The sequence below is a fragment of the Oryzias latipes genome, chromosome 1, assembly GCF_002234675.1.
Source record: "Oryzias latipes chromosome 1, ASM223467v1".
NCBI classification, from domain to species: domain Eukaryota; kingdom Metazoa; phylum Chordata; class Actinopteri; order Beloniformes; family Adrianichthyidae; genus Oryzias; species Oryzias latipes.
This window is the reverse complement of record NC_019859.2, coordinates 25,092,588-25,212,770: the sequence shown is the minus strand read 5'-3', so window position 1 is coordinate 25,212,770 and position 120,183 is coordinate 25,092,588. Positions and strand designations below refer to the sequence as shown.

Sequence of the window (120,183 nt, the reverse complement as noted above, 5' to 3'; positions counted from 1 at the left end):
TCTGATTTAAAAAAGGATCCAGTTTAACCCATCTATCAAAAAATCTTCAAGAAAAACTGGTTGGTGAATTTTGAGATTTTGTCCATGCCCTTTGATGACATTTATGATGATGAAGAGCCACCTTGTGGTTCCAAATGAATACCACAGCTGCTATTTTTAATGTGCAACATTGTGTGCAGGCATTGTCTGAGTCACGATTTCTGCTGCAACATTCAGATGGTAGGGTCAGAATTTGGCATCAACAACATCAAATCATTAATCCATCCTGCCTTGTATCAATGGTTCAGGCTTGTCCTAGTGGTGTGCTGGTGTGGGGGATATTTTCTTGGCACACTATGGCACACTATCTAGTACCGCTTTATCATTTTAATGCCACAGCCTACCTGGGTCTTGTTGCTGACCATGTTCACCCCTTTATGACTACAGTGTATCCATCTTTTGATGGCTACTTCCAGCAGGATAGGGCAGCATGTCCATAAAGCTGAAATCATCTCAGATTGGTTTCTTGAACATGACACTAGCTATGGTTACATGTGCAAAATGTCTTTGATTTACGGTGGCCGAGAGGTGCAAGACACGCTTGCATGTAAGATACAGCAACAGCAAATCCCAGTACAAATGAACAAATCACGAAACACAACAGCAAATACTGAAACACAACAACAAATCATGAAACACAACAGCGAATCACGAAACACAACTGCAAATCACAAAACACAACAGCAAATACTGAAACACAACATCAAATCATGAAACACATCAGCAAATACGGAAACACAACATCATATAATGAAACACATCAGCAAATACGGAAACACAACAGCAAATCATGAAACACAACAGCAAATCACGAAACAAAACAGCAAATACTGAAACACAACAGCAAATCACGAAACACAACAACAAATCATGAAACAAAACAGCAAATCACGAAACACAACAGCAAATCACGAAACACAACTGCAAATCACGAAACACAACTGCAAATCACGAAACACAACATCAAATACTGAAACACAACAGCAAATACAGAAACACAACAGCAAATCATGAAACACAACAGCAAATACTGAAACACAACAGCAGATCATGAAACACAACAGCAAATCATGAAACACAACAGCAAATCATGAAACACAACAGCAAATACGGAAACACAACAGGAAATCATGAAACACAACAGCAAATCACGAAACACAACAGCAAATCACGAAACACAACAGCAAATACTGAAACACAACATCAAATCATAAAACACAACAGCAAATCATGAAACACAACAGCAAATCATGAAAATTACAGTCCTGAAACAAATACCGAATTACAAAAAAATAACCCTGTTATAAATGACCAAAACCAGAAACACAACAATGAAAGCAGTGACATGGCTTCTAACAGAAATGGACGTTATATAAAACAATTATATAATAATTGTGTATGATTTTTTAAATGTTATTAATTACTGTTTTCTTAATGTGGACATTTTAAATACATGAAACAGTCCTGAAACATTCTTGCTAGAGTGGTCTTAACGGAGAGGGAATACCCTTAATACCGGAAAAGCAAAAACTTTACCTTGTTAAACGTTGTTGTAATTTTTATTGTAGTAATACAATTGAAGAAATGCTTTTGGACTGTCTCATGTATTGAAAATGTCCACATAAAAAAGACAGTAATAATGAAATGTAAAAAATAATACACAATTAGTTTTATATTACGTCATTTCCGGGATTCAGGACGTTCCGTTTCAGTTAGACGCCGTTTCTCCGCTTTCCTTGTTGTGTTTCTGGATTTGTTCATTTGTATCGAGATTGTTTTTGTAATTCAGTTTTTGTTAGTTTTCACCCAAAATTGCTTCTGTGTTTCAGGACTCTGTCATTTGTTCCGTGGTTTGCTGTTGTGTTTCAGTATTTGTTCATTTGTTCCGAGATTGTTATCAGTGCTTTGTGATTTATTAGTTTGGGATTTATTGTTGGTTGTGTCCTAAATATAAATGTGTCTTGCACCTCCCGGCCACCGTAGGTTTCATGATTTGCTGTTGTGTTTCAGCATTTGCTGTTGTGTTTCATGATTTGCAGTTGTGTTTCGTGATTTGCTGTTGTGTTTCAGTATTTGCTGTTGTGTTGCGTGATTTGCTGTTGTGTTTCGTGGTTTGCGGTTGTGTTTCAGTATTTGCTGTTGTGTTTCATTATTTGCAGTTGTGTTTCGTGATTTTCTGTTGTGTTTCAGTATTTGCTGTTCAATTCAATTCAATTCAATTTTATTTGTATAGCCCAAAATCACAACAACAGTCGTCTCGATGGGCTTCGAAGTAAAACATGAAATCAAAAGGATCACGAATACAAAGAGTTCAATAGAAAAATACTAAAATGAACTAACAAACTGACTAAGCTATACTGGCATCCCTGCCCTTAGACCCCCCTTCGCGGTAAGGAAAAACTCCCAAAAAAACCGGATTCCGGAAAAAACGAAGAAACCTCAGGGGTGCCCACATGAAGGAGGGATCCTCCCCCAGGACGGACAGGCGATTTACCAGAAATCTTAGAGAAGAATTAACTTATCTAAATCTACAACTACATATATAAAAGTCCAGCAGACGAGCTTCATCCAGCCGTGGTTGTGGGGACAGTCAAAGGCGCGAGTCGAGCCGGAGACAGGAACCACAGCCAGGTGTAGGAGCAGGAGCAGAGACGAGGTACTCGGTCAGGTACAGAGCAGAGACGAGCCAGAGATGAGCCAGAGGCAGGATCCACAGCCAGGTGTAGGAGCAGGAGCAAAGGCGAGGTAAACGGTCTGTTGTATTTCGTGATTTGCTGTTGTGTTTCGTGATTTGCAGTTGTGTTTCAGTATTTGCTGTTGTGTTTCGTGATTTGCTGTTGTGTTTCGTGATTTGTTCATTTGTACTGGGATTTGCTGTTGCTGTATCTTAAATGTAAGCGTGTCTTGCACCTCTCGGCCACCGTATTGATTGGATCAAAGATCAGATTACATGGGCCCAGAAAAATTTTCTCCGATTATATCACACATTTACGCACACCACACTCTCGTTCGGAATAAATCCTTTTGGCCTGCGCAGAACTATCTAAAATACCGGAAACGGCTGTAGAAGAAGAAATAGCGAGTTCCATTGTAAACAAACAAAGTTGCAGCATAGAGCGAGTTGATCTTCTAAACAGGCTTTTAATATTGTTATGATTATAATTGCCTGTTAGAAGTGCCTGTTATAAGTGCCTGTTCACTCATAATTTTCTAAATCTGTGCAGTCAGTGCTTTATTCTTGGATGAACGGGTTAGGATTAGACTAATAGGTGCCAACAACATTTAGCTTTGGATGTACTTAAAATCCATGTGTCAATGCCGCACTGTGCATCTTGGCTGCAGGTAGATTTGTGGGAATAACATCAGCCTTTATTTTTTCTGGACACAGTTGGTCACACAAATTCACATGATTGTTTACACGGTTTCTCAGGACAGTGTGGAGCGGCATTTCTGCATTCAAAAGCTGCCTCCGCCAGCTCAAACACCGTCCCAAAGCCGCTCCTCTGCTTGGAGACACAGTTCTCCCAGGAGACATGGTTCTCCTGAATCCAGCTCACGCAGAGCAACCAGACGGACTGCGGTCCAGCCTCCTCCGGAGTGCACACCGTGACAAAGCACCCTTCCCCTGCTCGCAAACAGGAAGCTCCGAGTCTAGCTGCTCTGCTCAGAGACGTGATTTGCTCGTGCGGAGCAGCCGGCAGGTCCTGTTCGCGCTCCAAAGCCTCCTCTGGAGCGCCACACCATTTACCCATGATAAGCCAGAGTAGTTGTGACCCACAATCGAATAAATTGTTTACATGCACCACGATCAGATCAACAGTCTGCATAACGCACCTATCTCAATCAGATGGAAATTTGATCTGAATCTGAATACGAATGGGGGCAGAGTATTCTGAACGGTGTGTTTACATGACGTATTTGTATTCTAATCAGGCGTTTATTCCGATTACTTTTGTCCTTGTAACCGCAACTAATGAGTTCACTTTACTGTTCTCAAATTGCCTCCACTGTCACCAGATCTCAACCCAAAAGAGCACCTTTGGGATGTGGCGGAATGGGATGGATGTACAGCTGACAAAACTGCAGCAACTACGTGATGCTCTCATGTCAATAAGGGCCAAACTTTCTGAGGAATGTTTCCAGTGCCTTGTTGAATCTATGCCACAAAGGATTAAGGCAGTTCTGAAGGCAAAAGTGTGTCCCTAATAAAATGGCTGGTGAGTGTATATCTCATAGAAATTATATTGGAACATTTTCTTGTGGAATTAATCAAATGTTTTGAAAAGATCTTAATAAAAAAAAAAAAAAGTAAAAAAAAAAAAAAGAAAGACAACACATTTCTGCCAATTATTTGATTTAGTGGACTTTACAGGGTTAAACTATGTTGATCAAAGGGGATTTCTGTAGTTAAGTGTTCCTATATGAATCAAGAAAAGTTATCAGACAAGTTTTTTTTTTCATCAGAATTATTCCTATACTTTCTTTCTCTTATTTTTGTTAATCTTACACTTAGTTACTGGTGTGGAAGAGGTTTTTTGCTAAATATTTAAATCAACATGTTTAGCCTTTGTACATGTTTTCAGTTTTTATTTCTGCTCCTGAAAGACAAATAATATAATATTATTTGTTAGTCTTAATATATTAAGAAAGACAAATATTAAAAAACAAAACATCCAGGAAGGGATGTGTGCAAAAGTAAAGAAGGGGAGATGGAGGCAGAGAAAGAGGTGGCAATTGAAGGGGAAGGAGGGAGGTGTGCAACCGCTTCCTGTAGTTGCATGCTCATCTGAGCTTTTAACCTTCCTCTTCGTGTCTGTTTCTATCATAGTACAGAGCACAGGCGAAGCGTAACAAGATGCAAGCTATCAAATGCGTGGTCGTTGGAGATGGGTATGTCGTTTTTTTTTGGCAACTTTTCATGTCACAACATCAGCTTGCATACAGAGTTTACCCATTTTAGGTTGGTTTAGCTAAAATCGATTGTAAACTCAGAGTTTATAACTGAAGCCTGTCAGGCACGGAGAGGGGTTAGATCAACTTCCGCTAAGATGAGGCAGTGTGATTTGGTGTTTCGTCAAAAATGTTTCTGTCACGGTATTTTTACCATTAAAGGCTCACTGAGTATCCAGTGTAACATGTAGATTTTTACTGGGGTTTTTGACAGCACTGATATGCAGAGAGTCCTGGATGAGCTGTGCAGGTCACAACATGCAGCAAAATCCTGTCATGGCAAACCATAGCACCCTTTTCTGAGAAGTGCTCAAAACTCAAAAATAGAAAATTAAAAGCTTGAATTACCTACATTACACTCTTAGTAATTACAATATGAAGTGAATTTATACAAAGGTTAAGATATTCTTTTATGTTTAAACATAAAACTTCACTGGTTTGGAATTAGACACTATTTTATCCCCTAAAGGCACAGTAATACGCATTACAACAGCAAATTGGTAAAATGTTAAACTATCTGAGGCGGCAGCACATTGATGCTGTAACGGCATTTCGCTCCGTGTTTAACTTCCTGTTGCATGTCTGATTTTAAAATGAGGCAGAAGGGGGAACAGTTTGTGGGCACACACAAAATTCGATGTTTGGAATAAAAAAATAGGCATAGCAGTTTTGTTTAAGCCATTTCATTCCACATAAGTGGTAGTAAACTATTTAGAAACAGCTTAAAATGTGTAGAAATGTGCCATTTGTGTGGTGTGGGTTAAAGTATAGAAGGAGGAAGTTGTTCATAAGGAAGTTTTCTACCCAGCTCTCTATTGTTCTGTATTGTCTTTCTGAATGTATTTTTAACAGGCTAAAGTAGACATTTCAAGCCAAGGAAACCCTAACCACAGAAGAATCAGATATAATACATGCACAAATTGATAATATATAGTTTACTGCTTTCAATCTGAAGTATGTGTTTAAAAAAAAATCATACGTCACGTGGTGAAAAGTATGGTAGCCCTGAAGTGTAAATTACACCAACAAATCACTCTATGCAAAAACATTTCAAAGATCACAAAAACAATTAAAAAAGCAAAACAAAAATAAAAAAAACAACATTACATTTTAGAAAACAAAATAAAATTCCAGAAACCAAAATGTAAAAAAATATTTTCAGAAAACAAAATTAATTTCCAGAAAACAAAATGAAGTGTTAAAAAATGAAACAATGAGAAATCAGAAATGGTAGATTATGGGACATCACTGAGTAGATAATGATATGCAGTTTTTCTTTCTGAGAAATAACATAAAAAATGTAAAAATCAAAAACAATAAATTAATAAACAACATCACAGATTTTTTTATATTACGCCTTTATACTTTCAAGTAAAAAAATGTGGGATCAAAAAACAATGAATTTCTATGCTATGATATTAGCAGATGTATATTGACAATTTTCTTTCACTAGTTCACTAGCTAGAAAATTTGTATGTATAACTATGACTAAAGGGAGTAAACAGTGGGGCAAAAGAAAAAAAAAAAAAACAAAGATATTTAATCAGCCTCCAAACATCACTTTTTCAGAGTTTATTTATTTATATGTATTTATTTTAACAAGAAAACTATTTCCTAGTAAAAAGTAGTCTATTTGAGTGCATTGCAAGTATACTTAGTCTCTACTAAGACTTTTTATTGGAAGTGACAGCTTGAACACGCAATGCTGAGGGCGGTGTGAACGTAGAATTATACTCAAGTTTATTTAATAAAATATAATTTAGCTGTACTTTTTGGCTTAGGGATGGTGTACATTTAAAACAGTCATTATGAAAAACTATGTGTAACTCTGTTGAAGTTATGGATAACGTATAGGAGCTCAATACCACAATTCTACTGCAACTATTCAGATGAGGCTTTTTATAGATTTAGCCTGAATGGGGAAGGAATTTTAGAATGTATCAAACAAGCAAAAAAGAAACTTTGTAAAATATCAAAAAGCAGAGATGCTCTTAGAGGGTAGGACCAGGGAAACGTTTGAGCACAAAAAGTGGCAAAGCTAAACAAAGCAAATTTAGAATCTTCTAGCATGTTTGCCATACTAAAACCAGGTAATGTAGGAATGTGACATACAGCAGCAGCTGATGGAACAAAAGACTCAAAACAAAGGAACATTTTTGTCAGTAAAGTCTTTCTTTACGCTTAGTTTAGCTGATTCCTCTTTTAACTGAGCCTTCTGAAAAATGTCAGTTCCTTTATGACTCAAGGTACCACAAAACAAACGTGCACCTGCACTTCTATATTTCAAAGAGCATTTGCAGACATTATAAGATGTTTTATTTAAAGTCTCAGCCTCAGTTTGTGCTTTGCATCTTGATACATTTATTCGCACCATGAATATAAAATCAAGCCTTAAATTACCTTGTGATCAGAAGCAATCTGGCCTTCACAAAGATAAAATACATTTTACTCGCACATACTGACAGTTCCTGGTTGGTATGAGTCACTGACAACACTACTAAGCCTTCTAACTGTACTGTTAAAATGATGACTTACTCAAAGACTTCTTTAAGTTCTATGTCATAATTACTCAACAAACTTGTCTTTTTAATATATTGCTTCTTTTTTCTCACAAGTTTATGTTTGTGAGTTAAATAAAAATACACTACATAAAATAATATTATCATAATTATGTTCACAATTTTTAATGCTTTATGATTCATTTTAATTTGTTTATGTGTTTACTAATCATGAGCTGGTGTTATGAACATTAGTTCGAATAAAAAAAGAATTTTCCTGAATGCTTTCTACAAATAATGCTATGCTTTGTTCGCTTTGCTAGTTTTTTTATATGCAAAAATATCAACTTGGACTCCACCATTGCAATATTCTTTATTTTAAAAGGGTTTTCTAAACTGCTTGAGTCTTGTGAATTTTAATCAGGGACACATTTACTCTGATTAGTTTACTCTGACATCTATGGAGTCCTATACTGTTCATAATTAAATAAATAAATATTTAATTAAATAAATAAATATGGCCTCATGCAAATACACAATCAACCAATAAATCTCTCATAAATATATAAAAAGATCATGAAATTGTGAAAAACCTGCACACTAATTTTAAATTAGCCATTATATTATGCAATATATTTCATTTTGCTTTAAAAACCTGTTCATTATTTTAAAACAGCATTTTAAAATATTCATTTTTAATCATGTGGAATATTATTATAATTCTGTCTTTTTTCAGAAGCTCATATTTCAAAATCAATATTTTCCAAAATAGCTTTGTTTTTATTTCATGTTGGTGTTTTTCAGAATGGCTTATTTATTTCATGAAGAGCTTTTTCAGGAGAATGAGTCTATCTGTCAATCAGTGAAAGTGGGCGGGGTCTAAACGATTATTGGCTCATCCATGGAAATCGACTCTTATTCCTCGATACCCGCTTAGCGGTGTACCAGTCAGAGAGATGACATATTTCAGCGATATCCGCGCGGCTTTGCTGACATTATAGATCAAATAGAGACAAACAATCTGTCTGCTGCACCAAACATAGACAACTCTGTTTTTGTAGTTTGAGGGTTTGTGTGGACCAAACCACATAGGAGCTCCGGTCGTCCACGTCTATAAGTCCCCCGTTGAAACACTCCTCATTCTTACGCCATTCACTCATAGCTCACATCGTGCCTCTGCCTCACACTGTGTGTTGGCTCGCGGGAGGCGAGCTGCGCAAAGCGGGACAAGCCTGCTCAGGCCTCCTGAACCTTATATTTTTCTATTTTCACTGAGACAATGATTATAATCAGGTCCTCTGATTTTATTTTTCGCTCCCGGGAATATGTTGAACCTTTCCTGGGATGACGTTTCTGACCGTGGTCGGAAAACGCAGCGGAGATCCAGGATTGATTGAGCAATTCTACAGCCAGGGCTTACTCCATAATCAGGCTCTGTACTTTGGAGGATACCTTTTTTTACTATTACTTTTCCGGGGGACTGGGCAACAGACCCTTAACTTGCGCTTACACATACACTCTCGCGCTGCCTGGGCGCTCTGATTTACACGTAATTTAAAGACGTAGTTGGAGTGACTGCAGGAGCTGAAGCATAGACTCTCTCTGGGATGATCTCATGAACTCAAACATGGAAACATTGTAATCCTGTGAAACTATTCAAAATAAATAAACCTAATCTTTTAACACTCCATGTACATTGTGCATCCATGCATTGTTACTGAGATAAGCACAGGCAACCGCTCCATGTGGCTATAAGGCTAAAAACATTAGCTGGTAGCCCATCCCACACGCTGCATGTTGCGTTCATGGAACTCCAGTTCATAGAAGTTTTGTGGAACTCCAACAACCACCCAGCCTAACTTAGACTACTACTAGATGTTCATGAGAAGATGAAAATTGCAGAACCGACCACAAAATCACCCGAATTATGCACACTCGCCCAAAGCCACTTTTGTCCTCAAATGTAGAACCAAAACTGCCCAATTTCGTGTAACACTGTGGATGTGTTGAGGTGCATACTCCCCCTAGTGTTGAGGAGAGTGCATTGCGCCGTCAAGTTTGGTGACGCATCTTCGATCGATGTAGTCAGGGTGCTGCTGCTCATGTCTGAGTTAAGGAGTAGCCAATCACAAAAGTGTCTCCGCCTTGTCTAGTTTGATTGACAGACAGACACATTCTCCTGAAAAAGCTCATCATGAAATAAATACGCCATTGTGAAAAACAGCAACATGAAATAAAAACAAAGCTACTTTGCAAAATATTGATTTTGAAATCCAAGGTTCTGAAAAAAGGCGTAGAATTATAATAATATTCCACATGATTAAAATGAATATTTTAAAATGCTGTTTTAAAATAATGGTTTTTAAAGCAAAATGAAATATATTGAATGATATAATGGCTAATTTAAAATCTGTTTGCAGGTTTTTCACAATTTCAGGATCTTTTTATATATTTATGAGAGATTTATTGGTTGATTGTGTATTTGCATGAGGTTATATTTATTTATTTAATTAAATATTTATTTATTTAATTATGAACAGTATAGGACTCCATAGACATCAACCACAGGATTCTGACCTTTCATAACAAAACCTGAAGTAAAGCATGTATTCTTTGTTTTTAATACAGTCCTTTTTGAGTTGCCAGGTTTGTCACAAAAACTCTGATTGGAAAAAAATTGTAACGACAGATAATTTAAAAAGTCAACCAACAGAGCAGTGCAGGTTTTTTTAATGACAAAAACGCACAGTCAGAATTTCTGTATAAATCTTTAAATAGCAAAAAAAAAAAAAAGTTTAATAATTGAACAATTAAAATAAGTGAAAAACTGTGGACATACGCAGTAAAATCAAATAAAGCATTAATTTGCTATCAACAATATTAACCAACCTGTCTGTGGGACTATAAATTGCTCCTGAGTAAAAGTCACAGCAGCAAAAAAATGAATTATTAAAAAGAAAAAATCGTATATAAGTTACTCTTGAGTATCAGTTGCACTTTCACATGTTTTATAACAAAATAAAAACAAGAACGCCCATTTCATCTTGAAAGGTAAATCACAATAATGGAATATATAATAATAGGCTGAATACATGCACGCTTTACTACAATAACACAATGATGCTTATTTAGCTTCATGAATCATCAACAAAATGTATATTAGCACAACATATAAACAATTATTACAATAACCATGCTGTAAATAACATGCTAACAAGTCAACTACACTCTTTATATCACTTTAAATAACTAAATCCATTGAATCCCTCATCCTCTGTGTCGCTTTGAAACAATTCGGCCAAGCCTGGCGTAAGGTTGAGCAGTGCTTCTTTTTCTTTTTCTGTATTGCTGTCAGTAGCAAACACTCATACACAAATACGGTAACATCTAGCGGTTGTTGCTGTTTACTAGTTGAAAAATCACAAATACATTCGACCTGCATATGAATCTGACCCCCGGCAAACTATGGAAAGAATAAAAAACATGACTTATATGGTAATAAGGGATGGTCCTGCGTCTTGCTGTAGAGAGGATCTTAAGCAATAAAGTCAACAAGTTTAGGAGAACTTGACCTTTTTAATCAAACTGGTTAACAAGTGACAAATTTCACCATAATATAGAAAAAAGTGTAATCTCACATGAAATTAATTAATTAATTGAGAACCTTCCATTAGGATGTAAGGAGTTTTGTGGTTAAAATGCGAATAATTTCCAGTCTTTCAGAAAGAAACTGCAGTGCTGATTTACCACACACTTTGATGAAAGTTTGCTGATGAGAAATGGCAGTAAATTTGTAGAACACTCTTAACCTCATCATAATAAATTCATATCATCTTTGATAAAAGCATTTCTGAGACCCCCTATCTCATTAGCATGACCCAAACTTACATGTTTTCTACCATGTAGTGCATAATCATTCCACTAGGGGCAGTAGAAGGGATTTCTTTCACTGCTCATTTCAGAATGGCTGCCTCCATGAAATCTCAGAAACACTTTTGGCAGGAAAAGGTTTATGGTGAGAGTAACTCATCTATTGTTATTCATTTTTTAAATGTTTACATGCTCCCTTGTCGATAATTGATTCTTAATATTTCAGTTCCACCAGGTTAAAAATATGTGGATCCAAAATGAGACAGTGGCGTTAATAAGGATCTTTTTTCAGGAACACTCATGTCAAGATTTTTACATCTTAAACCAACATTGTTGTGAGCAAAAACTTACAAGATCCCTCAACATGTCATGACTGAACTGTCAGTCTGCCCCAGGGCAGCTGTGGCCACATCAGTGAGGAACGACTGAGGAGTGAATGAAAAATGCACACACTTTATTTTGTGGATTTAAACAGAGTTATTATGCCGAAGAATATACATTTTCTGTAAAATCTTTTATGCAGTGAGTTTTACATGCTTGCTAACTGTTTGGAAACAGGTTTCCCCACATAAATGCAGCGTCATTGTGTATGTTGAAACTAACAGCTCATTTTGCAGTTACAGTGAGTCGGTTTTTCAGCCTGCTCTCCAAGCAGACTTAAAGACTCAGCTCAATTTTTAACATGTTATTAAAAAATTAGGGGCTGCACGGTGACGCAGTGGTTAGCGCTCTTGCCTCACAGCAAGAAAGTGTGAATGTGAGTATGCATAGGTGTGTGATTTGTGGCACTGCGACAGACTGGCGACCTGTCCAGGATGTCCCCGGCCTTCACCCATGGGTGGCTGGGATAGGCTCCAGCAGCCCCGTGACCCCGAAAGGGACAAAACGGTTAAGAAGATGAATGAATTATAGCAATTAAAACTTGTTTTTATGTCAGAGTCAGTGTTCTTGCAATAAAATGGTTTACGAGTGTGCAGTAAGGTAACCTAAAATGTCGTGCAATTGTAGATGCAGCGTGGATGACCGTTCAGCGGCAGCACAAAACATTAGCAGGTTACAGTTTGACTGTGGCTCATTTAGGTCAGAGAACATGTTGAATCATTTCCTGTGAGGACTAAATTGGAAATTGTGAATGTCTTTTACAGAAGTCAGTGTGCTTCTTCATAGATTGACAAAACTTGATAAAATTGAACAACTGTGGTGTAAACTGCAGACAACAATGATGTGCTGATGCTGTTTTGTTCCTCTCTGATGTGTCTCTATGTGTGTTTTGGTCTGTGCATTTCAGAGCTGTGGGTAAAACATGTCTTCTCATCAGCTACACTACCAATGCTTTCCCTGGGGAGTACATTCCTACTGTGTGAGTATAAGACACAAGTACACATCCACGTACATGTGCAAAGAAGAAAAATGAAAGTTTAGTTAAAGCACAAGTGACTCCAGACATTATTATTTTCAACATAGATGGATATACATGTAGGCTACATATTTTAACACCATTATAGTCCTTGGTACACTGAGAAAAAAAGAAAAAAACTTAAGCACATGCCACATTAGATGTCTGATAGTGTTGTTAGGGCCAAGTTTAGACTTGCTGCCACATGCAGGGGAAGGAAAACACAAAACGTCTTGAAGTCACGCCTGTTCAGAATTTAAATGATGGAAAACAAAAGGCAGGATTCTTACTGAATTACAACCTATTTAACCTTTGTTTTGATCCAACTGCAAACGTACTCTTCAAGCGTTGTTATAGATTAAATATAGTTTGGCATTTCAATACTTTGACTAAACTTTATTTGATACTTGAATCTCTATAAACATGGTTTTGAATCTTTGCAAGATATTTCATTACTTTTAAGTTATTTTAACTTATCTTTGCTCTTCACCTTTCCAAACTTTTTTCAAAATCATCACAGTCACGAATTTTTGTCTCATCAAGAGCTAGGATCTAGATTTATGGAAAATCTAAGGAAAATGAGTCAAAATCAGTTTGCTTTATACTTGGGACAACTGAAAAACTTGATTTAACACTCAAAAATACGGAGTCCATGTCCTGACATTAAAAAATTAAAATATGTCTCGTTCCCACAGATTAATTTCTTGTTCCCACAAATTAATATCTTGCGAAGCTGACTATTTCCGCGCGGTACCACGTAATAATTAGTTTGCTTTTTGTGAGAAAAGCGATCCAAATTGGAAAAAAATAACAAGAATTAAGGACTAAAAACTGGTTACTATTTATTTGTTTTGTAAGTGACCTTGGTATAAGCGGGTTAATGGCCTTTGGAGAATGCATTATAACTTTTTGAACCGTCCTCTGCCATCAGGCTTCCACGCCGTGCGTTAAAAAGTGATTATGCATACTTCGTCTGCCATTAACCCTTACGTAGCCTCCTAACCTTAAAGCGACTGCTAAAGAGTATGTTAATAAAAGACAAGTCCTGAATATTATTATTCGTATTCGATCCTAAACTACAATATCAGCTGGCTATCTGTCTACCGGCCAGCCACCTGCCCAAATGCCGCCATGACAAGCAAAAGAGCTCCACGGCAGAGCTAGTAGGAGCTATGTCCGGTGAATCGTATGGCAAAGCCGCAAGCCTAGGTATCATAAATCTTATGATATTTTTCTTATATTCATTGAGACAGTAATAAATTGATAATTCTTGTTTTTCTTTTACCTTTCTTGAATGAATGTGGGTCACAGAGACACGGAAGTTACTGCTGAAAGCGGCTTTTGCTCATTTCGTTCACACAAATTAATCATTTAGAGGGAACGAAATAGCATTTCGAGGGAACGTAATGTTATCTTGTGTGAACGGAATATTATTTTGTACGAACAAGATATTAATTTGTGGGAACAAGACATTAATCTCTGGGAACGAGACATATTTTATTTTTTAATGTCAGGCAGGGGCTCCGTACAAAAACACTCAAATTAAATTAAGGAGGTAATAAAGGAGGTTATATTTTTTCAGTAAAGGTTGACAGGTTAGACACTAGCATTCATTGTCATTAATTTGGAAGCAGAAATTTTGATTTATGTTTTAAGAATAAGTGCTAGTTGTAGATTTTATGAAAATGTATTAGGATGGGCCAACTTGTACAAAGATTGTATTCTCATTTTGTTCACAATAGATCACAATAGTATTGAGTAATTTCTGCTTATTACACTAGTTATTGTTTTTTTTTTGTCACTGTTTTCAGTTAGATAGAATTTCAAAAAATACAAATACAAAACATTTATTTCGAACTAGCAAAATATGTTAGGCTGCATAGCATTATATTAAAAGTAATTACATGTCACTGTTTGCTTTTTTCTACTTAAAACTTCCTTTTTTAATGCCTGTGTAAAACTCCTTTTTTTCGATTTTGATATCTTAAGATTTCTTAAGGAAAAATGATTTGCTGCATGGAAAGATAATTTTTCTAATTTCTAGTGATTTTAGTAGGATTTGTGTTCTTTTTGCATAACCCTTTTTGCAGTGGCACAATTGAAAGAATCAAATATCAGATTTTAACCTTAAGAAAAGCACAAAACCACAATAAAAATATTTTATCTGCATGACTGGAATTGTTTTGACTACAGTTCTGTTTTTTGTTGTTATTTTCAGCAAATATAAATATTTTTAAGAATATATAATGTTTCTCTTAGGTTAAAATAGACTGCTTAAAGACGTTTTTAAATACAGCATGGTTATGAAAACAGCTGTGAGAACAAATGCTAAACTTGAGTTTAGCACTGAATCTCCACAAGACATTTTAAATATTCAATCTATTTAAAAATTCAAAGCAATTAAAAAGTAATTAAATAAATGGATGTAAAGGACTCAACAAGATTATTTGATTTATATTTCTTATTTCAAGAAAAAAACTTAATAAGACTTATTTTGAACAAAATTGCTTGTTTTCAGTGTTTGTGTATATTTCTTGCATTCCTGAACAATTACATTGAAAACGTTTAAGTTTGGACCTAAGTGAAAAAAAGACTCAATAAGTTGCCAAACTTAGTCCAAAGCCCTTTTCAGACTTTGCATGTAGTTATTTATCATTATACTTCCGTTTTAGTTAAAAAAAAAAAAAATATATATATATATATATATATATATATATATATATATATATATATATATATATATATATATATATATATATATATATAATTTTTTTAAACTTTAAAAAGCAGTTGTAAAAGTGTTTAGGTGACACTGAAGTAAGTCTGAAATCTTAATAAGTCTACACAAATCTGAGTGTATATTTTCTAAATAGATGCTGTGATGCCTTCTTAAGACACCAAACAGTATATTGTTCTCAACTAAAATAATATTTTGGGCCTCAGTTTGATTGATCAGTTTGATGATTAATCAAACTGATAAATCAAAATCACTGAATTTTCCCTAACAGCATCAAAGGTTATTTCTTAATTCTATGTACTTTAGGGGCTCGGAGGTAAAGAAAGAAACACAAATTTTAGTTTTCGCATTCATTTTATACATGAGCTTCAAAACTTTGGTTATTTATTTTGACCACAAGAGGGCAGTGTTAGTTAATTGTAGATTGTGAAGATGTTCCCGTTTTCAGTGAAAACATGCAGGAAAAAGCTGATAACTTGTGAAACCTAACATTGTTCCATAAATTGTCGATTTTAACATGATTGAGTGTTTAAATGTTTTTTAAGTTTTGTGATAAATGAGTAATAAAATAATTGACTTTCTTATGCCCTACAATGCATACTTATGCATACAATTTTAATTATCTTGTTTTCTGCAACATGAGGTGTCTTTTATCAAATCCCAAAGGACCAATGACTCATAGTGGGGCTTTTTGTTGCAATGACAATCTGTTATCACTAATGAATAAACCATTTAATTATTCAAACAACCACCTGACTTATTGCTGATCTTCTGTGCTTCTGACAGCTTTGACAACTACTCAGCTAATGTGATGGTGGACAGCAAGCCTGTAAACCTGGGCCTGTGGGATACAGCAGGACAGGAAGATTATGACAGGCTCCGCCCATTGTCCTACCCACAGACGGTACACTTTCATTCCACACATGCACATATGCACATTTTTCATAAGGAAGCACTGTTCTTTTTGTCCCTGGCTGTTGAATCTGAACCAATCTGTGAAAGAGACATTTTGTTCCTAGTCTCCAGAGGACAGTTAAAAAAAAAAGTTCACAATTGTTTAAAAAAGAAAACTTTTTAAATATAGTTATTAACAAGAAAATAACTTTTTAGGTTTACTGCTTTTACTTTTATCCAAGTATTTTAGTTTAACCTAAAAATTAAAGAAGTGAATTTAAAGGTTTTTTTTATTTTTGTTTTCTGCCTATCACAACAAATTTGGCTCAAAAATATTTGCAGCAGCTACTCAGATCTCTCTGTCTCTCCATGCAGGATGTTTTCCTGATCTGTTTCTCTCTGGTGAGCCCTGCCTCTTATGAAAATGTCAGAGCTAAGGTGAGTCTCAAGTAGCCCCCCCTTTTTTTTTGTAAAACCTTGACTTCATCCACCTGATCATGGATGAAACAAAAATAATTAAGGACAAAAGTGTTTCAACCAGGAGGGTGTGTCCAAAATAAAAATAAAAAATTGTGTTGAAATAGAATAATACACAGAAATAACTAAGGATCTCTTAAAACACTTTTATTTTCTATCTAATTTATAGACCAATTGACTGAATGTTCACTATGTTAAAACAAAGTGTCTGTCATTATTCTACAATAGAACATTTTGCATATTTTAATTTAAAAAGTGTTACATTCAGGATGTTTCAACTAAAGATTAGTCAATCTATCACATTAAAACGTTATTAAGTTATTGTGTCTTATATGAAGTGAAAAAATGTATTACTTAACTACAAATTAGGCCAATTCAGGGCATACTTGAAGTAGATCCATATTTAGTCTTTACTAAAATTGAGGCAGTATACTTGAAGTTTATTTTTTTTACACCATCTAAGCTTAAACTGTTCCAGTTTAGTCTGAAGAAGTACAGTCAGGACTGTAAATATTTGGACAGAGACACATTCTTTCTCATTTTGTCTCTGTATATTACCACAGTGAATTTTAAATAAAACAACTCAGATGCCATTGAAGTGTAGACTTTAAGCTTTCATTCCATTGGTTGAACATAAAGATTGCATAAAAGTGTGAAAAACTAAAGCATTTTTTAAACACAATCCCTTCATTTCATGGGCTCGTAAGTAATTGGACAAATAAAATAACTGAAAACAAAATGGTCATTACTAATATTTGGTTGAAAACCCTTTGTTGGCAATGACAGCCTGAAGTATTGAACTCATGGACATCACCAGATGCTGGGTTTTCTGCAGCGGCTTTCAGTTGCTGTTTGTTTGTGGGCCTTTCTGTCTGAAGTTTAGTCTCCAACAAGTGAAATGCATGCTCAATTGGGTTAAGATCAGGTGACTGACTTGGCCATTCAAGAATATTCCACTTCTTTGCTTTAATAAACTCCTGAGTTGCTTTGGCTGTTTGTTTTGGGTCCTTGTCCATCTGTATTATAAAAACGCCGCCCAATCAGTTTGGCTGCATTCACCTGGATCTGCGCAGACAGTATGTCTCTGAACACCTCAGAGTTAATTCGGCTGCTGTGATCCATAGAAAAGACAATGATCCTACATTTGTGTACTCATACAGACCTATAAGCCCTTTAAATGTTGATACTAAAATTCTGGCAAAAATTTTAAGTAAGAGATTAGAGTCAGTGCTACCTACACTTATCCATGCCGATCAAAATGGTTTAGTTAAAAATAGACAGCTATCTAAAAACCTTTGTTGTCTCTTTAATATCATCTTTACAAGAGGTGAAAAGCCCACACCTGAATTACTCATCTCATTGGATGCGGAGAAGGCCTTTGATAGGGTGGAGTGGTCTTACCTCTTCTTTGCCCTTTCAAAATGTGGTTTTGGAGACAGTTTCATCTCCTGGTTTAAATTATTATATGCTTTTCTGGTCGCCTCTATTCAAATGAATGGCTACAGATCAGAGTACTTTCCACTTGCCAGGTCCACAAGACAGGGCTGCCCATTATCCCCTTTACCTTTTCCTATTGCAATTGAGCCACTTGCAATCTCTTTACGCACTTTAGAGGACTATACAGGCATTGTAAGAGCTAAATGAGAACATAAAGTTTCACTTTATGCTGACGATCTGCTGTTATACATCTCAAATCCTAGCATTTCTTTTCCAAGCATAATGAGAAAACTAGCATTCTTTGGCTATAAGATAAATATAAATAAAAGTATAATTTTTCCAATTAATGACACCCGGGTCAATAGATCTGGAATTCCCTTCATGATTTCATACCAATTTGCATATTTGGGAGTTACAGTTACCTCATCGGTAAAAAAACTTTACAACCAAAATTTCGCCAAACTAGCAGAACAAACCACAAGTGACCTTGAGAGATGGTCTTTTCTTCCACTCTCTCTTGCCGATCGTGTGGGGGTGATTAAAATGACAGTGCTGCCCACATGTTTTTTATGTTTCAATCTATTCCTCTCCACCTAAGCAATTGTTTCTTCAAAAAACTAGACAAGAGAATACTGGAATTCATTTGGAATAAGAAAGTCTCTTGGATTAAACGGTAGTTTCTACAAAGACCAAAATCCTCAGGAGGAATGGGCTTACCAAATTTTCAGCTTTATTATTGGGCTTGTAAACTTAAAAATATCTCATTTTGGATCACAGAGAAATTTCCAAACTGGATGGAGATAGTACAGAACCATTGCAACCCTTCTTCCCCTAAGGCATTTTTTTTTTGCAGACATAACTACAATATCACTAAAAAAGATTAAGGATTTGGTTGTATCTCATACAGTCAAAATATGGAAACAGATTGTGCATCATTTTGGTCTCCAGGCAAATCCATTGTCAGGCCCTATTGTTAAAAAACATTTGTTTTCTCCTTCAATGAAAAATGTTAATTTTGCTGACTGGTATGATCGTGGACTGCGTGTTTTCAAAGATCTTTATATTGATGGTTTGTTTTCATCATTTGATCTAGTAGTTGAAAGACAAATATAACTTGCCTAATACTCACTAAAGTTTTTGTTAGGCACAACTCTCCAAATTACCCACAACTCCCAGAGGAATCTGTTACCGATTCATTATTCTTGAAAGACCCTGCGACTAGAGGAGGAATCTCACATTTGCATAATAAACTGAGCCACCTCAATGGCCACAGCACTTTGCAGCACTTGAGGGAGCTCAGAAGAAATATTTCAGAAGAGCAATGGGATCTAGCTTTAGGCTCCACACACACAACCTCAATCTGTGCCAGGCATGGTTTGATTCAGTCTAAGATAATACACAGGCTCCACGGTACAAGGCTCAGACTGAGTAAGATATTCCCTGTCGTATACTGTGAGCCTGTCCACAGTATACGCTGTGGACAGGCTCCAGCATCTTTGTCGCACATGTTTTGGGGTTGCTCTAAGCTGTCAAACTTTTGGTCTGATGTTTCTCTGACACTAGCTGCGTTTACATGGACAAAAGTAATCAGAAAGAATGCCTGATTGGAAGAAAAATGCGTCATGTAAACACGCCGTTCGGAATACTCTACCCCAATCAGACTTGTTGGGATCACAATTTCTTTCCGATCAAGATAGGTGGGTTATGCCGATTGTTTATCTGATCGAGTTGCATGTAAACAGTTCATTCCGATCGTGTGTCACTACTGCTCTGGTTTTACGTCACGCATAGAAGGTGCGGTGCTTAAGAGAAAGCTTTGGAGCGCGAGTGAACCGTGCCTGTGAGCAGAGCATCCAGAGTTATAGCTTTGTGTTTGCAGGCAGGGCGGTGGTGCTTTGGTGCATGTGCACTCCAAGGGGGAGGCTTCCGACCCGCCGCTCTGGGTTAGCGGCTGCCGGACTCAGGAGAACCTTGTGTCCGAGCAGAGCTTGGGCAGCCAGCTCACACAGCGGCTTTCGGGTGGTGTGTGAGCTTTTCAAACAAAGCAAAAAGGCTGCTCAGTCCTTAGAAAGCGTTCAAACAATCACGTGGATTTGTGTTTCCAGTCGTGTCCCGACAAAATAAAGGCTGATGTTTATTCCCACATATTTATGTCCAGCCAAGATGCAGATTGCGGCATTTCCCACATGGACTTTATGTTCGTCAAAAGCTAAATGTTGTTAGCCCGTGTTAGCCTTCTCCTAACCCTTCTTCCTGCTCCTTTCTTCCACAAAAAAAAAAGCACTGACCACACGGATTAAAATTGAAGTGATGAGGGAACAGGCGCTTCATGACATTAATAAAAGCACATTAAGAAGATCATCTCGTATATTACCGAGCAGCTGCATAAATGTATATGGCAGCTCACTTTGTTTACAGTGGGACTCATTTCTTCTTCAGGTATTTTCAACACTATTGCGCATGCCCAAATGATTTATTCCGACCGATAGTGTGACTATGTGAACATTCGTTCTAATTGGAAAAAGTTTTTCTAGGCCCATGTACACGGTTGAATTTTAATCCGACCACTGATCCGATCAAGATATTTTGCACATGTAACCTGTAATGTAACATGTAACATGTAATTATTTTTTTTGTCTTTTTTATTTCATATCTACATTATTCATTTTTTTCTTTCTTGTAATTTGTTAGTGTTGTCTGTTTTGAAAATATGTTAAAAACCCAATAAAAGGAAAAACATTTTTTTTTTAAACCCTTATAAATAAATTAAAATAAGAGGGAAATGTAAAACTACTTTACTCAAAAAACTGCAGTCACTTGCCTCATTTTACATAATGAGGCAAGAGAGCTTATTTTCCATTAATATTGTATTTTTATTTTTGTTGTAGTGCTTGTCAGATTTGAATGTCTGCCGTTTGATTTGCATCCCTTTCCTCATTCGGGAGTGCACTACTGTTCTGCGCCAATCTTTCGCTGTCAAGCTAACTTATGCTGTGAGTGCACATCCTGCTCTTGACTACAGAAATGATTATTTATCGTCATCTTTTTAATGGACAATAAATCCAACGCCGTCAACCACATTCCTAGGGATGAGAATGTCCGCAGCCCCATCAGTAAATGGGAAGTGACGAGGCGGACGGAGTGGTGAGAGTGTGGAAAGTCCAAAGGCCCAAAAAGCTTTTCTGGTTCTTCTAATGAGATTCCTCTTTAAAATGAATCGTAGTGGAGTGTCAAGGCCATTAAAGCACTCTCTCTGTTGAGGAAATATTCAGATACATGTAAAACCAAATTTATTAGTGAACTCTCATCTTAATATTTGATTGAAACAAATGTATCTGTTCAGCCAAATGAAATAACCAAAAACCAATGACTATTATTTTGTATTAATGTATGAAATCATTACAAAAAATGTAATACAGTCTTGTCATTTTGATGATTAAAGCCTATAGATGAGAAGGAAGGGGGGAAAAAAGGGAAAGGGAAAAAAAAAGACTTCATTGGGCTGCTTCTGTCCTGTGTCACGTCGTCAATAAACACTAGTGTCCCAGTGCCACTAGCAGCCATGCACGTCCAGGCCAACACACTGCCTCCACAGTGTTTTACTGATGATGTAGTGTGCTTTGGATCATGAGCTTCTCCACGCCTTCTCCATACTTTTCTCTTGCCATCATTCTGGTAGAGGTTGATTCTGGTTTATTCTATCCAAAGAATGTTTTTCCAGAACTGTGCTGGCTTTTTTAGATGCTTTTTAGCAAAGTCCAATCCAGCCTTCCTATTCTTGAGGCTTATGAGTGGTTTGCATCTTGCAGTGTACCCTCTAAATCTTCTTTCATGCAGTCTTCTTTTTATGCTAGACTTAGATATTGATACGTCTATCTCCTGGAGAGTGTTGTTCACTTGGTTGGCTGTTGTGAACGGGTTCCTCTTCACAGTGGAAATGATTCTGCCATCATCCACCACTATTGTTTTCTGTGGATGTCCAGGTCTTTTTGCGTTTCTGAGTTCACCAGTGCTTTCTTTCTTTCTCAGGATGTACCACACTGTTGATTTTGCCACTCCTAATACTGTAGCAATTTCTGTTTTCTCAGCTTAATGATGGCTCCTTTCACCTGCATGGAGAGCTCCTTTGACCGCATGTTGTCAGCAAAATCTTCAAAATGCAAGCACGAGTCCTCTAATCAACTTCAGGCCTTTTATCTGCTTCACTCATAATGACATAACAAGGGAATTGGCCACACCTGCCCATGCAATAGCATGGAAGTCATCTGTCCAATTACTTACAATCCCATGAAATGAAAGGATTTTTATGCAATCTTTTTGTTCAACCCATGGAATAAAAGCTGAAAGTCTGCACTGCAATGGCATCTGAGTTGTTTTATGTAAAATTCACTGTGGTAATGTACAGAAACAAAATGAGAAAGAACGTGTCTCTGTCCAAATATTTATGGTCCTGACTATATTTAGATAGTATACTTCCCACTCGTAGATGGTCTTTTGCATATTTGCTATTCTCATTTTTTAGTGTACTGAATAAAATGAAGTGCAAGTGTGTTACTTTTTGCTAGGAGTTGCATTCGCCCCACCCTATGATGGGTTGCAATAATCCCCATAATCCAGCACAGAACTAATCTGGAACAGAAATTGGATTAATTTAAAATTAAGCAAATATACTTGTATAGGTTTAGAGTTTTTTTTTATCTCTAATCAGATTGAATCTCGGTAAATTACTTTACACATTTCCTGAAATTGAGACACAAAGAGGTTGTGCACTGTTTAAAGTAGCCACACAACATGAATTATTGACCTTTGACCATTGTTTAAACTCTCAATTTAAATTAAATTTGTGTCTCCCTTTTGATTCTTTTTTCATGATGGTCAAGACAACTTTTTTTTGCTTTTTTCCGTTTGGTACAGGATCATTATCTACATTTCATTGGAAAAGTAAAATCCACATATTTCCGGAAAGAATTAAACAAAAAGAGCAGGAGTAGAAGTTCATGTGTAAGAAAAAAAAGCTAGTGGTTAAAGAATAAAGCTTATCTCAGATTTTTTTCAGTAGCTAAATCTATAGTTATTTAACCTTTGTTTTTCTCCCTTGGCTTCTGATAAACTAAATAACATCCTACCATCTTTTCAAATATGACTTCTGGTATTTTAAATATACTGTAAAATACATTGAAAGTTATTTATTTAGCTAAGAGAATTAAATGCAGAAAATCTACAAACTGTTAGCCAGGAAAAATCTGGAAAAGGAGAGGAAGTCCAAATAGTTAAAAAAATTCAAACACATTTACTTTCAGTCTTTAACGTTTAAGCACGCCATTACCAGACTTACATTTAGTTGTAAATAAAAAATAAAGAAAAATTAGGAAAATGTTCCATGTTTGTTTTTTCATGTCCTTAATTTGCAGTGGTACCCAGAGGTTCGCCACCACTGCCCTTCCACACCAATCATCCTGGTGGGCACCAAGCTGGATCTGAGGGATGAGAAAGATACGATTGAGAAGCTAAAGGAAAAAAAACTGGCACCAATCACCTATCCACAAGGCTTAGCTCTGGCTAAGGAGATTGGTCAGTTATACTCAATATTGTTTCAGCTCTGTTTTTTTTTTTAAATAAATATTTGTGATCTGATCTGTGATTTAATATGTTTACATGTATAACACTCAACCCTGTAACTAAAAATGTGCTTTTTGAAGAAAAATATAAAGCTTTTAATATATACGTATTTGATGTTTTATGGGACAAATTCATGTTGATTTAGATTTTACTTTGGAGCTTAAAAAAATGAATTAAAGCCTGAGTGGTGTTGTATGCAAGCAATAGCCACCCCCTCCTGATCTGCCCTCATTGGCTTTAGTGGCTGCTACACACCCCTCACTCTACCCTTCTGCCACTGCTACTTTAAACCCCACTTTTTTCAAAATGGCAGCCAGGTAGTGACGAACAGGTCTAAAAATAATTTTGAAGAATTGCCAAAAATAAATGTTTGGATTTCCTTGGCAACAGAGGGTTTTGTTAATCACGCCCACATTCCATTGTATGTCATATAATTTCGTTCCGCTTGAGCCAAGGATTCATGTATTATTTTTTGTGATAATGTTCCAGTAAAAACTGTGTGAGCAACAGGCGAACACCACTTTTGTGAGTTTGCCACACTTACACTGTCCAAAATCTACAACTTCTAAATCCAACCTTTTTTTTACCCAAGTAGCTTCCCAGTAATGCTCAAAAAGTTAAAAGGCGATAGATTAAATTCTATTGGAGGAGTTTAAAATTGTAGGTTTGTTTAAAAATTCAAGATTGTAGCTGCTTCTCATGGTCAAAGAAACTTTGGTGGTGGTCGTTGGTGTGTGACATTTTGTAAAGATCACCCAAACAAAGCTTGTCCTTTCCCATACATGTGCAAAAATATGAAAATCACCAAAGTTCAAACTTCGGCATGTAGTAGCCATCAAGCCGTAGAACCTGTGTCCATACTATGATAAAAACTTTGTTTGGATATGGCTGACATGTTGGTTTTGTTTCATTACTGAATGTTCAATTTCTTTTTTTTTTGGCCCCTTATTAGATTTTGGCCCAATTCTTTATTTGTTTATTTTTTACAATTTCACCTGCTGTGATTTCATCATTTTTGAGGGAGGGGTCATTCACTGTGTCAAAAATGCATTTTACCAGGTACTAAATATGTGCAAATTGTAGTGAGTTTTTTAGTATGTGTGTGTGTGGGAGGGGGGGGGGGGGTGACATTTTTTGCTTAAAGGCGCAGTAACAAAAAAGAATTGCTAAAACAATCAAATGTACTTATTTTGGTTTTTCTATGTTTTACCTGTTTTTGTCTTGTTTATTCTAAGAGAATTTGTTACAATTTTCTGAGGTTTACTGTGTGTTTGCATATGGACACAGATGCAGTGAAGTACCTGGAGTGCTCAGCACTGACCCAGCGTGGCCTGAAGACTGTGTTTGATGAAGCCATCAGGGCTGTGCTTTGCCCTCAGCCGGCCAAAGTAAAGAAGGCAAATTGCTTAATGCTGTAAATGGTAAGTGCAACATTATCCCTGAGAGGCAGGAGGAGAAATAAAAGGTGGAGAAATAAAACACATGCATTGACTGTGAGAGATGACTAGTGATATTTTAATGATTCAGGTTGAGAGGTTACAGGCTAGAAATAGTTGGGGTCACCTCCGTGTCTGGGCTCTGAAACTCAGTACCTTGAGAGGGGTTGGAGTTAACCCTGGTGGATGAGAGAGTCATGTCCCTTTGTCTTCAGGTGGGGGAAGGGTCTCTGACTGTGGAGCTGTTCCCAGTACATGATGGACTCCGGCAGTTCTGTTCATAGTTTTTATGGACAGAATTTATAGGCGCAGCCATGGGCCGGAGGGGGTCTGGTTTGGGAACCACAGGATTTCCTCTCTGCTCTTTGCTCTGCTCTTTGATGTTGTCCTGCTGGCTTCACAGAGCCGGGACCTCCAGCATGCATTGGGGTGGTTTGCGGCTGGGATGAGTCATGATTGCTAAATCTTTGATTTCTATCTTCATTCCAGTACTCACATATGGTCATGAGCTATGGGTAATGACTGAAAGAGCAAGGTTCCGAATACAAGCAGCTGAGATGAGCTTCCTCCGTAGGTTGGCTGGGCGCTCTCTTAAAGATAGGGTGAGAAGGTTTTTCACCCGCAAAGAGTAAAGCTGCTTCTCCTCCACATTGAGAGGAGCCAGTTCAGGTCGCTCGGGCATCTAGTCCGAAAGCCTCTTGGATGCCTCCCCGGGGAGGTGCTCCGGGAATTTCCCACTGGGTGTGGGCCCCGGGGGAGACCCAGGACATCCTGGACTGGAGAGACTGTGTGTCTTGGCTGGCCTGGGAATGCCTCTGGGTCCCCCCAAGAGGAACTGGTAGAAGGGGCCGGGGTGAGGGTAGTCTGGGAATCTTTGTTTAGACTGCGATGTCCTGGATGAGCGGAAGAAGATGGATGGATGGATGTTAAACATACATTCTTGAACGCATGTTTATCCCATGGCATTCACACTGGACAAGCAGGGAGGAATTTCTTCTTTTGCTATTGTTTTCTATCGCATGTCGGCCACCTACAGTTGGAAAAGGCTTAGTGTGAAATGTCAAAACGGTGCAAATCTTGTGAATCTTTCTTCAGGCTTTCTTTCACAGCTCTATTCCTGTATGTGAAAGACTTGTGCCCGGACAATTGAGCAATTAATAATTTCTCCTCCATGATAAGTTTTCAAACAGTTGGCACTTATGTGAATCACTGCCAAATCCGAGTCCCTGATTGGTCAAAGTTGGACCTGGGTTAACTTTTAATGCATGTTCAATAGCCGTACATTTGTTTGAAGAGCCAGTGGGGGAGTAAGAACATTTCATATGGACGGTTGGGAGAAGAACAGAAGACTTTAAATTAAGTTTTTTTTTTTTTTCATTTGTGATGTGCTGTTCACATTTGCCACTCTTCGAAACAGTTTTACAATTGTTATCGTTATTAAGTTAATAGAGCAGTTGTAATTATATTTTTTATTTTTTTGGCTGATGTTTATAAGTGCTTAAAAAGCTTGAATTTGTGATTTTTTTAAATCTTATCAAAATGATACTAATATTGACTCAGAAATTGGAGAGTTATTGGGGGAGTCCATTTTTTCTTTTTTTTTGCCTCTCCTTGCCTCCTTGTAGCTCCGCCCCTGCATAGAGCCCAAAAATGGTCAGAGAAAATTGCATAACCACGCATGAACATAAAGGTTTTAAACGCCGGAGCCTTAAACACATATTTTATGGGTTTACATAGAGTTTTTATTGGAAGTGGTGGCTTGAATGTGCATTGCCGAGGGCAGTGTGAACATAGCTTAACATAAACACCTTGACGTCTATTGATGCAAAAATGCAGCAAACCACTTTAGCTGCAAAATAACTTTCACTTAGCATCTATTTGAAAGCAAAAAATATAAGTGAAATTTATTTTAATATAAATTTATAATAAATTTATTTTCTCCTAGCTGAAAATAAATGCAGGCTTTAAGGAGTTAGTGGGCCTTATGGATCTCTGTTCTAACCTGCTTTTATGGTCTTCTTTTTAGATTCATTCGGTACCAAAGAGGAGTGAGAAGAGGACTGTGGATGTTGAGTTTAAATGACATGTAACTCTTTTATAACATCTCTACTAGAAGGTTTCAATAGGAGTCCACTTGTTAAAATATTATGCCTTTGCTTTCTTATTTACTTTAAAACTTTATTAATTTGCTTTGAATGGTCTGCTATGAGTGAGCATTGAAAAATGATGTCAAAAATTAGAAAGTTTCTGTTATATCTGTTGGTTTGCAAAAGAACGGGAGCAAAAGTAACAGACCAGAAAAAAATTGATTTATAAAGAAAAGCATTGTGAAATACAATTTCTGGCACATTAAATCAGTGTTTTAATTAATTTATGTTATGCTGAATTATGCTGAACAAGGAAAAGAAAATCAAATTATTTGCTACATGAGAGAATGCAACAAAATCCTGCTTAAAATGCAAAAAATATTATTATTTGTGGGAATGTTGAAATAAAATACTGTATACTATAACATAAAAATATCCATGATCACTTGGTGCTCTTTCTTAAAGCAACCCTACCTTTTTCCTTTTGTTTTATGACTCCATCAGGAAAGAGTGAGCTCAGTCCTTCTGAGGTAATGCTAAAGTAACATATTGCTGTTTTAACCCCTTCTACTAGCATGATCAATCTTACTTGGCTTTTCCCAAAGGCCAAACCATTATGGCAATGATATCAGTCAGACTAATATGCACAGATTATTGGTGGCCATCTGATTAATGGTGGAACTGGAGGCATTGCTACGTTTCTGTTGGGAGTTTTAGTGTCCAGTTTTTTTTTTTTTTTTTGTATTGCCAGTATAAATCAGTATTAGTGGTTTTAAAAACTCACAGTAATGTCAATTCTAGTGAAAATTATCATTAAAGCATGTACTCCTGTAGATGCACCCCTCAAGGATTAGAAAAAATGAAATACTTTAAGTAATTTTCAGGATTGCCTCATTAGAAGGCATCACTGGAATTTAATAGGGAATAAGACTGCAGCAGGTTGTGTGTTTCATGGACATATTGCCACAGAGCAGCAGCCACCTTTTCACATCTGTACACACTGCTGGAGTATGAAATATTCATCTTTTTGTTATAGCATAGGGAGAAATAGAATAAGCTTATGGGAGTAAATTTACATAGAAACATGCAACCTGGAAATAATTAGTAAAAACCTTGAAACTGAACATTCCCCAACTGACAATCCTTTGCACTTTTAAAAAAAGGGAATACAGTGAAGAGCAATGTTGATGCAATCCACTGAAAGAAATTGTCATTCAGTGCAAATCAATTTCAAATTCTTTCCACCTGAAAACCTCTTTACAGGTTCAGCGATTTGTCAAATAGAGTAGACTGTTGTTGAGATTATGTTTGGCTTGACAATTGCAGAAGGTTAGAGCCAACAGCTCAGATAAGATCCAGATAATGTTCACTATGATTGGTGGAAAAGTGTTCCATCATGGACGACTTTAAACCAAAGGTGCAATTTAAAAGTAAATGGACCCAGAGTCAACCAGGATGAAGCTCAGAGCATGAATTCCTTTACAAACTGCTTCAAAAATCTGATTGCAGGGGGGAGAATTTTCCATTTTCAATGATTTCTTTAAAACCATCGTTTTTTTTAAACTTATTCCTACGAAAAAAAAAAAAAAACCTGGAGTCACACGTTTTGACTCTGCTTTAAACCCACTATACAAGCAGTATGGTAGCTAACAGAGCTCAGTATTTTTGAAGGAGACATGTTAGTGTATCGAGTTAGGTTTTCTTATAGATATATTAATCATAGCTGAGTTACAACAGAGTTTTAGGTCCACTTTACAAACAAAAACATTTTTTTAATTATGACTTTAAAGTCCTACATTTATGAGAAAAGAGTTATTCCTATTAAATATGAGAATAAAGTTGTAAATTTACGCCTATAAAACACGTAAATCTACAAGAAAAAAAGTAATAAATTAACGAGAAAAAACACCAAAGTTGTCTGTTAATAGGAGCCATGCTTGAAGATGAAAGATGTGGAGCGTTTTGTAAAGCTTTATTTAAGCTTCACAAAGAAATTCTGAGTAATGCAGAGTTTCATAGGTAAAATAAAGAACTCAGAGACACGTTTGGGTGTAGAGGTCCGCTATTCTGCCCTTATCATCCACATACCCAAAAATCCATTTGTCACCTTGAGTCATGTAACTGTCATGCGCAAAAGAAACACCAAAGGGGAATGAAAATAGTGTGACATACGTGCCCTCCTCCAAATGAAATGTCTCATTTCAAGACAAAACAACAGAGAAGGAATAGAAATAGTCTGTTACATTAGCATAAAAAAATTTAAAATGCCAAAAACTGGGGGTTTTTTTAGACGAAAGCCTCACACAGATTTGGAGGAGATCTTATCTTTCATGGAGGAAGTGGACAGCTGCAGGGATACTGATGGCTTCCTCAACAGGCTGCAGAGATCCTGCCATCATAAAAGAAAATATTAATAAACTGTAAATAAGACAAATGAGCTTCCAAACATTTGTAATGTTATCAATAAACCTTCAACTTACCTGTTCAATTGAGTTTAGGCGGTTACATCTAGAGATGTTTAGTTCTCAGAGACATGGCCAAAGTAAGAAAAGCTGAAACCCAACCACCTCAACAAAATGCACAAGTTCAAACGTCACGAATGGGCCAAGAAAAACTGTACCTCAAGACAGACTTTTCAAAGGTTTTGTGGACTGATGAGATGAGAGTGACTCTTGATGGACCAAATGGATGGGCGCGTGGTTTGATGAATAGTGGACACAGAGCTGCACTTCGACTTAGACGCCAGCGAAGAGGTGGGGTGTTGATTTGGGCAGGTATTAATAAAAATAAGGTGGACCTTTTTGAGTTGAAAATGGACTCATGATCATCTATCAGACCTACTGCCAATTTTTAGAAGACACTTTCTTTAAGCAATGGTAAAGAAAAGAGACTGCATCTTTCAGGAAGACACTCATTTTTGTGCAAGACAAAGCTCGATCACATGCATCAAAGTACTCCACTGGCTAACACAGGCCGTAACCCTTGTGCTATCCTAGGCACTTTAACATTGGGAGTTGGGTCATCTAGACCCCACTAGACAGTGCGCTGAACTTTTTTTTTTCAATGATTTGTGATCTTCACTGGTGTCCATGGATTACATGAAATCCTCTTCACTTTAATCCACCTTTGTCATGGTAGGGAGAACAGGTCAATGTAAGGGTGGGGTCATAGGATAGCACAAGGGTTAAGGATGAAAAGCTCATGACATGGCTGCCTTCTTCACCTGACTTAAATGTTATTGAGAGCTTTTAGGCCCTTCTTTTTTATTTATTTTTTTAACTTGTCCTGTCCACCAGCTGAGCATGCAGATCAGAGCTGAAGGCCTCTTGTGTTTGACAGATTATACTTTTACAACAGGGGTTTATAGATCTTCAGACAAACAGAGTGTATATTTGCATATACACCCCACACCCCAGAGCTAGGGGTTTGCAGCGAAGCAACCAGGGTGGTCCAGGCAACCAAGAGCCCTACTGTCAGACAAGACCCGCGAGGAACCACCCTCTCATGCACTGGACCTCCACCACGGAGACTGAGGCCAAGACTCAGCATCCCACTGGCCGAGGAGTAGGAACAGGCCGACCCCAGCCACTCCCTGGGGCGGGGGACCCCCCCATTGAGCAGGGTATACATACAGGGTATATATACAAACATACATACATACATACATACATACATGTACATCTCCACCTGAGATGGTGAGGTCCGTAGTCCGTAGTTTAGCCACAGAGAAAGGGTGGTTTGAGCAAGGTGTAAAAGATGCAATTGAAAAAGCCTCTAAAATAGGGATGGGAAACTACAGGCGTTGAGGGTGACATTTCTGCATGACTTCCAACATACCCTGTTCTGGCATGTTCTAATTGGCAGGACACACCTTAACCATGCAATCAGTCATGAGTAGGGCTTGGATTTCTGGAAACCATGCAGACAAACCAGCCTTCGAGGCCGGGAGTTGTCCATCCCTGCTCTAGAAGCAGAGTTAAAATGTCTTCATTTATAAAATCAGGTTCAGTTCATTGCTTTTTTACATAATATTTTGATGGAATCAAGCTGAATGGATGCAAATCTACACAGACATGATGAATATAGGATTGTGCAGCATGAAACTAATGCCTTAGTCACAACTGCCTTTACCTTTGCCTTTACTTTAAACAGCACCTACACAACAGGCATAGATGAAGGGAAAAAACTTTTCAGAAGTGACAAAACACACTCTGGCTCAGTTCAGGTTGTTAAAAAAAAGAAGTTAGCAGTTCCTTTTTTTTTTACTGAAAATAGCAGTAGGCGGGAATTGTCAAGAACTGCTCCGGGGCATGCCTCCATGTAACAACACCAATGTCACTAAAAAGCAGATTCTTACAAAGTTCAGTGAAGCTTGGATGTTTTCAATTGGTTCTGACTCTTCCCCTCAGAGCTACAATCTGCAAGTCTGGATAAAGAGACGAAGCTCAATTAAGCGTAACAAGCTGTCTTCTCAGACAACTGCAAGAGTAGGAATACTGAAGCAGGCAAAAAGTTGAAGAGGTGAAAACATTTGTGTGAATGCAGAAAAAATGTTGTCAAAATTTCCCCACGAGTTGTTTTCAACCTTCTTAATGCATTTGTAAAAACATTATTCTATTTAACTTTACAACTTTAAAACTAAAAAAGTGCTAGCAGAACGGCTTTATTTTATTAGATACTTTTCTAGTTTAGTGTTAGGTTTGCCAAATCAATTTTCAGTTGATCTTTTTTCTCTGTTCTCATCTAGTTTTCCTCTGTGAAAGCTGAAAATAAAAATGTGTACATGTGTGTTACTTTGTCAGAAGCATCAATATTTCTTACTGAAAGCAAAGATTTCAGCAGATTATTGCAAAAACTGCTATCTAGATACAAACAAACCATGACAAAGCATCTTTGATGTGGAACATGAAAAAAATACTGTTTTGTTTTTAAAAAATACATACACAACAATATTCAATTCAATTTTATTTATATTGCTCAATATTATAACAATAGTTGTCTCAATGGGCTTCATACCGGTAATTGTATAAGAACATGAAACTCATAAAATACAATAGGAAATTGCTAAACTAAACCAAGCAGATAAGCTAAACTGGGCAAAGAGCATCTGCCCTTAAACCCTCTAAAGTAAAAATTCCTAAAAAAAAAACAGATTCCGGGAAAGAAAAACGAAACCTCATGGATGTCCACATGAAGGAGGGATCCTCTCCCAGGATGGACAGGCGATGTACCAGAATTCTTGGAGAAGAATTAACTTATCAAGTCAAAGTAACTTTATTGTCAAAATCTACACTGTAGACACATACATAGAAATTGAAATTTCGTTTTCTCTTCATCTTCAGTTAAACGGGGAGACACCTTCAAATTGCACAATAAAACAAACTATAAATAGAGGCATAAATAGTATAAAAAATAACAATGTAAAAATGAGGAGAGAATAAAGTGACTAGAGAATAAAGTGACTGAAGTATAGTTTCTTGTTTAACTCAATTTTTTTTACGGCACTGGAGGACTGGTGGAAGGTGCAGTTAGTGCTGATGAGGTAGGTGACTTGTGTATGTCAGGGATCAGCAGAGCAGGAGGGCAACGGGGCAACAAGAGGGGAGGGGGGCAGGGCTGGGAGAGAGTTCAGCTTCCTGACAGCCTGGAGGAGAAAACTGTCTCTGAGTCTGCTGGTCCTGGCCTGAAGACTGCGTAGTCTTAAGCGTAAGCAGATTCAGAACACTTGGGTAAAAGGCTGCAGGATTTACGTTAAACCATTCAGTCCACCGGACTGGTCCGAGGTTCTGGTTAACAACAACATGAAGGGCTTTCAGAAGAAAAAAGGCGCCTGGGATCAGCGCTATCTCAAAAAGATTTTCAGCAGTTCTGACCTGCAAACACCTTGACTTCAACTTTCAGCGCCGCTAATAACAGCTGCAGAAGGACACGTACCTTAACAATGTCTGCAGACATTACAGCGAAAAGAACTCAAAAACTCTGTTAAAACCAGGACAGCTGTCAATAAGGCAGCAAAAGATGGAATTACCTACCTTGGACAATCGACAGAATGTGCACCCTTTTTTACATTTTATTTCATAGCATTTCCCTATAATTATAATAATAAAATTGCTTAATTAATTATTGAAGATGGTTAAACTGATTGATCTCTATATCACTTCACTTGCCCCAAAAAGTCTTGATATTATTTTTCCTGATATTATTTTAATCATAATCATGATTTTTCTAATGAAAATAATCAGAATATATTTTAGACAACTGTTCTGTGGTATGTTAATACACAAAATTACATGATTATTACGGTAAGTAATTCATCGTTGCCGTGTGATTTATTGACACTCAAGTTTGATGACCTGAAATTGTGTTGGTAAGGCACAGACGTCTGATAAAAGTTATGAACCGGATAATGATAAATCATGTAAAAAAAAGGTTACAGTAGAACAGGGGTGGGATTATAAAAGTTCGCTTGCTTCCACTCCCTTTCAAGCAATCTTTGATTTAATGTCTAATCATCCTAAATTGGCACATCTTTGTATGAACGTATGACTGCTGATTGTATTGTTTTGTGCATTATTTTTGCTTTGATTGCTTGAAATAAACCATTTCAAATCAAATCAAATCAAAAACAATGGCTGAAATTAACCGAGGCACTCCAATTTTTCTCTCTTCCACACATTCACCCACACACTCAATTGAAAGCTAGCAGATGAAATGATCCACTTTTCAATGGCACCTTTTTACCCTTCTCTACACAAAGCTTTACCACATTTTTCTCATTCATAAACAATTACTCAAATTATTTTTTAATCAGCTACTCCTGTAAAATCAGATCCAACCCACTGCCACAGTTGAAGGAACTCCACTCCAGGAGTATAAAAATGAATACGCCTTTTATTGTAATAAAACTGTAAAATTAATTTTACATAATGGCGCACTGCAACTGTATCTGATTTACAAGTTGCTTTTACCCAAGTAAATTCATAGAGCTTTTCTTTTGGTAAATTAAGAAATATTTGTTCTTCAAGGGAACAGTCAACACTGTCTTATTTCCACAAAAAATATTTTTGTTGTATAAGAAAAAATACATAGAATGGATGTCCCTTAACCAATAAGGTTCTAAAAGTATGATTGAGGAAATAGAGTGATGTTTATTTCCAACATTGCTAAATGTAGCTTCTCCAGTACTTTGAAACGGTTCAGCCTGCTCAGTGCTTGAACGGGTTCTTAAAAAATAAATAAAGAAAGTAATAACACAGATTTTTTCCAGAAACATTCAAGTGTGATGAAGCAGCATGATGGAGTAAAGGAGAGTACTTCAATGAGGTTAATTTGCCTATTTACATGACAGTCTGCACTGCAGCTCCTTTTTCTCACACGCGTAAGTAAACACATATTGCACGGTTGGCCTTTTTTCAGTGTTGCACACATCACTCTGATCCATCAGGTCTCTAAACTAGAGTCTATTGCTGAGAGTTTCTGCAAAACTTTGGCCCACCTTTCTGACAGTATTTTGGCTGTTAGCGAAATGCTGACAGCCACGCATGGGTGTTGCACAGCTGCACTGCTTCACTCGTTCTTATCTGAGCCCACTACAAAGCACCACAATCCACGTTTTTATATGGTACTGGCAGCAACGTGGCACAGAGTTTCTTAGTAAAAACTAAGTAGTACATGTTTCATAACAACAAACACCGTGATGTTGACTGAACATTAAGCATTTAATTGCTGTCAGGGGTTTAGAAGGAAAACAAGAGTCAGACACTGAAGGACGTTCATGAATAATTAAATAAATATCATCTTGACAGCATTTTAAATCGATACAAGTATCTCCAAATGAAAAATGTGATATCGCTGAATCGATTTTTCCCTACACCCCTATTATTTAGCTTACATATGATAGAAATATATCACTTCTGACATGTCTTTATCATCACGGCTAGTGAAGATATAGACATTCAATAAAAGGTGTCTTGTGAGCAATACTTTGGTTTGTAGCATTCAAATTCATTCAAATTTCTGCCACGGCATTAGCACTCTACATCATCTATCAAAGAAGGTGTTGGCGTCTTATCCCGGCGTGGCAACCTCCTTACACGTGGGAGCGGCTATGGATGAAGCGATTTTGGGAAATTGCGGTTGGTGATTTTACAGAGGAGCTGTAAACAATTTCGCTAAACACGCTCAACTTTAAATGAGCTGTGAGTAGCTGTGAGACCTCTTGTGGCGCTCGTTGTGTAGCTACTTCTACCAAAAAGCCCATTGCCATGCGGTTGTTGGTCACGTGACTCATTTGATTTGCAAAAAGTGTTTGCAGTTCTTTAAAAAATTAGCACAAAAAAATGGAAAAATGTATAGAAAAAATATCAGGTTTTTTTAAACATAATATGCTTCCATTACCTTACTAAACTTAGCCCTCAGAAACACAAGAGAAAAGTTTATCTTGATGCACCGAGTTAGGATTCCACTGCTTTTTGAAGAAATGATTCGCTTCTGATTCACTGTATTCAATTAAATTTGGCTTTATTCATTGAAACAACCAGAGTGCTCACACCACCAATATTTGCAAAATAATCAACTTTTACTTGATGTTGAGCAATTTTGTATAATAAAGATTATTATTTTTAAAAAGGAAAACGACATTGTTCCACTTAAATAAATGGTTTGAAAATCACACAGAGAAGAAAACTATAAAGAAATACAAATTAGTTTTGATGAATTTTCATTATGTAATTCTCTAAAGAGAAACAAACTCTTTGAAGAATTTCTATTGCAGCAGAGATAAGGAAGCTTCTAAAAGATCTGCTAGAGCTGCAGAATCATCATAGCAATGAGTGAAACATATATGTTTTTTTTTGTTCAGTTTCTTTAATTTTACTGCTGCTGAAGCTGCTTTCTTACAAATAAGTGTAAATATTTGTATGAACTACATACTAAACTTATGCAAGAACTCCTAAAAACCAAAAGCCCAAACCTCTTCAAAAGATGTGGTCAACTTTGTTCCTTCAAAAAAAAAATACAGTTGTAGCGCTCATATAAACAAGAATATGCTCTGTTTGGGAGCCGTGACATCTTAGCTGGCAACAAGCTAAAAAGGAATTCTCTGTTTATCTCTGAGGCAGAATAAATATCCAAGAGATGTGAACAAAAGAGAGACTGAAACTTAAGATCCATGCCTTTCAATTAGAAAAAAAACAGATCATGGATTTTTGACTGTCTCAGACATATACAGAGTGACCCCTCCCCGCTCACGTTCCAAAAAGGAAGTACCCACTGGCTCCAAGAAGCCAAATCCAATAGACTTCTATTGAAAAATACACGTTATTTAGTCATTAAATTTCTCTGAATTTAGAGATTATTTAACTTAATGTTAATTTGTTTAAATTAAACTTAATAACTATTTCTTTTAAAAGGCTGCTAGAAGTTGAAGCTGGGGTAACTATGGTGCACTGGGGTTCTGTCCTCTTTTCTTTTCTACTTCTACGCTTCCTCTCCTCTATTCTTGATCATAATTCATAATTTAGTTCTCCATGCTTCTGTTTGGTACAGTGCGATTCATGTATTGTCCCTCTTTTCCTCTCCCCTCCTGGGGAGTGGGAGTGCTTCCAGACTCCAGTTGGCTCATCCGTGCTCCAGTTCCTGACCGTTTACCTCGCCTTTGCTCCCGCTCCTACACCTGGCTGTGGATCCTGCCTCTGGCTCATCTCTGGCTCGTCTCTGCTCTGTACCTGACCGAGTACCTCGTCTCTGCTCCTGCTCCTACATCTGGCTGTGGTTCCTGTCTCCGGCTTGACTCGCGCCTTTGACTGTCCCCACAACCACGGCTGGATGAAGCTCGTCTGCTGGACTTTTATATATGTAGTTGTAGATTTAGATAAGTTAATTCTTCTCTAAGAGTTCTGGTAAATCGCCTGTCCGTCCTGGGGGAGGATCCCTCCTTCATGTGGGCACCCCTGAGGTTTCTTCGTTTTTTCCGGAATCCGTTTTTTTTGGGAGTTTTTCCTTACCGCGAAGGGGGGTCTAAGGGCAGGGATGCCAGTATAGCATAGTCAGTTTGTTAGTTCATTTTAGTATTTTCCTATTGAACTCTTTGTATTCGTGATCCTTTTAAGTTCATGTTTTACTTCGAAGCCCATCGAGACGACTGTTGTTGTGATTTTGGGCTATACAAATAAAATTGAATTGAATTGAATTGAATGACCATTCTTGCTCTGTCACACTCATTTGGTCTAGTTCTCTTAATAAACAGTCTGTGAGTTTTGCTCAAGTCTACACCCAAATTTTAAAATGTGTTTATCAAGTACTTCTTAGTTCTGTGTTCACCTCTGCTACACCCAAAAACAACACAGTTGTTTGAAAAGACACAAGACACAACAACATGACCCAGCCACGGTTTGCAACTTCCAGAGGAGACTGTTGTCAGTGGCAAGTTAGAAAAGCAATTGTAAGCTGCAGTTGTTACATAAAGAAATTACTTCAGACTTTTTTTTTTCAAAATGCAGCACCTGAATACATCAATAAACATTTGTTTAAGTTTCAGAGAAATTATTTGTATTTGATTTTAGTTTGAGTTTCATTTTAATTCAATTTTTTTAACAAAATATTTCAACTTGCTTAAGGAAAAAGAAATTAAAAGAAAAGGGAAATAAATCGATCCTATCTTATTCTGTCCCTGTTTTTTCTTTTTCTTTTTTTTTAGCAAAAACACTTTTTTTAACACCTAAGCAAGTGCTTTTGGTGGGGACAGATGACGCTCCACTGGCTCTCTTTGATGCAGTCACCCAAAACATCTCATTAGACAGACATAGCTGTTTGTGGTAGATGTAGCATTTTTTATACTTGTCTAATAGGATGTTTCATCGTCTCTGTCATGAACACATGTCAGAGTCAGTCAGGGGACAGATGCTCCACCAATTATTTTTTTGCTCTATTCATGCTTCTACAGGACAAAGCCTGAGTGTGTTCTTTCACTGTCTACTGATCGTATCTGACTGGGAGTTAGACAAAGCATCATGTCCGAAGAGTTCTCAAAGTGTGAGTGTAATGTGTAGAATAAGATGGTCATTACAAATACTGTAGCTTCTACAAAATAACACCTGTTAAATCCTGCCTTCAACTAAATTACACAACATGACATCAAGTGCCTTGAAAGAATATTTTACACGAAATGGAATATGATATATATACCTGAGCTTTGAAAAATTACATAACAGACCACCCAAAGAATGCTAAGGCAGGAGATATCATACATGATGAATTTACCATTTCCAGATTTAGTAACTATTTGTTTACGTGTTATGTGACTTGCTTTCTGTCTTTTTCCAGTTTTTTCGTTCTTTTTTTTTTTTCTTTTTTGCTTAGCCTTAGTTTTCTAACAGAGTGATATATTTGGGTTTTTGATTTCCACAACTGCTTCTCATGTTTCTTCTGTGTACAGCAGGTTTCAGTTGTTCTTTGTCAGTTTCTTGTCATTGTGTTTATTTTTCCTTTGTATTTGTTGTTCATAACATGTGATATAGGGTCTGATAGCCTTCTTTATGTTATCGGTACCTGCACAAACATGCACTTAATACTTTACTAGTCATAATTTTTAATAACATTAATATAACATTATTAATAATATTTATTACAATAAATTTGAGTTTAACCTTATGAATTCTAAATAGATTCCTACTTCATTTGGGCCAAATACGAATTCTTCTCCTAACCCTGCGGCTTCTCCCTACCTCTACATTTACCCCTCCCAGCAGAAAGTTATGGGAAAATAGTGTCTTCAAATTCGGATGACACTACCCCTCCGTGACGTCATGAATAGTCGCTGGTAAGCTACATTAGCTGCCAGCACTCGGAAAATACAACGCTTTTATAATTTTAAAAAGTTGTGCAAAAACAAAATGTCAATACTTACATTTAAATGTAAACTGTGGTTTAGAGCATGTGTGTACATGTGAAGTAATGTGTGGAACGACGTGGAACATCCTCCCAGTGGGGGGAGTTCCAGGTACATTAAGTCTTTTATTTATTTATTTATCAGCCTTATTAGTAACTGGTACAATTAGGTATGTCAGGGCACTCTCCGTAAAGTTTTCTGGTGCCGCACTATGAGGCTTTGCCCCGCCCACCGCAGCAACCATAGACCAGTCAAAACAATTGTTACATGTCAAGTAATGTTGTGGTACCAGTTTGATTTCATTTGCATTCATTGACTGATCCTCTAACCTTATAAAGCTTATAAACCTTACCTGATGGTCCAATTTAGCTTATATCACTCTATATGAACTATTCCATCAAATTAATCATTTGTGGCCTGAATTTAATATTTTGTGCACACAAATTAGTATTTTGTGGCCATAAAGTAGCAATTTATTAGAATTTTCTGGCCACAAATTTGTAGTTCAGTGGCCTATAAATTCTACTGCTAATTTGTGCCCACATAATACAAATTTGTGATAAAAAAATACTAATTCCTGCAAGCAGAATGCTAAATTGTGAATACAAAATACTCATTTGTGCCCCAAAAATACAAATTTTTGACCAAACAAATAAATACCTGCAAATAAAATACAAATTCCTGCAAACAAAATACTAAATTGTGCCAGAAAAATAAAAATTTGTGCCAGAAAAATACAAATTTTTGACCAAATAATATTAATTCCTGCAAACAAAATACTAATTCCTGCAAACAAAATACTAAATAGTGACTACAAAATGCTAATGTTGCCCCAAAAATACTAATTTTTGACCAAATAGTAATTCCTACAAACAAAATAATAAATACTAATAAAAATACTAATTTGTGCCTAAAAATTAAAATTTTGACCACAAAATACTTAAGTGGGACTACAATTTGCAAATGTTGACCACAAATACTAAATTAGGACTACAATATGTAAATATGTGACCACATAATACTAATTCCGAATTCATTCCCTACCCCTCTGTCTCCTCCCTATCGCTACATTTGCAGGGACATTTAGAGCTGTAGTGGTGTACAAACTTGTTATTTTGAGGGGAAGTAGAAGTAACTTAGAGCTTTCTATCCCTCTGCCTGGAGGATGATCTGCGCTGTGCCAAGACAAAGAGAAACACATTACTTCACCTGGGTGTGCTCTGTAGCATAGAAGTTTGCATTTAAATGTCAGTACATTTAAAGTAAATGACTTCAATAATAGTATTAAATAATAGTAAATGACTTTTTAAAGTTATAAAACATTGTTGCTATGTGTTTTCCGAGTGCTGGCAGCTGCGTGCCAATGTAGCTGTGGGCTACATTGGCACGCAATGATGACGTCATCGAGGGGTAACGTCCAAATTTGTAGACACTGCTTCAGTCCGAATTTCTTCCTTATATATAGTGCACTATATAGTGCATTCACCATTTTGTAGAACTGTCCAAATCTATAATTCCAATTTCGAGTGCCCTGGAAATTTCCCAGAATTCTGACCTCAACCAACTCAAACATACACTCACTTGTTGCTCCATGTCATTGAAATGACTAAAACTTTTAACTACAACACTCTGACTGAACACACATACTAATGCAAAACATCGTACATATTTCAATAGAGGCCTATATGCATGTTTTTTCTTCACGACATTTTTAAAAGAAAAAAATAATAGAGTAATTATTTATTGTTTACCACAATTTTAAATTCTTACTCTTCTGCTGTTCATTAAAAAAACAACAACAAACAAAACAATTATGATTTGAACAGAGTTGATTTCTTAAAAAATGTTCTAGTTGTAAATAAATGACCATGACTAGAAATAAACATCACGGCTTTGATGAAAAGTCAATGCTTTAAAGAAAGCGTGTGTTCATAAAAAGGTTCAGACATTAGAAGTATTTTTGTTAAAATAACTTTGCATTTCTATAATGTTATAAAACCTAACTAAAACAACACTTATGATAATTACTAGTGTTTTGTTTTCGCAATAAAATAATCAGCTGAAACTTTTTTTTTTAAAGAAATAACTGATTTGCTTTCAAATACATACATCTCTTTTTTTTCCCAGAGAAATGTTTGGCTAGTAGAAATCTAATTTGGCTGGTAGACTTTGGATGTTACCATCTCCTCTTGCTAAGCATCAAATAAGTTAATTTAGAGAGTAACTTATAGCCACAATATACCATTTTAAATTTTTGAATGTCATGTCCAGGGCTCCGTAGAATTAGAAGTAAAGTACAATGTGTCACCTGCTGTTCGTAAAACAAACACTTTTTTCCCCCAAGTTCACATTGTAAAATGGAAGGATGTGAAAATGTCTGTTTTATCTATTTAGTATTTTCTTTAATGGTTTATGAGTGTGGTGGGGTTTTTGCAGTGCATATTGGCATTTTTTTTATTCCCTGTTCAACACTAGGAGTATTGATTGTAAATATTCGGTTAAAAATCAGATGCGATGTTTCCGTAAGGTTTATATGCGTGGGAACCGCTGTTTCCAGTCAGTCGTGGCTTCGCTGTGGAAGTGGGTTGAGGGCGTGTCGCGGGTCGGGGGAGGGGGCTCGTCTTGTGGCGTCTGTCAGCTCAGAGACGAACCTCACGAGCTGTGTGCACTTCACCCGCTCCGCCTGATTCCTTCCTCACCTCGAGTACAACTTTTAACTTCCCCCTGATGAAATCCCCCAAAGAGGAGAATGGTATGTATGTTTCACACATTTGTCTGTCTGTGTTTTTTTCTTTTGATATTCATGCACAAACGCTGGATCCCGGGGGTTCTGTGTTGCGATCGCTCTCTGGGCATGTTAAACTAACATTTCAGGTAATACACAATGCAAAAAGGCTTACATTGAAAAATACATTTTGCCCATTCACTTTTTTTGTGGTGAGTTATCAGGACAGAAACCGGAAAGGAAAGTGAATGGACACCCTGTTTTTTTTTTTTTTTTAATCCTCCATCTTCCCCAGGGATTTTTTCCTAATAACAGCAAATGTCATTAAGTCATAAACGTTCCCACAGCTAGCCTACAAGCAGCTGTATCTTTAAATCTTTAGTAGCAATTTTCCTATATTAATTGTACCAGCATCAATGTTTTTTATTTTTGGATCCAGATATTACTTTAATATATTTTTGGGGTCTTCATTGAATGAAATCAAGACTGTAAGAACCATTATGTTCAATACAAATATTAAACCAGAATCTCTGGGGGGAAAAAACAAAACATTTTTAATTATATTTGACTTGGAAAAATTGGACCAGCAAAAAAAACACCAATGATAAAATGTTAAAGCAGTGGACACCGATCAACTGAAATGAATAAGTAGATAGAAAATATGGGAAGATGATAGAGGAGATGAGTAACAATTGCAATGGAAAATGGACTGAAGGTGAGGAGAGAGGTGGAAAAGATAAAAAAAATGGAGGTTGTTGGAGGTGAAATAGAGGTAAGGAACACTGTGAGTACATCAAATGTGCAAGAAAAAAGCAATTCTACTATTTCATGTAGTGATTCAGCAACCTTTCACGCATTCCTGTTGCTGAAGTTTTATTAGAAAAAATTAAACGAATCCCTCTTTCCTTTCCATCTTTCCCTCTGTTGCTTTGAAGGGAGGGTGGCTTTTAATTTAATTGCTTTACATCCACTTTGTAGCTTTTAAAGCATTTTAGTCCCATTTTCATTCTCTGATCCACTTGGCATGAACTGCGTGGTTTTGGATGGTTGTGTGGGTTGAGAAGCAGCTGGTAAAGCTGTATTATGGAAGTAAAATTCAGCAGGTGTACTTGCTCTAAAAGGCTCTACTGCACTCATTTCTAAATATATGCTACCTGTGAAGCTAGGACAAACCGTGCATGTGACACATGTTCAATAATGTGCTAAACAAGTTTTCTACTGTTTACTATCTACCACCTACACTTGGAAAACATTTGGTGTGAAATGTGAAATCGGTGCAAATCTTGCAAATCTTGCTTCAGACTTTTTGTACTACAAATCTACATTTATTTAATTCTGCCCCCCCCCCCAACACTCCATGATGTGGTTAAATTAGTACCAATGAGTGTTTTGGAAATATAGGCAGAGTTGAATACATTTTTCTTCTTCTGGATTTGCCTTCCCACACTTGGGCACGGACGAAAAGCTACTGCAGACATTGATCAGGCTCTGGCCAATTTGTCAGCTTCTGTCAGTCTTTGCAGTGAAAAATGTGGGGCCAGCTATGCCGCTGTGATGAAGACAGGACCAGTAGAACAGAACTCTGGAAATCCATTAATTGAACAGGAGCAGAGGAAGTGGACTGCCTTGGGGAAATAAAGCAGGTGACAGCCAATTTGTAGATCATGTATCTATCTTACCCTTTTACTCTGTTGTTGTTCCTGAGAGTGGCTTTAAAAAATACCAAACCTGCCACCGATCAGACACATTATAACAATACGGTTCTCCCCCAAGGAAGATCAATATGACAAATGAACACACACACACTTAGAAGCAACTACATTAAATTGACTGACAACTAAAATGAATAACTTTGATCATCTCTTCTAAATGCAGTGTTCTGCTGCTTTCTATTGGGTTGGCAGGAGGATACAGTTTCTGCAGCTATAACACGTCCCTGTGAAAGTCTGTAGGGACAATTTGACCTACAGCTCTTCTTTTGACTTGCTTTGTAAATTTCTCAAGAAGACTTATGGTCCCAGTTTTTGCTACATACTTATTTGGTAAATAGGGACCCAAATATGAAAAAAACCTACAGTAAATGTCCAGAGGATTCTGTGTGGTGGATGACATAATACTTAACCAAAGGCATGGACTTTTCTACAGCTCCCAAAAGTCTCGTTTTTTGACTATTAAAACAAATGAGTTTTAAAAACCCTTAAAAGTGATAATAATAATAGCAGAAAACATGAAATCATTCAACATGACCTAACACTGTGACAAGGGATGGTTGCATTTGAAGCTATGAACACATCAGGCATGTGACACATTCAGGGATGCGCTAAACGTGCTTTATTAAATGCGTATTTAAATGCATGTAAAATATCAAAGAGGTGCAAATCTTGTAACTTTTCCTCCAGGCTTTTTATTCACAGTTTTATTTGAATATTATCATATAAATCCGGCCGGACACAAACTGCAATTATTAAAGGGCATGTTTCAGGAGTTTTTAGTTTAAAGAGGTGCAGTCAGAAAAAATTCTTGAAGTTAAGGTCCAGAAATAAAATTATGTCTAAATTTTCAGGTTCATATATTCTTAAGTAGCCAAGGATTGGTGGCATATTTGCATGTAATTAATATCTAACTCATACTTCAAATCAATTCAGTACAATTGAAAACTTTTGACAGTATTTCATGTCACTTAACATAAAACACATGAAACTGTTCGCCACACCCACACAATAAGAAAACTACCAGGACAACTGCCGACATCACCAAGAAAACTAGATGAAAGGAACACCTCCCCATTGAACAAATGTTTGACATTTTTCAGTCTATGAGGGTTGCATTTCCAAGCTGAAAATTCCTGTTTAATTCAGCCTTTCTGTAGGAATAAAAATTCCTAAATGACCCTTTTACAAGTTTCCTCCTTTCAGGAACTTCTTCAGCATGTTGGCAACTTTATTGATTGAATCTTCATTCTCTGTAATTCAATTCACTTCAATTTTATTTGTATAGCCCAACAGTTGTCTCGATGGGCTTTGTGCATATAAATGTAGGGTAAAACAGAAAATCAAAAGGATCATGAATACACACAATTCAATAGAAAGATTCTAAACTGAACTAACTAATCTAAAACGTTAATTTGTCTAATACGCGTTAAGGAAAAACTCCTAAAAAAAAACGGATTCCGGAAAAAATGAAGAAACCTCAGGGGTGTCCATATGAAGGAGGGATTCTCCCCCAGGATGGACAGGCGATGCCAGAACTCATGTAGAAGATTTAACTTATCTAACCCTACAACTACACATATAAAGTCCAACAGATGAGCTTCATCCAGATGGAGTCAGGGGGACGACTGACGCAGGATCAACAGCCAAGTGCAGGAGCAGTAGTAGAGACAAGGTACACGGCCAGGCACAGAAGCACGACGAGCCAGAGGCAGGATCCACAGGCAAGTGTAGGAGAAGTAATAAAGGCGAACAAGTTTTGAGGCTGGTTTAAACATTTTCCCTTAATGTGAGTGTGGAGGCTAATAACCGGACGCTAACTTTAGCCGTGTCCAACTTTTAAGGTGTGACAGATAGATAACCCAAAATAAACAACACAACCGTTGTTAAAGTAGTACCTTCTAAATATATTAGAAGAATGAATCCATCATGTCTACATCTTTATTATTGTAAGGTTATGTGAAACATTTGAGTCAGTCGCCACTTGGTACATGGAAACAACTGTCTCCATAAATCCATACTCCTGGTTTTGTCTGTAAATAGCAGCTTTATGTTTCTTTGAAGTTGAAGGCTCTTCATCAGTTTCCTCACTGGCTCTTTTCTCCCAAAAGAAAGTTTCCAAACACGTCTTTTTGTTTGGCTTTTGTTAACTTTTAGCTTTGGGCTTATAACTTAGCTAGTGCTCCAAGCAAGCTGCTCCTTCATTCATGCGACGCAGCAAGACAGGCGGATGTGGTGAACAGAATCCGGTAGTTTTCCAAAACAAAACTTCCTTCTGAATCAGAAAATAAAAAAGCGGGAAAAAATCAAAGTTGGCATATGCGTTTGGGTTTCGGAACACTGCAGTAGATGGATGGAAGAATAAACCTGAGACTACCAGTCTTATTAAGAGAAGGTTTGTCCTTCTTGACAAAGATGGCTTCTTTCACTCCTCGCTCTAGTTGTTCAGTGTTCAGTGTTCTGAAAACCCAAAGTTTGTTGATTAAAATATAATTTTAACATTTTTCTTCTCATATTTAAACTGTAGTATAAGAAAAATAAGCACCAAAATTGTTAATATTGACTTACATTTACTTTTAAATGAAGTCCACTCCTTTTTAAGTGACGTCTTTGGCGGTGCCTTTTTATGACAGAGTTTTAGGGCCAGTTTGCAAACAATTTGTTTGTTTTTTTATTTCAACTTTTAAATCATACATTTACGAGAAAATCACTGTTAAACTACGAGATCTTAAGTCGTAAATTTATGAGAAAAAATCTCGTACATTTACGAAAAAAAGTCATAGATTAACGAGGAAAAACACCAAAGTTGTCTGTTTATCGGAGCCTAGCGTGAAGATGAAAGATGTGGAGAATTTTGTGAAGCTTCATTTCCAAATAGATTTCAGAAACAAAGAAATTCTGAACCTTTTCGCGACCTAAAATCAAATTATTGTCAGTGTAGCTGGCTTTCCGGGTTTGGTGTCGGTAAAGCAGAGTTTCAAATGTAAAATAAGATCAACATATACCACGATGAATATTTTCAGTTATTCTCTGAAAAACAGGATTTTATTACTTGTGTTTCTCTTACTTTTTTTATTGACCTTTAACTGAATAGTTACAAACAAGAAAAATACATTTTAGTGCAGCAAAATAAAACAAAAAATGAGAACAGCTGTGGCTGACTTCTACGCCTTCAAATATTTTTTCAAAAATCAAATTTTTTAAACTGAATTTGCCAAAGAAACTTGTTTTATAAAACATTTTTTAAAGTGAACAATAGTTTCAAGTTTCTGAGTAGAAAAACAGATTCAACGTTTGCAAATCAATATAAAGTGTCTAAACTAAACATCTGGGTTGGACAAAACTTTTTAAGGCATGAGCCATGAATAAAGTAAACATAAAAGGGCACATCGTAGAGGTAAATCTTCTTCTCTTTCTGCTTTTCCCATCAGGGGTCGCCACAGCGAATCATCCTTTTCCAGCATATAAGCATACAGCATATAAGATACACACAAGAACATATTTTTCCTACAGAGAACATTTATTTTATAGACATGGATAGAACACTCTTCTTGTGTATAAATTATTCATATACTGTAAACAAATTAAAGTAGATGTGTTCAGCACACATTTTGACCCTCAGTAACTATTTCTGGTATTTTTCTGACTTCAAATTCTGGTGCTTTAACCAGTGTTATTATTATTTTCACAGACAACATTTGATAACATTAATGCATTTTATTTAAAGTGCCTTTCTTGCCACTCAAGGACACTGTACACTACAGAAATTACAATGAATAAATAAAATCAACACAATAAAAGCACAATAAAATCAGCCAAGGGATGGATAGGCAATCATAGAAGAAAGACAGATTTAAATAGGTGAGTTTTGAGTCTGGATTTAAAGATAGGTAGTGAGTCAATGATACGGAGGTCCAGAGGGGGAGAGTTCCATAGTTGAGGGGCCGAGTGACTGAAGGCTTTGCTCCCCATGGTGACCAGTCGGATGGGGGGTACAGAGAGCTGCAGGGATGAGGAAGACCGGAGAGAGCGGAAGGGAGTGTAGATATAGAGAAGATCGGATAAACAAGGTGGAGCCAGAATATGGAGAGCTATTAGGTTAAAGGAAGAAGTTTAAATTGTATTCTGAATTTGATTGGGAGACAGTGGAGTTGCTGAAGGACGGGGGTGATGTGATGAAACGGTGGAGTTCTGGAAACAATGCAAGGACCTGAATTTTGGACCAGTTGGAGTTTATTGAGAGCTTTTTGGGGTAAACCAAAGAGAAGAGAATTACAGTAATCAAGGCGTGAAATAACTTATTTATGAACTGAAATGGAAGTGAAGTGGATAGTGAGGGAGGGGCGAAGACGATTTATATTGCGCAGCTGAAAATAGGCAGATCGAGTAATTTTGTTAATGTGGGGTTCAAAGGAGAGAGAACTATCAAGAATGACACCCAGGCTCTTTACCTGAGGGGAGGGGGAAACTGAAGCAGAGTCAATGGAGAGCGTGAAGTTTGGAACTTTTGAAAAGGTGGATTTAGAGGCAACAAGTAATAGTTCTGTTTTATCACTATTAAGTTTAAGGAAGGTTTGAGTGAACCAGTTTTTAATTTGATCAAACAGGAGGTGAGGGAGGAGGGTGGGAGAGAGGAATTGGGTTAGAGCTGGGTGTCATCAGCACAACAATGAAAGTTGATATTGAATTTACGGAAGATGTTACCAAATGGAAGGAGGTAAGTGATAAATAAGAGATGACTGTGATGAGGCTGGGTGTTTCACAGATCCAGGCAGTCGTGTGCCACTTGCAACTGGTTTATTTTTCTCCACAATTCCCCAAATGCAATAATCCTCAGTGAAATTATTTTACATATGTTCAACAGCATTACACAGGAGAGGAGCACATTCCTGTCTTCCTTCATTGCCCTCCTGCGACAACTAACCTCTCCCTCTTATATACTGTAAGCCCCTCCCATTAGGCTGACTTCTCAATATTCCTCTGATTAGGTTTTTTCTTGTAATTCTGGCCATTTCTGCCAACCATGTACAAAGAAAATAAAATAAAAAACACAGAATAATTCCAAACCATTTAGGAATAAATCCCTCCATCCCAAATACTACAAACAATAATAAATAATATTTACATGAATAATTTTTTTCCCCCCACATTTGTGTGATCACGTCATTTCCGTCCACTGCTCCCGGTCGCGTCTTACCAGCTGAATAGGCGACGCCTTCGTTTGAAATTCGCGGTTCTTAACGGCTCCCGGTAAAGCGCATTGAGTGTGCACCCTCAACACAACCCACCCAAGGAGCGCCCGCCTCGTGACACAGAGTCTGAAAATGCGGTGAGAGGTTAAAATGCGTGGAATGAACTGCGTGGGTATGCTTGTGTGTGTGTGTGTGTGTGTGTGTGCGCAGGTGGCTGCATCTATAGGTGCTCCATCACATCACCCTCCTCCTCTTCCAGGTTGACACTGTATGGCAACCGTGAGAGATAGTCAGCCACCACGTTGGTCCTTCTGGGCCAATGTCTGATGGTAAATTTGTATGGTTGAAGTGCGAGATACCAACGGGTCAGTCGATTGTTGTGGTCCTTCATTGAATGTATCCAGGTGAGGGCAAGATGATCAGTCTCCAAATCCAAATCTCTTCCAAGGAGTAAGTAATCTTTAGTAAGTAATCTTTATTTATATAAAATGCATGGAATGAACTGCGTGGGTATGCTTGTGTGTGTTTGTGTGTGCGCAGGTGGCTGCATCTATTGGCGCTCCGTCACAAGGACCAAGAACAGAGTCTTGGGGAACACTGGAAGAAAGATATGATGAATGAAAATTGAAGGATTTTAGCTGAATGAACTGTGTACGGCCTGAGAAATAAGAATGGAGAAAAGTCGTTAGTTATTTTCAGAAGAGCATTTTCAGTGTTGCGGGTGGGACGGAAACCAGATTGAAAGATTTCAAAAAGACTATTGTGTTCCAGAGGCTGGTGGAGATGAGAGGCTACTATTTTATCGAGTATTTTTGAAATAAAGGGCAAATTGAAGATAGTTCGAAAGTTGCTAAGGATGGTGGGATCTGAACCAGGTTTTTTTTAGAATTGGTTTCACAGCTGCATTTTTGATAAGTGAAGGGACAATACCAGACGTTAGTGAAGAATAAATAATGGCTGAAATAAGGGGAAAATTCATAAAAATAATTCTTTTAGGCCTAAAATTAGTTTTCAAATACTTACATTTATTTTCACTTACTCCCATGTTATTTTCAAAAACAAAAAATAAAAACCATGTTTGGCCTTACTTTTTAAGTCCATGCGATCCTTCTCCACAAAAAGCTCTATGATCTGTTGTAAAAGTCTTCCTAATTTTCCTTTAGCTTAATGAGTATTTTCCTGTCAATGGAGGTAATGGCCAATGAACAAATATGTCCTTGCTCCAGCACAGGCTCTCTGTTCCTCCTCTGCCGGTTTCTCGTGTATTTGAACAGGAAATTCATAAATTCGCTACTTTTTTTTTTTTTAACCAAAGAAACACTGAAATGCCAAACAGAAAAAAGTAATCATAGAAAAGACATGTCTAAAAATTCATTTGATTTTTATTTTACATTTTAAATAATTATATGAATTTTGTTTCATTCATGTATTTTTACGCTATACTTTGCAGCCTCCCCTGCCTCCCAGTCAGATAGGGGAGGCAGTCAGGCACGTCACTGGTGCACACATGCATTTCGAGTTGGAGTTTTAATGTGAAGAACTGTCCTGATGTTCCCTCACTTCTTAATTTTCCTTACAACGGTGTAAACCAGGGCCACTACTTTCCAAATTGAAAAGCCAGATTTTCAGATGCCAAATATAATTGGGTACAATTACATGAAAGGGTGGTAAAACAGGGTAAACCATAAATCTGAACCTTTTTTATTAAGTTAAAGGGCCTGTACCAAGCTATTCTTTTGCCTTTTATAGTAAATGATGTCTATGTATATGACAATATATTACCCTTTGCATAAAAAAGAACAATTTTTTTTTTAAATATTTAAATAGTGCCCGCAGAATAATGCTCCTGCCCTGAAATTTTTCCATGGAAGTGCTGTTTTGATTATATACTGCCAACAGCAACATTAAGAAACTCAAAAATGCAGCTTTGAATGACTCAAACTACACTGAAGTAGGAGTCAAAATTGATCTGTTTTTTGTCCCCATTACACGCTGCAGAGTTTTACAGTGACCCACTTGTAGTGAACATGTAGTGCATTTTTTGTAATTTATATATTAAGCAGATGTGTTTTTCCAAAGTGACCAACAAAGGTACTATAGTCAAAGAAATGTTTGGTTAAATGTGTTGCCTGAGGACAATGGCTGTCAAGCCTAGAATTTGACCCCCAAGCAAATGTGTAGATGTTTAATATCAAGTTTTCCTTGTGTTGTTGTTTTTTTTGTTTTTATGCAAAGTTGAAGCTCATAGAGATTATTCAGTTTGAGGTTTTGCAAACAACAATCCTTAGTTTCTTTTCTGGGTGCTGTTTCAAAAAAAAACCTGCAACTCTTCATTTGGTAATCATTTTTGGTGGTTCCATATTATCAAAATTTGATTTTCCTGTATTTGCATCTTTCCCTTCACAAAAATTGCTCTTGGGACTTTGGGCTATTGCAAGGCTAGATGTTCCTGCCACAAAAAAAAAAAAAAAATATATATAACCCACATTATTTCCATTTTATTTATAATCTGTTTTTGAAGGAAGTTTTATTTTGGAAACCTATTCTCCCCACCACATCCAACTCTTTTTTGACGCATGTCAAGTCGCACGGTCGCTTGTCAAAAATCCATCTGCTACTTTCTCAAAGCGCCTTCCCCCACCACTAAATTCAGACCCACAAAGTTAACAAAAAGCAAGAGTACTTGAAAAGTTTCTTAGCTGAAGAGAGCCTGTGAAGAAACAGGAAGAGCCTTTGACTTCAAAGAAAAAAGAAATCTGTATTTATGAGACAAAAAACAGGAGTCTTTACTCAAAATATGGATTTATTACAACAGTTGTTCCTACACAGTACAATAATAATGCATACAATTCAGCAACTGGCTTTTTAATGTTAAGAGCCGCTGCTAATAAAGTTGTTCAAATGGTGGATTCAGATGTATTGTTATATTTAGAAAATACCAGTTTTAGGGACTTTTTATTAGTATGACGCAACAAAAAATAAAATTCCAACCAGCTGCAAATATTTAACAGAAGAGGATAAACTTTACACTCAAAAGTTAAGAGAAACTGGATGCCAAAAAAAAATAACCTCGTACAGGCTTGACATGAAACCGGTCCGTGGTTGTGCACCACTGCCCTTTTACACTAAATTTTTAGCACCAGTGTTTATGTAATCAACGTGAATCACCAGATTCTTTCACAGAGAGAGCGCCATTAAGCAACAATTTACGTTGGTGGTAATGTGTTGCATATCGGTGCATACACACATATATAGTCAGAATCATCTGATTCATGTTGAGAAACAGTAAAAGAGTAATGTTATGTAAAAGAGCATGTGTTATTTAGGAGTTGCCTGAAGTTATAAATGTAAAATGAATTAAACATATCAGTAAGTTTGTAATAGATCCTAGATTTATTTCTTTTTTCACCTGCACAGCTCATTGACTGTATAAGACAGGGGTGCTCAATTCGTCCATCGCGATCTACCAGTCGATCTCCAAGGTACTATTGGTAGATCGCATGACAATAAGATTCGATCCTGGTTGGGCTGGAGCTGCACTCTCTGTCCCCCAATGCCTCCCTGCTCTCTCGCTCTGGGGGCCCCGCGGCGGTCCTGCTAGCCCTGGCCAAGGTGGCAGATGTGATCGCCTGGGGAGCGCTTGTTCTCCACCTGCTGCCATGTGGCGTTGGGGGGTTCTGGCTGCCGGAGCTGCTGCGGCGGAGGAGGTCTTGGTGTGGGGATGACTGGGCACTCTCCTTCCTTCTTTTTACATTTCATCATCCATTTTAGAAGAACATAAACACTCACTTGAGCACAGGTGTTAGCTCACCTTTGCACAAATATTTTGTGTGATTGAAGGAAATGTTTCACACTAGTTGGTTTGAATGCATAAGCATGCATGTGGGAACAGTATTTGTTTTGTGTACATGTTAGCATGTGGACATTTTTGGAGCCAACAGGTATGTTTATAACATTTGAGTGTGTGTGTGGAAAGGCCCCGCCCCTTCTAGATTTGTATTACATCTGAAGCTGACTGTAATGATAAACATCCAGAAACTTGTTGCTTTATGCTGCTTCATGGTTTTACCCCCCCCTTCTATAATCACCCTCCCATACCCCCCTCTCTAACATCCCTCTCTCTTCTTCCCACCTTTCCTTTTCCGTCTGGTTCAACACAAAAGATTTTGATTAAAATGAATAAAGTTTGGCCTAGATTACAAAAGGGGTTTATTCAGACATACCTCTGGTTTGTCAGAAGATTCATAACCCCTGTTGTTAAAGTAAAATATGTCCAACACAAGAGGCCTTCAGCTCTCATCTGTCTGCCCAGCTGTTGGACAGGACAAGTTTAAGAAAAAAAACAAAACAACAACAACTAAATAAAGATTCGATCCAGTCTGTTTCTTTAGCTAGGCTGTTATGTATTTGGCTTGTCTGCTAGGCGCCTTCGGGTGAAATTGTCATGAATTGACGCTATACAAATAAAGTTGATTTGTTTTGAATAAAAAAAAATGATATATAATTATAAATAAAAACATGTAATTAAAAACATCAGCCTATTATCCATCCCGTCACTTGATTGATATACAGGACAACCAGTCAGATGACAGCTGATATTTTTTTAACATAAAATTAGGTAACTCAAACAACGCCCCTAAGCGCTGCAAAGCTAACAAGCTAGTCGTTAGGTACCTCCAAATTTTTTGCTTTCGGTTTTTTCCTCTTAAACTTACAGTAAGACAAGGTATAAAAATGAGTTAGGAAGCTAGTTCAAGTAAGAAAAAAAAGATTGTGTTTTCATTCATATGGTGTTTAGTGATATGACTGCAAAAGAGGAACTGTTAACAGTACTGCCCCAGAAGACGTGAGGAGAGGACATATTTCAAAAGTTCAAAAGAAGTTCAAAATTCAAAAACTTCATTGAAAAAACCCAGCTCCCAGTGTACAAATTTGTGTCTGTCACCACAGATGGCGCACCTGCAATGATTGGCCACTTAAATGGATTCATTGCCAGTAGGCAGGACGATGCTTTCCCAGACTTTCCGAATTACCATTGCATTATCCACCAACAAGTGGTATGTGCTAAAATGCTCAACATGAAAGAGAGCATGGATGTTGCAACGAAGATCTCCTGTGCTATTTAAGCTCGATCTCTTCAAAGACTTTTATTCTGTGCACATCTGGACCAGGCTGTCTGCGACCTCTCTGACTTGTTGCTACACACTGATGTGAGGCGGCTTAGCCAAGGAAAATTCTTGCAAATATTTCGAGAGCTCTGCCCGGAGATTAAGGAGTTTTTCCGTGCAACTGGGCATGCAGAATACAAGCAACTGAATGACTGTGAGTAGCTGTTAGACATGCAATTTTTAACAGATTTGACAAACAGATTGAACGACCTCAATCTAGATCTGCAAGGAAAAGACAAAACAGTGATCAATATGATCAGCTCAGTCAATTCTTTCAAACACAAACTACAACATCTGTCTTCAAAGCTGCAGCGCCATGATTTGGCAAACTTCCAGAACCTGGCGTCAGAGCTAGAGATGCAAGGGAAGGTCTGTGTGCAGCTTGACAGTGCAGGCTACACAGAGCAGATTGACAACTGTCTGTCAGAGTTTGACAAACACTTTCAAGACTTTTCTTTGCTTGAGGCAGTTGCTACATTCATGTGTTTTCCTTTTCGGGAAGATGTGGAGGTTGATTCACTCATCACAAATTGCAACTCTAGTTCACCTGAACTCTTCTGGAGTGGAAGATGAAATATTCATACTACAAGCCGACATTTAGCTGAAGTCCAGAGCTCATGGGCAATACTGGAACTTGCTAGCAGGGGAAAAGTACCCCAACATGAGGAAATGTGCTACCTCCTTGACTGCATTTTTCGGCTCCACTTATTTTTGTGAGTCAGCCTTTTCCCACATGTAGATAATTAAGTCCTAGTACTGCTCCACTATGACTGATGAGCATTTGGTAGCAGGCTTGAGGCTGGCTGTCAGCAGCAGCTACTGTCAGGACTATGCATCCCTGGCTGATTCAATTCAGTGCAAGTCATCAGACTGAACTCGGGTAATAGTAAAAAATGTACATAATTGTGTTGTGCAACATATGTGGTTATGCAACATACATTAACATAAGTTGTAAGAATCCTTAATATATTTCTCAATAAATAAAATGGGTAGATCACTTTGACGTGGTCATTTCATAAGTAGCTCCCATGCCGAAAAAGTCGGAGCACCCCTGGTATAAGGGAACTGGACTGAGCCCCCCACCTTAGCACGGTCCAAACAGGAAGTACCCGCTGGTTCCAAGAAGACAAAATCCCATAGACTTGTAAAGAGAAATAACAAGCAATTACTCATTCTGTTTGTGAGAAAAACCATTCTTGCTCTGCTATCTTTTTTTCAACATGTTCTTGCTAATCATATTTTTTAAAGATATTATTTCATTATTAAAAGCTATTCAAGTTATTAACTGGCCAATCAGAACCCTTAATTAAAGCACGTTGTGCCCCCACTTTGAACATTCATAAGGTTTTATTGCCAGATACAGTACTGTTGAGTCTGCTTTCAGTAGAAGGGGTGTGGACTTTCAACACTCTTGTTTGGTTACAGTAGTTTCCATAGAAACGTTGATTTAGACCACTTGAACCAATCACTGCTTACTAATGTTGTTTGGCTTCAGATGGCAGAGTTTTTATAATGGAAGAATGGCGACTGAATTTACTTCATTTCTTTGGAGCCAAAAGTAAGCTGTTTTTTTTACATCAGAGTTTTTTTGTACAGTCAATGGCACAGCTCTAATAAAGTCATCATATACAGAAATATTTCACAAATCAGCTGCAGTTTCAAACTAATTTTCTGTCAGTGAAGCTGACTTTTTTCTATAATACTCAATGGTCACACATTCATTTCCTCACAAAAAAAAAAAAGAAAAATCATGTTGTGAGTTTTCACTTACTATATTTCTCTAAAGTCAGCCATGCTTACAGGCAAAAATGACTGACCTGTTTGTTAACCTGGAGTTGTTTCTTGCTCAGTCCTGCTGCTGATGCTGGAAGCATCCCTGCCACTGTGCTGAGTTTTAAATCCAGCTGCCATGTTTATCTCCCAAATTCTCTGCCATTTTTTCCTCTCTCTTTTCTGCATCTTATAAATCCTGCTACACTTTTCTGTCCAGAGGGTACTCCGCTATAAACGTAGATTAAACTGTCAAGAAGAAGAACTGTCCCATAATCTTTTAGGCTGTTGGGCGATGTGAGGGATTGAGCGGCCAAAGAGGACAACAGAAGTTTATCAAAAAAGGAATGTTTAATTTTTCTCCCAAAAAGAATTACAAACTGGGCCCTTAAAAGAGGTCAACAGAAACATTATTAACTCGGGCAACAGACTTGATTTTAACTTAACCAACTGAACAGACCAAGCAACATAAACAAACTGACCTACCCAAAGACACAACAGGGGGAAAATATGTAGTAGTTGATCAGACTAGCTGAGAAACAAGGGGGGTTAACTAACATTTAACAATGGCGACGTTCACACTGCAGGGCTTTATGGTCAATTCCGATTTTTTGAAAAAGTCCGATTTTTTTGCAAGGCCATTCACATTTCCAATTAAATGCGAACTTTAGTGATCTCCTGTGTGACCGTGAAATGACCCAGAAGTGACCCGCATGCGCAGAGTAGACTCAACGGTGAACAACGTCACTCGTTGTTTGCGAAAGTAGCTAACGTTAAAAATGGATATCAACAACAGTGTTGTCAACAGCAGAGCTCTTTTTGCGTAATTACATTTATTTTCACAAAGGAGCCAGCACAATTACAATTTTCTCATTTTAAGAGGGCATTGGAGCCAGGATCGTCTGTACCCACTGTTGTGGAATGGGGATGTGAATGTGCTGGGGCCGCGCGCATGTGTAAGAGAGAGGAGAGAGCGCGTGCAGTGCACTACTGCGCTGCACGTGCTCTCTCCTCTCTGGGGGGCAGTGAGAGGGGCAGTGGGGGGGGGGGGGGGCATTCATGTTGTGTGTTAGGGAGGAAGGAGAACAATAATAAAAGAGGGTTCCCCCAGCAGAACTGCTATTGACTCTTTATTAACTCGCTCTGGAGAATCTGAGGGTCCGAACGGGGAAGTGAACCCCGAAGGAGGATCCGCCTTCAGTCCCCCGCGCTTCTGACCACGGTCGGAAAGGAAGGGGAAAAAAAAGTCATCCCTGAAAGGTTCAACACCACGCTCAGGCATTTCGCTGGAAATCTTTTCAAAAACCGTCCGGTTGCGATAAGAGCCCTTGAGTTTGGCCTGAATAGAGCTGTCACCCCAAATTTTAATCAAATCGGTGACCTCGCTTCCCTTCCACTGACTGGTCTCAGCAGCATCGTCCGCCATGGTTGATGTTTATGTTCTCGTTTCCGCCTACTTCAACGCAGAATGATGACGTTTGTAGCGTATCAATGACGTACGAGTCAGATAAATGTGGCCTGGCCGTTCAGACGGAGGTGGCATTTGAAAAGATCGGATACGTATCGGATTCAAGACCACATACACAAGTGGCCTGGGTCGCATTTGAAAAGATCTGTGTCATTCAGACTGTCACGAAAAGATCTGATACAGGTCGCATAGGGGCAAAAAAATCGGAATTGGGTCGTTTCAGCCTGCAATGTGAACGTGGCCAAAGACTACAAAGACAAGACTAAACACAAAACTTGGTCTCCCTGTGATGGGTATGCTGCCTTCACAGGTGATTTATACTATTTGCTGGAGCCTCTGTCTCCCTCCTTCCCCTAACTGTAGACCTACACTGACTACTTAACCTTTTTTTTTTTGTTTCAATTTAGCTTAAATTCTTATTGATTATGCAGACCTGGTTGTAGCTTGTGGTGTACTGTTTTTGTCCCATGGTTTTTATGATAAAAAGGTGTAATAAAGCTGCATCTCTTGCATGTCGATCTGTTATTACATGTAAAAGCATCACTTTTGTTTCAGGTTATGGAAGAAAGAAACGTAAAAAAAAGGTATTAGCCTAATATATTTAGGCTACCCGCCAATTTTAACCGCACCTTAGACATTTAGGGCCCCTTGGTGTGTAGGGTGAGGGGACATCACTGTGAGTAATCAGGAGATGTCCCCTTAGTGCCCTACTCGCCAATTTTAACTGCACCCCCCTTAGTACACACACCCCTCCCCCTTCAATATATACATTCAAACATAAACACACACACATGCACACAAACACCCTCTCAAACACCCATACACGCACACACATTTTACAAGGAAGGTGGGACCTGGGTCCATCTGTCCCCTACCCCTTCCCTGGTGGGGGGTGCAGGCCCCTTGGCGATGGCGGCCGTGTCCCTTGGGTGCCGGCTCCCTGGGCCCGGCGGTGCTCTCTCCGCACGGTGGGGGGGTTCATATTACACCTGAGCCGGGGGTGTTCGTGTCCCTGGGGGGTGGGTGGTCCTTGCCCCTGGGCCCCGCCAAACTTCCAACATGGCCGAGCCTGGTCGGGCCATATTTATAACACCCCTTGTGGGCCGCCCTTTTTTCCCCGGGGTTCCCCCCTCCTGGGCGGGGGCGGCGGGCCCCTGCCTTGCTCCTACCTGGACCAACCGTGGGCTGGGTGGGTGGCTGCCTGGAGTGCGGAGCGGGTCTCCCTTGGGGGGTCCTGGCTCGTACCTGGGGTCGGGGCGGGGGGATGCCCGGAACTCCTGGGTGGTGGTGGGGTGCTCGTCTGGGGCTGTGGGCCTCCCTCTGTGCAAAGGCCCTGCGTTGGGCTCTTCCGGTGCGGCGGGGGGGCTACTTTCCTGGCTGGGCTGGGGCGGCGCTCTCTTTCCCTCCGCGCCTCTGTTAGGATTGAGCTCCTCCCACTCCTACCGGGGAATAATCGCCTCACCTGTTTCCAGTCTCCTCATCAACCTTCAGCCTATTTATGGACTCCTCACCTTCCAGCCGATGTCAGTCCGTCTGCTCTCAGCGACATTGCCTCCAGCATCCTCCACACCTTTGGTCTCATCTGCCGTCCAGGATCCAGCCACCTAAGCCACCACCACTGGGACTGATTAAAAACTCTTTTCCACCAACCATCTCTGTTCTGTCCTGCTTCTGGGTCCAGCCTCGTAAACTCTAACAGAACGGACTGACCATTATGGACCCAGCAGGCTCAGACCCCATTAACCAGACTCTGTCTACCCATGCCTCCACCCTGGACCGACAAGGACAGATGATCGACGCTCTGTCTAACAATCAACAGACCATCTCGCAGCAACTAGCACAGCTCCAATCTCTGCTTCAGACCATCGCTGACGCGACGCACTTACCTTCGGCTTCAGCTGCTGCTCCTCCTCCTCAGCCGCCTCCTGTGAGTCCCTCGCCCGTACATGAAGCACGTATTCCTAACCCGGATCCATTTTCCGGAACCACCGATCACTGTCGTGGTTTTCTCCTGCAATGCACTCTAGTCTTCTCGCAACAGTCCGCCATGTATTCCTCGGATGAAGCAAAGATCGCCTTCGTCGTTGGTTTATTGCGAGGTCGGGCTCTGGAATGGGCAGAAGCCTTCCTGGCTAATCGCAGCTCCGCTCCATTATCTTTTCAAGCCTTTTTGGGGCATTTCAAACAAGTGTTTGAAACTCCAGAAAAGTACCACGACTCCTCCAGGAAACTGCTCAGTCTCCGACAGGAGAGACGCTCTGTGGCGGAGTACTCCGTTGACTTCCGCATCTTAGCCACGGAAGCAGGTTGGGACATGCGAGCCCTACAGGAAGTGTTCTATAACGGATTAACAGATTCGATCAAAGATGAACTATTACATTATGATAAACCGGACTCCCTTGAGTCTTTGATTACACTTTCCATTCGGATTGATAACCGCCTCCGCGAGCGCCGCGGCTCTCGAAACTACAAGTCCCAGCTGGCCTTCCCGAGACCCACGACACGTTCGGTCACGCCCCCTTCTGTTTTTTCTTCTGCCGATATTCCTGCTCACTCATTAACCCCTGAGGAACCGATGCAGCTTGGTAGGACGCGTTTAACACCAAAGGAAAAAGAGGAGCGTCGGACAAGAGGAGAATGTTTTTACTGTGGCAGTAAAGATCACCAAGTGGCAGTCTGCCCCCTCAGGCCAAAAGAGAGAGCCCTTCAGTGATCATGGGGACACTGAAGGGCACTGTCTCTGACTCTCAAACCCCAGCTAGAACTGAATTCCTGGTCACTCTCTCTTTTGGTTCCTGGTCCCGATCCATATCCGCCCTCATCGACTCTGGTGCTGAGGGCAACTTCATCAATAAGAACCTAGCCCTTGAAGCTGGATTAACTCTCCTCCCCCTGGACCCCTGCTTAAAGGTCAGTGCAGCTAACGGACAGACTCTAACTCTGATTCAGCACCAGACTACTCCTGTTAACCTATGTTTTTCTGGCAACCACTGTGAGTCTCTCCAGTTTTATGTTTTTCAGGCTACTTCCTGCCAAATCATTTTGGGACGTCCATGGCTTAGTTTGCATAATCCCCACATTGACTGGCAGACAAACTGCATTATAAGTTGGAGTCCTTACTGTCACTCCACCTGTCTTCGCTCTGCCCTGCCTGATTTACAGACTACTGATTTGCCACCTGTTTCCCCAGACCTGTCTGGCGTCCCTCCGGTGTATCATGACCTTGCAGCGGTGTTCAGTAAGCAAAGGGCTTCCACCCTTCCTCCTCACAGACCGTATGACATTGCCATAGATCTGCTCCCAGGTGTCACCTTACCTTCTTCTAAACTGTACAGTCTCTCCAGACCAGAACTCATGGCCATGGAGCGATACATCAAGGAGTCCCTCGCTGCGGGCATAATCCGACCATCCTCTTCTCCCCTGGCGGCTGGCTTTTTCTTTGTGGAGAAGAAGGACAAGTCTCTGCGGCCCTGTATTGACTACCGTCATCTCAATAACATCACGGTAAAGAACAAATACCCCTTGCCGTTACTAAATTCAGCCTTTGAGTATCTCCAGGGAGCTTCGGTCTTTACCAAATTAGATCTCCGTAATGCTTACCATCTTGTGCGGGTGAGAGAGGGAGACGAATGGAAGACAGCATTCAACACACCTTTAGGCCACTTCGAGTACCTGGTGATGCCTTTTGGGTTAACCAATGCACCAGCAGTATTCCAGGCACTCGTAAATGACGTGCTCAGAGACTTTCTTAATCGGTTTGTGTTTGTCTACCTGGACGACATTCTTATCTACTCCCCCTCTCTCGATTCCCATGTCCAGCATGTGTATTTGGTCCTCCAAAGACTCCTCGAAAACAAACTGTACATCAAGGCGGAGAAATGTGAATTCCACGTCCCCAAGATCTCGTTCCTAGGTTTTGTTATAGAAAAGGGTCATGTTAACATGGATCCCACGAAGGTCGCTGCCATTAAGGAATGGCCCCGACCAACCTCCCGTAAAGACCTTCAGCGTTTCCTTGGTTTTTCTAATTTTTATCGTCGCTTCATGCGCAACTTCAGCAGCATTGCACGCCCCCTAACGTCTCTTACATCTCCCAAGACTCCTTTTTTGTGGAGCCAGGAAGCTGAGGATGCCTTCAACCTTCTCAAGACCCGGTTCACCACCGCCCCCGTGTTGGCCCAAGCCGATCCATCTCGACAGTTTATGGTGGAGGTGGATGCCTCTGATACCGGGGTGGGGGCGGTCCTCTCCCAACGCACTCCAGATGGGAAGCTTCACCCGTGTGCATTCTTTTCCCGCAAACTGTCACCCTCCGAGCGCAATTACGACGTTGGTAATAGGGAATTGCTGGCCATTAAATTGGCTTTGGAAGAATGGCGCCATTGGCTGGAGGGTGCCGAACTTCCCTTTATAGTCTGGACAGATCACAAAAACCTTGAATACATAGTTTCTGCCAGAAGACTCAACCCTCGTCAGGCCCGTTGGGCTTTGTTTTTTAGCCGGTTTAATTTTACTGTCTCCTTTCGCCCTGGGTCACGCAACGTGAAGCCTGATGCGCTCTCCCGCCTGCATTCCCCTGAAGAACCAGAGACCTCCTCTAGTCCCATCCTCCCTCCGTCCTGTGTGCTTGCCAGTCTCTCCTGGGAGATCGAGACCGCCATCCAGCAAGCTCTGGCCACTGATCCAGACCCCGGAGGTGGACCACCCAATCGCCAGTATGTCCCAGCATCGGTCCGGTCTCGAGTGTTGACTTGGGTCCATGCGTCTCGGTTCTCCTGCCATCCGGGGTTCCGTCGGACTCTACTCCGAGTCCAGCGGCATTTCTGGTGGCCTTCCATCATCTCAGACACTAAGGCCTATGTGGCTGCTTGCACCATTTGCGCCACCAGCAAATCCTCCCATCAAGCTCCTGCTGGCCTTCTTAATCCACTTCCTGTCCCTTCCAGACCATGGTCACACATAGCAGTGGATTTCGTCACCGGACTCCCCGCCTCTCAAGGGAACACTGTCATCTTGACGATTGTGGACAGATTCTCCAAGGCTGCTCATTTTGTGGCGCTGCCCAAACTTCCCACTGCTACTGAGACCGCCAGGTGCCTCACTGACCATGTTTTTCGGCTCCATGGCATTCCCTGTGACATTGTTTCTGATCGTGGCCCCCAGTTTTCTTCCCAGGTCTGGAAGAACTTTTGCCAGGGACTGGGTGCCACGGCCAGCTTGTCCTCTGGTTTCCATCCCCAAACCAATGGCCAGACCGAACGCACGAACCAGGATTTGGAGTCTGCCCTTCGATGCGTTTGTTCCCAGAACCCCAGTTCATGGTCTAACCATCTGAGCTGGATAGAATATGCCCATAATAGTCTGGTCTCTTCCGCCACAGGAAGGTCCCCTTTTGAGGCCTATTTGGGCTACCAGCCCCCTCTGTTTCCCTCTGAAGAGGTTGACTTAACTGTTCCCTCTGTGGCAGATCACATCAGACGCTGTCGCAGGGTCTGGTCGGCGACTAGACAGTCGCTCCTACGTGCTACACAGCGTGCTAAGACCTCTGCTGACAGGCGCCGTTCTCCAGCTCCACCTTACGCTCCTGGACAGGAGGTTTGGCTGTCCACCAAGGACCTTCCCCTTCACACAGAGTCACGGAAGTTGTCACCTCGCTTCATCGGACCCTTCATTGTAGACTCTGTCATTAATCCTGCCAGTGTCAAGCTACGTCTCCCACGCTCCATGAAGGTTCATCCGGTCTTCCACGTCTCCCGCCTCAAACCTGTGGTCTCCAGTCCGCTGTGCCCTCCGTCCGGACCCCCTCCTCCCGCCCGTCTGGTGGACGGCCATCCGGTCTACACTGTCCGTCGCCTTCTGGATGTGCGTCGGCGGGGTCGTGGCCTCCAGTTCTTGGTGGACCGGGAGGGCTATGGCCCGGAGGAGCGCTGCTGGGACCCTGCTCTGGTGCGGGAGTTTCGCCGCCTGCACCCTGACCGTTTTCGTCCGCCGGGTGGCGTCCCTTGAGAGGGGGGTCCTGTTAGGATTGAGCTCCTCCCACTCCTACCGGGGAATAATCGCCTCACCTGTTTCCAGTCTCCTCATCAACCTTCAGCCTATTTATGGACTCCTCACCTTCCAGCCGATGTCAGTCCGTCTGCTCTCAGCGACATTGCCTCCAGCATCCTCCACACCTTTGGTCTCATCTGCCGTCCAGGATCCAGCCACCTAAGCCACCACCACTGGGACTGATTAAAAACTCTTTTCCACCAACCATCTCTGTTCTGTCCTGCTTCTGGGTCCAGCCTCGTAAACTCTAACAGCCTCCCTGCTCTCTGGCTCTGGGGGCCTCGCGGCGGTCCTGCTGGCCCTGGCCTGGGTGGCGGTCTTGGTCGCCCGCGGGGCGGTTGTTCCCTGCTTGTTCCCGTATGGCGTTGGGGGAATTCCGGCTGCCGCTGCTGCTGCGGCGGGGGTCTGGGTGTGGGGGTGGCTGGGCGCTCCTCCTCCTTCTTTTCACATTCCACCATCCATTTTAGAAGAACATAAACACTCACTTGAGCACAGGTGTTAGCTCACCTTTGCACTAATAGTTTGCATGATTGAATGAATGAAAGATTTCACACTAGTTGGTTTAAAGGCATAGGTATGCGTTCGTGAACACTATCTGTTTTGTGTACATGTTGACATGTGGACATTTTTGCAGCTAGCAGGTGTGTTGATAATATTTGAGTGTGTGAACAGGCCCCGCCCTTTTTGTACTACATTTGAACCGTACCGTAATGATAAACAACCAGTAAACCTGTCTGCTCTATGCTGCTTCATGGTCTTACCCCCCTTCCCCTCCTATTATCACCCTCCGACCCCCCCCCCCCCTTTCTCTAACTTCCCTCTCTCTTCTTCCCCTCTTTCCTTTTCCGTCAGGTCCAACACCAAAGATTTCCAAACATGATTGAAATTAATAAAGTTTGGCCTCAATTACAAAAGGGGTTTATTCAGACATACCTTTGGTTTGTCTGAAGATGAATAACCCCTCTAGTTAAAATAAAATATGTCCAACACAAGAGGCCCTCAGCTCTCATCTGTTTGCCTAGCTGTTGGACAGGACAAGTTTAAAAAAAAAAAAAAAATAATAATAATAATAATATATTTTTGAACTTTTTATTCAATCAAACAAAATAATCATGAACAACAGTACAGTCAAGTGTTCATCAACATCACAAGAAGGGTTCATTTGGGCATTACAATTGTATTTTTCCACAGCTATAGTTGTTTACCAGTGTGTGTCCAAGTTTGACATTATTCTTGTAATTCCAGTGTTTACTGGTGAACAATGTTACAAGAAGTCCTCAGTTTTAAAATCAGTTTAGCAGTGAAATATTCCATTGTATACATATTTTTAACTCTATGTTTCCATTGCGCAATTGTAGGGGGTTCAGATTTGAGCCAAGATATCGTTATCATTTTGTTTTAGCAATCAAAAGAAGAATATTTGGAAGAAAAACTTTTTCTCTGTTTGGAGAAGGATGAAAACAGATGGTTCTAGGGGCAGGTCTATGTTCAAGCATTTTTTTTTTTTATTTCCTTTTGGATATTTTGCCAATATCCTACTAGCTTGGGGCAGACCCAGATCCCTCACCCCTCCACTACCTCTCCAACACAAATTTGATGTATTGCTAAATTTAAAGTGACAAAAGGCGTTTTAAAGAACCTCATTTTTGTTTTCCATTTAAATTCTTTCTACGTGGGACTGTCCGTTATTCTGTGGCCGTTGCTACAGGTCTTAGTCCAGTATTCATGAGATATAATGGGATCCATTTCTAATTCCCATTTTGTTTTAATATGTAAGCTATTATCCATTTGTTCTTGTAGTATTTTATATATGTGTGAAATGAATTGATTTTTTATATCCCCCTTAATATTGGCAATATGAGAAATTGTTCTATTTTTGATGGTGTTTTGCATAATTTTTCCCATTCTTTGTGATTGATCAGATAATTTCTCAGCCATAGATATCTGAAAAATTTATGAACTGGAAGCTTGTATTTCTGCCTGAGCTGTTCAAAGGACATTAAAACATTCCCGTCAAAAAGCTTCCCAAGATTACTAAAACCTGCCTTCTCCCATTTTATAAAGTCTGCATCTACCGTAATTTCTGGGCTATTGAGTGCACCTGATTACAAGCCGCACCCACTTAATTTTTGAAGGATAAGCTTTTGTACATACACAAGCCGCACCTGTGTACTAACCGCATGTGCCCACATCGAAGCAAGTTGTAACGATTGGTGCATCACAGGTTACCCTGTCCCTTACACTGTACGATTATAAACAGTCTCAGAGAGGGAGAAGTACACAACATTTTAGTCTATTTATTTGAACACACCCACAAACAGCGTGGATGTCACTTCTGCTCATAGCGCCCCTCACTCATGGTGAGGAACTTTACACCCACGATTCCCCATTTCCTATGAGTCCTAGGAGCTTAGGGCCGGGCTAACCCCCAGGTCACCACACTGTGCTGTAAATTGAAGATGTATATCTGCTAATAAGGAGCAGGGAGCTGCAGCGGAAGGAGGGGAGAGCGCGAGTGCAGCGCAAGAGGGAGTGAGAGCAAGAGCAGCGAAAGTGTGTTGGGGGGGTGTGTTTATGTTTGCTATTTAGAGTGAAAGAGAACTGTAATTAAATCCCCCAGAAGAAGATGAATGATTCTTTATTAATCCATTAAAGTCTAGTATTAAATAAAGTATTAAAGTCACTGAGAGCAACAGTGACTTATAGGCGCACGCGCGCGCCTCTGCACAGAGGCAAACGCTGCACAGCGCGTGCGCTGGAAGTTTTCTTCCACAACAGTGACACACCGTAATACACCGCTAACGGGGCTGGATTAAAAAACATAAGCGTAAAAGTCACTTTTTCATCTTCCTCCTGTGCACTTAAACCATGGAAGTCTTCCTCCTCAGTGTCGGATTGGAATAGCGTCAGACATTCTTTGCCACACACTCTCTCTGTCTCTCCTTCGTTGTGGCTGTCAGTGTCACTCTTAGACAAATTCACTCCTGAGCTTGCGCTGTCCTCTCCGTCACACAGCAGACCGGCTTTTCCAAACCCGTTGGTGATGGTGGATTTTTTTCATACTGGTTTTAACTATTGCTTTTAACTTGAAAGCTGCGTCATATTGTAGTGGCGGTCATGTGCACGTTGGGTCTAATGGCATCAAAGGATTTTGGGATGCGGCCAAAATAGGGCTGAGCGTGGGTGATTCTTTTTGTTGCACCATGAGTTATGGGGCTAAGAGCAGAAGTCATGTCCATGCTGTTTGGCTGCTTGTGGGTGTGTCAAAATAAATGGGCGTATTGTTGGAAATGGGATTATCCATTCAGCTTCCTCTCTGAGACTGATTGAGTCAGCGGGTGTCTTCATTGACACGTGTACCATCTTCCCCCTGTCAAACACTTACCTTGTCTGTTCGAGCGCCCCAGGCGGCCGTTAAAAAAATGCATATATTAGCCGCATCATTGAATAAGCCGCAGGGTCGATAGCGTGTGACAAAAGTAGCGTTTATAATCCGAAAATTACGGTAGTTTACAAGGTGCAATGTCATTGTTGCAGGAGATTCTTACGGCTCTGGATATTGAAAGTGGGAGCTTGAGATATTTTCTGACTTGCAACCATTTTTTAAAGTATTTTTAACCCATGTTAATTTTGCTCAGTCCCCAAGTATCTTGACATAAAAATGGGGCTGTGTCTAGCTGTAGATTTTGGTATTCACTTTGTTCCATATCAACCCACAAGCAAGCTTTACCTTGAGTTATCTAAGATATCATTGATCTGAGCTGATCCGCCCAATAATATTTTTTCAAATTTGGTAAATCCAAGTCCCCATTTTCTTTGGTATTTAGTGATTTATTAAATTTTATTGTGTTTTTTTTTGTTTCCCCAAATAAATTTGGAAACCACTTGTTAATTGCAATAAAAGTGGATGTGGGGTCTTGTATTGGTTGAAACATAAGGAGGAGCATCAGCAGTACCATCATTCTAATAGTCTCCACTCTTCCTATCAGAGAGAGTGGAAGACTTCCTATCTCGTCAGATCATTTTTAATTTCATTTAGTAGCTTTCCTCGGACTTCCTTTGATTAATTTTACAGCCCGACCTTTCTCCATATTTCTTTTTGGTTGTTGTAAGGGCAGGTATAGAAGTAATTAGGTCACTAACAAAGGCTAAAAGGTTGTTGGCATATATAGAAACTTCATGCTCTACCTGGCTTTCATCTTTCACCCCCTTAATATTTGGATTCATATGAATTGCTGCAACCAGAGGTTCTATATTTATAGCAAATAATAGGGGGCTCATGCAGTCTCCTTGTTGTACCCCTCTTTCCAAAGTAAAAAAGTTCAATCAGCAACCGTTCACTCTTACCCGCGACTTTGGATCTGTGTAAATAAGCTTAACCCACTCAACAAATATGTGATGGAAACCCATAAAGGACAATGTTTATTGTAAAAACTGCCAATTTACTGTGTCAAAAGCTTTTTGTGAATCAAAGCTAATAAGCATAGAGAATGTTGTGGTTGTTTTTTGGTACTAGTTTTAATGTTCAATGTTCTCCTTATGTTTTTTGCTCCATGTCTTCCTGAAATGAACCCTGTCTGATCCACTGAATTAATTAATTTAGTGAACAGTTTGTATCCCTTTAGCCAAAATGCTTGTCAATAATTTTTGGTCATCATTTAGCAGACTAATGGGTCTATAGTTTTCACAACAATTTGGGTCTTTATTCTCTCTCCGTATTACCGAAATTATAGCCTCTGATCATGAAGCCGGCAGGTCCTTGCTAGAGAGAACCTGATTAAAAAACGAGTTAGTATTGGTGAAAGTTCATCTATTACACATTTGTAGAATTCACTGGGGAGTCCATCATTTCCTGGGGATTTGTTGTTCTTCTTTTTTTAATGGCTTCCAACTTCCATTTCCAAGATATGTTATCCTTTTAAGAGATTCATCTTTGGATAAAAAGGGTAGGTGCGGGTTGGTAAGAAAAACCTCTGTCTCTATTTGAGTTTGAGATTCTTTATACACATTTTGATAGAATAATGCGAAGGTCAGGGCTCCAGACTAACTTTTTTCACTAGGAGCACAGTGGCCCCTAACTGAAAATTTTAGGGGCACAACCAGAAAATTTAGGGCGCATACCGTAAATCAACATGCTAACCAAATCTACTCATTTCCACTGTATTACTAATAAATACTTTAATAATAGATGCAGAAATTACAATGTGCTGTTTCAATTTCAGTGTCACATTTTATTCTGCACTTTTGAAGATGCAACAAAGTAAACTGACAGCACCATCGCTGTCATGACAGTACAAATGAGTAAAGAAAACGGATGAAAATTTATCTTTGTGACACCAAATAGGTGCAGCCAAGATGCACAATAAGCGTGTTTGAGATCACCCAGGTGGACGAAAAGCTGCGCAGATCACCTGGTGTGTGACATATATTTTTGTTTTTGCTCCAACATCAACTGTCAATCATCACAAAAATATCGCGAGAAAGGGGTGGGAGCAAGGGGCAAACCTACCCGGACACAGCTGGAAACTGAACTGACTGAAAGCTGCCCTACAGACTTCAAAACAATGCATTATGGGACATGTGTCCTGATGGTTTTTGTAATGGAGTGATTCATTAAAATAATTTAAAATACCAATTCATTAAAAAAGGCTACATACATCACAAAACATTAAAATAATCAAAAAATATATAATAACACAGATCATACTAAGGGGGAGAAGAATATTAAAACTAAATTGAATGTTAAGGACAACTCCAATTTCCTGTTCTCTTTCAGTCTTGCTGCAGATTTGCTTTCATCTCACAGCCCCCCCGCCTGGTCTCCCCAACGATCCAGGCGAGGTGCCGGTTCATCTCAAACACGTCTATCGTTGCAGTTTCCTCACGTATTTTCAGTGTGTCTAAAACTAATGTTGTTTTTGCTCGAGCGTGTTTAAAGTTCAAGCCCCGTTAGCTGTCACGCATGTAGGTGTGGGACATTTATTCTCCTCAGCTGACCCGACTCCCGCGGGAGCGGTGAGCTGCCGTAACGGCCGTGCAAAAACCCTTTGATGCGCCGCCGTAACCGTAACCAAAACCTAAACCTTCCTCCGGTTCTGTGCGGCCCAGAAAAAAGTTCAGCACGGACTGCATATATGTAGAAAATTAGGAGCGAATAAATACGTTCTAAAGGAAAGTAAGGAACTCCTTAATGTGGTCCGGGGAGGGGGCTGTCAGGTGTCCTGCTTTCAAGCCCGGTCATTGTCACGCCCCCAAGAGTCATATACCCCACTGTGATTGGTTGCTTTGTCAGCTCCGCGCAGGAAAATGAAAAAGTGTCATTCATACAAACTGGCGGGCTGCAGTAACATTAAACCTTCATATTAAGGCGGAGACCGCAAAATATCATCTTGGGGGCCGCAAATAGCCTGCGGGCCGCGAGTTTGAGACCCCTGCTGTACACTCTGGCACTGGTACACTAGCCGCAGGTCGGAAGAACGAATCAATAGTTCGCTTACCCATAGCTCAGACGCACATATCAGGTTGTGATATTTGTCTGTTTCCTTCCCACAGATGTTTACGCGTACTCGATTATCTTTAGGCCCCTTCCCCTACACGCATTTTAGCCACTTACAGTGGCTTTCCCTATTCTTCTCACACGCAGTGGCCGCCTCACAGACAGGTATCACGCGAGAGTGTACGTGCTCGCGTTTCATGAGTATGTGCGCGAGTGTGTGTGTCTGCCTGCGTCCTTGTGGGCTTGCGTCTCATTGATTTTTTCATTGATCATTGACGTGCCCCTTCCACGTTTAATGTATAAAAAATACGAAGGGTGGGGGAGGCAAATTTACTGGTCGCGCATGTGCGACTGGATGTAAAATTCAGTCGCATACTCTCAAATTTTGGTCGCAAAATGCGACCAATTGCTCGCAGTCTGGAGCCCTGGCGAAGGCCTCTGCTATTTCTTTTGGATTGTGAACCATTTTTTTAAGCACGGTATGAACAACTTTAGAAACTAGTAGGCCTGCACGATATTAGAAAAATATGCGATATCAGTGTTTGAAACTGCGATGACGGTATGACTTGCGATAAATGGAAAAATAGAAAAGCAAAAATACCAATACATTTTGGTTTCAGTGTGAGTTTTATTCAAATAATTCAACACAACTTAGATGCCAAAACTAAGATGAATGATTACAAAAAATATATGTAGATGCCCAGGAATAAAATAGGTTGGTGTCTCCTATATTTCCATTTTACTGCAAGTGTTATTAAATAAGACAACATAACTTAAAATCCAAGTCTTATAGCTGTGGGCAAAACATAAATGAACATTGAAGAAAAAAGATAGAGGCCCACAACTTAAACGTGACCTAGTATGAACTATAAAGAACAACATCAGTGTCATTATGGCAAGTTCTTTGAAAGGAAAACCAGCATGTTTACTTTTGATGGTTTCAAACATGTGCGCTGACATGTTACTATGTTTCCTGATGTACTGAAAAGTCTCTCTGAAGGTGAGCTGCTTGCAGGTATGCAGAGATACTTCCTTGCAAGCTTGCTCGGCTGTGAGAATGTAATTTGGTGGAGTTTCCACCATGCCAAGGGGTCTTCTTCACTGTCTAGGGGTGCAGACAGCAGGTAGCTATTAAACTCAGCTTCTACAGCTTGTGACAATTGCGCAACAGATGAACTGGGGAGTGGGCTTGTCTTGAAGAAACTCCCCAGTGACTTTTTTGCCTTTTTCAGCGGAGCACTGGGTGGATCATTGGTCTGGGCTTCTACATCTGTGGAGCTTCTCTCCTAAAACAAAAGCAAAACATGAGAAAAAAAAAGATTTTGGACAAAAGAAACATCTCTGGTAAAAACATGCATGCATGAATAACCTTTTGTGCCACTGCTTCCATTTCTGACAGCACCCTGGTCTTGATGTTCGAGACTTGATCAGTGCTGATATAGCTGGCTTTGAATCTGGGATCCATGAAACACGCCATGTCCAGAAGTTCTTGGGTAGCTGGATTTTCATATTTTGTAATCTAGTAGTCAAGGATTTTTTTCTTGATTGATTTTGTCAAATCACCATCCGCTTCCTTCTCTGCGAGCACTGATGTCTTCGTCAGGTGGAGGACTGGCTTCCCATATGAAACACTAACATAGCTCTCACCTGACAGAGCATCTGTAAAGTCTTGCAGGGGGTGTAATGCCATGTTGACAGATTCCAGTACATCCAGATCCTGCCAAGTAGGAATCAAATGCCTGGATTTCTTGTCTGCTGAGAGAACATCAGAAATGGCCCGCTGCTGTTCCAGGACTCTCTCAATCATCTTCTGCCTGCTACCCCACCTTGTTGGACATTCAGTGACGAGTGTGTGCTCAGGGAGGTTGTGATCCTTCTGTGCTTTTTTCAGAGCAGTGTTGGCTTTCCAGCTGTGACAAAAATGTCCAACTAGCTTTTTACAAAGGCCAATGGCTCGAGCGATGCGGGCATCATCTTTGATGGAATTTTTTTGAATAAGAGGAAGACACACAAAAAAATAACTAATTATTAAACCTGTTTGTAAAAAAAAAACATTTGAAATGTATAATAATTTAAAAATGAATTACAAGTCATTACAAGTGAATAATTAAATCACGACTTGCATGTTCTCGAATTATACTGTCATATTAACATCTTGGAGCTATTCAAAATAGTTTGATAATAATTTACATATTTTTTTCATAAAGATCTATCTTAAATAAACTCACCAATTGCAAGGTGCAGCCTGTGTCCAAAACACTGAAGCCTGACCCACTTGTTGAGCTCCGTGGCTCTAACGACGTTGGGACCGTTGTCCGTGGTGATGCACACCTGTCGCTCTTCGTCAAGTTCCCAGCTTGCCAGCACGTCTAGTAATATGTGCGCTATGTTTTCACTCGTATGCGACTCCGGGAAATACACGGTCTCCAGACAACGCGTTTTTAATTCAAAGTCCGCAGTGAGAAAATGCACCGTAAAACTCAAATACGGTTCAGTCGTGCGGCTTGACCACAGGTCTGTGGTACTTGCAAAAAATCCGGCTTGGCTCAATTCAGACGTAACGGTCTTGCGGCAGGTCTCATACATCTGTGGAATGGCGACTTGTGAAAAGTAATTTCGTGAAGGGATTTGATATCTCTGGTCCATTTTGTCCATCAAATTGACAAAGCCCTGTCGGCTCACTATGTTTATTGGCATCATGTCCTTTGCCAAAAAATGTGAAATGGCCTCTGTTATTTCTTTGTGCCGCTTTGAAGTTTTTTCATAAGGAGTTCCACTCGCAAAACTCTGAAATACAGACGTCTATTGGCCTGCCGAGCTCTTCTTTTTCTCTGACTTAGCAGGTGTTTTGCTCTCCCTAGATGTCATGAACTCTTTAAACAGATCTTCGTGGTTGTATTGAAGGTGATGGTGGAGATTGCTGGTGTTTCCTCGGGTGGTTGCCACAGGTGTTCGGCATGTTTTGCATAGTACCTGTGTTTGGAGAACGTCGCCCGTCCTGAAACCAAAGTACCTCCAAATAATCGACATGCTTTTTTTTTCGCCACGAGCACGTCCTCCGGGATATTGCTGTCAGCCATTGCAAGTCTTGTTTGGTCAAATGTCGGATGAAAAAAGTACGTAGTTTTTTTTTTTTATACTCCCGCACTATGTAGAAGGCGGGTATCTAACATTAGGGGGCTCCAGTTGATTGGGCAATGACACGAAGAGCTCCATACCATTGGTTGAATGCATAAAGGGCTTTATTTGATACGTTGCTTAAAACTACAAAGAGATAGTTTAGCATTTATATAACCTTATTAGGAGGCGACTTATCGCCATTTTGCCTCCTTTTGCGGTATGCATACCGCATTGGCCTGATACTGCGATGACGATAAATTTGCGGTTAATCGTGCAGGCCTAGAAACTAGACAATTTGCCTGAGCCTAATGCTAAGAGTCTGCTAGCTCTGTTGTCCGTTTCTTAGTAGTGCTGTTTTGAGAATCTAAGTGCTCATTCAGCTTTATATGTTAGCATATTTTCCAGGGCTGCCCTTGTTTTTTTAACTTCCATCAGTGTTGTATGTCACCAAGTATTTTTATATTCTAATTTAAGTTGTTTTATTTTGATATCAAGGTTATTTTGATGTATCTGGCAAATTCCTTTTTGAGTTGATGCAATCTGAATAATTTTTCCTCTAAATTCTGCCTTCGCTCCATCCCACAGTTCACCTGGTGAGACTTCGCCATTGTCATTTGTTTCAAAATATTCTCCGATGTAGTGTTTTAGGGTTTGTACAGTTTCTAAATTGGTCAGCAAGGAGACATTTAATGTCCAGTGTTTAAAATAGTTTTCTTTGTCCAGGGTTATATTTAAGACAACTGGAGCATGATCACTCCGTGTTATTTGTTCAATGTGGCAGTCATTAACTCTCTGCATGTATTGTTGGAGGAGGCAAAAGAAGTCTGTTCTTGAGTATCTATTGTGTACATTAGAGTAAAAACTAAAGTTTTTATCAGTTAGGTGTTTATTTCTCCAGGGGTCCACAATTCCAAGTTTTGGAAGTTTTGTGTTTTTAGTTTTGTGAGTAGTTGGGCCTGTCTCAACAGGTGCTTTTTCTAATCAACCATTTTGTACAGTATTAAAATCTCCACACACTAAAAGCATACCTGCAGCCTTCTCATCAATTATATTGGTAATCTTTGTAAAAAACAAAACAAAAACAAAAGCCTGGCTCATAGTCGTTTGGAGCATAGACATTTAAGATTGATATTGGAGTTTCTCCTATGTTACCCGTTATCATAAAATACCTCGCCAATTTGTCTTTAGTAACTGTGTTGATGAAGAAAGGGACTATCTTATTTATTAATATTGCTACTCCTCTTTTTTCCCCCGAAAGAAGCACTGTAAACCTGACCCACCCATTCCCATTTTAATTTTTTGTGTTCCAGTTCAGGTAAGTGGGTCTCCTGCAAAAGAGCAATTGCACATTGTAGCTTCTTTAGCTGAGTCTATATCATTTTCCTTTTAATAGGATGATTTAAACCCCAAACATTGTATATTATTAGCAAGTTGTTCATACTATTTGGCTGATGTTATCATTTCTTTCACTGCTGTGATCTTTTGAGTTTTAACTTGTGTTTTATATATTTCTACTGCCCTCATAGAACCTTTGAAAGACGGCATAAGAAGAAAAACAAAAGAATACGTTTATTATGAGTTCAAATGTAAACAGTGGAGAGTTGTGACAAAAAATAAAACTTCTCCAGAAATGCATAATGTGCTGCAACTATTTAAAGGCGATTAGCTAAACTAGAGTTACTTAAAAGGATAAAAAAATAAAGTAAAATAGAGTACAAAATGAGAGCTTGGGTAAAACGAAGGGAGAGAAAAACTTCCAGCCAGACGGGAAAGTCCCTCCCACCATCAGCTTAACTCTATTTGCATCACCCTAAAGAAAACTTCAAGTCAGCCAGATACCCATTCACTCATTCCCACTGAGTAAATACAGTCTTTTTTAAACACGGTTTTCTAATATTAATCAGTTTATCCTTATTTTAAAAGGTTATCTGTTAAATAAATGATGCAGCCAGTAGGAATGACAAATCTGCTTACTTTTCTGATAGGTGTAGATTATTTTCCATCTCTAAGAAAAATGTCTATGTCCGCATTGCTCATTGTGAGACCTGATGTTTTTAAAAATTTGCACGCTGTCCCAGCTATTGCACATCAGAGCTTTCTGAAAACCTTCACGTTGCTCATCTTTCTCAACATCCCATCTCTCAGAGGGTCGGGGCTGCATCTGCAAGGGTGGCAAATGTTTTGATGCCCGGATTGCAGGTGGATTTTCAGGTGTGCAGGAAATGTGCATTGAGCTTTCACTTTTTTCTCTTGCAGCTGTTATGTAGCCCACTTATAAAAAGCATTTAATTTTCCTAATGGAAATTAAAGGGTTAATTTTTCATTTGCGGTACAGATGGTTTGGCCCTCCAGCAAGGTTATAATAGTTTCGGATTTTTTATTAGTTTTAGTTTTTATTTAGTTTTGAATTTTTGTTTTTAAATTTATTTCGTTTTAATTAGTTTTTAGAGGCTGCTTTACTAGTTTTTATTTTTTGAAATTGCTTCGTTTTAGTTTAGTTTTTATTAGTTTTAGTGTTAGTTTTAGTTTTTTTTTTGTAAATTAGGATATTTGTCAGGTGCATGATTCAAAATCACCAGAATAAGTATTGTATGATAAAAACGCAATCAAAGATACATTTTGAAACACTTATTATTCAGAGGACACAAGGACAACCATCCTTAAATTAAAATACAACAGCCGATAACAGCATTACGTTATCTGCTCTGGCTTCTTTTTCGGGGGAGGGCGGGCGACAGGCTAGCTTGTCTAGGTACTTTTGATTTGCGTTGTTGTGTGCGCTTTTTAAATGTACTTTAAGATTCGTAGGGTTTTTCCCTTTGAGGAGCGTTCCACAAATTTTGTCTCCTGCTTCGACTACAAGGCACTTACTTTAGTTTTCGACGCTGTTATATTCAAAAAAGTCCCAAATAGGACTCTCCCGCTTTCTCCCAACTTTTACTGCAGCCATCACGCTCATGTAAATGTCTATGACAACGCTAGCCGGCAGTGTCCGACAGACATCATGTGACGTCACAGACTACGTGATGCCGTAAGGTTCAGATTAAAGCCCTGCGCGGGACTATTTTCTTCATCCCGCGCCCGCTGAATTTCTGACCAATCCCGCCCGCTCCCGCAACGTATGTGTTACACTCCCGCCCACACCCGCAATATGTATGTCCACTCCCGCCCGCACCCGCAAAACTCATAGAATTTAGTCCCGCAAGTAATAGAGATGCATTGATTTTGTATTGTCTCCCGTCCCGCAGGAAAAAAACACGTATTTGTATTGATATTATTAAAGAGATTCATGTCCCTCCTCCAGCCTCATCCTTTATGCATTCCTCTTGTGTAATTTGCAACTTAATTATTAAATATATTTTCACAAATCCCGTTCGGTTAAAAGTGTGCGTGTGTGCGCGTGCAGACAGACGGCCTGAAGCGCGCTCTTAGTAAGAGGCGGGGCGGGGCGCACCCCCAACAACAGGTTAGATGACAGAGGCCATTGGGCGTCTCTACCTGGTGCGTTCACAGAGCTTCAGTACATTAGAATCCAACAGCCGCTCAGCCTAACGTAGTCCGCTAATATATATTCATGAGATATTCATGGCAGCACTGATCCCGCAGGGTTTTTTTTCTGCCGCCCGCTCCCGCCCGCAGCACAATTCAAACCGCCCAATCCCGCGAGATTTGGGTTGGGTCCGGCGGGACCCAATCCCAATGCAGCCCTCTAGTTCAGATACACAGTAAAACTAGCAGGGTGAAGTAAATAGACTTTATTTCAACCCAAAAGACTTATGTATTAACAAAAACGAAAGTATTAACGAAAACGAAGTATTTTTTGGGGTTAATATTATTTAGTTTCAGTTAGTTTTATACACACAACAAACAGTTTTGGTTAGTTTTCGTTTTTTTAAAAACTCTCGTTTTTATTTTTATTTCAGTTAACGAAAATGTTTTTTCAGTTCTAGTTTTAGTTTTTTCGTTCGTTTTCGTTAACTATAATAACCTTGCCCTCCAGGCATACCATGCAGGGCTCTGTGGAGGGTGCCATCTTGTGTCTGCGTGTTTTTTTCTTGCAAGCACGAGGCAGAGAAGGAGCTGCGTGACCAGCAGAGAAAGATCGGCAGTGTTATAGACGGAAGAAGAAAAATAAGTTGAAGAATTAAAAGAAGCTACTTTTTGTTTTTTGAGATCGGTTACGTTGTGTGCCGAAAGAACATTTTCAGAGCGGCTACGTTGTGAACGTGTCGTGTTTAAGAATTCTTGGAAACTCCGGTGAGTAGGAAAGAGTTGTATATGGAGCTGACGGTTATGTTTTAAATTAAATTCTGTTAAAAAAGGGAACAAAACAATTCGGAGTATGTAGAAAATGTTAATTTCTGTATTAACTGTGTTATTAATGTTTACTTTATTTGATTTCTTTCTGGTATACGTATGCGCTAATATGTATTTTTGAAAAGTTAATTGAAAAGGTGGTTGAAGTATTCATTGTTTAAAAAGAATTGTATTATACCATGATTATAATAAGTTTATTTGTTAAAACTTTATTCATACAGTTATTTTTTCAGATTTGTGGAAAGGGAAATTCCTTTTACTAATAGTAATACTTGTTAAAAGGATTACTGAATTTTTTGTTTGTAAATTGGTTTTGGTGAACTACTAAAAAAAAATGAAAACCATAAAAAAAAAAAAAAAATCCAAATTACAGGGAAAAGATATTGAGTTTATTGAAAGATGAGATGGGCTGCACGGTGGCGCAGTGGTTAGCGCTCTTGTCTCACAGCAAGAAGGCCCCCGGGGCCTGGGGGACATGAAAAACACAACATTAATGGGGGACCTTTCTGTGTGGAGTTTGCATGTTCTCCCCGTGCCTGCGTGGGTTTTCTCCGGGGTCTCCGGCTTCCTCCCACCATCCAAAAACATGCTACATAGGTTGATTGGCAACTCTAAATTGTCCATAGGTGTGAGTGTGAGAGTGAATGGATGTGTGATTGAGGATATTCCACCCTGCGACAGACTGGCGACCAGTCCAGGGCATCCCTTGCCTACGCCCAAGTGGCCGGGATAGGCTCCGGCAACCCCGTGACCCCGAAAGGGAATAAACGGTTAAGAAGATGAATGAATGAATGAATGAAAGATGAGATCTCACTTGAAATATAGATTATAATGTGTCTGATTTATTCTGTACTATGTGCAGAATTGTTTTGATGACCCTCAATTGTAGCTCGGACTACAATTCTTCGTTGGAAGTCGATGGCGAGCCAGGCGTAGAACGAGAGTATCCTGTTGAAGATTGAAGTACAGTGTGACCAGCTGTTACTGATTCCCATCAACAGGATTGAACCCAATCTGACAGGACAAGAGATAAGGAATATTCCTATGCACATTCACTTATCCTACCCGGATAGAGAACAAATTGAGTGCACAAACGAGACAAAGGACAATTTATTTTATACAATTTTTTTATAAAGCTGATTTATTTTGTAAAAGAAATTCAGTTTAGGAAGAAATTATTATTTATGTTGTTGTTCTATTTTGTGTTGTGAAAGGTAATGGAATAAACCTGCCCTCTGTTATTTAAACACATTGTTGTTTTTTCTTCTCTTCGTAAATAGAACCTAGTAACTTTGTGTAGCTTTTGCTGGTTAAGTTGACACAAGTGCTACAGTTAAATCACCTCTCGCACTTGTTTGCATTTCTTTTGCACATCTGTAGTCCTGGTCAAAGAAAATCCGTTGTTCTTCCTATGTCACTTCCCTCTTTTTCCATGCTGTTTGGAGGATTCTGTCTTTAATTCTGAAGTCGTAGAACCGAACTTTAATGGATCTGGGGGGGCTGTATTGGTGGGGTTTCAGAGAGGGCATAGATCCTGGTCTGCCGGCAGCCCAAGAAACGATCGTATCAGGTTGGTGATGCAAACTAACATATTATCTTTCTCTTCCCCCTCTTTAACTCCAAATATGCAGGGTTATTTCTCCTTACTCCAGATTCGAGATCCTTGCAACTAGCCGTAAGCTTTGCATCTCTGTGTAACAAGTAGCGCATAGCTCAATCATGTCAGAGTGTTTTAGGGTAAATGGCGTATACTTAAATAGCGCCTTTCTTCCTACAAGGACAAAGCGCTTTACAGTCACCGACCCATTCGCCCAGTCACACACACATTCACTCACTGGTGGCTGCTCTGCTGCCAAAAACAGGCGGCCGCCAACCACCAGAGGCAAGGTGGGGTTCAGTGTCTTGCCCAAGGACACTTCAACTCATGGGCGTGCAAGGCAGGAATCGAACCTGCAATCTTACGAACATGGGTCGACCGCCCTACCTCTGCACCACGGCCGCCCCGCTTTATCCTCCATGTTGCTCACCCTCTGTTCAGTTTCGGCGTTCCGCTGTTCTAATTTGGAGGTGCGCTGCAGCACGTCTTGGAGATTCCACTCTAGACAGTGAGGCTTTAGTCTCCTGGGAAGCATCCATGTGCTCTTTATGTAGGTTTTTTAGTTCAGCTACCATCTCTGCCATGTTGTCCTTTTCAGCCATGCGGTACAAGCCATCGGTGTTGCGTTTTTTGTCCTCTCTTTTCTGGATTTTGCCTTTCTCTTCGGTTTCTCTTTTGGGTGCTGACATTGCAAGCTTTTAAATTCTTAAGTTTTTTTCTATGTTGAGTATTGAAGTGTTAGCTGGTTTGACTTCTTTTGGAGGGATTTTGCCCGGAGCAGAGGCGTTATGCTGTTACTCCTGCCATATTGTCATAACCGGTGAATTACTTTCTGGCTCAGCTCTCTCCGTACCACAATGGACCAGAACAGCGATTGCATAACGGCAGACGTGGCACAAATCCGCCTGTCAATCTCACACCCCTTCGACTGAGTTTCAAAGCCCAGGCTTTGTGTGGATTTTTGCCCAACTATGTCTAGCCGGTATCTCCCAGAGAGGTGACGTTCCATGTACCAAAAGCCAAGTTCTGTGACTGAGTTACCCACCTTCAACTGCCACCCAAACCACACTGCACCCGCACCTTTTGAGTTCTCTTAAGGCCCGTACACACCGGGACGAATATTCGCCAGGCGTTATTCGCCAGCGTTTTTCGCCACGTTTTTTGTGTTCACACCCAGGCGATTTTCGCTGACGATGAGTGGAGTGAACATGCAATTTCATTCCCTGACATTAGATGGCGCTTAATGTAAAACAGAAATACTCCTGTACACAAGGTGGCGCTGCGCAACTTTACGCTTCTTAAAGTCGCTTTTCACTCAGAAGAAGAGAGCAAGTACTTACACGCTTGTCAGAATCAAACAAAGAAAACATGAATATTTCAAGCACCAGTAGCTCCAACTGGTGCTTGGTTCGGGGATGTTTTAGAATGTCCGTCATTATTGCTTCGCGGCTGTGTAGACGCTACTTGGCGTCTATCTTCTTCGCTGGTATGTGTGCTCAGCAAGGCCGACCTTACAGAATCTTTATTTTTACATCTCATAAAGGGTTGTCTGAGGGGAGCTGGTTTAGCTCGTGCTGGTTTGCGGCGCCTTCCGTCCATGAAACCAGGGTTCAACTCCGGGCTGGTTCCTGTTCCCTTCTCTACTTCTGTGCCGGTCCCAAGTCCGGTTGCTTTGAGAGGGTTGCGTCAGGAAGGGCATCCGGCGTAAAACATTGCCAAGTTTACCATGCGACTCGTTCGCTGTGGCGACCCCTGATGGGAAAAGCCCAAAGGGAAACAACAACAACAACAACAACAACAACATAAAGGGTGGTCTGAACTGAACTGTTTTGCTCGTCACCCAGGACCTGTCTGCCATGGGAAACCCAACCAAATCCCCAGACAGCTTAGTCCCTGGGATCGCTTAAACTCTCAAACCCCTCCACCACATCTAATAAATTTAATTATTAATATTGAACTATTTAATTATTAAGTATGAGTTTTGTCATTCGTCTGTGGGTATCAAAAAAATGTCATCCTCTGGGTATGACCTTTGTTCTGACAATAGACAAAAAAAATAAATGAGAATGGATGGATAGTACTGTAATTAATACACATGCTATATTGAAGACTAAATATTTAGTTGAGCACTTGTTAAAATGTTGATGGAGCCAGTTTAGCTCGTGCTGGTTTACGGCACCTTCCGTCCGTGAAACAAGGGTTCGAATCTGGGCTGCTCCCCATTCCCTTCTCTGCTTCTGTGCCGGTCCCAAGCCCGAATAAATAGAGAGGGTTGCATCAGGAAGGGCATCCGGCGTTAAACATTGCCAAGTTAACCATGCATCTCATCCTCGAAAGAGTGGTTGATTCGCTGTGGCGACCCCTGATGGGAAGAGCCGAAAGGGAAAGAAGACTTGTTAAAAATGTTGACCTTGAAGCCACTCACTTCCTCTGCAGGTTGTTTTTACTTAGCTGTGGCCTGAAATGATTATATGTTACACAGGCATCAGTGAAAATTGCAATAAGGAGGAAGTGTCTTTTCTCCCAACCATGTAATGGTTGGGAGAAAAGTGGCCTTGCACACAGTCAACATTACGGTCGCTGACAAATTAGATCTTTAGATAGTTAATTCAAAAGCATGCTATCCATTTGTGACGGGCTCTTACATCTGTAAAGGATAATCACCATCAGAAATCTGACAGGTCAAAGTTTAATTAAGGCTTCGTTTTATGATTTGAAAAAGATGCAGTTTCTGTGGAAACACAGCTGTAGCCCTAATGGAAACTGAGCACACTAATAAAGCAAGGATTCTTTGAGCTTGTAGTGTCTTTTTTTGTGTCAGCACAAAAGTAGTTTAAGACGCTTCTAGTTTACCTATTATAAAAGATGATAGACACTTATGCCAAAAAAGGAAAATGACTTAAATAAACCTTTATCGATAACTTCCATTGAGATAAATATCAAAATGCCTTTTTTGTAGAAACTTTACTGGCACAAACAAGTGGGGAATTTGTACAAAGTCAGTCCAAAGCCAAAGCATAATACAACTGGTGAGACCTCACTTTTGAAAAAGACCTAAAGAAATCATGCATCAAATATATGAATTTGGAACAAGTGCAGTCAAACCAGGTTTAAGTTAAAGTAGATAAAAGATAAAAGTAATGCAACCTTATTTATGCAGTTCATCCCATAGGATTTCCAGGCTGAGACTTCTGGGAGCTGCAGCTCTTCAAACATCGGTTTAGATCTCCTAACAGAAGAATTATTAAAAAGCAGATCTGATCGACGTATTCCTTCAAATCCCATGAGAAAAATATTAAAATATAAGTATTAGAAGCGAGCTATCATTTCTTTAATGCGTTTTTAGTAGCATTTGTTTCACCTAGCGAGAGATATGATGTACTCTGTATTTTAGTTTACTGTGTGCTTTTTGAGAGATAAACAGAGCACTGTCAAGCAGGTTATTCCAAAACCTAAGCTCAGCTATGTTGTAATGCTGAAAGAGTTTTGGGCATCGTGTCCCAAAACTAATGAGCTCATTACTGTTAGAGGTCCTCCAATGGCCCGGCCACAAGGATGAATGAAAATGTAAAAACAAATTTAAAGCCGATGTTCTTGAAGTTTACTTATAAAAAAAAAAAACTTGCTGATAATATGACTGTAATTGGAACCAATGAAGGTTAAAATGCCATTATTTAGAGACTTTGAAGAAAATAGTGCTTTTGATGTTTTCAACATGTTCTTGTAGTATTTTTTTGATGAGAGAGGACATATAAAGAAAATTACGCTTAAAACTACATTTATGATTATTTTTTTATTCCAAATTGTTGCGAATCAGCAGCAGACAAAACAAAATTGTATTCATTGCGTAGGAAAAACACTGGACGGCTTCAAGTTCCCTGCTCTTCTCCATTCCAATCCAATGCATCCACTTGTAGACGCTTAGATCCACCTATGTCTTTGTTTTCCTCGTCTGAGCTGGCATCTGGCTCAAAACTGTACAGCTGAATTGCTCCAACATTGCTTGTTATTTTTGTTGCACAAGTAATGTTAGCTAGCGACCATAAGCTTTTGCTGGATCATGCAAACAGAGCTCTCAGCAACGGGAAGGGAAAGGGGGCAGGTTTGGTCCACGCCAGCTGTTTTACCAACACCTCAGAGGCCTATTTCTAATGAGCCACTGCTGATGTGCAGAAACTGTATCTTAAATAAACAAATAAACTTAAATGCAGCGCTAGACCCCACCCTTGGTGACTGTCTCTCCGCCCTGGCACATGACTCGGCCTCTGTCTGCAGCTGGCTGACCGCCTCCTAGCTGCCCGTTCGCCTGGGAGATGAGGCGCCCACTGAGGCTGGCTGGGGAGCCGGTTACCTGGAGGGAGTCCTCTCCCACGGTTGTGCCCATCCGCCTGCTCCTTCCGCTCCCACCCTAACAAATTATGCACACACGTACGTAGGGCTCCGGGAATTAGATGGGTGGGATATGCTGGCAGGGTTCACTGGGGAACGACTCTCTTTGGGGCTTCGTCGGCACCCACCCTCCATTCCACTTTTACTTGCATATTCCAAATGTTCATTTGTAAGACTCAGCATTAAATGAGAGTATTTACAAAGATTATTCAGGGATCTCCTTCTTTAACTGTATGTGCTTATTTCTTTTTCTCTATTTATACAAAACACAACACAATGATGTTTCCCAGTTACGTTGTTATTTTGAAATATACATATGTACAAAAAAGCTCACCCTTAGTGAAACCACCACCCAAATACACAATGAGAGTATGGGATCTTACCGGGTCTGTCCGATTTCTGTATGACTGGAGCAGGAGCTTTGTTCGCATGATCAGCGGTAAATCGGACCTGTTCCCAGTGTACTCCGGCAGGGCTGCCCTTTATCACCGGTTCTGTTCATAGTCTTTATGGACAGAATTTCTAGGCTAGTGGCTGGTGGGGGTCTGATTTGGGGACCACAGGATTTCCTCTCTACCCTTTGCAGATGATGTTGTCCTGTTGGCTTTGCGGCTTTGTCCAACCAGGATCTCCAGCATGCATTGGAGTGGTTTGCGGCTGAACGTAAAGCGGCTGGGATGAAGGTCATCACTGCTAAATCTGCGGCCATAGTTCTTGACTGGAAAAAGGTAATTTGCCCTCTCTAGGGGTTGGAGTGCTCCTGCCCCAGGTGGAGGAGTTTAAGTATCTTGGGGTCTTGTTCACTAGTGGGGGAAGATTGGAGCGTGAGATCGACAGGCGGATTGATGCGGCAACCGCCGTTATTTGGTCACTGTACCAGTTCATTCTGGTGAAGAGAGAGCTGAGCCAGAGAGCAAAGCTCTCAATTTACCGGTCGATTGTTGTTCCAATATTCACCTATGGTCATGAGCTCTGGTTCATGACCAAAACAACGAGGTCCCGAATACAAACGGCTGAAGGGTAGTTTGGCACTCCCTTAGTGGGGCCCCTCCGGCCCGGTCACCTGGAGAGAGCTCGGAATAGAGCCACTGCTTCTCCACATTGAGAGGTGCCAGTTGACGTGGCTTGGGCGTCCGATTCGGATGCCACCTAGATGCCTCCCTGGGGAGGTGCTCCGGTCATTTCCCACTGGGCGGAGGCTCCGGGGAACACCCAGGACACTGCTGGAGAGACTACTCTCTCAGATTCTGCTCAGATTCTGAGATTCTTAAACTGAACCATAATTTATTCCCTACCTCCTTGGCTCCCCCCTATTGCTCCAATTGTAGGGGCATTTGGAGCTGTAGGGGTGTCTGAACTTTGTTTTTTAAGGGGTTGATCCGTGTTGTGCATGTGACGTGGAGAAGAAACAGTGCCAACCACTGCTCCACCGTGCAGCCCACCAAAAATGATATAAATGTTAAATTTCTCATGAAATTATTGTGAAAAATTGCCAAACCTCAACTCCCTTCTCCTATGAATTCATTGTATGTTGAGGGAATTGCATGGATGGGTGTGTGTCACAGAACCAAAATATCAACAATTTATTTGTTTTAAATATCGAACCTTAAAAAACACACATTTTTATTTCAAATCTCCAAACCTTCAGTATCTTCACTAAACAGACGTGTTTGGGGTGCACAGATACATCATGCATCTATCTCCTGACACACAATGGTCAGTGTTAGGACCACAGACTCTTCAGTGGCATTCATTCCTTTTCTCATTTGTCTCTTTGATGTGTTCCATTTATTGTGCTTTAAGCCTTGTCTGGACCTCAAAGTACCATAGCAACATGTCAGGGGACACTTTTGGTGAAACTGAACATACAATGGGAGACAAAAGAGAGAATACATTTTGGGAAGAAAGATTGTCTGTCTGCTGCTATTGTGTTTGTCAGAGATTAGGACAGAAAGCTGATGCCAGGAAGGGGGAAATCTGAAGGGTAAGGGAAAGAGTGTGTTCGTAATTAAGTAAGACCTCTGTGTGCGCATTTGTTACAGGCTTCCTCTACTAATATTAGTGAGGTTAAAGAAATGTAAATTTGGATGAAATTATTTAGAATATCCATCCTTTTTCAAAACCTATTTTGTTCCTTTTGGGGTCACGGGGCTGTCGGAGCCCAACCCGGCCACTTGCCGGGCAGAAGGCAGGGTACACCCTGAATAGGTCCCCAGTCTGTCGCAGGGCCACAATTACACACCCATACACATTTGCAGTCACACCTAGGGATAATTGAGATTAACCAATTAACCTATAAAGCATGTTTTTGGACAGTGGGAGGAAGCTGGAGTCCTTCGGAGAAAACCCATGAATGCACAGAGAGAACATGCAAACCTCACACAGAAAGGTCCAGCATTGATGATTCTATTTGAGGTCCCCCAGGCGGGACTTAAACCAGGGCCTTCTTGTTGTGAGGCAACAGCGCTAACCACTCTTGAAAATATATTGCTATGTAAAACCTATAGATTTTTTTAAGCAGGAATATTTGGTTAAATCTTTTTTTATTTAAATATTTAAAAAAAGACCCTTTAAAATATTTGAATATCATGGAGAAGTGTATTATTTTCCATAATTATATTAAAAAAGAGACATTTCATCACTTCTCACTTAAGCCCCTGTTTTTGTCGATTTTATGAGCTGGAAACCCAGTTTATGTCGAAATAAATAAATGTTTGGGCTCTGAATCTATATCCTATGAAAGTGTTAAAATTATGTAAATGAATACACTTCTATGACATATTCAAACTTTTTTTTGGAAGGGGGTTTACACTTAAATTCGATTTTTTGTTCAATTTAAGTTTAAGTTTTTTTGTTTTTTTTTATATTTTATGAAAATGTTCTATATGAATTTGATGACTAAATGCATTTGTGACTTTTACAAATAAAATTCACCAGAGTTGAGCAGAATTAATTTAAGGCTCTGTGGGAGATAAGAAAAGATATGTAGAATGATTACAGGTGCTAATGGCAGTTTTATAAACTGTACAAACGGCTACTTTTTCTTTCCACTTTTATTAAATATATATTTCTAATGTATACATGCAAAGTCAATGCTTTTTAGCATGGCTTTTGTAATATGAGATTTGCAGCTTTGATATGAGGGACTTAGGATTTTCGGTCATTTTGAAAATACACTGTTGTTTTTTGCCCACAACATCCTTCCACAGTCCAGAAAAAAATGTGTGGTGTTGAAGCACACTAAAGTAGAATCTAAATCATTTACTGAAATGAGCATGCAGTTGTTTTTCTCTCTGCTGCTCTTTCTCTAACAGCTGTGATTATCTCAATCTCCCCATGTCCCTAAACTAGATAAAGCAAGTGTTGGAAATGAGTAGATGGATATAAGGTTTCTTTGATAAAGTCTCTTCTGAAATTTCTATTTTCATTCTCCTAACTCATCACATTGACTGCTGATATTTATTTTTTTCCCACTGAAGCAATATGTTGCCTCTGCTGATCTGTATGTGTTTCATTTTACAGTTTCTCCTCTCTCTGTTGCAGTTATAGTCACTATACCATTACCAAATAAATGCAACTCCCTTCTGTCCTATTTAATTTTAATCAGGATCAGTGTCCATGAACTCATCTGATTATCTCACCAGTAGCACTGCTCAACATTACATTCATCCAGATCCTCATCACCACCTTCATCTTTGCTTCATCACCACAAATGACTCATTAGGGGGTATTTTCCTCTACACACAAGGAATTATTACATGGTTTAGGGTGATGATCTCTTGAAGGCTCATTAGTGTTTGTTGAAAGTCTGCTTATTGCAAATCTGGTTAAAGACCCACTCCAATGAAAATGGTGCTTTTGGCGTTTTAAACATGTTCTTGTAGCATTTTTCTTATGATAGAGAACGTATATAAAATAAAATAAGCCCAAAATGCATTCCTGCGTATTTCTTTATTTAAATCATTGTGAATCAGGAGCAGAGGAAAAAAATGTAGTTGGAAAAACCTTGTAGTTGTGACATAGAAGCTCTAATCCACAAGCTCTCTCCTCCATTCTGATGCATCCACTTCTAACTAGTTTCGGGGTCAGCAAAGTTTATGGCATGAAGTGCCAATTTGAAATTTTCTCCTTAACAACTGTCCCACTACTAACTGTAATGCAAACTCTAATACAAAGAAATACAAAAACATTTTCAATATATCTGAAATTGTATTTTATTCACAAACAGCAGAGATAGCTTTTTAAAACATAAAACTCAAAAAGTGCTTTCATAAAAATATTTTACGGTAAGGTTGAGGTTGAAATAGATTTCCAGCTATGCTTGTTTGAAACAAAAAGTACTGCATCTTTGGTATATAAGACCTACAGCAATAAGAAATAAGAAGTGGCAATATTTATATAGGCGGCCGGGGTCACAGAAGCAGCACTGTGTGAATAGACCCTTTACTTTGCCATCATACACCCCTGCCCCAGGTTGCGGACCCCTGGACTAGATCTTAGTACATCTTGGTTTTCCTCATCTTTAAAACAGTAAAGTTCCAATATTTCTCTTGATTTTTGTTGCATAGGTCATTTTAAGTTGGGGATAAAAGGGGCTGTAAGCTAGCAGAAGAGAGTGCAAATGGAGATGGGTGATGCAGATGGATGATGGGAAGTGGGGGTAGACTGACTCCGCACCAACAGTCCTGCACCGTCCTCCACAACTCAGAGGGGAATTTCTGATGAGCTACTGTCACTTTGCGGAAACTGTCCTAGAAAATGACACGTTTTTTTTTCTTTTTCCTTTGGCTAAAAATGTCATAATCATAATTAAAAGACCACTGGGTACACTTTTGAAATATATCAAAAGATGATCGGAGTGGGACTTTAGGTTAGTTTTAAAGCAGGACAGGATTTCTGTTTTGAACGTAATATTGTATCTTTGTTTCGGCCACCATTTGAAAATAAATAATTTAGTTTGCTGCTGAAACCCAAGCCTATGTGGAATTTTTTGGCAAAAACCGGCCTCTCTTCTCAGCAGGAGAACATCTGTAGGTGGTGCTCATTGATGATATTTGCTGTCATGAATTTTGCACACAAAGAATAAATGACAGAAAAAAAATGTTCCTATGTGTATCAACATCAGATCACACTACACAACGTCAAATGTTAAATGTTCAGTTCAGTTTTGTGTAGATGCTCCTTCCAAATAGCTTCAATAGATCTGAAAAAGCAGAGATGTGATTTGTAATAATGCTAGAATATAAATAAAAGCAATATTACAATCTTTCCTACCACAGGATATTCTTTCAATGCTGGAGAAAGCACAATTAAAAAAAAAGTTTATTTAAACCTTATATTTTGTTCGGGTCAAAATTGACCTGTTTTCACAATTGAAAATTGGCCAATTTTGACCCAAACACAATATAAGGGTTAAATTAGCATTGCTTAAGTTTGGTTAAATCATTTTTGAATCAATGCAAACCACATATACAAACACAAGATGGGAGGTTGATCATTTCTATATACACTGCGAGGTGTGGCAAAAACAAATTGAAATTCTGACGAGAAGTCATCTATTTTGGGTCTGGAATATAATTTTTTTCCCCAAAAATAACAATTCACTTTTTATTTCAATTGGTTTTACTTTAATCACCTCAAAGAAAACATCCCTTTGGCAAGAACAGCATACTTAATAATATATTTGAGGAACAGGTATATCCTTGTGCCATCCCTTATGAGTGAAACGCTTGTTTAATGCACATTTACTGTGAAGTAAATTTACAAATGTATTTCAAGAGTCTGAAGACTGCATCAGATCATACTGTAAAACGACCTTGAAGGGTTTCATCTAAATATGATTTTCTCACCCGCTTTCCCATGTTATCATCCTAAAGGTCTTCCTGGAACGTCATTTTTCCCTCCCTCCTGTGCATGTCGGCAAGGTTTTGCCCCTGTTTCTTCTTCAGTGCATTTCGTTTCTAGCTGAGCACCAATTATTGGACAGTGCTCTGAGGTACAAGGGTGTGCCTGCATGTTGCATGATGGTGATTAAGAAACCGGAATGGCTTCATAAACAAGTCATCTCTTAATAGGGCACAATGTGTTGTGTTTTTTCGAAGTTTGTTTTTGTTTTGAGGGAAGGAGATGATAAGAAATTTAGTATTCATCTAGCCATGTATCAAAAATGGGGACTTAATTTCTTACCACTATTAGTGCTTTAAATGGACAACAAGAAGTGGTGGTACCATTTTTCATGGAAGTAGGTCGAAACATAAATTGCAGAGAATCTTAAATGTAAATATTGATCAATAAAAAGAAGTCCTTTTTTCTATGTGTGAGAAAGGGAGAGTTCAGGTCAAGTCTATAAATGATTTGAGTCATACATTGACTGTGCACAATCACTTTTGTATAACTTGTTGAAACATAAATAAAACATTCAAGACAAGTTGTGAGATCAATCACTGATGTTGGTCGAGGAGGCCTAGGTCTCAGTCTCTGCACTAATTCATTCCAAAGACGTTTTATCGGGTTCAGGTCAGGACCCTGTGCAGTCAATTTTGTCCACAACAGACTCTGTCATCCATGTCTTTATGAACTTTGCTTTGTGCATTGGTGCACAGTCATGTTGGAAGAGGAAGGGGCTGGCTCCAAACTACCAACAAGGTTTTGAGCATGGAATCAGCCAAAACAATTTTGGTATCCTAAAGCATTCAAAGTTCCTTTCACTGGAACTAAGGGGCCAAGCTCAAGTCCTGAAAAACAACCCCAAACCATAATTCCTCCCCCACCACATTTCAGACTCGGTACAATGCAATCTGAAATATGACTAAGAGCGCAAAGGCATGCATTTCCACTGCTCCAGAGTCCAGTGGTAACCTGCTTTACACAACTGTATCCTATCCTTTGCATTGCACTTGGTGATGTGTGGCTTGGATGCAGCTGCTTGGCCATGGAAACCCATTCCATGAGGCTGTTAGCGTACTGTGTTTGGGCTAATATGAAGGTTACATGAAGTTTGGAGCTCTGTAGCAATTGACTGTGCAGAAAGTTGGCGACCTCTTTGCACAATGCGCTTCAGCATCTGCTGAGCCCACTCTGTCAGTTTATGTTGCCTACCCTACCACTTCATGGCTGAGTTGCTGTTGTTCCCAAACTCTTGCATTTTGTTATGATAGAGCTGACTGTTGACTGGAATATTTAGGAGTGAGGAAATTTCACCACGGCATTTGTTGCACAGGTGGCATCCTATGACAGTTCCATGCTGGAATTCACTGAGCTGCTGAGAGCGGCCCGTTCTCTCATAAATCATGTAAAAGCAGTCTGCGTGCCTGAGTGCTTGATTTTAACACCTATAGCCAGGCCAAGTGATTAGGACATATGATTCTGATCATTTGGACGGGTGAGCAAATATCTTTGGTAGTGCATATTTAAAACAAGATAAAAACAAAAGATCATACCAAATAAAAAACATCAAATACAGTATCAAACATTGTTCTATGTCGTTCTCTTTAGAAAAGGCTCCAACAGGTCTTAGGGGCCACTTTTCTTGCACTTGGGACCTCACAAATTAACTTTATAGCCAACAATAAAACACATAACCACAGATGATTTGTGATGTCTCTCCTAATGAGTTCCTTTTGTTGAATAAATGCAAATGTCTGTCTGATATTTAGCATCAAAACCAAAATGATCATCAGTAGAAAGAATTAAAAGACTTAAAATTTCAAGTAGAATCATTTCTAAAGGCCCGTACACACCGGGACGAATATTCGCCAGCGTTTTTCGCCAGCGTTTTTCGCCAGCGTTTTTCGCCACGTTTTTCGCCACGTTTTTCGCCACGTTTTTTGTGTTCACACCCAGGCGATTTTCGGTGACGATGAGCAGAGCGAACATGCAATTTCATTCCCTAACGTTAGATGGCGCTTAATGTAAAACAGAAATACCCCTGTACACAAGGTGGCGCTGCGCAACTTTACGCTTCTTAAAGTCGCTTTTCACTCAGAAGAAGAGAGCAAGTATTTACGCGCTTGTCAGAATCAAACAAAGAAAACATGAATATTTCCAACACCAGTAGCTCTAGCTCCAGTTCCAGCGATGAAGAAATTATTGTTCTGTTGAATGATGAAAGACGCCGAAAAAGACGTAGATTTTGGGTACATCCCATAGTTACGAGAAGAGAAGATCATGGGGAGTTTTATCGACTGGTACAAGAGCTGAAAATGTATCGTGAGCGTTTTCGGGGATATTTTATATGTCCGTCAGTGAGTGCATCTTCTTCGTCTTATTTCTTCGCGACAGTGTAGACGCTACTTGGCATTTATCTTCTTCGCCGTGACGTACGTGTGCTCAGCAAGACAGTTTTGTGTTTGAGCGCCCCCAAGTTGTGTTTTACTGTAACTTCAGAAGCTCCAGACACGTGTGCAAAAGCGCCATTCTCATTGGTCGTATAGTTTTTGACGCGGCGCGTCAAACCAAAAAAACGAACCAGAGGCTTTTTTTTAAAAATGACGCTTTTATGCGTGGCGTTTTTCGCGTCGGTGTGCACACTTACATTGGTGCCCTTTGTTTCGTCGAAATTCGTCCCGGTGTGCCGGCCTTAATGATAAAGTCCTCTGAGTGATGTTGATTTCAATTACCACAATTACCAATTACCACATTTGTATAAGTAAAGATCTTGTTTATTTTTTAATCAGTGATTCACTTTTTGCAGAAAGAGTTACAATATACACAGATTCCCTTCATTGAGCACCAACCATTGCTGATCAGCATCACTTGAAACTACAAGAACTGCCAAGACACCGTTTCCCACAATGCATTGTTTTATAGTCATATAGGTGGCTCGTAGTCAGTGCAGTACCAAATTTCAAGCTGCGCTCGCCTAGGCAGACACATTGACCTTGCAATATGTTTATGATGATTGACATGTGACATCTGAGCAGAAAACTGACCAGCATACACCATGCACCAGTTGATCTACGCAGTGGTGCGTCCTCAAACACGCTTAATATATGTCTGGGGTTAACACCTGATGCTGGCAATGCGAGTGAGTGGGCACAAAATAATCCAGTTTATTAGTATTTCTTTGTTTTCTTAAAAATAATATTTCCAAGTGTTTGAGTGAGGCTCGAGTATTCTGAAAAGTTAAAACGAACATGTTGGCGTTCTGGCGGATAGAAGTGGTGGTGCTGTAAAGAGTGTTATTTGCAAGTGCTGGTACTGAGCACTGGTGAGTACCCGCCCACTTAACCCTTGTGCTATCCTAGGCACTTTACCATTGGGTGTTGGGTCATCTAGACCCACTAGACAGTGCTCTGAACCTTTTTTCTTCAATGATTTGTGATCTTCACTGGTGTCCATGGATTACATGAAATCTTTCCACCTTTATCCACCTTTGTCATGGTAGGGAGAACACGTCAATGTAAGGGTGGGGTCATCTAAGATAGCACAAGGGTTAAAGTTTTATTATAATTATTTGTTTTTATTTTATTTTAAACTCTTGACAGTATTATCAGCATGTCTTTCTGCAGTTTTGAAATTTGTACCAACACGTGTTTCATGGTTCTAGGTGTTTTTCTTTTCATTACTGTTGTGTGAATCATCGATTAGCTTCGTCTTTCTCTTTCTGCTTTTCCCAGCAGGGGTCGCCACAGCGAAACAACCTCTCTTTTGAGGATGAGTTGCATGGTTAACTTGGAAATGTTTTTACGCCGGATGCCCTTCCTGACGCAACCCTCTCAATTTATCCGGGCTTGGGACCGGCACAGAAGCAGAGAAGGGAATAGGGAGCAGCCCAGATTCGAAGCCTGGTTTCACGAACGGAAAGCGCCGCAAACCAGCACGAGCTAAACTGGCCCCCGTGTGAATCATTGATTATAATTGTGGAAAATAATAATATTTTGCATTTAGGGATTTGTTGGTGTTATTGGCCCTTCGGGGCCGCTGTTCTATCTAACAAATCAGAATTACCTTATACAAAGGTCAGTGGGATTTAAGTATATTATGTTCCACTTAGGTCTGTGCAATGTCCATGCAGTGTTACCTGGTAACTGTACTAGATCAAATCGATATCGCACATTATTATTTCATACACCTGTGTTCTCTGTATGTTGTTTTACAACTTGAGTGTAGTGCCGCGCTTCTTTCTCCTAAGTGAAAGCAGTAATCAAGATGCAATCAATCAAAAGTACTTTATAAAGCTCCATTGCGAGAAGTGTGCTCTTACTTTCAGTACCAAAAGTGAATATGCTATTTATATGTTTTTTATAGTTAAATATGTTCTTAAAATAATTTCCCATAGAAATTAAATGAGACCAAGTGATTACTCATGATTCCTTTAAACATTGTATTAAGTGCCTGTTTCTTTTAAATGGAAACTACTTGAAGCCTTAAAAGCTGTAAAAGCTACTAAATCTTCTAAAGCCGTTAAAAGCTGGCAAAGGCCTTTTGGATCTTTCAAAAGCAACCAAGACAGCTATTAAAAGTTATAAGTATATTCCAAATAAAAGGCATTCTAAAGCTTTTTAATGAACTTTCAAAAACTATAAAAAGCTATTTATAAATCAAAATGAATGAGATGAAGTTATTAACCATGATTCCTCAAGACTGCTAGACTTGTGCCTGATTCTTCTAAAGGGCTGCTATTGGAAGCTAAAGGTGCTTAAAAGCTACAACATGTTATTTAAAAGCTACCAAAAAAGCTTTTAAAGTTTTTTTTTTAGTAAAACTGTAAAAAATATGCCTTAATGCTATCATTAAAGCTTTGAGGTTTTTTTTTAATAACTAATACTATAGAAAAAATGCCTTAAAAGCTATCAAAATAGCTTTCAAAAGCTTACCAAACTATTTAAATAACTTCTAAAAGGTATAAAAAGCTATTTAAAAAGGAATGAGATCAATCTATTACCCATGATTGCTCAAAACCATGAGTATTTCTTCTTAAGACATCCTACTGTAAGTTTGATAAGTTCCACCTAGTGTTTAATGATAATATTACAGAAGTCTTGTCTTTGCTGTTAACATTGTTGTGTTTTAAGAATGGAAAAAAATAATAATAAAATTCTTAACCTTTGTGCTATCTTGTGGGGTCAAAATGACCCCACCCTTAAACTGATGTGTTATCCCTACCATGACAAAGGTGGATAAAGGTGAAAAGGATTTCATGTAATCCATGGACCCCAGTGAAGATCACAAATCATTGAAGAAAAAAGGTTCAGTGCACTGTCTAGTGGGGTGCAGATGGCCCCTCTCCCAATGTTAAAAGTGCAGAGGATAGCACAAGGGTCAAGATGGTAAAATGAGTCCCGATCTCTAAAACTAATCTAGTTACAAGATTAAACTTTGCCATTTTGGTTTTATAAATGGTCCTGTATAATATAAAATGTTTTAAATGTTTTTAGGCCTTTTAGTTTGAACAGTTATGTCACTATATTCTTGAAATTAAAGGTGCATCCATATTTAAACTGGGTATTTTGGCCTTTGAGAGGGAGCCAGTTTAGCTCGTGCTGGTTTGCAGCGCCTTCCGTCTGTGGAACCAGGCTTCGAATCCGGGCTGCTCCCTATTCCCTTCTCTGCTTCTGTGCTGGTCCCCAAGCCCTTTTAAAATTGAGAGGGTTGCGTCAGGAAGGGTATCCGGCATAGAACATTGCCAAGTTAACCATGCGACTCATCCTTGACAGGGAGGTTGTTTCGCTGTGGCGACCCCTGATGGGAAGAGCCGAAAGGGAAAGAAGACTTGTTAAAAATGTTGACCTTGAAGCCTCTCACTTCCTCTATAGGTTGTTTTTACTTAGCTGTGGCCTGAAATGATTATGTGTTACACAGGCATCAGTGAAAATTGCAATGAGGATGGGACAAAGCCGAAAGAGAAAGAAGATTTTGGCCTTTGATAGCAAAAGCTTTGAAATGCTTAAAATAATTTTCTTTAACCCTTGTGCTATCTTAGATGACCCCACCCTTACACTGACATGTTCTCCCTACCATGACAAAGGTGGATAAAGGTGGAAAGATTTAATGTAATCCATGGACACCAGTGAAGATCACAAATCATTGAAGAAAAAAGGTTCAGCGCACCGTCTAGTGCAGGGGTCTCAAACTCAATATACCTGGGGGCCACTGAAAGCAGGGTCTAGCTGAGGGAGGGTCGCAACTTCAACGCACACACACGCTCGCACGCAACTTGTGAGTGTCTGAGAGCCAATAAATTTGTATGGAACATGTACTATACTATTACTATACTCTATTATTAACTGTTTTCTTTACAAAATGTACTCATAAAACTCCCATTCAAATAAAATACATAATCAAATCAAAATCAATAAGTAAATAAATCAGTAACACATTTCTGTTTATTTAGTCTTCTATATCTGCTGTTTTCTAATTTAAACATCCTTATTAACACAGTTTAGTTAACACTGTTGAATTATAACTATTAAACACAAATCTGTGTTTAATAGTTATAACCTTCAATGATCTGTAACCTCCATCAATGGTTCTTCTGAACATGGCTTCTCTTGTTTACTTCTCACTGATGGACACTTGGCAGCACTTCGTCCCAAACAGCTGAGACCCTCAGTGTGGATGAAGATGATTGTCTGTAAATCTGGACTGGACTTGGACTTATTGAAATTGAAGGTGGAGACATCAGAGAGTATGTGCTCCCAATTTTGAGTCTGTGTTGAATTTCTTTTTTTGAGTTTACTTTTTAAAACACAAATCAGGAAAGGAGAAACAAAATTCAGTAACCATTCTTTCTTATGACTTTTGCACATTTAAACCCAGATCACAAGTTATTGTAGAGCAGCCGGTCAGCCACTCCTATATTTTTATAAAAAACGGATCAAAAATTCATGTTGGCGACACCAAATAAGTGCAGCCAAGATGCACAATAAGCGTGTTTGAGATCACCCAGGTGGATGAAACGCTGCGCAGATCACCTGGTGTGAGACGTATATTTTTGCTTTTGCTCAAACATCACCTGTGAATCATCAGAAAAATATCACCAGAAAGGGGCGGGAGCAAGGCCCCAACCTGAGCAAACACAGCTTGAAATGTAATACTGCACTGACTGCAAGCCGCCGATTGACTACAAAACAATGCATTATGGGACATGTGTCCTGATGGGTTTTTGTAGTTGATTGATCAATTAAAATAATTTAAAATACCAATTGATTAAAAAAGGCTACATACATTGCAAAACATTCAAATAAATATAAAAGAAATATCACAGATCATACTAAGGGGGAGAGGCAGATTAAAACTAAAAATTGAATGTTAAGGACAACTCCAACTTTCTGTTCTCCTTCAGTCTCGCTGCAGCTTCACCGTCCTCCCCCCCACCCCCACCCCCACCCCCCGCCGCCTGGTCTCCGTAACGATTCAGGCACAGCGCTGGTTCATCTCAAAAACGTCTATCGTTGCATTTTCCCCACATATTTTCAGTGTGTCTAAGAGTAAAGTTAGCTGCCACGCATGTAGGTGTGGGACATTTATTCTCCTCAGCGACCCATCTCCTGCGGGAGTGGAGAGAACCGTTTGGTTGAGGTTGATACACCGCCGCGCGCCTAACCGTAACCATAACCGTAACCCTCCTCCGGGTCTGTGCGGCCCAGAGAAAGGTTCAGCACTGACTGCATGTATTTAGAAAAATTACGAGCGAATATATACGCTCTAAAAATGAAAGTAAGGAACTCCTTAATGTGGTCCGAGGAGGGGGCTGTCAGGTTTCTTGCCTTAAATGTTCCCCTGCTTTCAAGCCCGATCAATGTAACGCCCCCAAAAGTCATATACCCCACTGGTTGGGCAGCTCCGCGCACAAAAAAAAAAAAAAAATGAAAAAGTGTCATTCATACAGACTGGCGGGCCGCATTAACAATAAACTTTTGAATGAAGGCGTGGGCTGCAAAATATCATCTTGGGGGCCGCAAATAGCCAGCGGGCCGCGAGTTTGAGACCCCTGGTCTAGTGGGTCTAGATGACCAAACTCCTAATGTTAAAGTGTCTAGGATAGCACAGGGGTTAAAGGAATTGCAAATCTAGTTTTTGATGGTAATGTTTATAGGTGGGTGCACTTTTTCAGTTTTTAAAAATCAGGCTTGGCCTTTTTTTTTATTTTGATCAAATTAAACTACACCTAGCTAAGAAGCTCTAATGCAGTTTAAGTTGACAGGTGAATTTATTACTTTCTACAAGTTAAATGAAATCAGACACAGCGAGTAAATATAAAGGAGCTGGAGGAGTAAAACACTAAAATCATGATTGCTAGTTTTAACAACCAGACTTGGTTTTTGTTTTCCTTCTGTTCTGCTAAAAAAAATTAAACCTAGCTAAGAGGCTTAAAGGATGTTTGCCAAGAAAGATCCATTTAGTATTTTGCTATGTGAATATTATCCAACACGTTGAGTGAAATCAGACACAAAGCAGCTTGAGGAAATCCCCAAAAGTTATGATTGTTTATGTCCAAATTCTAAAAATAATGTGACGCCTTTGTCCTGATGGAAACAAGATCAATTTCTGGAGTTGAAAATTGTAGGTTTAAGTCATTTCTGGGTCTCATTTGAGTGAAGCGACTTTATCATCGTCGATGAAAATGTTTGCTAATCATTGATGAAAGACCAAATTCCTCCTCCATATTTAAGTTTGCCTTTCTGACTGATATCCTGTTCTCCTTCACAGGGTTTTTGACATTTCCTTGATGGGATCATCTGATTCACTAATGTGACTGGACTCTTGAGACCTCAATGGAGCTCATCCAGACCACCAAAGTTTCTCTGCAGCCCTTGGAAGCTCACACAACAAAATGGAGCAACAACTCTGTACTGCCCTACCCTCGCTATTTTGCATCTACTCCTTCTGAGCCTCCTTTCAGCCCCAACCTTACTGATGGTTTTTTCTTGTTTAACAGCAGCTGTTACAACTGTACTACATCAGACACTCTCACTGGTTTGGCTGGAATTTTCATCCCCCTTATTTATGGGATTGTCTGCATCGTTGGATTGGTGGGAAACACTTTGGTCATCCATGTGATTGTCAACTACACTAAGAATGAGTCAGTCACAAATATTTACATCCTCAACCTGGCCATTGCAGATGAGCTCTTCATGTTGGGTCTGCCCTTCTTGGCTGTGCAGAATGCTCTCCTGTCTTGGCCCTTCGGTTCTCTGATGTGTCGAGTGGTCATGACTGTTGACGCTTTCAACCAGTTCACCAGCATCTTTTGCCTGACAGTAATGTCGGTGGATCGATACCTGGCTGTCGTCCACCCCATTCGGTCGTCCTGGTGGAGACGCCCCCGTGTGGCAAAGGCAATCAGTGCCACGGTTTGGGGAGGGTCTTTTGTCGTGGTTCTGCCAGTTGTGGTGTTTGCAGATGTGCTAAAGGATGATGGCAACTGTAGCATTGTGTGGCCTGAGCCAGCAGAAGTGTGGAAAACGTCTTTTATAGTGTACACCTGTACTGTCGGGTTCTTCTGCCCCCTGCTGGTCATCTCTTTGTGCTACCTCCTGATCATCATCAAGGTATTGCTTTTAATCATATTTACTTTTTTCTTTAATAGAGTCAAAAAGTGTGATTATCTAATTGGATGTAGGCGATGCTTCATTCAAATGTCATTAATTTCAATGAACTCCAGGAGTTTATTAGAAATTCACCACTGAGTTTTGGGCAAGACTGTTTGCCCGAAGTAAGCCAGCCCCCACTTCCCATCACCCATCTGTTACAAGCTAGCTTCTGACAACCCCAACCACACATAACATGGCAACAAAAATGTTGCAATCCAACAGTACAGTTTTGAGCCAGATGCCAGCTCAGATGAGGAAAAGAAAGACGTTAATGGATCTATTTGTTTTCAAGTGAATACATCATAATCTTTAACCAGATATATATTTATTTGTGGGGCAGTGGTTTTGTCATAATCTATAATCTATAAACTGAAATCTGGAGTTTCATCTTACAAATCAAAGCAGTATCAAAGCTTTCTTTTTCCACTCAGTGCAAAAAAATATGTTGTGACTAACACATCAACATGTGAAATTGTCTGTTTTGTCTTTCACAACTAATTTGATTTTCTTTCTAAAATGAATTGAAGCATAAACAGTTAAGATCGAACAGATGAGCCAAGTACAAAAACTACAGCTAAGTTAGTTGTGTGTACACAACATAATGCTTGAAGTCAGATCTATGAGCTCAGAGGGCTATATGTGGCTCGCAGACTGCAAATTCCCCATCTGTGCTTTGAGCTTACTGATATAGATCAAGAAGATTAGGCTGATCATCTTAAAAACTCCTTCCCTGTGTGAATCTAACATTTCTTTCTTCATTGTTTCCACTGATCTTGACCCAAATATCTGTGCACTGGGTTTCACTGCTAAATTAATTGAATTGCAAGTTCACAATTCAAATTATTCAATTAAATATTGGTTATTTTTAATATTTCTATCCAAGACCAATTTGATTTTGATTGTGGAATTCTGTTCACATTATTAACAACATAAACTGTACAAAACTGGAAGTTATCAGTTTTTTACCTGAACATACATACAAAAAATAATACAGTGATCCTGCAAATGCAAAAAGTGTGTGTGTGAACAGGCCTCATACGCAGGCCTTCTAGATTGGTTGTTACATCTGAACCTGACCGTAATGATAAACATACAGCAACTCGTTGCTTTATGCTGCTTAACTTCTATAATCACCCTCCTATGCCCCCCTCTCTAACATCCCTCTCTTTTCTTCCCTCCTTTCCTTTTCCGTCCGGTCCAACACAAAATATTTTCCAAATACGATTAAAATAAACAAAGTTTGGCCTTGATTAAAAAAGGGGTTTATTCAGACATACCTCTAGTTTGTCAGAAGATTCATAACCCCTGTTGTTAAAGTAAAATATGTCCAACACAAGAGGCCTTCAGCTCTCATCTGTTTGCCCAGCTGTTGCACAAGACAAGTAAAAAAAAAGGAGGAAAAAAAGAAACAAATGCATACACTATTTATTTCCGTTTTGGAGGAAGTTTTTTTTTTTAAACTACCAGATTCTGTTCACCACATCTGTCTGTCTTGATGCGTCATGTGACTTTAAGCAGCTGCTCGTAATGCTAAGTTAAAAGCTCAAACCTAAAAGGCTAAGGAAAAACAAACAAAAAACATATTTGGAAAGTTTCTTTGGGGAAAAAAGAGCCAGAGTAAGGATCTTTTACTTTAACGAAAAATAAAGCTGCTGTTTACAGACAAAACTAGGAGTCTTCCTTGACATATGGACTTATTGAGACAGTTGTTCTCACGTATCAGAAGCCGTTCCACTTGATACAGGGCAACTGATTCTCGAATTTTTTACATACGCACATAATGAAGATGCAGACACGGTTGATTCACGTTTATTATTGTATTTAAAAAATACCAGTTTTGCAACGGTTTTCTCATTTTATTTTTGCTTTATCCGTCACACCATAAATTCACCCACCTACATGTTAAAGACAGGTCCGTGAAAACATTGTGTGACGTTATACCGGTCCGTGGCGCTCTACAGCTCATAGGTGTTGATTTTCCATCACCTCTCTTCTCCTCATGCTGCAGATCAGGGAGCTTGTGGCCCCTTTAGTGTGATTTCTACGTCACAAAAATCTTCTTTTTCAAACAGCATTTTTTGTCTGCTCCTGATTTATGACAATTTGAATGCAGAAATACACAGAAATTGAATTTTAAGCTAGATTTTATTTGCATGTCCTCCATCATTAGTAAAAAGGCCACAAGAACATTTTAAAAACACTAAAAGACAGACAAATAGATCTTTATTTGTCATTGTCACAGGTTCAATGAGATTAAAAGTGCTTCCTTGTCAGTGCAACACCGATATACCTTAAAAACAACACATGGTAAAAACGTACCGGTACATAAAAAGTGCTTATCTGGTAACTAAAACAGGAAATGAATTAAATTTGTTGCTACATATGGACTAAAACTTAAAAAAAAAAACAGAATACTCGATATGTGTTAAAATTGTTAAAACCAGAGGAGAAAATAATAAATAATAATGAATATTGAAGAAAACATCAACCGTATCACAATTTACAAGAAGAGGTCCAGATTTAATGCTTCATAGACATGTTTAAAAGTTTTATGGCAGTTGGATAAAAACTGTTCTGGAGTCTATTTGTCCTTACTCTGCTTGAATTGTAGCGTCTGCCTGAAGGCAACAGATCACTTCCAGGTTAAGCTCTGCCTCATGTGGAATCACAGGAAGCAGACGTCTGCCACCCTCTCCATGCAGTCCCCATGGATGAATAGTGGCACTATGCCCGTCTTCTTCTCCTTGTAGTCTATTATCATTTTTTTGGTCTTTGATGTGTTGAGGAGGAAGTTTTTGGTTGAACACTATATTGACACCACTGTGGTGTCATCAGCGAACTTTACGATGGTGTTGCTGTGGTGGGCAGGTTTGCAGTCATACGTGTACTGGGAGTAGAGCAGAGTACTCAGTACACAACCCTGGGGGAAGCCGGTACTGAGGCTTAGTGCAGATGATATATGATGTCCCACTCTGACTCTCTGTCTGTGACCGGAGAGGAAGCTGCTGATCCACATGCAGGTTGAACGGTGCAGTCCCAGGTCCTCCAACTTGGCCACCAGCTTATGTTGGAGGATGGTGTTGAAGGCCGATCATCCTAACATAGCTCCCTCGCTGCTCCAGATGGGAAACAGCAGCATGCAGAGCTGTTTTAATCGTTTCGCCCTGTATGCAAACTGGCAGGGGTCCAATCCCGGTTGGAGGGCTGCTGTTATGTGAAAACAGACCAGCTTTACGAAGCACTTCATGGCTGTTGGAGGGAGAACCATTGGTTTTTAGTCATTGAAGCTGGAGATGTGAGGCTTCTTGAGCAATGTTTGGAGGAGGACTTCGGGCAGAGTGGGACCATTGACTGTACCAGGGATTGGTTGAAGATCTTTGTGAAGACTGCAGTCAGCTGGTCTGCACAATCCCTTACCAGTCGCCCCAGGACACCATCAGGACCGGCAGCCTTCCTCGGATTGACTGCACGCAGGGTGTGTCTCACCTCCTGCTTATCCAGGACGAGGATGGTACTGTGTGAGCTGTGTGGTGAAGCTGAGGTGCCTGTGGTGTAGTGACATCAACGAGGGCAAAGAAGAGGTTTAAGCCAGTGTGATGTCACCTTCTGTAGCTCTGAGGTTGGTTCTGTAGTTCTGTGTTGGATTCTCTGCCACACCTGTCAGCTGTCATCACTGTCTGGGTGGTTTTCAATCTTCCTCCTGTAGTCTGTTTGACCTTCCGAGTCTTAATGTAGCACAGCCAAGTGGACAACTCCAGGTCCTGATGTTCAAACACCTCTGTCCTTTAACCCTTGTGCTATTCTATGGGGTCCAGATGACCCGATCCTTACATTGACGTATTATCCCTACCATGACACAGGTGGATAGAGGTGGAGAGGATTTCATGTAATCCATGGACAGGGAAGATCACAAATCATTGAAGAAAAAGGGTTTAGTCTTGTGAGGTCTAGATGACCCCACTCCCAATGTTAAAGTGCCTAGGATAGCACAAGGGTTAAAGCAGTCCTGCAGCCACTGGGAAGCATCATCTGGCCACGTGGAAATAGAGATGGTGGGAACTGTTTTCCTGAGTGGGATTTATACAGGAATTAAAAGCAAGGACAGATGGTCAGACTGGCCCAGGTGTGGTAGAGATCTGGCTCTGTAGCCCATTTTGATGTTGAAACAGACTTTGTCGAGAGTGTTGTTTCCTCTTGTGGTGCACTTAACATGCTGATGGAATTTAGGCAGAGCTGTCTTCAAGTCTGCATGGTTAAAATCCCCAGCAATGATCTGCATCAGGATATTTGCTCTGCTGGTTCCCAGTGCTGGCATGGAGACGGGCAATAGCTGAATTGGCATTAGCATCAGGTGGGATGTACACAAATACGCAGAGCCCGCCTCCTCTGCTCTTGCCAGAATCAGCGACATTACATTAAGTCATGGCGCTGCACTGTGCAACCTGCTAGCTTAAAAGTGAAATCAAGCGGATAAACTCGCTTGTTACTAGAGGTGTAAGAAAAAATTGTTAATTTGGCAATACTTGTATCGATTCAAAATGCTTCAAAATCAGACAATGTTGACTGTTCCCTTTCTATATTTTAACTTACCAAAATAAAAGAACTATGAATTTGCTTTGTTAAACGCAACTTATATATGAGATACAATTAAAGTGCTTAACATTGTGATCATTAAATAAACCTAATTTGACCATTTTATTACAGCGGAAGACATTAAAATTAAGGTTGAGTTTTTTCGAAGTCATATTTAAAAAAAACAGAAAGAAAACATTTTTCGTAAAATATCGGGATACGTATCGTATCGCAGGGCGCGTATCGGGATACGTATCGTATCGCCAGACTCTTGCCAATATACACCCCTACTTGTTACACGTCCATCACAGCGGAACCCAATTTTAAGGAGCTTGTGTCGGCTGTAGGTGTGATCAGCCCAACTGAATGTGCACAAATCATACATGAAAAACATCCAAACATGACAATGACCATTCAAAAACCAGGCAGCTGCAGCTATGTGTGCTGCCATCTTGACACTCCTATCATTTTCATTGGAGTGGGTCTTTACCTCCTTAACATTACAGCTGTCGCCGGCAACATTTAAAGAACGCATTTTCTTTGATACATTGTTACACTGATCCTTCATGCAATCAACATGAATCAGCTGATCTGGACACAGATTGGCTTCGTACCATTAAGCAGCACCTTACTAGCGTAAAGCGTGAAAGCAGCTTTTCTCAGTGACAGAATCAGCTGGAAATGTGTTAATTGCGTAAATGGTTGGACATTTACGTAGTGGAAAGAATGTCAACGCTGGAGCTTAAGCTGCAATGTAAAAGAGTTATAAGGTGCTGGTAAATCTTACAGCTTGATGAAAAAATCTAAAGTAACCATTTTAGCTATAAAGTTTTTTGTAAAAAATTTAAATGTTTCTCTACTTTATGAAATAATTATGAATTTGTTGAGTTATCTTTTGACTCTAGCTTGTTTGTACTCAATATATGTTTTGTTTTTTAGGTGAGAAGTGTTGGGAAGCGAACACAGATGGCTTCCACCAGACGCAGGAAGTCCGAGCGTAAAATCACCCGGATGGTGGTGGTCGTCGTGGCGGTGTTTGTCTTTTGCTGGCTTCCTTTTTATGCGCTGAATGTCATAAACCTTCTCGTAGTCCTTCCTGGAGATTTTAGGGGGCTCTATTATTTCGTTGTTGTGCTTTCATATGCCAACAGTTGTGCCAACCCCATCCTGTATGGATTTCTGTCCGACAACTTCAAGAGAGGCTTTAGGAAGGCTCTGTGCCGCACCTCACGAAGGGTGAAGAACAACGACCGGGTTTGCACCGAGGTCCAGCGACCGACAGAGGAGTGGGGAGGGATTTTGCTCCAACCGAAAAAGAGTGACGTTGCCGCCAACGTGCATAAGAAAAACTGTGGTGAAGGGCGAGTGGAGGAAGAAATCCTGGGAGAAGTAGGGAACTCGCAGGGCAGGGAAATTTATCAGCATTCACACAAAGGAAACCAAAGAGAGCCCCTGAAGACAGAGACTGTGCAGGGGGCTAATCCTGACCTGACCACAGGCTTTACCCCTGAAACTGCCCCTCCCTCAACCAGCAGGCATAAAAACCATGATTCCCAGCCTGAGAAGGTTGTGTACATAAACTCTGTCCTTGACATCAGCTATCTCTAATACATCCCGATGATGTTTACAAGGATGACCGAGGAGAGGATTCTGAATAATTGATCCTATGAAAATCCTGGGATTTGACCATTCACACCAGTTTGAAGTATATATCAGTTTTCCATACGTCAGTCTATTGATTTGATATTAATAAACCATGAAAGACTTCATGTTTATTAATTGAGAAGTTAAAAATTTTGAAAATGTGGACATTTATAGAAATGCTGAACTTTTTTTTTATTCTTTGTTATTAACAATGACAATATTTTTTCCTTCCTGTGACTAAATATTTTGGTTAAAACAGAAAATAATTTCAAACTCATTCCCTTTAAAGTTCGATCTTTTGACCTATTTTAAAAGTTTTCCCAGTGGTCTTTTAGACATGATGATGCAGGTGTAACCCTTGTGCTATCCTAGGCACTTTAACGTAGACCCATTAGACAGTGCGCTAAACCTTTTTTCTTCAATGATTTGTGATCCTCACTGATGTCCATGGATTACATGAAATCTTTCCACCTTTATCCTCCTTTGTCATGGTAGGGAGAACACGTCAAAGCAATGGTGGGGTCATCTAAGATAGTACAAGGGTTAAGCCAAAATGAAAAAAAGAAATCTGTGTTGTTTTCTAGGACATAGTTTCTGCAGAGCAGCAGCAGTGAGAGGGACCTGGCTGCAGACAAGATGGCTTCAGACTTTATCGTCCAGAGGTGGAAATTACACAACTTTAGGCTGAAGCTAAAATTATTTTTTTTCTTAGTTTGAATATTTTAATTATTTTATTCAGAAGTTACAAATAGGGCAGTCAAAAAATGATTATGTTTTTCAAGAAAATGCATGAAAGTGTTGATTGCACTGTCTTTTATAAATTAGCGCATGCTTTATTTTATAGGTTTGAAACAGAAGTGGATTCTGTTTGTGCTTCTATAACGCAGATCTGCTCTTTGCGGAGGAATGTTCTTTTTTATGAATTACAAGTCAAACAATCTTAAATAACAAACGTACAAGATGTATGAATCATAGCAAAAGCATACAGAAACAGTAGGAAATAAAAGAGCAACAAAAAGGAGCTAAGGAAACAGATGCTTCTCACTTTTAGGCGGAGACGCTGATTTAATTTTTAGAAGATTAAATTGCGTTGAGAATTGATGTTGCTTTATTTGTGCCACGCCAGTAAAAAATAACGTTTTAGTGAGTAAAGTAAGCTTAACCCTTGTACTATCCTAGGTACTTTGACATTGGGAGTGGGGGTCATCTAGATCCCACAAGACAGTGCGCTGAACTTTTTTCTTCAATGATTTGTGAACCTCACTGGTTCACTGGTTTCCATGGATTACATGAAATCCTCTCCACCTTTGTCATGGTAGAGATAACATGTCAATGGTCATCTTGACCCCAAAGGATAGCACAAGGGTTACGAAGGGACAAAAACTGGGATAATTTTATTGCTTTCAAAATTGTGATTAACCCTTGTGCTATCTTAGATGACCCCACCCTTATATTGATTCATCTTCTTAACCGTTTATTCCCTTTCGGGGTCACGGGGTTGCCGGAGCCTATCCCGGCCACTTGGGCGAAGGCAAGGGATACCCTGGACTGGTCGCCAGTCTGTCGCAGGGTGGAATCCTTATATTGATTTTTTTTATATACATTGATTAATTTTCTTTGATTATAATGTTCTCCCTACCATGACAAAGGTGGATAAAGGTGGAAAGATTTCATGCAATCCATGAACACCAGTGAAGATCACAAATCATTGAAGAAAAAAGGTTCAGAGCTCTGTCTAGTGGGTCCAGATGACCCAACTCCCAATGGTAAAGGGCCTAGAACAAGGGTTACGAAAACTGTTCAGAAAGTAAAAAAAAGTTAAAAAAAGAAAAAGAAAAAGCGCAACTGTTAGGGTTGCCAGTAAAAATGGTTTTTCGAGCGATATGGGGGGACTTCCAGCTGACGATGTCTGCAGATAGATCCTATTGGGAGTTGTTCAAAACACCAAAAACACTATTTTCATCAGAGTGGGTCTGTCAGCTCAAGACGGTTTTATCCCAATGGGATACCATACAAAAATGGACTTTTAATTGCTGGTAATTTGCTGGGGACATTGCTTTAAGATTAAAGAACATCTGGAGCTACAGTGGCTAAGGGCAACACCAGTGAACACGGCATGAGACCACTAATGACAAGCTTTCAAACACAAAAGAATTGTGTTTCCATTTTGGTTTAATAAAGACATTCATGTTTTCATTGATAAACTTTGCCCGTTGGCAGACTCTACCTCTCCACACAGGCATTTGACCGTTAAACTGGACATAAATACAACCCTTTTATTTTCCTCAAAAACATTGGAAACACAATTAAATATGTGAATATGAGATGGCTGCTTATATATTTTTAAAAAATGTGACATAAGTTTGCATCCATTTAATAAGGTGAATTACACTGATGTATTACTGGTGTATTTTGTCATGTTTTGTCAATTCTACATTTCTAAATTGATGTTTTTTATAGATATGAAGTATATCCAGGAAAGTATTCAATGGGATAAATTTTCCATCAAATACTTTTTGTTGTAAAAAAAAATCTTTTAATTCAGTTTGTGTCAAAAAAAAATTGTATGTGTTGACAGTGAGCTAAATAAATGTTAAGTGAAACTTTAATGTTACAAAATATCACTTTCCATCACAGGACTTAACTGTTGCCACATGGTTTCAAGATGAATGGGCCTCCAAAAATATATTATTTATTTTTATTTTGTGACCGTAAAAAAGTACAAGTCCCTAAAGAGAAACACTGGGAGCTAATTTAAACATTAAACAAATTGAAACCCAAAAATGTACTTTTGAAAAGGCAGTTTTATGTTGCCCTCTGGTGGTAAAAACTGGAAGGATCGATCAGAAACTTTGTCTTTGCATCTTCAGTTCAGCAGCCCAATTTAAATTAAAGCAGTGGATATGTTCTACAGTTTAAAACAAAACATAATTCTATTCTTTCATATTTCTATCAATCAATTGTTTCTCAGTCCAACTCATTCAGGCACAACGTCTCCGATCCATTTGAGGTAAGGTGGGTTTCCCTGTTCAATAGGCAGACTGATGACTTCTGCCACTTCATAGGGGTGGTTGGAGCTGTAAATAAAAATGTAGGTCAACAAAATAAAAAAAACATCTAATCGTACGGATTATAGCAGCCCATGAAGCAGTGTCAGGTTTTCTTTAAGAAGACAGTAAACACTCACCGTACATATTCAGCAAGAGCAGACACCTTGGAACTTCTTGTTTTGATCATCTGGTATAAGAGAAACATGGGTTACAATAAAATAACATTTAGGCTAAGATAAACTCACATCCATATGTTCATTGATAAATTGCTGGATGGGCCACTGTTTCTTGTGGAGGCTCACTGGGGTGACTGGAGCCTATCCTTGATACTTAAGAGCAAAGGCGAGGTACACAAAGATAGTTGCCCGGGCCGTCAAAGAAAAAGATCAAGAGTAACAGTTTTCTAAAGTCATCAAACAGCACTATTCCCTTCCAAAGGAAACTTTTTTTTAAACTTTGCCATAAGGAGTATATTCAGGATTTCTTTTGACATTAAATTAAGTTTTAAAACACTTTTTTTTATCAAATAACAATTCAAACGGTAATATGAGCAAATTCTTTTCAATCAGACTATATAGGATTTGTTATTTTCAGTGGAGCAGTCACAGATTCTGCAAGTTATCCCACCTAAAAGAAATAAGAGAGGTCTGGAAAGTTCACCATCGAATCACTAACTATAAGATCGAATTTAAAAAAACAATCCAGTAAATCATATTGCCTGTGTTTGTGAATAATTTATATGTATGATAGTGCAGAAAATAAGTATTTCGTCAATAACAAAAGTTCACCTCAATACTTTGTAATGTAATACTGGTTGGCAAAGAAAGAGGTCAAAGGTTTCCTGTAGGTATTCACCAGGTTTGCACTGGTGCTGCTATTTTGGTCCATTCTTCCATGCAGATTTTCTCAAGAGCTGTGATGTTGCTGGGGAACACAAGTTTTCAACACAAATTCTTTACTGGATTAAGGTACAGAGACTGGCTAAACTACTCCAGAACCATTTTACATAGCCACTCTTTCAATGTGTTTGGGATTATTGTCCTGCTGGACAATCTCCAATGCTCAGACAGAGGTTTTTACACAAAACCTCTCCATACATGGCCCGACTCCTCATTTCCTTCATACAGATTAGTCGTACTTTCCCTTTTGCACAAAAGCAGCCCCAAACCATGATTTTTCTACCTCCCATGCTTCACAGTGAGTATAGTCTTCTTGGGCTGCAACTCAACATCCTATTTCCTCCAAACATGGCGAGTGGCGTTTCTACCAGAGAGTTCCATTTTGGTCTCTTCTGACCACATGACATTCTCCCGATCCTCCTCTGGTGGATGATGGTTTATAGCAAACTTTTGTCGTGGGTTTCCTTTGACAGCTCTGTGGTTTTGGTGCGGAGGTTACCGGTGTCTTTTATACCGGTAAATCAGTTCAAAGAGGTGACATTACAGTTTTTCTCCATTGGTTTGGCTCATTCTTGAAACAGAAATTACATTCTGAAAATTCTAAGATCATTTGGCAAAACAGTCTTACAGTTCAGCACAACACTATAGCTCACTTGCAACATCTAATATATCTCCCAAAACTGTTCACTCCTGCTTCAAAACTAAATTCCTTTCCCATGTAAAGAGTCAGTGCCATGAAAATGGCAAAGATCCTTCACAATTGCTTTGGCTCTTTTCCTGAGGCAGACCAGACGTTCTCAACACTCTTGGTGCTTTTGCCAAAATAATGTGGATGGTTCAGCACAACACCATGGTTCACCTGCAAAAGCTCATATCTCTCCCAAAAATATTCACTCATCTGTCAAAATTAATTTCTTTCTCATTTAAACAGTCAGTGCCCCCAAAATACTCCATCCCTTCGGCAATGTGTAAGCACTGCAAGTCAAAATGATTACCGTAGATGTTTTGTCACTTTAGCAGAGGACCATTGAAATATCCCTCATGTCCACCTCTCAGTCTTAGCTCAGTCATTCATTGACAGTGGATACTGTACTGTTTTTGTATAGCTAACAGAATACAATTTTGTATAAAACTGAAAAACAGAAAAAGGATTTTAGGGGAAGAGTAGCCTCTTAGGTTTAACAGCAAACATTGCACTCATACTGCCAAGGAAATTCTAACCATTATCATTCACACACATAAAGTAACCGTCATACATCAGAGTAAATAGAAAATGTATACAACATATATACTTAAATATACTTTAGAATATAAACAAAAAACTATGAAAATGATTTGCAGCTACAGTGCTGTAAATAATGCTTGAGTTTCACAACTAACAGTTCTTCACTGGTCGTTGTCCTCACCCTCCCTCTCCTGGCCATCATCCTCACCCTGCTGGCCGTCCACACGCTGCTGTCTGTCTGGCCATAGATTCTTGTCCACATCACAGCGTATATTCTCCCTTGCGATGTAACAAGGGAAGAAACGCTGTGCATGTCACAACCATCCCTACACTGATCTCCTGTAATATCCTCACACGCAGCATCCATTGCATGGAGCAAGGACCTCTGATCTTGAGCCCGATGCTCATACACTCTCCACCTCCAAGCGGAGCAAAACTCCTCAATAGGATTGAGGAAAGGAGAGTAAGGTGGTAAGAACACTATGACCATCCTTGGATGAGTAGTGAACCAGGACCTGATGAGCGGGCCATGGTGGAAATTCACATTGTTCCATACAATAACATATAGTGGTAGGTGAGGCCCTACGAGACCTCTCTCATTTTCAGGGATCAAATCAAAATAATAATAAATTTATCAAACGTTCCAAGGGATCGTATTCATGGTATTATGTTCTTGACTAATTTTGACAATTGAACAGACTATTGTGCATGTTGAGTTACACAATGAAATGATGCTGACTCATTTTGGAGCGAACAACCATTAGACTGAGAATCAACAATCAGTTTAGATCAACAAGATCTATTCACTTGGAAATTGTGCTAAATGTAGGCTACCTGTACTTAATCACTTGCAAAGATGTACTGAGCCATTGAGACATGTACCAAGACATTTGCAATTTGATGAAATTAATGAGAAATTCCATTCTGTTGTGAACAATTGCCAAGTGGTTTGGAGGTTTGTCCATGTTGTTTTGGGAATGTAATTTTTGTTTCAAGAAATGAGCCAAACCTTTGGAGAAAAACTGTAATACGGGTAACAATAGGAGAACAGAAGTATTTCTTAAAGAAGTAACGGGTATATGAGAGACAGCATTCTTTCTTTTTGTAGGAGAAAAACACTTTTTTGCACCATTACACAAAGCAATTCTTTAAAAATCTGTCAATGTGATTATCTGAATTATTTTAGTTTAAGCGTATTTATGATGAGCATTACAGACCTCTCATCTTTTTAACTAGCAGAATCAATGAATGCCAGACACATTTTTGCCTTCCCCACGTTCTGAACAGCACAGTGATAAAACAAGGTAATGTCCAAAATTCACAAATGATCAATGCTTTAACATTGTCTAGATCAGTGGTTTTCAACCTTGTTTGAGCTGAGGTATAGTTTTCCTTGACAAAAATCCCAAGGCACACCAACGACCAAAAATGTAAAAAAAGAGAACCTCTCCTCAGTCTCTCCTCAATCTCACAAGCATTTTATTGTAATAACTGAGGCACAAAAAGCTTCAAGTTCAGGCTGCTTTTCCTAAAAGTTGTGATAGTTTTCAAAAAATGATTTTCAACAAAATTTGGTAAAAGTTTACCCGGATAGTTTTTTCCCTCCAATTTATTAAAATGCAAGTTCATGTAACCTCTCAAAAAAAAAAAAAAACACATTAATATATACATATATTCTTAATAGTGATTTATTTATTGAAATCTTTTTTGTTTATGCTAAAGCAACTGCGCTTTTGTGAACAATTGTATGACAGAATGCTTGATGAATCGTACACAAAATAGATAGATTAATAAATAGAATCAAATACACACAGAAAAGAGTATTTTATAATCTTTCATATCCTAACAACTCTGTGATTTATCAGGGCATTTTTGGATGAACACAGAGCTGATACCCTCTAAATAATTTTAGATTAGTTAAAATGAACAATTTCCAACGGAAGACCTTACCATCTTCAGCCCTGGTTGAAAAACAGTGGTCCAGATTACAGTGTTTTCTTGGTAGTATCAGGAAACAGACTATAGTGTCATTAAAAGCTAAACATTTATAAGTATTTACGACAGAGTATTAGGGCCACCATAAAAAACAAAAAAATAAATACATTTAAAAGAATAAAGTTGTAATTTTATGAGAAAAATATTTTCACTTAAAAAAGGTTGTAATTTTACTAAAATAAAGTCCTAAAATTGTCAGAGAAAAGTTGTAATTTACTAGAATAAAGTCATAATTTATAGTAGAAAATATAGTTGGTTGTGTATGTCTCTATCCAGAATCTATCGATACCGGTTTCTTTTTGCCTCACTTTTGCCTCATAAATGTATGACTTTAATCTTGTAAATTCTCAACCAATAGTTTATGAAATTATGTTATATTGTCATAAAATACTGAATCCGTTGCTCATAATTTTAGGTGTTTATTCTTGTAAATCTTTGATATTTTTCCTATAATTTTCGAACTTTTTTCTCATAAAATTCAGACTTTTTCCTCTCCACAACTTTATGATTGTAAAACTGTAAACTTTTTGTCAAAATTTTCCAACTTTATTCTTATTCATTTTTTTATTTTTCTGGTGGCCCGGATACACTGTCGTAGGTCTCTGCGCCATGGTGTATAATATTTTTGATAAACCGCACAAAAATGTTTAAAATGTTAAAATTTGTCAAAATAAACCATGCAGGAACAAACGATCTTTGGAAAAGCCTGCAGTTTGTTTTGCACAATCAATAAAGAAGCATTTATAGCAGTTAGCTTTTCTGTTATTAAATATTTAAAGAATTTGACATAAAACTAGCCTTTTTTAAGCAGGAAAAACAAGAAAAACAATTTTCAAAAACTTACCAGAAGAACCTCATTATCCTCCTCAATTTTTCCCTGCCACTCATATCTGGAGCAACAAGAAAAATATTATTTTAAATTGAAAGATACATGTTTTTTTTTCACAACCACAGCAAAGGACAGAAATACATATGACTTACATTGATTTGATTGCTGGCACAATATTGACACAAGCAGCTAGTTTCTTTTCCACAATACCTCTGTGACAGAAAAGCACAGTGTGGATCAGGCGTAAAATAAAAAATAAAATGATAGTAAAAAGCAAGACTGACAAAAGACTTTTGTCAAAGCTGTGATTCAATTTGTGGGTTGCACTAAAAGGGTAATATAAGTCATTGGCAGAAGTATTTTCCAGCTAATAGGCTTTACTTGACCAATTTGTTGGCTATAAAAGTGTTCTTCATAATTGGGCCAATATCATTTGGATTACCTGGCCAGGTCTCTAGCAACAGTGTCATTAGGACAGGTGACGAAAGCTGCAGAGTGAGTGCCCGACAAGTAGGTCTCAGATGCCATGGAGAACGCCCTTAGTCCAACAGTCCTCAACAACTGGAACATAAACACGCTGAACAACACCGTCTGTAAGGGTAGGGATACAGCAAGAGTAACGACAGGTTCATCATGTGCCAGAAAAAATGCATTAACCCTTGTGCTATCCTAGGCACTTTAACGTTGGGTCATCTAGACCCACTAGACAGTGCGCTGAACCTTTTTCTTCAATGATTTGTGATCTTCACTGGTGTCCATGGATTACATGAAATCCTCTCCACCTTTATCCACCTTTGTCATGGTTAGGAGAACACGTCAATGTAAGGGTGGGGTCATCTGAGATAGCACAAGGGTTAAATATTTTCTGTATGAGTGAAATCTGCATGCTCACCAAAACCAAAGCTTTTAAGAATCCACCTTGCAGCGTCTCTGAAGCTGGCAGTCCAATGCGCATGGCCTTTATGAGCAGAACACACAACAATGCATCTGTTTATTTATTCATTTTTAATATCTCTTACACTGCATATGCTTATTATCCTGTGATGTATTTTAAAAGCGATCCCATTGGTTTTTTAAAAGGGCCGATATCATGCTAATTTTCCAACCAGAAAGTAAGACGACTTGATCTCTGAAGCACCGGCTTTTGCTCCTTTTGGGGGCCGCCAATGTCATGAGGTCAACTTAGAGTGGGCTTTGGCAGCGTGTCTGAGTTTTGCCCAGGAAAAAAAACAATATCCGAACTGAAAGCCGAGACCTGCTGCCTCCTCAGCCACTTGCATAAGGTATAATGTATATGTTGCTCAGTGTGTTCGTTTGTTGTGACAAATGTGTTATTTTTAGACCACAAAATTAGATTTTATTCTGTAAAAAAGAAAAGAAAATAGGGACAGTAAGACAACACAACTCTATTTGTAATAGGTGCCTATTAATCAGCAATGTTGACACTAAGCTTTTGATCATTTTTGGAAGACTTTATGGAAGCTTATTTCACATATTTCATACAGATAACATTTAGATTTAAAAATTATGGTCAATACGTTTTTATGCAATACTTCAAATAACAATTGACTTTTTAGTAATATTTTTCTCATCAACACTGTACAGGGGTTACATTGTTGGGTTACCTGTACCATCAACTTTTAACCCACACTACACAGGACTACACAGGATTTAAGCAGGACAGTCTTCCTTTCAGCAGGGGCTGGCGCTGCAAAACGGCTCCAACCTACTTCCTGTGGCTCACCTGACTCAAGTCTCGTGAGTAATTTTATGTAATGAAATGTAATTTTATATAATAAATTGAGCGTCTGATTGCTCTCTCTCTCTCTCTCTCTCTCTCTCTCTCTCTCTCTCTCTCTCTCTCTCTCTCTCTCTCTCTCTCTCTCTCTCTCATCTCTCTCTCCTCTCTCTCTCTCTCTCTCTCTCTCTCTCTCTCTCTCTCTCTCTCTCTCTCTCTCTCTCTCTCTCTCTCTCTCTCTCTCTCTCTCTCTCTCTCTCTCTCTCTCTCTCTCTCTCTCTCTCTCTCTCTCTCTCTCTCTCTCTCTCTCTCTCTCTCTCTCTCTCGTGCTAGTCTAGGCACTTTAACATTGGGAGTGGGGTCATCTAGACCCACTAGACAGTGCGCTGAACATTTTTTTCTTCAATGATTTGTGAACTTCACTGGTGTCCATGGGTTACATAAAATCCTCTTACCCTTTATCCATCTTTGTCATGGTAGGGAGAACATGACAATGTAAGGGTGGGGTCATAGGATAGCACAAGGGTCAAACTTGCCCTGTCCAACAGCTGAGCAAACAGATAAGAGCTGAAGGCCTCTTGTGTTGGACATATTTTACTGTTACAACATGGATCTTAGGACACACAAGGTGTATATTTGAATACACTTCTTTTGTAATTTAAGCTAAACTTTATTTATAGTAATTATGTTTGTAACCATTTGTTGGACCAGATGGAAAAGAAGAGGTGTGAAGAAGAGAGAGGGATGTTAGGGGTAGGAGGGTGTTTATAGGGGGGGTTAAAATCATAACACATCAGAAGGCAACAAGCAACAATTTGCTGGAAGTTTATAATTATTAGTGTCAGGTGTAGATGTATAATAAATAAATAAAAAAGGGGCATTGCTTGTCCACACACACACACACGCATTTGTTACAAACACCTGTTGGCTCCAAAAATGTTCACATACAAACATTTTAACAATACAACTAGCTTTCACTTACGCATATTTATGCATTCAGACTAACACATGTGAAACATTCATTCAGTCACGCAAACCAATTTTCTAAAATAGTGAGCTGAAACCTGGGGCCTGTTCCAGAAAGCAGGCTACCTGAGGTTACCTCGATATGTTTGAGGGTAAGGAAGCGAATAACCTCAACTTTTGGTTCCAAAAACGGAGGTATGTTTCAGGGTATGTTAAGTTGCCATAGCAACTTATGATCTGAACATAACCAATACTCATTATACGCCATCATTTAAACCCCCGAGTCCGTCTCACTGAAGTATAGCGCTCTCTTTTTTTCTCCACTTGTTGTTTCCATGGTGACTCCGGTAATCGGCGATCCATTGAAAATGCCTTGTTGTACTTGCCATGCACTCAGGGTTACCGAGAGGAGGTTAATTAAGCAAACTCATAAATGGTGTTTTGGAACCGACATACGCAGAGCAAACAAGTTTAGGCTGACTTACGCGACAGTTCAGGGTAAAAGTCGGTAGTTTAACTTGCTTCCTGGAATACCCCCTGTGTTAAGTGACTCACTGCTTATGTTTTTCTAGGGTGGATGATGGAATGTAAAAAGAACGAGGCAGGGCGACCAGTCATCCCCACACTAACTTAGTTCGGCGGGGGTATTAGTGACCAAGACCCCTGCCGAAGCAGCAGTGGTAGCCAGGACCCCCCCCCAACATGATCCGTACGGCGGTACGTGTTGACCCGCCCGCCGGTCAACACGTCCGCCACCCACCCAGCCAGGCCATGCCCAGCAGGACCGCCACAGGGCACCCAATGCCAGAGCCAACGGAAACGTCACAATAACTAGAATAAAATCACACATAATCGCATGAAATTGAGTAAGCTCGTCCAGTTTCTAGCGTTTTTTTAGAATTAACAACAGAACAAAGTACCGTAGCAAAAACGATCGATCCATACAGATTAACGCTCATTTGCACCACAGCAAACGGAAACCACATGCGGCCTTACACACAAACAAAACTACTACACTATGAGAGTTTAAAATGCATCAATAGTAGTGAAAAATCAGCAAATATCATGAAAGAAACTTACCTTCAACACATGCGAGTTGTATTTTCTTCTTCTACGGATTTCTTAGGACGCCTGCAATAACAATCCACGGCGCGCTACTGCCATCTGCTGGAGGAGTTTATGTTAGTGGTTGTCTTTTATTCCATAATGAAACACTATTACCAATTTAATTCACAGCATTTGCGTTTTTCTAATTTTATTGCAAAGCACATTTTATTTAAATTTTAAACTTAATTTATTTAAAATTCAAAGAGAGATTGGCCCCATCACACAAACCATGTTTTTATGGTGGTTCTCTATTCCAGTTACTTACGAGTACAGATTGTGAAAGAAAACAGAAACAATATATTTTGAGTCACAGTATCACTTAACAGAGAAAAATACACACACCCACAGACAAACATCCAGATTTGTGTTTTTTTTTATGCTGACTCAGAATAATTACCCATACCTAAATGACAGTTCACAGTACATAAAAGATCAAAATATAAAACAAAATCCATACATTTCAAATAGAAGATACATTTCAAACAATAGCAAGTTATTTATATCAGTTAAAAAAGCTTTCCTAAATGTTGACGGTGTTGTAAGAGAACGTAGGAACTAAAGAAGGTTGTTCTAATCTTTTGATGCTGTGGAAACAGAAGGTATTTTTTTCTCAGACTGTTTTTATATCTGGGGAGACAAAAGAATACACAATTTAGTGGTGAAAGTTATGAGGTGAACTATAGGGCACTAAATATTCTTTTAAATAAAAATACAGTGATCCCTCGCTATAATGCGGTTTACTTTTCACGGTTTCGCTACTTCAGGGTTTTGCATCGTGCATTGTGTTCTGCATTCTGATTGGCTAAAAAGTCACTCCGCTTCTTCTCTACCTGTGCGTCAATAAAGTTGCAGTTTAATATGTACACGTACGTAAATCAGCTTGCCAAATTTACAACACGTACGTGCAAATCATCTTGCAATTTCAAGTTTCTCTAAAACCCATAGAAAAAAGAGCGACAACAACTGCCTATCACTATGTTCTCCCGAACAAACACACCTGAACCGCGGGCTTCAAAAGAAGAAAACACTGCAGAGCGGAGTCAGTGAAATACACCTGAGTCACTATTTGTCCGACTACTGTACTTTGTATTTTTGTCATAATCATTTTAAATTTTCTCCTGTTTAATCCAATTACTCGGGTTGCGGTGGGCGGGGCTAATCTCCGCAATTTGAAGCAATCTGTTCACATCGATGATTCAAATTATTATTTGACATTACAGTTATTTGTTGAAAAAAACATTTCTAAAGTACTTTTGGTTGTGAAACAAATGCTTGAGCCTGTAAAATGGTTTGTTCTTTCTTCTCAATGTATAATAAAGTATTTAATTGTATAATTGTTAAAAAAAATAAAGGTTTCTACTTCACGGATTTTGCCTATCATGGGTTCTTTTTGGAACGTAACCCCCGCGAAAAACAAGGGTTTACTGTAGATGTCAAAGCAGTAAAATTGAATTGTAAATGTTAAAAATGGGGCCCAATCCCTCCCTGCTTGACAAACTATTTGCGTTGGTGGGTTTAAACCTCAAAGCGTGGCTATGTCTGCAGTTTATAGCTCCCCCTGGGAATGGGTCAAATGCAGAGAACAAATTTCACACACCAAGGTGTATTACAGCGAATGGGACTTAACTTTAACATGCACAGGCGTCCAGTCATTGAACATCTCAAACTGTATATATGTAATTGAATAATAAGATCTTTAATTTTATAAGCATCCAATGTACCATTCAATCAGCTTAACGGTATTTCTTAAGGTTTAGTAATATTGTAAATTAAAGCCTCCAAACACAGAAATCTGTCATGGTCTTGGGTGCTTTTGTGTTGGCTGCTTTACGTCTGATAAGGTGCAGCTGTTTTCATTTGGTATTCAGGAAGCCCTCACAAAATCACTGGTGTTGGAATGTTCTATTGCTTCCTGTACCAAGTACCATACAGGGTACACCCTGGACTGTTCGCCAGTCTGTCGCAGGGCCACAATCACACACACATTCACTCTCACATTCACACCTAGGGACAATTTAGAGTTTCCAATTGACCTATGAAGTATGTTTTTGGACGGTGGGAGGAAGCCAGAAAGCCCGGAGAGAACCCACACATGCACAGGGAGAACACGCAAACTCCACACCGGGACTTGAGGCAAGAGCGCTAACCACTGCGCCACTATCCACCGTGGTGAAACTTACAGGTAGAAATCTTTATGGCTGATAAAAGTCAGACAAATGCTGTAATGATGTATAAAAGATTCCTCTAGTCTATAGAAGTGTACTAAAAGTATACTTGGTTCATACTAAAAGTGAGGCAGTGTACTTGAGGTTTACCTTTTATGTACTATCTATTTACTGTAAACTTCAAATGTTCCAATGTAGTCTGAAGAAGTATTCAGTTAATACTTTTACTACACTAAAATTACATGTTCTGTTGTAGCTATACTTATTCTCAAGTATACTAAACAAAATAAACTTCAAGAGTACTACTTTTTACTAATGGATGGCGGGAGACTTTCGAGTTGGTTTCAGTGAAACGACAGTTTTAGGGGCCAAAGTGTGTCAGGAGTAAACTGTTTTGTATGGAGCGAATCTGTGCCCCCCCTTGTGTCATTCTGAGACAAAAAACAACAACAAAAGTAGAACATAGAAACCCATTCCCCATGGAGTCCAGGTAGTAGTAGAACCCTCTTGGAGAGCTTCTCAGTTTGGAACCATCTTTAGGCCACCTCAAGCAGGTACAGCTCCACATGAAAACTCAAAGCAACAAACAAGTAATATACACAAATAACCACAGCTAAATTACATATAAAATCAATTGGAGCTGTACACTACACTTTAATGTTAATCCTGTGTGACCGCAGTCATCACACTCCAACTTAAAATGTATATTGCTGTACTATTATTGATAGAATCATGTGTCAGAGTGATGAAGAAACTAGTCGATGTACTATTTTTGTTATAGGATTGGCCTTCATGTAGTGTTTTCTTTAATCCCGATCCTTTACATCATCCCAAGGCTCCACCTTACAGTCTTGAATTTGAAGCAAAAAAGAAAATGTCTGTTCCTCAAATGAACACCAGGGGACAGTGTCAGAAGATAGAAATTTCTCATTGATTCCCATGAAAAAAAGTCAGATTTTATTACTAAAATAAAATTATGTAAAGCCTGTTGTCAAATCAAAACCTTTAAGAAGGATTTTTTTTAATTCACGACATCTTTAATTTTCTGTGGAAATAAAGACAAGTTTAAGACAATTATATGAATAAAAAGTATTCTCTCAATTGTAAAAAATTATTGAAAGGAAAAACAAG

General features: G+C 39.4%; 3 protein-coding genes across 4 annotated transcripts; 2 read left to right on the top strand and 1 right to left on the bottom strand.

The window, feature by feature from the left end:
• Positions 1–4,797: 4,797 nt before the first annotated feature.
• LOC101163549 (Rac family small GTPase 2) lies at positions 4,798–27,875 on the top strand. The gene is made up of 7 exons (XM_023959004.1): positions 4,798–4,929; positions 12,646–12,717; positions 16,277–16,394; positions 16,760–16,822; positions 23,710–23,869; positions 25,205–25,338; positions 27,380–27,875. The coding sequence occupies exons 1-6, from the start codon at positions 4,895–4,897 to the stop codon at positions 25,333–25,335; spliced, it is 579 nt and encodes a 192-aa protein (XP_023814772.1). The 5' UTR covers positions 4,798–4,894; the 3' UTR covers positions 25,336–25,338; positions 27,380–27,875.
• A 14,069-nt stretch (positions 27,876–41,944) lies between these two features.
• LOC101163302 (somatostatin receptor type 5) lies at positions 41,945–105,203 on the top strand. Its single transcript, XM_004066117.4, has 3 exons — positions 41,945–42,079; positions 97,979–98,820; positions 104,374–105,203. The coding sequence occupies exons 2-3, from the start codon at positions 98,044–98,046 to the stop codon at positions 105,040–105,042; spliced, it is 1,446 nt and encodes a 481-aa protein (XP_004066165.1). The 5' UTR covers positions 41,945–42,079; positions 97,979–98,043; the 3' UTR covers positions 105,043–105,203.
• Positions 105,204–107,232: 2,029 nt separating this feature from the next.
• LOC101174485 (protein CutA homolog) lies at positions 107,233–116,948 on the bottom strand. Of its 2 annotated transcripts, XM_004066077.4 has the most exons (7): positions 116,861–116,948; positions 113,969–114,034; positions 113,519–113,667; positions 113,229–113,288; positions 113,092–113,137; positions 108,266–108,315; positions 107,233–108,155 (listed from the first exon to the last, which is right to left on the bottom strand). In XM_004066077.4, exons 2-7 carry the CDS (start codon positions 114,029–114,031, stop codon positions 108,056–108,058), a joined length of 468 nt encoding a protein of 155 aa, XP_004066125.1. In that variant the 5' UTR covers positions 114,032–114,034; positions 116,861–116,948; the 3' UTR covers positions 107,233–108,055. The 2 variants fall into 2 exon arrangements, with proteins under 2 accessions (XP_004066125.1, XP_011476770.1); XM_011478468.3 differs by lacking the exon at positions 113,229–113,288.
• Positions 116,949–120,183: the final 3,235 nt, after the last annotated feature.

What these genes read in the sequence shown, in the direction of transcription:
- LOC101163549 (XM_023959004.1), top strand. Translation starts at nt 4,895, where the DNA reads ATGCAAGCTATCAAATGCGTGGTCGTTGGAGATGG. An exon ending in TGCGTGGTCGTTGGAGATGG is followed by an intron (nt 4,930 to 12,645) that starts GTATGTCGTTTT and finishes TGTGCATTTCAG; the next exon opens with AGCTGTGGGTAAAACATGTC. An exon ending in CATTGTCCTACCCACAGACG is followed by an intron (nt 16,395 to 16,759) that starts GTACACTTTCAT and finishes CTCTCCATGCAG; the next exon opens with GATGTTTTCCTGATCTGTTT.
- LOC101163302 (XM_004066117.4), top strand. Translation starts at nt 98,044, where the DNA reads ATGGAGCTCATCCAGACCACCAAAGTTTCTCTGCAGCCCTTGGAAGCT. An exon ending in ACCTCCTGATCATCATCAAG is followed by an intron (nt 98,821 to 104,373) that starts GTATTGCTTTTA and finishes TTTGTTTTTTAG; the next exon opens with GTGAGAAGTGTTGGGAAGCG.
- LOC101174485 (XM_004066077.4), bottom strand. Translation starts at nt 114,031, where the DNA reads ATGCGCATTGGACTGCCAGCTTCAGAGACGCTGCAAGGTGGATTCTTA. An exon ending in GTGCCAGCAATCAAATCAAT is followed by an intron (nt 113,138 to 113,228) that starts GTAAGTCATATG and finishes TTGTTGCTCCAG; the next exon opens with ATATGAGTGGCAGGGAAAAA. An exon ending in GCTCTTGCTGAATATGTACG is followed by an intron (nt 108,156 to 108,265) that starts GTGAGTGTTTAC and finishes TTTTATTTACAG; the next exon opens with CTCCAACCACCCCTATGAAG.